We start from the raw sequence: 144,179 nt of genomic DNA, 5'->3' as shown, positions 1-144,179 counted from the left end.
TTGAAGAGGTCTAGTAGAACAAGATACGGCGGTATGAGAAATATGAAATTTAAAGATATTTTAGCAAATTACTCCGGCATAAGCTAAGTTCGTATTGCTCAGTGAAAACACACATTAAGGCAGCGGTAATATCAGCCAAGGTAAAGAAAATAGTTGCAATCAGCACATTAAATGTATTTTGATCATTGCACCAAGTCCAGTCAATAATGATCTCATGTCGGGAATAGTTCTGTGAAAGATGAACTTTGTCCACTTCTCAGAATACTATTAGCAGTGCAAAATCTCAAAACTCCTCACCTCTCCCCGCGGTACTTCAACCCCAGCTCCCCCAACATCGATTTCGTTGACTCTTAGTTCATGACCTGTATCTCCCTAAACAATGGTCTCATGCAGATATTGTTTTTTTTTGTCTTAATCCTCATTAGATGAGCAAGAAGGCAGGACCTGTTTATTTATAATAGTGTAAGTAGTTTTGCCGTAATTAAAAAAAATAATCTTCAAAAAGTGAAAGTTTTAAGTACATTTTAAATTTTATCTTTTGTAATTTTGAAGAAATTAAATGAGAGGAAATTGTTTCGAATGAAAGTTGTAGCCTAATTCATAATCTTAATTAACTCTAGTATTAATTCTCTGAATCTGGTTCTACATTAGTGTTGATTTAACTATACTTTCTTCTAACACTGCGTTTGGAGAGAGCACTCTCGACGTTCTAAAGAAAAGTCCTCTCTTAAAACTAAGTGTTATAATAAGTATAGTTAAAGCACTAGAATATATATAATCTTCATCTAGCATTGTGTTCTAATGCTACTTATTTTAAAACTTGCAATTTTTTCTCAGCATACCTCCTTATCTGCTGAAATTCATGAAGCAAATAAACCGTGTATAATAAACAAGCCAACAATGGAAAGGGGAGGCTCGGAGCGATTGGAAACATTAGATTTTTACACCTCTTTTCAAAAGAGCAAGGGAGATATGAATAAGTATTTATATTCAGTGATATAAAATTCGGTATTAAAATCAAATACATGAAAAGTACACAGGTTCGAAATCTTTTATTCTGCGAATAAAAAGACCAAAAGTGAGTAACAACTGAATTGCAATTGCAGAAGGAAAGAACATTTATTGAAAACAGGATGATCATTTGACATCGAGCATTGTTCAGTTTTAGAAAGAATCACCAGCGAAGCGAACAAAGAGCATTTATCTTAAGTCGAAGAATATAAGTACGACCAGAGTGCATGAGAGGGAAATGTAGTTTTATTGAAAAAGGAAATAAAACACCCTGAAAAGAGTAAGTAGAGGATAGATAGCAGCGAGGCGAATATCACAAGGTAATTAATTTTCAGACAGTTGAACTATGTATTCAAGTAGAAGTGACGACGAACCAAACGTCATCTCGAACTTCCAATCTGGATCAAGTGGTCCACATAGTCCAAAGAAAAAAAAATAGCTCCTCAAGATTCAATAACCCCCAGATTTGTTGCAGCATTGAAAGGAATGTAATGTGTCAGGGATGCAGTCTGTAATTTAACTCCTGCTGATGAAGCATTAAATCAAGAATTAAATTATTTAAATATTAACAGATCTGTCGTTGTTGTTAAAGAACATTCTTGGAAACGCCCTAAAGTGTTTCGTGACACAGACATTAATGCCGATATGGTACATTGAGATGGAAAGATACTTCTTTCAATATTGACGAATGAATTAGTTGATTTATTGTCAGTTATCATCACATAAAATGGAATAGTCAAACACCTGAAGTGCTAGAATTTTCATAAGAACCGTGGTGGGAGCAAGGAAATGTGGAATACCATATCCTACTAGAGTAGGTACTCAGCAATAAACTAGTGTCACGGACACTTCTGGTGTCATATTAACAATGGACATATTTCAAATAACGGCTGAACGAACAGACTCTTCCAGGAAGGCACACTGTGATCCAAGGTGAAGAATGCTGCCAAATTTCATTAATACAGAGTGGATCACTATTGTGATCAGAGAAACCACTACAGTGTTGTAAGTGTTTTGGAGGGTAAAAATGGACGACCTGAAATGTGTGCAAATGAAAACCAAATTGATATATCTAGATCTGTCCAAACTTTATGACAATGTGAGTCACTGAATGCTGTTATATAAATATGAACAACTATGGATGTGTTCCATTACTTTGTTCATGGTTTAGCGTTTAAAGATATTTTCAATCACACAATCCAAGCAAGGAAGCATGTCGAGAGGCGTTCCTCGGAGGTGCTTATTAGAACCAGGGCTGTGTAATATGTATCTTAACAATATGGATATTTTTTTTAAAAAATACGTTAAATAATTTGATTAATATTATATATATATATATATATATATATATATATATATATATATATATATATATATGTATGTATGTATGTATGTATATGCATATATAAATTATCTTATTATAATTTCAGATTCTTTACATGGCAACATCCTTGTATGGACCAGCCTTGGCTTTGAATCAAGGTGAGCGAGCGAACATTAAATAAATCACTAGCATCCGAAGGCAAGTGCCGACCTCCGTGGTGGAATAGTTAGCACAGAGCGCTACCACGGCAGAGATTCTGCGTTCGAATCTCGACCTTGGCATGGGTATTCTTTGAGAGTGTTCCTTTTCAACATATCATTCACGCTCGTTTTAGTGATTAGCCAAAAATACAAGAAATGACGCTAAGTAACAAAAATCAAATCAAATCCTAAGTCCATTGGTTTATTGGGCAGACACAGCAGCCTTATCATTATGTCACAACGCCCATGTCCAGCCAATATGAACAGAAAATTCCTTCACGTCCACATAAACTACATGTCCTTCCTTCATTGTACAGATTTCTTACCTTCAGGATTCTCATGAAGAATATGGGAAAATCTCTTTTTTCATTTCTTATGCTTGCCAAATACCGCATTCATTAAAATATCCTGACTAAATTATTCAAATAATATTATCGGATAAATATAAATTATTTTCATTCAGTTTTACAGGGTAGGTGGTGTAAAATTATTTTAATAAACATACATGCACCAACGGAAGATAAAGATGATAATACTAAAGATGATTTTTATACAGAGTTAGAACAGGTCTTTGATAAATTTTCTCAGTATGATATGAAAATTCTGTTAGGTGACTGTAATGCACAGATTGGCAAAGAAGAGACATTTAAACCCACGATTGGTAAAGAAAGTCTTCATGAATTAAGTAATGATAATGGTATAAGATTGATTACTTTTGCAACCTCAAAGAATTTAATTGTGAAAAGTACCACTTTTAAACATAAAGATATCCATAAATATACCTGGTCTTCTCCAGATGGTAAAACTCATAATCAGATAGATCATATTCTCATTGATAAGAGAAGGCATACTAGTATAATTGACGTTCGTACACATAGAGATGCTGACTGTGCCAGTGACCATTATTTAGTAATTGCTAAATTAAGAGAAAGACTCTCAGTGATAAATCATAAGCAACAAAATCTAAAAGTTATAAAATTTGATACAGGAAAGTTTACTGATGAAAGAATTAAGAAAGATTACCAAATTAAACTGTCAAATAGATTTGATGTTTTGCAGGATTTAAATGATGATGAAAACATAAATGAAACAGACGTAAATAAGAATTGGGAGCACATACGTAATGCAATAGAATCAGCAGCTAAAGAAAGTATAGGATACCATAAACCGAGAAAAAGTAAGCCATGGTTTGATAATGAATGTCATAATCTAATAGAAATAAGAAATCAGGCTAGACTTAGGTGGTTAAATAACTCTGATGATACAAATCTAAACAATTATAATAGAATAAAGCGAGAAGTTAACCGCACGTTTAGAAGTAAAAAAAGAGATTACTTGAAAAACAAAATTAACGAAATTGAAACAAACAGCAAAAATAAAAATATCAGAGATTTATATAAAGGTGTAAATGAGTTTAGAAAGGGGTGGCAACCTAAAGTAAACTTGATAAAAGATAAAGACGGTGATTTTCTAGCTGACCCAAGTGATATTCTAAATAGATGGAAGAACTACTTTAATGACCTTTTAAATGTCCATGTAGGAGATAAATCAGAAGTGAATGAAGTACACACAGCAGAACCTCTAGTTCCAGAACCTAACTTGACTGAAGTTAAAGATGCTATTAAAAGGCTAAAGAATAATAAAGCACCTGGCATTGATTTAATACCAGCTGAGTTAATTAAATATGGTGGAAATTCATTAATATGTCAAATTCATAAATTAGTTTGTTTAATATGGAATAAAGAAGAAATCCCTCAACAGTGGAAAGAATCCATAATTGTTCCTGTGTTTAAAAGAGGTGATAAAATGAACTGCAATAATTACCGTGGAATTTCTCTACTCTCAACAACATATAAAATATTATCTAACATTCTTTTAACAAGACTAACCCCATATGCTAATGAAATTATAGGTGATTATCAATGTGGATTTAAACGTAACAGATCAACTACAGATCAAATTTTTCACATCAGACAGACACTTGAAAAAAAGTGGGAATATAATCAAAATGTCCATCAGCTATTCATTGCTTTCAAAAAAGCATATGATTCGGTCAAAAGAGATAAACTATATAATATATTAGTAGAGTTTGGAATACCTAAGAAGCTTGTTAGTATGATAAAAGTATGCACCAGTGAAACAGAAAGTAAAATCCGTGTGGGTATTAATATGTCTGACAAATTTATAATTCATGATGGGTTAAAACAAGGAGATGCATTATCTCCATTGCTCTTTAATTTTGCCTTAGAATATGCTGTTAGGAAGGTAAAAGAAACTAAAGGAGGACTAAAATTAAATGATGTGACTCAGTTGTTAGCATATGCAGATGATGTAGTCTTACTGGGGGATGATGTGAATACAATTAAGAATAATGCTAAAATATTTTTCAAAACTGCTAAAGAGATAGGTTTGGAAGTTAACAAAGAGAAAACTAAATATATGCTTACAGGCCGAAACCAAGTGTTAGGTAATAATCAAAATCTAATTATTGATAACAACTTGTTTGAACCAGTTTCCAAATTCAAATACTTAGGAGTAATATTAACAAATGAAAATTATATTAAAGAGGAAATAAAAAGTAGGCTTAATTCAGGAAATGCATGTTACTTCTCTCTTCATAAACTTTTATCTTCTCGTTTAATATCTAAGAAACTAAAAGTTAAAATATACAAAACAGTAATTTTGCCTGTAGTATTATATGGATGCGAAACTTGGTCCCTTACATTGAAAGAGGAACATAAATTGAGAGTATTTGAAAATAAGATCCTTAGGAAAATCTTTGGACCTAAAAGGGATGAGGAGACAGGTGAGTGGAGAAGGTTACATAATTTAGAACTACATAATTTGTATTCATGTCCAGATATTATTAGAATAATTAAATCAAGAAGACTTAGGTGGGCAGGCCATGTGGCACGAATGGGAGAGGAAAGAGGAGTTTACAGGATTCTTGTTGGGAAACCTGATGGTAAGAGACCTGTAGGAAGGCCAAGACGAAGATGGAGGGACAACGTTGAGATGGACCTAAAGGAAATCGGTAGGGATGGAAAAGAGTATATAGATCTTGCTCAAGATAGGGAAAGATGGAAGGCCTGTGTTGCTGCAGCCATGAACCTTCGGTTTTAAGAAGGCTAGAGAGTTAGTTAGTTAGATTTTCATTCAGTAATATTTTGGCTTTCTTTTTAGTATATTGGTTAGTTATTTTATTACTCTCTAATACTGTATAAGAATTTATGAAAGTAGCTTAATGTTTTCTGGTGTAGATTATTCATTAGAATGAATCAATGTTATAATTGTAGAAGGCAACAACTTGAGGAAACAGTTATAACCATGGGCGTATATATACAAGGGTTGGATAAAAGGTAATGGCAATACTGGTATAATTGGTACTTGACTGTATTGGCAGAGGAGCACGTGTTACATTCCTTCAAAGTAATCGCCCCTCATCTCTACTACCTTCTGTCACACGTAAGGAAGGCGTTGTACACCGTCAGCACGTCCATCTCTGTCGATGTCCCGCAGTGACCGCCCTATAGCAAGTATGATGGCTTCGCGCGTGTCGTAGTGCTTCCCGCCCAGTGGTTCCTTCATTTTGACAAAACGGTCGTAATCACACGGTCTCATACCGGTGAATACGGCGGATGTTCCAGTACCTCCCACTACCAGTTATGCAGGAGCGCCGTCACATTGTTCGCAGTGTGACACCTTGCATTGTCAAGCAGGATGATGGGACACAGTGCCGTCGCTTCCTTCTTAATGCGAGACGAAGGTGGTGTTGCAAGAAGGTGCAGAAGTAGGCTGCGTTGACCGTCTGCCTGAGAGACGTTGTTCTTCTTGCCTAAACATATTGTTAGGTCGCTTGCACTCTCGTCCTCTGCTTCAGAGCACTGCTGTTTTTGACTGAATAACATACAATCGCTCCCACTCACTATACTTCCTCGTCTGACATTCCTTTATCAGCCACGAAACGCTTGTGGCGCTGTGACTCACCCCTTTCCCGGGACAGCAGTGTTGCCATTACTTTTTATCCAAGTTCACGTAAGGTGGGGGGGGGGGGGGTTCAACTTTTGGTATGATGAGGGTTGTGCTATATTTCATAAGGAAAAATCCGGGACACTGCTGACCGGAAGCTTCTTAGGGAGCCGGGGGGTGGGGGATGCTGGACCCGACAAAGGTGTGTATGTGCATATCTTAACCTATTCTTTACACATCTAAAGAAAAAAACAGAGATCCTCTAGCATTAACTTTGCAATTTCTTTTCGGTATCATAATGAACTAAGATGCTATCTCAGAATGTCGAAACTTTATTTAAGAACTGCGGACTGAACAGTGCGGACACCCAAACACTGATTGTTTACAGTAAGCAACTTACTATGCAATGGAAGAGATTTGAAACTGAAATTCAGTGCTGTTAGCAGACGGCAGCGCTATCGTAAAGTTAAATATCTTTGCAGCATCTTCTTGTAACGGGATAAATCTTGTATTATCGAGAGGGAGCGGTTCGATGTACTATATGTCCAGAAACTAAATGCTCGGTGGCTGTGGCCAAATCTGAAACTAACGATGGTATGATAAATTATTTGCAACATGTAACAATGCCCATTCACATTTGCAATACCTGAATTTTGTCACAGTAATGTAGACGGGACAGAATAAGTTGCCACAGAAGTCTAGTTCTGAGTTGCAGACTTTAAGTCCATTCCAGCTTGTAAAAATAAACTAGTTTAAGTTAACAAAGTGTGCAAGATTGCTGACGATTCTTAAGACAAAATTTGAAGTTAGTTTGTTGGAGTGGTAAAGTAGTAAAGGCCTGGTCCAGTTGTCTGAAGATCGCAGGTTCGAATCTCTTTGAGAGGTAATTATCTTATTTATTACGTAGAATTAGATTAGTGTATTGTTGACTTTATAAGAAGCAAAATACGATAAATCTAATTACTCGTCGATGCCACTTAGGATGTGTTTTTAATGTAGTTTCTCGCCGGACCCTGTGGCCTAGTGGTTAGCACATCGCGCTGCAACGCCAAGGGTCCCGGGTTCGAATCCCGCTCGGGCTTGGTTGTTTGTGAATGTCCATTCATCAATTTCATCACTCATCCATCAAATTAGCCAAAAGGCACAAAACGCGAAGTAAAATAAACTAAATCAATCAATCGTGTAGTTTCTCCAATGCTAAATTACTTTTAACAGGAGGAAATAGGGTGGACGGAGAGATATTGGTGAAATATGAGTTGATTGTTTTTAAAATAGAAGAACGATGACAACCCATATATCCAGTGGCGTAGCAATATATCGCGAGGTCCTGGGTGAGATGAGAATACGAGTCCCCAACTTGTTTTTAAATTTCAAATCACAAAGTGACTCGATACAAAATCTTCAAAGATACGTCAGCAAATTATCATATTTATATAATAAAATATTGAAGAAAATTATATTTATTAATATCCCGGGAGCTGAAATATAAAGCTGTAGGAAGAAAGTAAGAACTGCTTATATTATTCATTGCCTGAAAGGTCCTGGAATTTTACACAATAAAAAAGACTCGGCCTACTTTAAAGAAAGTGCTGTTGTTTGCCAAACGTGAAGTGGATTTTATCGGGGAAAGAGAGACGCTTAGAAAGTTTTTGAAAGAGATTGGCTTTTGTTTTGCAAAATGCAAAAACAGAAGACACTTGTTGATAGAGAGAAACGATGCGAAAATTGAGGAAAAATTACATGAATGAGAAAATACCAGTTGTTTATTTTGATTAAACGTACAATCACCCTACATATCTTGTTGGTAAATGTTGGCAGGTGGAAGGTGAGGGTAGGGTTTACTCTAGTAGAAGTGTTGGGCAAAGGTTTATTATAGTACATGCAGGGGTAAGTGGTTTTATCCCAGGTGCTCTTCTTATTTTTAAAGCGAAGTCCACAACGGGAGATTATCACAATGAAATGAATGGAGATAATTATTTTAAAGTGGCTAAATGCACATCTGTTGCCTGCCTGGTTTACCTCCCAAGAGATTTGAAAGAAACTGGTAGGAAGCCCATCTACTCCAGGAACGGAGAACGGCTTCCCCGCTTTCACCGCTTTATACACTTCGTCTAAGGGGAAATCCACATCCAGCTTAGTTCGATCAGCGTCTGAGAGTACTTCGGAGACTGCTTCCAAAACTGTTCGGAATTTGAGGTATCAGATTGGTTACGCGAAAAGATCGTCCCAAAGTGATCATATATTTTACTTTGTATATCCTTGGGCGTTATGTTTTTATTACCAGACTCATCTGTTAGTTCAGTGATGATTTGTAGTTGGGAATAGTGTTGCCCACGGGACGAGACGGGACAGGCTTTTAAAAAATCGAGACGAGACGAGATTGACCATGTGTCATAAGACAAACGAATATTTTCCAGACGAGACAGCATTTCCACGAGACTCCACGAGACGAGACAGGCCAGAGTCTCGTCTCGTGGGCAACACTAGTTGGGAATTTTGTCGGTATTGTAGAATGTGACTGATCGAGACAGATTCTTCGGGGTCAAAATGGGGAAGTCTACTTCTACTCACGTTTGTGAGCTGTCATGCGTAGAAGGATGGCTTGTATATGTTTAATTTCTGTGTGGACCGGTTGCTCTGCCGACGATTCTTCTATTAGTTCCCGCAAGCTGCGAAAAAAATGTTATTTATTACTCCAGTCACGGAACCGCTCTTTATCATATCATACGAGTCTTTCAGTATATGTCCGTCATGTTCGGTATAGCATGATTCCACTAGTAACTCAGATTATTCCAAAATCTGTCATACAGCGTTATTTGGTGGAATGCTTCAACTAGTGAATACAATTCCACAAGCCACGCAACTTAGAATTTATACTTTTCTGTCCATCTTGTATCAAACAACTTGATAATATTACGGTGTTTCCCTGGTTTTCTGGCACTTTTTTTTAAAAAAAAAAAAAAAAAATTCCTTTAAGGAGACTCGAGGACAAAAAATATGACTGCTTTGACAGTTTCAATGCAGTTTCTTATCGCAGAAATTCCGAAACTATCAGGAAATTACAGACATTTGGTCTGCAGTACCACTTGGTGTGTGGAATTACGTAATTTCCTTCCCATCCGTATCCCGTCCTAAACGTCTCTAATGTAGGAGAATAAAATAAGTGCGAAGAGATTTTTAAGAACAAGCTGATAGAACAGGTAATCTTGTAATTTTACTGAACCTAAAGGAGGAGGTTGGACCCCTGGAACCCCCCCTACATTAAATACGCCCATGGTTATAACCCAAAGTATTGAACTACTTTCAATTTCCTTTTACACACATAGCATTTTTCATTTTCTAGTATGAGTTTTAATAATATGAATTTGGAATCACTATCAATATTCAAGTGAATCACTATCAATATTTAAGTTTACATTGCAAGTCTAAAATTGAGTTAAAGTTTCAGGATGCATTACATTTCTCTAACATATGAATTTTCAATTTTTGGTCAATAGATTACTATATCGCGTCAATTGCATAACTTGAAACTGGAAAACTTTGAGCTACTTTTACTAAAGGATATTCACTTAGGTCACTTCATTGTTTTCATATTTTTGTTATGTGCATAGAAATTTTGATTTCAAAAAGTATTAAAATGAAGTCATCATTTTACCAGACCTGAAGTATGACAATTTTTGTGTTATTCCTAATCCATGATTCCAACACCAAAATAAGGGAAATACAATTTTTTGCACAGGAAAATCGCACCAATTAAATTAGTGGCGATATATATGAGACGTAGAAAATGAACTTCTCCGAATTAACTTTAGAGCTCATAAGGTAAATTTAAGAAAAGTAACTTATGCTGACCTCCCTTTGCCTGGTAAAATTGTGTCATTGTTCTTCATGAAATGTAAGAAAATATGAAAGCATATGTTTTACTTGAACGCTTTAAAAGATTACATCTTGGGGGTATTACAGTAATATATTTTGTTATATCAAATAGTAGCTACGTTTTTCTCTATGAATTTGGCGATATTTAATTAGTATGTTATAATATTAAGAGTCCATTGGTGTGGAGAGTATAATCTTTTGCAGCGGTTCGGGACAGTTAAGCGCCGAACATTTCCGCGCAAGTTAAAAATATGGAACTTTGAATGCAGGGATGAAAATAAAGGAGGAGGGTGAAGGTTTTCACTCTCGCTTTCTAGGTTTTCCGTCAGAGATACTTGCGCCCAAGTTAACTCTTTACTATCATTGTGCAACAGACTATTAGTCGGCCAAGACGTTTCCCAGACGTTTACGAGGAGGTGATCACTTGACTTTTCTTGTATTTCTTTCTATTTTATATCTTTCATTTTATTGCACTTATGTACAAGTTTACTAAAATTCCGAATCCGTCATATATTTTTTTCTTTCAAAATTAAATTATCAGGAATGTGAGAGAAATTCCTCAAACACTTCTATAGATTTTCGTTTTCCCAGAGTTTTTCTAAAGTGTATTTTATTCTGCCTTAAAACTTAATTGTGTTTATTTTTGGTTTCTTAACTTTCACTTTTAGTGTTGTTCTGTCTAAATAAAAGCCCTGGAATTCAGCACCTTCCTTCAGTATATTAATGAGAGCAAGGCCATAATTTCGGACTTAATTTTAAGGTGACAGAATGCAACTTGGGTCTTAACTTTTTGTTGGGAAGGGCCAAATTAAACTTATTCTTAGCCGTTTCTATCTATCTTTTTACTTCTCTTTATTACAATATTTTGTGTAAGTCCAATGGGACGATGGGCTACTTCAGGTGTGAGACCTCGGGCCGTTGCCCATTCCGCCAACCACTTGGTACGCTTCTACTATTGAATGCAGAGCTAGCCGTCATCAATTTTGTAGAGATTCGCGGGTCAACTAACGTAGGACACATTCGAATATGGAGACTTACATATTTCCTCTCGTTTAATTATCCTTATGGATGCGCTAAAATGCTCGTGTGCGTTGAATTCAGTGTCTGCGGTTATAATAGCACTGTGTAATTTGGCTTTCTGTACTCAAGAGTATAGTTGGTTACGGGGTGTGACACCGACTTGTCTACTTCGTTAATTTGGTGTCCGCAGCGTTTGCACTACGTTCTGAACAGTGTAATGTGTTGTTTATGGTCACGTGGTGCGTGCTAACTAAACCAATGAACGTTTAAAGCAGCAGCCAGGCATTTGGTGGATTTTCTTAACTTGAACACCGCTATTCGTGTACTTGGTTCAACGTCATTGCCTTGCACCAGCCTGACACAGGGATACACCAGCACTACAACTAGTGTTAAAAACAGCATGAAATAGATACACCATGCTCAAAAGACTAACATTTAAAAGAAAGAGTGATATACACGTACATATGTAAGCCACAATGAGTAGTGTGATTTGTGATAATATAAACCCAGAAAGTATGAGCCCCCCTCAGGCAGATTTGGCTACACTTAAACCTAGCTCAAGATGTGCATATGAGCTTATTGCTCAAGTGTGGTACTCTGTCTAACCCAAGATTTTTGTAAAAATGCCCTCGGAAATTTCCCGTGAAAGTATGAGCCCCCTCAGATTGATTTGCCTACGCTTACAAAAGCTACATCTGTGAGATTGTTGTCCATAAGCTTGTCAAAAATATGCCCCTCTTGATATTGTTATGGCTATACTTAAAACTAGGGCAAAGAGCCACCCACACCCACTAACACCTACACATATTTACTTCCGGTCCACTTCCGGTTTAAGTTCAATTGGGCACCAGGCTCAACTTGCATATCTAGTACTAAGACAATGCATTTTGCAGAGGCTTTCTAGAATTGCTCTGCGACTCTCTCATTTCTTACATCATAAACATATGATTTTTCACCTATAAGAATAACACTACATATAGTGTCATCAGGGAGTGTATCGTGGAATTCACAGATAATTTTAATGTTTGTCCTGTCATTAACCACAACTTGTTTTCTTTTTGAAGTGTTGATAACAAACATGGGTCTCTGTGCTTTGAATTCATCTGGTGTGTAATACATGTCAGTATTGCCAGTAGTGACCCTTTTGTATGCTGTAAATGCCTCGTATAATGTAAGAAAATCATCCTTGGACATGTTTAAATTATAATTTTCTCTAGGAAATACCTCATTTCTGCCATTTTCAAGATATATGTTTTTGATGTTGCAGTTATCAAATTTACTTGAATTTTTTTCTTGATTATTGTGTCTTCCAGTCTGAAACAGTACCACCACAAAATCTGGCATGTCATATTGTATACTGGAGAGTGAGTTTGTAGCATCAAATTCATAATAGCTACCAGTGGCAGGCTTCTGCACACATTGATATGTATAAAATTGTAAAGGCACCTGTGGATTTTTTAGGATATCTGCTTTATATTTAAGGGCATAACTGGCTTCATATTCAACAACTGGAATTCTTAGCTCCATAGTCTGAATAAGGCACTTGCCCTCATCAGGTAGGGTATTAGGCAGAGCTTCCCGGTAGAGTTTAATGTACTGTACCTCATCAAAGCATTATTATCATTGTCAGCTCTTCTAAATGTGATTCTTAAACCACCCTTCCACATAATATCTTTGTAATCTGAGAAGAATCCTGGCAACAGGCGCATGGGGAACAATACTGTGTCGCTCTTGGATAATATTTTATCACCAGCCTCAAATCCACCTATTTTGTAGTAAGAAGCCTCGGTCTTGGATAATTTTAGTGTGGCCAAAGCTGTAGAAGTAATACCAGGGTATTCTACTCTGTTTATAACAACACCATGTTTTCTGATCTCAATTTCAGAGAACAGATGTGGCACAAAATTGTCTACCAATCTTATATTTGAATTTGCCGGATAATCTGTACCATCGAGCATTACAACATCAAACTTGATGTATAGATCTGCTCTGTGGGGGTGTATAAAGCCATCCCCTACATCAAGATCAACCTCAATCTCTGTGTTGGGTTGATTTAAATTTGCAAATGTCCTCCTGTTTGGGGGGAATGATTGTAGCTCATAACTCTCAATATTTTCCATTTTTTGTATGTATTTTTATTTAAATATTAATCTCTGATAGCAGTTGTTGTGGCTCCAGCAAAATCAACTAATTCTTCTTTTTCATTAGTGACCATCAACTCAATGTAATCTATTCTATTATGGCACACAGGAAAATATAATGTTGGTGATGGGGTGTAGATGATGGGCTCCATAAATTCAGAGTTAGGTTTGAATGTTGCAATGATGCCAGTTTGTTTGTGAGTGCCTATGCCATTTGATTTGGTGATCATACCCTCGGCCACATTACAGTGAATTTTCAGAGTCTCTATGGCTAAGAATTTAGGTATATTAATAGCAGTGTGTTTGATGGCTGGTTCAAGTTTTGTGTTGTTCTCAAAGCCTAACAGCTCTCCTATAGTACCCAGATCCACTGTTTCTGTAGCAGACACAATCTCTACTCTGTGACTGACAGAATTTTGAGTTAACACTATACCTCTGGGTAACTGAGCATTTAGAGTGGACAGATTATATTGCCCTGGAGTGATGACAATGTTTTGATCACCAACTGCAATTGTGTTGTTGTGGTGTGTAATATTAGGGATCAAGTACATGCCATAAAATGCTCTGGGAGCTATTGTTTTGGGATACACTATATTATCATGTAATCTAAGTTTCAATATTGAATTTTGGCTGGTGAGATGGAATACTCCCATGATGCTTCAGATACCACAGGGCTTTTTGAAAATCTTCAATTGATGGTTTATTTATTTGAGACAGATATCTAAGAACAGATAAACACAGATGTCCACAATTAACATCTTTGAAATTTTGAACACGGGCATTATTGTAATAAAGATTAGTTGATTTTAGATATTTTACTAAATTTTCAGGTGGAATACCTCCAAATGAATCAAACACAAATGCCTCATTGTTTAAATATTTAAGATAACAGATCCAGTGAGTGCCCTGATTTTTGTACTTATCCAAATTAACTATGCCACACTCTTTGTTGAGTGGTTGTTCTGGTAAAGAATCGGACATGTACACACCTCTAAAATTTTTGATGCCCAGTGGCTTGACTAAAGCTTCAATATCTTGGTTTGTAAGCGGCTCTTGTTTTTTTTAAACTTATTCATGGCTCTCTTAACACCTTTGCCTTGTTTCTCCGTGGCCAGATTATGGCGCTTCAATTCATCTAATTCTGCCTTATTCTTCTTGGCATCTATTACTGTTTTTGCTATAGCAGCTGATCCCCCAGCCAAGCTCCCAACAGCCCCCAAAGATGCTAAGATGGCCGGGATAGTAAATATGAAGCTACAAACATGTGATTTTTTTCCAGATTGCTGTAATTTCTTTAATTCGGGGGTACTAAGTAATAATTTCATACCATGGCCCTTGGCAAGACAAGAATTTTTTTTCTTGCGCTGCTTTTTGGTTACAAGACTATCAATTGTTTTAAGAGATTTAAGACCTGCATAAGGTATCTGATACATAACACCCTTGGCCTTCATCCTAGGTTTATTATATATATAATCACAACCCCCACACCAGTTTTTGTTTGGTGTTCATAGCTATGGTGGTCCCCAATGCTGCTATTCTCTCACTTAAAGAAGCATCTTTGCTTACAAATCTACCAAATGCAGCCTCTTCTAATTTTTTGTCTGCCACATGTCTCTTGTCAAGATCAGTATGTGTGTTGTATGCTATGTCATGGTCTCTACAAGCAGCATCTTGGGGATTAACACCAGGGTCCCCTCTGTTTAATCTATGATCTAGTTTTGTGCCTGGACCACAATACTGATAGCCTGGAATATGTAGTTCAAATGGCAGCTTGTTTATGATGTCATTAACCAGCCCCCGACCCTCAGAAATATTCCAAAATTTAGGTGGTAGAGTATTAATAATTTTTATAAGATATCCAATGCCCTTAGTGTCATTAACTATAAAATTAGACAATTTGGTGCTTATCATGTCCATAATTCCAACCTTTTCATTGTAAAAATTGTGGTTGCCAGCATTTTCTTCCCCAGCTATCACCAGCAACCTATCTACAAGTTTCCTGACATCATCAACCCAGACAAATTCTTTAGGCAGGGTGTTGTATTGTTTGATTCCACTACCTGTCTTGATCTGTGACCATATGGGCTTGATTAAGTTGTTGTATTTTGCTCCATTGCTAGACTTGACTCTTTTTTTGTGTGGGATCATTGTTCTGGTATAGAGCATCTGATTTTATTAATATTTCTTTGTAATGCTCATAATCTTGATCTGTATAGCTGCCAGGCCTTTTCCTAGTCATCAATTCCCACAATCCAGGTGTGCCAGGGTACTTAACAAAAGCACCTCTTTCTCCAAGATGAGATTCTGAATATACTATTAGATCATCTCCCATAAATGTTACTCTAAAATTGCCAATTCTATGTATCATGCTACCATCACGCTCTGTGTCAGCATATAGGCCAAAAACCTCATCTTTGTTGTCTTTAGGTGTGCTTAAATATTTTTGAGCAAGATGACCCAATTCAATAGGATCCTGAGTAGCTTCAATTCTTCGAGGGGCAACAGGACTAGGTGTATGAATACTAGAAAGTGGGGTGATTGGATAATCTAATATGTTCCTAGCAGCTACAGGTACAAGCTCTGTGATCAAATTTTCATTTTCCTCTGTAACAGTTTTGATATTTTTACCTAATTCACTAATAGCATCAATAATAGGCTGTTCTGTTTGCTTGTGTTGTTCATAGATTCCTCGGTTCTCTGATTTCCATCCTTTAAATCTTTTTACAAGATAATCTCTTAATCTAAGATCATCAATAATTGGCCTTTTCATGGTTATTTATATATGTTTCAATATCTAGAAAATTGATTTTATTTCTGTATTTACCACTATTGGGTTTCCTTGTCATATCAATTGTGACAAACCCATAGATGTCCTGGTTCCAGCACCTACTGCAAAACTTAGAAAAATTATTGTAGCTCAAGTCCCCACCTACATATTCATCATGTATGTGTTTGAGGTTGGTATGATCTTGATGAAACACACATATAAAATTGCTGTTGCCTCGGATCAGCTGTTTGGGTATTTTTGAAAAAGTCTGTGCCAGGTAGAAGCAATCTATGTTTTTGTGTCGGCCCTGTGTAAAAAAATTTCTAACCTTGTTTTGATTATCCAGTATAATGTCATCAAACACAACAACAGAGTTATCAAAACATTCATGGAGTGGCTTAACATCTGATTCAAAAGTGGCTATATCCAATCCATCATATAGCTTCATCAGCTGCTGATATTTTAATTGTTCCAAGCTCTTAGAGAAGACATACAAATGCCTGTTTTTCCAGTCTAACCAGTTGGGTGCCAATAAAAAATTATCAATCATTAGTGTAGTTTTACCACAAGCCGATGGCCCAACAATAAGACATCTAATATTATCAGGCAGCAGCTTGCCATTTCTTTTAATCTGCTGTTCAGGCTCTGGCAGCCTCTTTATAACATCCCAGGTGTTCATAGTATCACTTTGTCTGCCTCGATCCATCTGTGTTCTGGGAGTCCTAGCCATTTTACCAGTATCTTGTTGCCTTTTCTGCGGATGATTTTTTCTATAAGATATGTGTCAGGCTGCTTAGTTTTGCTGAGTTCTTCTTCATAAAACCTGCCTTTGAAAATTTCTCCTCGGTGATCTTTTATTATATATGTGTATCGGGTCCCAGGTTTAACTTGAACCACTGTAAATAATTCAGTGCTCCAGTTTCTTGTAAAGCCTCTTTTGAATAAGTGCTTATATTTGCTGATTCTTACTTGATCACCAACCTTGTATTTGGCTTTTCTTGTTGTTGGCTGGTATCTAGGATAATAAACAGTGCTGATCAATTTTTGCTCATCAAATGAAGTTACCTCAGAGGGCTTCATGTTGATTGTGGAATGGACCGAGTTGTTATATCTATCTAAAAGTTCTGGTAGGATACTGAGCCATTTATAATTACCTTGCAGGGTAAATTGTTTATACATATGATTTTTTTAGGGTTTTGTTGAATCTTTCAACAATGGAGGCCTTGAGATCACTGTAACTCGAGTAATGTTGTATTGACTGGCTTTTAATAAATTGTTGGAACACAGAATTATAGAATTCTTTGCCATTATCTGTTTGCAAATAGCGCGGTGATCTTCCACTCTGATTGATGATTGTCCTGAAGGCTTCTGTAACACATTTTCCAGTCTTGGATTTGAGTGGCACAGCCCAGGCAAATTTTGAAAATGTATCTATGACAGTGAGTAGATACTTGTAGCCCTTGTTGATCTTGTCTATGTTTTTCAGCTGTCCACTTGCCATCTCAACCAAATCACACTGCCATAAATCATCTATGCCTTTTGTAACCACTGGCAGTCTCTTATAATTATGTCTGGCTTGTCTGTGTAATTCATCAACAATAATTTGTCTAGACATAGTATGTAAACAAGAATATTGCAACTATGGGGTGTTCAGCAGCTGATACTACAGGATTTTCTAAATACAGTTTGTCTCCTATTTGTATATTAAATTCCAGAGAGCCATCATCTTCAGCATAAGATGTCTCTAATGTATTGGAGTCTGTAAAATCCTCTAACTCTACACTGGTGATTTTTGCTTTGTTATCAGCATTTGTTATTGATAAGGTAGGGTAGTGGTGTGCCTGTGGTTGAAGCCAATATTTGATCTTGATTGGTCTAAGTGTGCCCCCAACAAAAAATTGGTAATAAAATTGTCAGGGGACAGCATATATATTTTGTCACCTGGTGTAAATGGTGAATCATATTCTTTGTTGGGGATACTGTACAATTCAAGAATTACTGTATGTTTAGGATTCTCGATTATGCCAGTTATTTCTTTTTCTGCTGTAAGCAATCTACTTTTTACAGATTCAAGGTGCTCATTGATAGTCCTAACATCATCATCATGGCCTGGCTTGATCTTTATGTCCACAACAAATTTCTTGTATTGTTGCACAATCTCTTGTAGCTGGGTGGCAAAAACACACAAAGCATTTGCTTGATTGGATTCCATGGTCCCTAGCTGTTGCTTGATATTAGCTACAATTTGCTGTAGATTTTCAACAACTGCCAATTTTGAATTTTGAGCTGTAAGATCATGGACTTGTCTTCTGATATCCTCAAACAAGGCATGCAATTCATTAATATGTTGATTAGTTGGTAGAGTGGCCACTGTCTGAGTAAGGTGTTTGATCTCTGTTTGGATATTCTTGATATCTTCTGATTTCAATATGCGATTCACAGCTCTCTTAATATTTTTAAGTTCCTGTGATGTAGGCAGATGTGATACAGTATTTTGCAAAGATTCAAGTGCCAATTTCACATCATTTAATTCAGAAGCATCAACCACACCACGCATAGCATCTTGAAGCAGGGTTATGTCTGCCTGAGTGGGTGTTGATTGTTGTAAAATTTCAAGCTTTGTTTGGATATCATCGATCAAGTGATGAAAATGAGATAGCTCAGATTCAGTGTTGAGGTTTTCAAGTTTCGTGATCTGTTGCTGGACACTGACAAGGGTGCCTACAATACCAGGCAGGCGAGATTCTAGAGATTCTTGTACATTTGTCAGATCACTTTGCACTGCTGCTATTGTACCCTCAAGATGGCTTATGGTACTCTGAATTTTTCCAAAATCTTCATATGTTTCAAGTTGCAGCTTAATGTTGGCAACACTCCGAGTTATAGCACTCAAAGCATCAGAAGATGGTAGGTTGTTCATAAAATTTTCAAGTGTCTCAATTTTTTCTTTAACCTCGGCTATGGCATTGTTCAGAGGGTCCAGATTAGGTATCTGGAGTGATTGAATCTGTTCTTTTAGAGTGGAAATCACTAGATCAAAATCTTCTTGTGATTTTATGCTTTTGACAATTGTTTGGAGCTGTGCCTGGACATTATTAATCTGCTCTTCCAATTGTTGTTTCAATTGCTCAGAGTTGGTGGCCTGGGTCTTAAATTTGGCTTGAAGAGCTGCTACAGCCTCCTCTAAACTTTGAAAATTATCCAATGTGGTCAAGTCAGTATATTTTTGAAGCAGCAATTTGAGTTCTGAGTCAATTTTAAGAAGAGGGTCCATGCATTGTGATTGTAAATTTGTAATTTCTAGTTGAAGACTGGCATTGAGTGTGGTTTGTAAAGCTTGTAAATCACTTCTTAATTTTTTGACTCTGACATCAAGCATCAGAATCTCATCACTGTGATCTTCATGTCTTGTATGGCCAAATATATCATTAGGCATTTTGATTTAGTGGTTATTTATTATTGAATATCTAATTCTTAATTCTATAAAAAAAGGTATAAGCTTGTCATAGGATCCCGGGACCTCAATATATAAGCAGTCACCAGCAGAAACAGTATATACAGTGCCAGAAATCATGTTTGAGTGCTTTATCCTGTAAATATTTTTGCCTACTGAAACTTTGACATTACCCTCGGGGGTTGTAATAAATTGTAATTGACCACCTACAGGTAATTGGTAATGATTTAAATTATTGTTAAATATGTACAATGTTTTACCTGTTTCATCATCAACATCTGTAAGTATGCTGTTCAGATGAATAATTAACAAACCACTTAGTTTAGATATCATAGATTGTATATCAGAAGAGGGTGCTGGTGTTGGCAGGTCCATAACAGGCTGTTTTTTGAACCCAAATAAGTTCATAGGCATGTTTATTTATTTCAAATCATGCTCTGTAATTGGGCATTGATTCCCACTTTTCAAACAACAATGACCCCATGGTAGAGTATGTATGCCACATGATAAAATGCATCTCTTATCATCATGTGGGTCCAGAGCCACTTTCCTTACAACATTTGTAGTCAACAAGTGATCCTCACTCTGAATTCTGCATTCTGATGTTCTGATTGTGTTACATGATTTGAGACAATTTTTGTAATCTTTTAATTGGAGCTCTTTGTCTACAGTTACTCTGCCAATGCCCTTGGCTTTTTTTGCAACAGCACCACTACATGTTTCAAAGCTGTACATCTTGGCCCTTAACCCAGCAAATGCCACAATAAGATCACCAAGTGTCTCATCTTTTAACTTGCCAGGCACCTTTTTGTTGTGGGGCTGAATTTTTGAATGTTCACTGGTATCAAAATATTCAAGCAATGCAGGCTGTGACATATCTTGATAAACATCTTCTGTCTGAATATCAAGAATAAAACTATCTGTGTCCATGTACATCAGTTTTACACACTCACCATAAATAGGCTTGAGCACATCATAATACAATTTTAACATGTGTAATTTGGCCAATTCCAATATCACAGCCCCTACATAAATAGGCTTATCAAACTTAATCTTTGTTTTTTTCATGTTGAAGAGTGCCATATGCTCATCATAAATTCTTCTGTAATTGAAGTTGGGCTTTGCTATCAATTTTTTGATCATGCTGGGGTCAGTAATTAATTTAACATCAGTATGTTTTCTGACATTTTCTGTGGTTTTGCCATACACTGAATTTACCATCAATTTAAACAAAGTTTTATCAAATTGGCTCATTGCAGATGTTCGAAGCTCTGTGTTTGTATCAATATATGGCTTCAACAATCTTGAGTGCCTGAACCTCAAAACTTTGCCAACTTTGGTCACTTGAACACCATGATTCATTAGGAACTGGAGGTTTTTGTAATATATGACATAATCCTGTTTTGGCTCTAGAGTCATCATGAGCTTCTTCTGTTTAGAGCCAGGTGAACACTTAACCTCAGGAATTGGGGGCAGATCAGAAAATGTGTCGTGTAAATTATCAGGAATTGTCAGATCAACCTCTAAGAACAGGCCATAGTTACTGTCATCAAAATCCTTAAGATCTTCAATATTGAAATCTTCAACCCACTCAAGCCCTGCATATGGCAATTTTTTCATCATGGCATAGCCATACAGGCTGTTGGCATCTACATACAGTATATAATTTGATGGCAGTGCTGGATCATAATTGGGAATATACTTGTTATTTGCTCTGGCATATCTCTGACAGCATTGCACCATGCCTACTCTTATACATTGCTCCATAAACAGATACATGTCTTGATCTTGGATCAGTAACCAATTGCATTTTAGTGTTTAAAAACATTGCAGACCATGCTAGGCCTGGAGCACTGTAGAAATACATTGGATCCAGCTTATAATTTTTCATGGAAGATTTTCTAAATGCCTGAAGTATATCAGCTAAGAGAGTGACATCAAGTTTTAAATATGCCTTGTGATAATCACCAAATGTCTGGCATTTTAAATTGTTCCACATCAACTGGGCATGGTGATAATCTTCATCAGTGATTCCAGATGCTCTGAGTTTGCTGTAGAACTCTTGTTGTGGTGGCAGAGAACACTCATCAAATTTAGAGAAACCTGTAACATAATCATATGGATATATACCCTTCCGCTTAATTAATTTCAGGTCCTGATTTGGAAACAAAGCACATGTGATTTTGAATTGATCATCAGATAATTGACTGGCCAGTGTAGCAAGGCTAGCGGACAGAATTCTGTAGGAATCAAGAAATCTTAAGTGAATGGGAACACCATTAACTTTAATTATTTTGCTAATAGCTATATATTTCTCATTATTTTCTGCTAAAATATTTAAATTCTGCTTGTCAAACCCCTCGTACCTGATCAAATGATGAAAATCATAATTGGATGCACCATGGCAAAATATAGGGACAAATTTTGGTCTCTGGATCTTAATATTACAGCTATTACACAGGGCCATTTTGAATTTACCATCTGTATGGGAATGGTGTTTCACCTTGATATTTGTATCTGAAAATTCAGAATCACAAACCGGGCATTTTTCTGCATTGTAGAAATCTTCAATCTGATCCTTTGTTAAAGGCAACATAGGTTTTGATTTTAATAAGACATTAGATGCTATGTCATGGCACTCATTTTCAATTCTATCTGCAAATTCTTTGATGGCATCTGATCCCATGTATAAATATTCTTTACTAACAACACCATCCTGTACAACAACATAATAAAAACTAGAAGGTTCATGTAACTGGTATGATGTAATTGAAGATTCATCAGGATCTGGGCTACAGAATGCAAGGGGTTTGAGGTTTGATTCAAAATCACAGACTATATATGCTGGATGTTCCAACAAGGCTTCAAATTTTTTGAATTTGGCATTTTCACTTGGATTAGGCATCACCATATGAACAGGTTTATGATTGCCACAGTATTTCAGATGCTCAATTAACTTGTTTTTAGCAATTTCTGCATTCTGTTCATAAACACCATTCAACATTTTTCTACCATCAAATACAGTTAAACATCTTCTACACAACTTGAATATTGTCTTAGATTTGTCTAGTTGTGTTCTAATTAAAGCTTCAAGATTATGTATCAGAGTGTAATGGTGTGTGCCATCCTCTTCAATTAAGAGCAGATCAATCGGAACAGCAGAATCATCATCAAGTGTACTGATTCTGAGAGGTGCTATCAAGCAATTGCCACGGCCAGTAGAACAAATAAATACATTAATAGATAGTTGTTTACCATTGATATCCCTGGCCTTTTTTTCAAATTTATCAATATTCTGAACAGACATTGGATATTCTAAGCCCTCCAAACCTTCATCAAAATTGTGTTCATATTGTTTATAATAAGTTATTCTCTGAGGATTCCTTAAAACTTGATACAAAGCAGCTAAAATACACCACAGAAAACATTTCTCATCGTTATTTTCTATGTTAACCACGGCTCTTTTGTTTTTAATATTGGCAGGTAAAGGCAGATATGTAGATCCTTGTAATGGGCTGAATTCAGAAATATTAACATAGAGCTTGTGTGGAGATCCGCATAGGCTCCATCCTGACTGTTTTGCTGCAAATTCAGAGTGTTTAATATTCAATTGCTCTATCAAACTGCTTATTATTTTGTCTAAATTTGCATTTGAATATACAGCTACAGTTTCTGTTATGTGGGGCTGTGTAAATTTTGTGCCATTTGGTTTCTTATATTGTGTAATCAATTTGAGGGACAGCTTATAAGAGCCATTTTGTTCATTTAGAATTGCCTGCACATCAGGATTTATACTGTTCAAAAAATTCTTAATGTCACATCTTGGCTCTGATACAAAACAGTGATCCCTAAGTTGGCCAGCAAAACTGCTATGGATAGGTGCATTGCGTGGCTGCTTTGCCGGTCTAGCATTAACAGGTGTTTCAAGCCTCCTTTTCAGACCAGATGTAGATGGTTGTGGGGGCAATGTTGATGACTGTGCAGAACAAGTACCCTTATGTTTATATGTGAAATATTCCATGCTATATTTTCTATGGAATTTAGGGCATATTTTAGTGGGAGTTCTCCATTTGTCTGGATTACAATTATTTTGGTGCTTAGCCCAATTGGGGCTGGATATATTCTTATTGCATTGATTACAATATTTTTGATTTGGCATTTTTGTTGTTTATTATATAAAATTTCTTGGGATTCAAATCAAAACTCTATGCTTAATAAAAAATATCAGTTGGGTTCAGCAGTGTGCTTTGTATATTTAGTGTATATACTTAGTGTCTTAATATTTTTGGCTTTGTTGTTGGTTTATTATATACAATTTCTTGGGGTTCAAATCAAAACTCTATACTTAATAAACCTATGACAGGTTGTAAAGCTGATAGCCTACATGCACAAAGGTAGAATAAGTATTGATCTACTGAAGCACTGACCTATCACAATTGCATGTCTGCACAGGCATGTCGTGGTGTGCATGGAAAGGCAATGACCTAATACCATGTGTCATGTATTGATCTTGTATAACAAACTAGGGCAGATATAAACCCTTTGTTCAATATATTAGAAAATTCTGTATATTAAATCAAACAAACCTATAATTCAATTTATACAAATCTGCTATATTTTTGTGTTTTTTTTTAAAAAAATAAGAGGAGCACTGCAACAACACATCTGTACTCCTCAGCCACTCTCACAATACTAACTGATATGTAATGCAAAAGCTCTTGCATCATAATTTGTTGAACAACATAATGCAAAAGCTCTTGCATCATAATTAGTTGCATAATATTGGGTAATAATTTGTTGTACAACATGATACAATGGCTTAGTTTTAAGTATAGCCATAACAATATCAAGAGGGGCATATTTTTGACAAGCTTATGGACAACAATGTCACAGATGTAGCTTTTGTAAGTGTAGGCAAATTAATCTGAGGGGGGTCATACTTTCACAGGAAATTCCCGAGGGCATTTTTACAAAAATCTTGGGTTAGACAGAGTACCACACTTGAGCAATAAGCTCATATGCACATCTTGAGCTAGTTTTAAGTGTAGCCAAATCTGCCTGAGGGGGGCTCATACTTTCTCGAGTTTATATTATCACCAATTACACTACTACAATGCAGTATTAGAATATATAAAACGGCCCATGTAGAATTGTTAAAGCTATTATACAAAATAAAATAGTTATTTTGTAATACATTTTCGTTTGGAGATTTAAAAAAAAAAAATTTTTTTTCAGTGACTGGATGGAACCACTATTTCGTTGCTTGTATATTTTGCATAGTATGCGTATTTTATACCGCACTGGTAAGTAAACGTTCAGAAGCTTTCTCTAATAAATGTTCTGCAGTCTATGTGTTATTCATTTAATTGTTTTGTGAAGTGCAAAATTACAATACGTGTCAAAAATGTTCCAACTGAAACCTACCCTCGCCATTATTTCCTTCACACTTTCATGTGGATTTTGCGATTTCTGGAAAGTCAAGTTGCTATAGATAATAGTGTTAATAACAATTCGTGGGTATATTACTTTTAACTTCACCACTTTACCTGATATTTAGTAATTGTATTTAATATTACTTATTTAAAGACAATACGAGTATGATAAGTATGGCAGTGAAGTATGATTCAATTATTTTTTCATCTGCTGTGAAGACTAATTAACATTATTTGAAATTAAAATTGTTAGCTAAGAAAGTACAATATCGATCTTTATTTTTTCCATTATAAGTCACAATCAATCTCCTAAATCCATGCGAAAGGCATCCGCGAGAGAGAAAAAAATGCTTATAATATGAATTCTGGAAGAGTATTTAAAAAGCAACTCACACTCTTGGCTCGAATTCCATCACCACATTAATATCTAAAAATATACAAATTATTGAAATAGCCCAGTAAAACCACACTTTTGAGAATTGCACTGAATAAATCAGAAAATACATGAATTCACAATAATTGAAAAATATAACCTATAATGTACACATTAATATTTTGTTATTACATCAATTATATACAACGTTTTTACTTTATTTGCAGCGTTGTCAAATTGTCCGCAATTATATCCTATGAAGTATAATTCTTCATTATTATTCATTCTTTAAAATACAAATTAAAGTTTTACATATATTTATTTATCTCTCGAACTAGCCTTCTCATTGCCATTTTGCTGCATGGAACATTGATTTCCTGATATAGTATAATGGAATAACAACTCATTCGATGCATTTCATTTTTTACAATCTGAATTCTGTTTACTTTACTTATTTACAAGTTTCTGTATCTGCTCAATGTACAGGTTTAGTTCAAGATACTAGAACATATAAGCGTTTCTACAAGCTAAACTTAAGGTAATTCCTCACACAGAAACACACATCAACTATTTGATTTTCTATATTTGAACTATTTCGAGCAGAATCTACATCTGCATATTCCTATCAAAAGGAAAGTTTCAAATTTTCAGTTTAACTTAAGTGATTGAGGTCAATGTAAATAACAAACAATGTAAATAACAAAGATTTTTTAAAAATTGAATTTAGAATTTTCTTTCATTTTTTTTATTTGCTTTATTTTACTTCGTCTTTTGTGCCACTTTTGGCTAATTTACGAAGATGGGGATAAGTGATGATATGATGAAATTGATGAATGGACACTCACAAATATCCATGTCAAGGCCAGGATTCGAACCCGGGACCCATGGCGTCGTAGCGCAATGTGCTAAATACTCCGCTACAGGGGCCGGCATTAGTATGTTCTAATAGTGAAACTGACCTTCTGACTTACAACAGATAAACTAGTTAATATGTTTGGTTTAGTAATTCTACTTATGTAAAACAATGCTATAACGGCATTTTGGCTTTGTATTAATTTTGTAATCTTTCTGACGCTTCTGTATATCTTAAATAACGAAGATATATTGGAACTGTGGTTAACTTTCATGGCACTATCCAAACTCACACGTTCACTACCGGTGACGCATTTTTGGTCATATGGGGTTGTAGCTGTGTGACTGTGACCCACATATGGGTCATACATATTTCCCATATTTCCTTCTTTGAATGCTTGCCCATCAACAGCACTGCACAGCAGGCTTTTAAGTCTTTTATGGCACATTGCTGAAGGATTGTTTGAAATGAACATTAGCGTCTTTCTTAGCATTGTTGAATCGAATGACGCTATAGTTCCTTTAGTCTTATTCCTTATTCATGTATTAGGGCATTGTTTGACAGCAAAGAAATTGCTTTCTTTTTCCTTCGTAACATTGTTAGTCTGAAATATTACAATTTTTATTTCCCGTACCAATGCACAAAATACACTGCTTTTAGTTATTCGCAATGTCCAGGAAAACCAGAACTTTGAATTTAATTTTCTTCTGCTTTTAGCACAAGTGAAATTAATATATGAGAACTATCATATCATCAAATGTATCATTGGACTTTTACTAGCAAACATATCAATGTAACATTGCTTTTATACGTTTTCCTGTCACGTTAAATCAATAAGTAACAAAGTTTTGAACCAACCGTGCATCAATATAGCTATTTTAATTCATTATACTGGGTTATATAATAAATGTGTATGAATGCATATAACACATGTGCATCATAATAATACTATTACATTGTAATGCAAATATATGTTTTATTAAAAGGAAAATGCAAAATAATGGAAGTCATAATTTTGAGAAATATCAAACCTGTGTGAAAATAGAAATTATCTATGTCAATAAAACATGACGCATATGTGCGTTACTTGATACAAAGTAACAAAAAGTCATACTATATGCCGGTGAAGCACATGTACGTAATTGTAAAATTTACACGAAAATTACAAATTAAAAAATGCATGTTATATAAATCAATCCATTTCATGTTTCAAATAAACAAGATTAGAATTAATTGGTCCATGATAAAATTATGTGGCAGCGAACTCAGATGTAGAATAAATAAAACTGTTACTTTATGAAATTGAACACCCAAGCCTTCATTAATATTTCCAATTCAACTAATTTGAAATTTCTTGGACAGAATTCAAATTATTATTGTGAGATTCAGTCAAAAGATCATCTGAATTTTACATACCGGATAATAAATCACACTTCCGCAATTTCTCTTTGAATATATCAGCGATCTGTTTATCCTCTTCTGAACTCCGTGTCAATCAAACAAACTTTAATTATGTTAATCTATGATCGTGCGACTTGTTTTAGTGCATGTATCCTCTTCTTCAGTATAAACATATTTATCATGTCTATGTTGATGATGCTCCTAGGGTTGTGTCATGTTTATTTCTTCATCTAAGTAGCAAGGCATAAATTATGTATTTCAAAATGTTTCATTAAAACTTTAATTCTTGTTAACGATTTGAAATCTGAATGTGGCTTCATATCCAATTGGCACAAACATTTGGTTATAATCGTTTACAAATTTTTGAGAATGGCTTTGAGCTACGAGTTTAAATTTGAAACTATATACCTTTATTGATCTTCTTCAATGATGTACATCCTCTTACTACCAATTATATATCTTGGATTTGATGTGTGAATTAATTATCAAGATATACGTAATTAAATTAATTCCTCTCTTCCTTCAATGCCACGTTTCAACTATCATTACTGAGTCCTGTAACAGTTTCTTCAATATATGTTGTTGTTTGAGTTTCGGCAGGAACCTTTTATAAACTCAAGGCGTTATTCCTCCAGTCATTTTTTTTTAAAATTATGGTATTTGCTCATTCATTTCGACATCTCTACGTTTTTCCTTTTTTCAAGTTTTTTGATTGTAAATTGATTCTGTGTAACATTTTAAATTTTGCCTCCAATAATTTGCATGTGATACAGTTTTCTGATTTCAAGTATCCACAAATAGCTCATGACCAAAATTTAGAAAAACTATCAATAGTTTGTTAAACTTGTTTCAAACCTGAAATTGCATGCCTTGAATTCAAAATAAATATAGAGTCGCTGCTAATGAAAATATTGTCCAATCTCAACTGCAAATCTAACGACCATAAATATTTATTTCAGGGTGGACTAAGAGCTGTTATTTGGGCAGACCTTCTGCAGGGTTTCATTATCTTTGCTGCCGAAATTGCCATCATAATTAAAGGATCTATAGAAGTTGGTAGTCCTTCTGAAGTGTGGGAAATCAATGATCGTTCTGGGAGAATCGAATTTTTCAAGTATTTCTGTTATAACATTATTACATCTTTCTTTGCATGGAATGAATTGAATATATTTCATATTGATTTTCAATTTCATACTTCAAAGAGATTCACTTTAATTCTAACGAAAGTAAATAATAATATTGCAATTCAAAATTTACTGTTTTATTTAATTTTTAATTATAGTCCCTCCATACTACCTTCAAATTAATTGAATGCTAAGATTTTAATTTAATTTGCAGTATGAATCCTGATCCAACCATACGTCACACATTCTGGAGTGTAGTTGTGGGATCAATGATAAGAGAAATGGCAAAGTTAGCCACAAACCAACAATACGTGCAAAGGTTCATGGCTGCTAGCAGTCTTAATCAGGCAAGAAAGTAAGCTTTTACATTATAGGGTGTGATAGGAATAAGTTATATAGCTGTGATACATTTTATAATTTTAAAAAGAATTGCCATTAATATTAATTGAAAGAATAATATAGTTCAAACTTATATTTGTTAGTACTCTGGCAATTAAATATAGAAACACAGAATTAAACAATTCGTCTACCAATATAATATTTAAAAATTCTTCAAATAAGGTAATTAGGCCTATCTATTTGATAATATAAGGTTCATATCTGGAACAGGGCCACATACATATTACCTTACCACAGTTTGTGTTAAATGAACAACAAATACCTCAGTCGTAATTCTTAACCGGTCCTAGTAGAAAACTGTATTTGTTATGAATATATTCTTCTTAAATATAATGTATGAATGACCTTGTACCACATTTTTATACCATTTTTTCCAGGTCTCTCTGGGCCAACATGATTGGCATATGTGCTATGTTTTCTATGACATGTTACACGGGAATACTTACATACGCTAAATACAAAGATTGCGATCCATTGTCTACGAAGGTAAGGAAGCAAATGTTTTCTTCTATTAGTAAATGATATAGGTTTGCATTTCTGAATTTAAAAATAAGTATAGTGTATTTACGAAAATTTCAGTTGCCTTACATTCTGAAGAATATCTTTAAAGAATTAATATTGGGAAACAGAAATTCCATCAGTGCGTTACCAGAATATAAGCCTACAAGTAAAAGAAGAAAAATATTAATAATAATAATATTAAAAATAATATAGTGTGCAATATGTTGTCTGTAGAAAGTTTTTTTATATTAAAATTATTCAATATTGCTTGAAAAACTTAGCATTGTTATGAACTACGTATTACACATTATTCTAACTCAAATTTACAAAATATTTATAAAAACCTACTGATATCTCAGAAAGATAATAATTAGATTTTATCTTCTCTTGCTTTCAATTAAACAAAATTGTTAACTATTCTATGAAAATTGTTTTTTTTTTTTGTAATTTATATTTCAAATAACAATATTAAGGATTTTATTTTTCGGCAAGACATCAGAGGTAAAAAAAAAACCTTTTGGAGCAAGTTGAGAATGTCAGTAACTAAACATAAAACAAATATATATCCATTGTCATGAGAAGGCGAATGGACATCAAGAGCTCAAAGTTAGAACCAAGTCTAACTCGAGCACACTGACCCAATCAAGGCAGCGACAATAATAAAATTCCTCTGGCTAGACAGAATCAAGCTTGCATCTACCGGGCTCTTTCTGATCGAAAGAGGGAAGTAGTAGCACCGTAGCTTGCAAGCTCATCAGAAACACGGCACGTGGCGAATCGAATAAGCACCCTGGATTTTGGAAACATCGGGTGTATGCAGATGTTATCGTTGTTGGGCTGTCTATAAGCGCCACCTTTCGGGTGCTGATAGGGAACACCTGCTGTCCGAGGTGACTGCCTCGCTCTTGTCGTGGTCGTCACCAGAGTCCTAGACGCCAGAGGGGCCGTTGTCCGATTAGGGCAGTGTGCCTTGCTCGTCCGCCTTTCCTATCTCTTCACCGAGTAAAAGAGGGATATCCACAACATATAAAACCAGTTGAACATAGTTATACTGCTACATCCTTAAGTACTTTGTTAACACCCTTGTCACATTACATGGTAGATATGCGGGGCAACGATCTCCGTACATCTCGCATTACACTATATATAAAGTAATTCTGTAACTTCGTATTAACCTTATAAATTGAGAGGCGTTGGAGGATAAAAAAAAGGTAAAGTGCTCCCCTGTGCTTAGCACCACGCCATGAAGGCGTATAGGGGTGTGTGGGTAACACCCCACACTTTCTTGATCCGGTCGTGAGTGGGGGAAATGTGATCAGCATCACGCCCCTGACCGCCTTTACCCCGCAGGGTTTCCCCCAGGTACCCATGTTATTCGACGCTGGGTGGGCGCCGGGGCCGCTTCCTACGTTAGAAAAGTTCCCGGATTTGAACCGGCCGGGGATCGAACCCGGGACCTTGAGCATGGTAGTCAGACGCGTTACCGACTTTTTTTTTTTTTTTTTTTTTACACAACTAACAATTCTTTTATTATCAAATCATAGTAATAAATTAAAGTTTCTTGCAATGACTGAGAACATAATTTCTTTTTAATTTGTACAATTTTTTATACACTCAGGTATAACAGTACCATTTACAATGAGAAATTCCTTAAAACAGGATTGATAAAAATTTCATGTTAACAAAAGAACACAAGTGGTACCATCATGCGATTTCAATTGATTAAATTATAAACGAAACATATGTCAATCTCTTAACAAAGCCTTCGCTCTAGCAGTTAGTTTTCGAATGCGTCCCCTGCTGCTTATGCTTATGATAGTCCTGTTATCATCTGAATCATCCACATCAAAGTCACTTTCCTCTGAATAATGCTTCCGTTTTTCTCTAGTTCTTAAATTTATTTCCCTTTCTTCTGGTTCATAATCACTATCTTCATGATAATTGATCTTCTGTTTACCACGATTGCGAGTCTGCATACTTGTGGAACTTCTTTTTCGGCTTGGTCCAGGTTCCACGGTTGGATTGTAACTTTCCTCAGATTCTGAAAGCCTACGTCTCTTGGGAACACGCCCTGAAGTTCGTACACTGACATTTGCAGGTTTATCTCTTGCTGCCTGCCTAGTTCTTCTACTGTGCGATGATGTCCTATCCTCCATTTCACTATCACCATGGGATGCTTCGGATTCCTCATCTGTCTCCTCAACCCTCCTGTATCGCCGAACAACTTGCTCAGACGCTGATACTTTGGTGTGAGCTCTTGTGTACTTTCCCTGCTTATCGCTACTGGCACTAGCATTTGCTTTATCACTTGAACTATTGCTACTACCAGCAGAACCAGCTTCACTATCACTGTCACTATCACTGCTGCTACTGCTATTGCTCCTGCTACTTCTATTACTGCTGACACTGTTACTTCTAGAACTATTACTACCACCACTACTTTGTACTTTTCTTTTTGGTAATTTCTTAAGGTAACTTGAGCGAGTTACACGAGTTCTTGTACTGCGAACTGGCACTGAAGGTACATGTCCATTGGCAACTTGTGAATTCCCTAATCGTATTTTCTGAGATGATATTAAAGCTGCTTGCCTTCTTCGAGGTACAACTTCCACTCTACTTTCATTATTATTTACTCTTACTGGTTTCACCTTTGATGTACTTGGTCCATTAACAGTCTTCAATGTTTTAACACCTCTTGTTGATTTAGCTTGACTAGATGTTCCCAGAGATTTAACTTGAGATGTATTGTTTTGTTTCATTGCCTTCAATCTATCCAGGATTTCCTTTCTTCGGGCAGCTTTCCAATCAAATAATATTTTCTTCATGTGCTCCTCAAACATTGCAGACAACCTGATGGTCATGGAATATATCCTTGATCTTTTATTGGTGTTATAGTTCCTGGAGTTTTGAAATATTAGCCTCATATCTTTACAGAAATCTATAGGACTAGAATAATTATCTCCCAGCAAATCTTCTTTAATTGTCCGTAAATCCATTGGAGTGTCAATGACTTCATAATAATCCGGATGTTCCATGCGATCAACAGGCTCTCTGAAAGGTTCAGAGTCCTCGCACTGCCAAAGCATTTCCAACAATTCCCTGCACTGTCTCTTCCAACACGATGAGTCAACAGGTTGTGGTTTCAGCCTCACATTTGGTCTTGCCACTTTCCTCTTGCTGGTTTCTGGTTCATTGTCACTTTCGGATGACTTGTAATTCTCAACTAACTGATGGTACACAGCTGTTGCATCCACACAGTGTCTATCCTTAATAATCCTCAAACAGAGATCACAAACAATCCTAGCTTGTTTCACTATTTGGCTTCCAGGTTCATTGAATTTCTCAGCATTTGTGGCTATGTACCTCACATCAAACTGAACCGATGCAACTCTACGATAGAATCTGTTGTCCAGTCTTGCCTTTATTGTAGAAAGGTCAATTGGGTACTCCACAACCATTGCATATGATGGGTATAAATTGAGATCAACGGGGGCAACAAAAGGCTCGGCAATGGCTAAACTCATGACCTGCTCAAATCCGGCTGAGATCCTTTCACATTCTGAGTCCCTGTCCCCATATGGCCACTCGTCAGCACGTGGGCGATAGAGAGTAGCCTGTATATCCTCTGGCAAAACTTGAACCCCTCCTCCAACTTCCTCCGGCAAACGATTTTCATTAATTGGTTCCAAATGCCAAGGACTCATTCTTTCATATTCCCCATTATCCCATCTTACAGTGTAGCAAAGAAACATGGAATCGGGGAATTCTATATCATACGGAGCCTGCGATTCAATTACTCCCATCCACCAGCAGTCATCTATCATGCACCGGAACCTGTTACCTGGTCTCCAATTCCTTGTAACCGCTGTCTCGTATGTTTGACGCAATACCAGGAAATCTAACACATCAGCCATATCATGGTATTTTATAGTGAAGCTTTCTCCTGTATATTTTCTTGATCCTGGGTCAATCAGACCAAATTTCAAACAACAAAGTCTGGGTGGCCGGATTTCATATTTAATGCCAATGATTTTAACAAGTTCATGTTCTCGAATATGCCTTCGAGACCATGGTTCACTCCTTGGACCGACTTCAAAAACTTGTTTATTTCTCACAGCATTAAAATACAACTGATGGCCCTGCCTGAAATACACAACTTCGTCACCCATCTGAGGATAGTAGGGAGCTTTACGTGGAATTACTTCTGATAACCATTCTGATGGACGGTACAGCTCAGGGACTTCTGTTAATGCAGGTTTTGTGACTTTCGTTTCCTGGGTTGTCTCTATTTTCTTCTCTCTTACTGTAGTTCTCTTCTTTTCTTGCTTATTTTCTGATTCTCTATCTTCTTCCTCTTCATCATCATCATCATCTTCATTGTCGTCATCTTCACTAACTGGAGTTGGAACTCTCCGCACTGGGCGCCGCCTGCTTCTTTTAGGTGGTTCTAGGTTAACTCCTGCATCAGCTATCCAGTCGGAATATTCAGAGCTTTCACTGTCGCTACTAGACGAAGCAAGCTCTCCATTAGCAGCACTAGACTCATTGCTACTGGACTCTGAACTTCCCGACAGATCAAGGTTGTCAGGATTCTCAAATTCACTATCCAGGTGCCTTTCGTGGTCGACATTCGCAGCTCTTGTACCATAACCATGCTGCTGTTGGTTGCGTAACTGTCTGTGCCTCCTTCCAGGTCGAGTTTCAGGTGTGACGTTCAAGATGGGAGTTTCACGCTGCCGTCTCTTTTCCCTCTCATAAATCTCCATTTCTATGTCTCCTAAAGCCATCCGCTTCTCATGTAATGATCGTAATACTTCTAGATTGAAGCAGTGTATCAAAACTCTCTTTCCCCAACAAATACTGTTATCTCTCTGCCAATTACCACTTGACTGCCTAACGCCTTCAACATCACCACTCCTTCGCATACCCACACGTGGTACATCTCCACGGTTCCTAATACCTTGTCTTCCAGATTGTGAGCTCTGGCCATATCGTTCATTGCGCTGAATATTTTGTTCCAAGGATAGTGACCGATTCACATTTTGGATTCGTTCTCTGTGCTGAAGAGCAAGTTGAGCTATCATTTGATCGATGTTAGACCTTGGCTGAGCTCTTCCATCTTCATTTCCAGGTAGGCCTTCTATCACTTCTTGTTCACCTCCTGCTCCTACAACAATATTGGGAATAAGCTGCTCTTCCTGGCAATTCTCTCGCCCAGGAACCAACCTCTGCAGGTTTGGAGGATATGGATTCCCATCAATGTCAACCAAGAATGGAGGTGGCATGATGTGTGGAGCAGTTTGAGTCTGTTCATCCAGCACATACTGATTAGCATCTCTGATCAGTGGGCGATAATCAGTATGGAAAAACAACTCTGAAGGCAATTTTCTAAATTTTTCATTTGATCCAAGTCCAAACATCAGAATGTGACCATGAGAATCTGTTGCAGCTACCATAGTCCCATCAGGAGACCACTTAGCATCAAACACCGCTCCATTGCCTTGGCCTTCAATGAAGTTTTGGAATGTTTTAACAATGGTACCACCAAGAATATCCCACATAATAATCTGCCCATCATGGCCAGCACTTAAAAGGAGATGCTGGATAGAAGGGTGGCTCTCTAACACAAAGACTTCATCTTTATGGCCTCGTAGAATTTGTTGAAGGCTTCCTGTCTGAGAATTCCACACTTTTAATGTCAAATCTGTAACAGCAGTGATAACCCACTCATCACTTAAATCCCAACCAACCATGGAAACTTTTAATTTTGCCTTGCTTTCAGTACTTTTATCGTTGGCCCCGGGTAGTTTCGTTGTCATGGTCAATTGAAGTGATTTCCATTCTTGTCTCTCAAACCTCCACACATGGGCAGTTCCATCTTTGCTTCCCGATATGAACTGGAGACCTTTGTTAGCCCACTGAATGCTGTCTACTCGATCAGAATGAGCCTCCTTCTCAAGAATTCTCTCGGGGCCTTCTTCTCCATGCATTAAGTACACTCTTACATGATGGTCTGCACTACCTGCTGCTAAAAAGTTTCCTCCTTGACTAAAAGAGGCACAGATCATTTGTGCTTGACCTGGCCTCATTCTTTCATGAAACTGGATTGGTTTTGGTTGAAAGCTCACTTTGTTGGTAGCATGAGGTCGTTCATATGTCCAAAATGCCACAGACCCATCTGTGCTTGTAGATACAAGGAATCCCTCATGTCCTTGATATGAAGGACAAAAATGAACGGCTGTAATCATTCCTGTATGGCCTGTCAGAACAGCAATAGGGGCTGTCGTCTCCAAACACCATACTCTGATAATTTTATCACAGCTTCCAGCTGCTAGTAGCGTATTTTCTAAACTCACAGCAATGTCTGTGATTTCTGCAGATGCTCCCCGTAATGTGGCAAGTAAGCGACCGTCATCCGTACTCCATATCTTGACTAGAAGGTCATCAGCACCCGTAATTACATACTTTCCAGTACGATCAAACAATAGGCAGTAAACAGCTGACAGGTGACCAAGTGTTCTACAGTAAAGCTGTAACTTGTTGTAGAATTTTGGATTGACTATTTGAATCCTACTAAGAGATCCAGTGAATTCTCTACCCTGAAGAACTTGAACTAAATTATGTTGTGCCTCCTCTGGCGAGTTCAACAATGGCTGACCATTATTTCGAGCAGCATAATAAACTATTCCCCTTCTTTGCTTCCTGAGATCCTCTTGTGTCCTAAGTAGGGACTGATTTCCTGCACCAAGAAGTGACTGTATTCCTGAGACACTGGGTTTTAATTCCTTATCTAAGATTGGTCCAATTCGTTGACACATCAACATTAAATGATTTGGAGACACGTGTGGATATTTTCTTTCCAATTCTTCAAAAGTCTGTTCATGTTCATTTCCAAGCCAATCTAATCTTCTCGGCAAGATCTTGATTTTCTCTAGTTCCCGCCTCAGCACCTCTGCAGCTTGAATGCAGGGGCCGGCAGCCAAAAACTTCGCGATCAGGAAATACAACTCTGAGGCAACAGTACTTTGGTGATGAGCTTTGCTGGTATCCATATTTATTTACAACAAATCAATTTCCACTGAGACATCTCCAGTAAAACAAACATTAGTATTCATAGACTTGCATTGTCTGAGCCACCGCTGGAGGACAATCTTCATAATTTCGAGCGGCAAGAGGTACGAGTTCCGTTATCAGATCCTTGTTCTTTTCTGTGACATTTTTAATCTCCTTACCGAGACCGCTTATGGCGTCTATGATGGGTTGACCTTCGTACAATCCACGATTCTTGGATTTCCAACCTTTGAATCGTTTTGCAACGTAATCGCGAAATTTCAAGTTGTCATCAATTTTTCGTTTTGTCATTTTTTTTATAAGAGGTTATTTTAAACGTCGTGTGACTTTGCAACATTCACAAAGTTTTTGATTTTGTTTCTGTACTTTAAGTCGCTGGGTTTTCGAGTCATGTCGATCGTAGCTTATCCGAAATCGTCACTGTTGCAACAAGAAGAGCAGAATTTATAAAATTGATTGTAGTATAAATCTCTACCCACGTAGTCATCGTAGAAATGTTTGAGATTGATGTGATCTTTAAGAAACAAACAAATAAAATTAGCGTTGTCGCGTAGTAACTGTTTTGGAATTATTGAAAAAGTTTGAGCTTGGTAAAAGCAATCCATTCTCCTGTGACGACCTTGAGTGAAAAAGTTGCGAATTTCATTTTGATTTTCTAAAATTACATCGCCGAGGACCACTACAGAATTTTCGTGGCAGCTTTCGAGTGGTTTGATTTCCGATTCGAAGATAGCTATGTCTAGCCCCTCGTACAAATTAATAATTAATGAGTTGCTGGTATTTCGGTTGTTCCAAACTTTTGGAGAACGCATACAAGTGTCTGTTCTTCCCATCTAATCAATTCGGTGCAAGGAGAAAGTTGTTCACCAGTAACGTAGTTTTTCCACAAGCAGAAGGACCAACGATAAGACAACGAATGTTATCGGGTAGCAACTCACCATTCTTTTTTTTTTAGTTTGACATTTAAAACCTGGCAAACGCTTCACCACGTTCCACGTACTCATAGAATCACTTCGTTTGCATTGATCTAACTCTTCTCCAGAAGTCCCAGCCATTTTGCCAACAGTTAGTTATTTTTTCTGCGCGATACTTACTCGATGAGATACGTGTCGGTTTATTTAGTTTTAGAGAGCTCCACTTCGTAAAACCTTCCTTTCAAAATTTCATCGCCAATAACCTTTATTATATACGTCTGACGGTTTCCGGGTAGAACTCGATCTACGGTAAAAGTTCCGTGCTCCAATTTCTTTGTGAATCCCTTCTTGAACGTACGTTTGAATTTGCTGATCCTCACCTGATCTCCTAATTTGTACTTAGGTTTCTTGGTCATAGGACGGTACTTTGGAGAATAAACAGTAGAAATTAAACGCGCTCTTTAGATTTAGTAACGTCGACGGGTTTCATTCGTATCGTGCTGTGAACTGTGTGATAGTAATCGTTTACGAGTTCCGGTATAATGTCGACCCATTTGTAATTACCCTGAAACGTGAACCGTTTCCACATGCCTTTTTTCAAAGTTCGGTTGAAGCATTCCACTATGCTGGCTTTTATGTGACTTAAAGTTGAATAATGATGAATGTTGTGTTTTCAAAAGAAATGCTGGAATACGGAGTGTAAAATTCCTAGCCGTTGTCCGTTTGAAGGAATCAAGGTCGTCTGCTACTTTCATCGAAAATTGTTTTGAATGTTTCGACTACACATGTAACCGTTTTGGTTTTTAGAGGTAAAGCCCCACTCAAATTTTGAAAATGTATCTATGACGGTGAGGAGGTACTTGTTGCCCTTGCAGATTTTATGTAAATTCTTCAAATTACCGCTACTCATTTCGACAAGGTCACATTGCCACAAATCATCTATGCCTTTTGTCACCACCGCTAAACGTTTGTAGTTGCGACACACAGGTTTGTGCAACTCGTTCGTTATATCCTTCCTAGATATTGAGTGAGAGATTTCGCTTGAAGAGAATGACTAACGTAATTGGATGTTTCGAAGGTGGCACTTCACTGGTATTTTGAATAAAAAGTTTTATCTCCAGCGACCACAAAAAAACACAAAAAAAAACGTAAGTTCTTCATCCTTATGTATTTCATATACAGAATGAGTTTCATCCCAGTACGCTAAAGGGTTCCTGCCTTCTGGACTAATGGCTTGCTTATTAATGTCATTGTAGGAATGGCGATCTGTTTTCGATGAACCCAGTATTAAAATTCGTGTATTTTTATGGTACCGTCGATTAAAATCTGTAATATGGTTTATGTGGGCTCTATATGTACAACTTGTTGTCCTTAACGAACGTGGAAGTTTTTTGCTGGTTCGGTATGCTATTGATTTCGATAGCTGGCAAGAAAAACAATTTGGCAATTTGAGTATAGATAGTAACAAGATTACTGTGAACGTGTCCCAGTTTATTTTCTGTGGCTAACAATTGCTCAACGATATAATCCGTTATAAACGAAAATGGCGGTTTGATTTTTATTTCAACATTCAACTGTTTGTAGTTTTCGTTCAGTTCTTGCAACTTAGATCCGAAACCGGCTAACGTCGATTCCTGACAGGCAGCATTGGTTTCCAGACCACAAACCTGTTCTCTGAAGCTGACGACAATTTGTTGAAGATTTTCTAATAGATGCAATTTGGAACTTTTCGCAGTAAGATCGTTTATTATGTTTCCAATCTCGGTAAACTGCGTATGGAGATCGGTCACAATCTGCGATGTTGGTAACGTAGACACCATGTCACGAAGCAAAGAAATTTCATCCCGAATCTGTTCCGTATTTGTCACTTCCGTTTCTATCTGTTTCAATATGCGTGCAACATATCTTTTAACGGCGCTAAGTTCTTGATATGAGGGAAGACCACTTACCTTGTTTTCGAGTACTTTGATACTTTCCACGTCACTAGATTCGGACAACGTCGACACCGCAGTTTTCAACTTCTGTAAATCTTCGTTCGACGGAACACTCGTCTGCAAATTTCGAGATCATGCTGTATGTTGTTAAAGACATGATGAAAATGGTTGATATTAGATTCAACGTTAAAATTTTCTAAGTAATCAATCTTCTGCTGAATCGTAGTTAACGTGTCTTGAATACTGATCGTCTGATTTTGGAAGCTCTTTATGAGAGCGTGGATATTTTTAATTTAGTCGTTAATCAACTCCAAAGACGCCTGGAGTGTAGGAATCGTACAACCTTAGTGACAATGAAGTTCGACCAGTCACAAATATAGGAGTGCGTTGTGAAAGAAGGAGAACACATGCATATGCTGAACATATTTTATTTAGCAGGCTACATGGAACAAAGGAAAACATAAATTTCCGCTGCAACGTAGCAATGAATGGTGTCCACACAAAATAAAATATTTTCGTCCATCTACACGTGACATTGAAGTTCGACCACTGTTAGAGGGAACCTTTTTACCGTGGTGTGACGCCGCCCCGTCGGCGAATAACTGTGGCAATGCGTCGGGGCATGCTGCGGACGAGTCGTTCAAGGTATTCCACATCGATGCGGTGCCATTCCTCCTACAGGCAGGCGATAAGAGCAGCCACTGTCGTGGGTCCCCTCTGTTGCACACGTCGCTTAAGAACACGACACACATTCACAATGGGCGAGAGGTCAGGACTCGATGGTGGCCATGGCAGAGTTCGCACGTGATGGCGAGTCAACCATTCTCTTTTCAACCGCGCTGTATGAGGCCTGGAATTGTCGTGTTGAAAGATGAGACGCCGCCTGTGGAACAGGTGCCTTCGCACTGTGGGAAGATGCCGCTCCAGTATGCATGTATAGGCGTGTGCATTCACAATGCCCTCACAGACGTGTAGTGGGCCAACCCCAGATGCCGTCATGCATCCCCATACCATCACTGACGCAGGTTCCTGTACCCGACGTGCATAACATTTTGCTTCTTTCTGTTCCTCCTTCCGACAAATGACTGTTTTCCGTATTTTCCCGTACACAACATTGAAAATGGATTCGTCCGTCCACAAAACCCTGTTCCACTGGCGAAATGTCCATCCCCGGTACATTCGTGCCCACCGTAGTCGATTGCCTTTGTTCAACATGGAAAGGAAGGGTTTACGTTTCGCCTTGTACACTCGGTAACCGCATCGCTGTAGGTAACGGCGAATGGTTCTGGTTGACACTTCAATGTGAAAGCGTTCTCGAGTCCACAGTCGTAATTCGGCCACACAAACATGATTGTTGGTCTGGATATAGCCCCTAAATATCCGCAGGTCACGCACGCTCAGCAGGCGTTTTCGACCGGGGGTCTTACTTGGCTCTGTAGTACCCGTATTTTGGTGGTGTTTGATGATGCAGTGGACGGTTGACTTGGGTAAGTTCAGTTGGCGCCCTATTTCCCGTTCACTGATCCATCTCGTTGCAACTCCACCACTCTTCTCCTCACGGTGTTGTCAATAGCTTTGCCCCTGGCCATGGTGATGATGCACTGCGGTTCCTCGGTGCATAGCACGCGCTTATATACGGCGGACTCCCTTATCGTGTCCGTGACGTCATGCTTCCGTCGAATGCGCCACTATCTGGAATTTCCGTATGGGTCTGGTGCCTGGTCGAAGTTCAATGTCACGCGTATAGTGTCCCGTTTTCGTTCTTTACGTGACCTTGGGTGCAACATGCTGGGACCACGATTCTTGCCTGCTCACACGCCTCCTCTTACACACATGCGTCACCCATTCCACCGCCTACGACTCTGTGCATTTAACCACGTATTCCTTTCTGGTCGAACTTCATTGTCACCAAGGTTGTAGTTTGAATGTGTTAAGAATCTTGGTACGCCTCTAACTTGATATTCGCTACGCTCCAACCGATAACTTGCAATTCGTCTGAGGAAAGTAAATTTGTAATGGTGGCTTCCAAAATCTGCAATTTACTTTTAATTTCTTCGAGAGTGTTATGATTTTTTTCCGTTTGAAGCTTCTCTTTGATAGAATCACTTTCGATCGTGGAAAATTCATCAGATAAGTTAGAGATGGCGTTATGTAACTGTTCGACTTCGAAATCATCTTTATAGTCGCCTATCTAGTTTTGAAGTTCGGATATTTTTTTTTTTCTAGATTGGAAGTTCCCTCTTCAAGCTCAAGTTTCAATTTCGTTTGAATCTGCTGCTATTTGACCAAGTTCGTTCTGAAGCGAGCCAACGCTCAGCTGTATATCTTGCACGTTGCCAACCGACGGTACATCGACATAATTTTTTAACAAAGATTTCAGTTCAGAATCTAGTAGTTTGAGAATGGGAGCCAAGCACTGAGGCTGAAGACTTGCTAAATCCGACAGTAGACTGGTGTTCAGTGTATTTTGCAAAGATACCAGATCGCTTCTTAACTTTTTAACCCTGACATCCAGCATACGAATCTCGCTGGCATGATCCACTTTCTTCGTGTGTCCAAAAATATTCTTAGGTATTATGGTTATTTATTTATTTATTATCGGATACGTGATTCTCAATTCCACGAAGAGAGGAATGAGTTTGTCGTATTATCCCAGAAGCTCAACGTACACACAATCGTCGGTAGAAACGTCCTACGTTGTTGCATCGTACATCTTATCGTGCTTGATTCGGAAAATGCTATTGCTGGAGGAACCTTCATTTCACCCACATTCTCCGGATTCACGGTTATCTGAAGTTTCCCACCGATCGGAATCTTGTAAAAATTTAACTTGTTGTTGAAGACGTAAAATTTTTTGCCAACTTCCTCATCGTATTTCGTCAAAATGCTGTTCAGGTGAATAATTAACAGACCGTTGAGTTTAGATAACGTTGAAGGCAATAGATTATTGAAGCTAGGTGATGTAGTTTCCATGATGATTTGCTTTCTGAAACAGAACAAGTTCATAGGCATGGTTATTTATTTATTTTTGTATGATGTAATGGATGAATTTTTGTTTGATTATGGGCATTCGATACATTTCGTGTCATCTTTCAAACAATAGTGTCCCCAAGGCAATGGATAAATCGCACAGTCGATGATGCATCTCTTGTCATCGTGAGGATCCGGGGTCACTTTTCGCACCTTGTTGGTTGTGAGTATAGCAGAAATAATTTAGCTGTATGTAAATATGTAGACCCACACAAAATAGAATGCTAAATTTCCATTTTTTTATTATTTTGCTTCCAACCTACCAACTCTTATTCATATGCTGTACAAGTATTATTAGTATCGTTAAGTTTGAGTGACACGTTAAAAATAATGAACATATAATTACCAATCATATTATATTTTCACTTTTATTAATCTGCAGAGAATCATTAAAAGCGACCAGCTGCTGCCCTTGTTTATCCTTGATACGATGGGAGATGTTCCAGGATTTTCTGGACTCTTCGTAGCAGGAGTTTTCAGTGCAGGTTTAAGGTAAATGGACTTTTCCTACATGAAAATACATATGATTATCTACTCAAGCTGGCTTCGTATATTACTGCAAATTATCAATTATTTTAGAAAGTATTAAATGTTCACAAAGACTGATGCAACTGCATTGGGTAATATACAGGCAAATCTCCTTCGTCCTCAGTATCGTTTTCAGTAATTGAACCTGCTTCATCACTAGGTCAAGTACTTACATCACGTCTAGCAGATAATATTTCGTCTATGCCTACATCCCTAAATTAATTTTCGCTGCTGGAATCCTAACAATTTTCAAGAAAATAACTTATTTCCCTGTCATTCAAACTTGCAGTTTTCTACGCTGCCATAATACTAATTCGAGCAACTGATATGCTGTAAAAAGAACGTATAGGATATATATGGAACATTCACACCATCTATCCGAATTTGCGAAAAATTCAAGTATTTTTTATCTTAGCTCAACAGATGGAAGTGCTGACATCTGATTTTGACTTGATTTCATTAATTTTATTTAGCGTCGTTTCTCTGCAAGTCTTGGTTAATCGTGACGATGAAGATGCAATGCATAAAACAGTCCTCGTAAAGCTTACCTATGCCGATACTGGGATTCGATTAAACAATGTTCGACATTGGAGAATAAATGGCATTCGCATTTTCGAGCACTGTCGGACATAAGAATGCAATGGGATAAAGCTGCTTCACTTCGAACAATTTCGCATCAAATATCAACACATTGGTGCATTTTGAAAATAGCGTAATTTGAAACTTGAAGCACAAGATATGATTTCTGTAATCCTCACAACTTCCAGTAGTACCCTCATAGTTTAATAAACAGAGAGTTACAAGCGAGGCGCGCAAAATCAAACATGCCAAATACATTTTAATCAGATAGTTACAGTTGTGTTCAATATAATATTCTGAGCAAATTACCACTTCATGTGATGTTATTTCTTATCGTATCATTACAAAGAATAAGTACATTTCACCATCATTACATTGCATCATTATAGTCCCTCTGAAATTAATCAACATTTTGCAAATGTCTACGACAGCGTTCCTCGAGACAACGCCATTATTGCAAAGGAGTGCAAGTATTTCTTGGAGAACTGCTTTCGAAGCGATGCCAAAGAATTATCCTTTCGCTAGGTTTGAGATTCTGAGGTTGAAATGGCAGTGTACAGCATTCTAGCAAATACTGCAGGATTGGCCAACATTACGTGCAAATTCTTAAACTGGTCATTCCCTTCATACTTCCGGCAATCACACATACTATAAATTTTTCTCTGAAAACCGGCCAATTTTCAAATGCATGGAAGGAAGCTAAAGTTATTCCGCTCCCCAAAAAGCAGACGTTAACATCTCGAAGTGATTTAAGACCAATCAGTGTTCTATCAATATTTTCAAATGTCACAGAAAAGATATTATCTATGCAATTAAAGGATTACATTACAAAATATAAAATCTTACCTGATTATCAATCAGGTTTCCGTGCTTCTTGTAGTACAACCATGGCATTATTATTGTCATGGACAATATTTTACGTTCGATTAAGGATAAAAAACTAACTATAATAGTATCATTATACCTTTCTAGATATTTCCATCTTAATCTTATCCTACGAAAAATGAAATACTACAGTTTTTTGAAGCCTGTAATAAACTGGTTTCAATCATATCTACACGAAAGAAGACAGAGTTTTTATAAATATCAAAGACCATCATTCATTGTAATATACATTATACGCGGATGTTACGCAGTTGATGATATCGTCATCACCAAAGGATTTGTTAAAGAAGATAGATAATCTAAACAATGATTTACATGCCCTTAACAAGTGGCTCACTGCAAATGGGCTCGCAATTAACCCGAATAAATGCGTATACACAATTTTAGGCTCTAACTATTATCTTGAAAAAGTAAATTTTGACACAATTAACATCAAAATTAAAACAAAACATAATTTATGCATCAACGGTTAAAAATCTTGGCCTTACTTTCCATCCAATTTTTTCCTGGTCAGCGCATATCTCAGCGCAGTGCACAAAAGCACTAAAAATAATGAGATCACTTTACAGGAGAAGAGCCTTTTTCACTAGAGAAACGAGATTACATCTCATCGGAACTATAATATATCCTATTTTTGATTACTGTGATGTCGTGTACGGCACGAATTTACAACGTAAAAAATCGAACAGAATACAAGAAATACAGAATTCTTGCATTCGTTACGTTCTCTGGATCAGGAGAAATCAGCACATCTTACCCTTCCTCAACACGTACAAAATCCTTAACGTGTTTAGACGACGTTGTCTGCATTAGTGTTCTACAATATACGTATAAGTTATTAAAATTGCAAACACCTAACTATCTTCACGAGAAACTGACATTTAGAAATTCCATGCATCCATACAATACTAGAGGCCGGCGAAAAATCGACATTCCGCGACATTCTGCTGTCAGTTTCAAAGGCTCCTTTTCCCTCTGATCTGCAAAGATATTGAATGCTCCTCCCGGTTATGATTCTTTTGCTACAACGCCCAAAAATTTCTAAGAACAAATCCTATTATTTTTATTGCAAACACAACAATTGAACATTACCTCGTATAGCTAAGCAACAAGAATCAAGTAAAATAAAACCATGTATTTTGCAAACATTTATCTGACAACGAATATTTCAACCAGCGTGCATGCTATTTTAGTATCGATTTGGAAATTGTGTATGTACACGTGTGTATGTGTTTGGGTGTGTGTCTGTGAGTGTGTTAATGTATGTCATTGCATTCTTTTAAAATTTTATTATTTTTCATTTATTTCAAATTCATTCATGTTATGTTATATATTTGATTTCAGTATTATAAATATATGTATTGTGACTTTTGATCACCAGAGTTAGGTGGTAGAGCAGCCCAAGTCTGAATCTCGCTCTGTAGTAAATAAAAATACTTTTCAATTCAATTCAATTTTCTTTGTAGCACAGTTTCCACCGGCCTTAATTCCTTAGCAACCGTCATGGTGAAAGATTTCGTCGGTCTGAAATGGAAGTTGTCAGATGCGCAGACAGTGAATATTGCAAAATGGTTTTCAGCTGTATTTGGCCTTATAGCTTTTGGTCTTATATTCGTAGTGGAAAACCTTGGAGCACTAGTGCAGGTAATTTTATATTCAAGTTACTTTAGTTTGCGAATAAATAATTATGTGTGTAATAAAAATATAATTTTGTTAATTTATTGATATCGAAATATTTAGACAACATTTTTTTTTTCTATCAGGATGGTTCTTGTAAGTAAGTAATGGTTCTTGATTAAATTATTTACTCGAAATTTTTGTGCGGTGTCTGTTCCTTTGAATGTTCCAAGTCGTTTAACGGAAACACATCCTGGTTGAAAGGAAGCCAACATTGAAATATGTTAATTTCTGTCTGAAATGTCATTTAAGTAGTCAGCAATTTTTTTAAAAAAATACAAAATTTTCGGAACTCTCGACTTAAGAAAGTAGGTACGTTTTCAAATTCACCCCATTATACACGTGTATTTCTGTATTTCCAGTATTTTTCCAATGATTAATATGTGTTGATTAAGTTTGTTTATTTTTTATGGCATTATGTCGAAATTTTCTCTACTCTTCAACCGATTCATAGTAATATCAGTAACTTTAACTTCATGCGGTTTTCTACACTGGTCAAAACAATTAGGGGAGCAAGCAAGAAATCCCAAAACCAAAGTTGGAAAGTCAAAAGTAGCAATGTATGTTGATGAAGTGAGTGTGTCCTCAACCAGTACAATTCATCTGTGATGAATCATCAGCATGCAGAGCTCTCTAGTGACACCATAAGGCACGTGGCAGAATTTGTGATATGAGGAGCAATCACGAGGTCACTTGGGAACACCGGTTGTTTGGTGCTGGCAGACCGTAAGTGCAGGTGGGATTCAGTTGAGTAGTGTTGAATACGAACGATGGCAGAACAACACGATTTAGGGGAATCTAGCGCATGGAGAGCCACTGGGAGGATGGAAGCAGGGCAAACACAACGTGAGGTGGCTGCAGCCCTTGGTGTGTCACGCAGTGTCATTTCCAGGTTGTGGACACGATTTCAACAGACAGGTACAGTACGAAGGAGGCCTGGGCAAGGTCGCCCACGGTCAAGAACAGTTAGGGAAGACCGGTACTTAGCATTGTCGGCTCCCAGGAATAGGCAGCAAACTGCAACTGACTTGCAACGCGACCTTGTTTTGGCAACAGGACGAAGAGTCTCGGGCCAAACTGTACGAAATCGCCTGCGGGAAAGGGGTCTTTATGTAAGAAGACCAATGGTGTGTGTCTCTCTGAATGCCCAACACCGTAGGGCCCGCAGACAGTGGGCTGTGGAACATCGTGAGTGCCGACATGGACAGTGGAGTTCAATTCTCTTCTCGGATGAGTCGCGTTTCAGTCTCCAGTCAGATAATCGACGCATTCACATCTGGAGGGAATGTGGGACTCGCAATTATCCCATGCGAAGTGTCTCAGTATGGTGGCGGTGGCTTAATGGTATGGGCAGGAATCAGTGTTGGTCGACGTACCCCCCTGCACATTATCCGGAACGATACTTTGACAGTCTTACGGTACCGGGATGAGATCCTCAGGCCTCATGTTGTCCCAATGGCTGCAGATATCGGTGATCGTTTCATTTTTGTGGACGATAATGCCCGACCTCACCGAGCACGTCTGGTTGACGCCATGCTACGGGATGAGGGTATCAAACGAATGGTATGGCCAGCGTCCTCCCCAGACTTGAATCCCATTGAATATGTGTGGGACACACTCGGAAGACGCATTGCTGCTCGGCCAGCGCCGCATTACAACTCTGCAACAGTTGGAAATGGCCCTTCTGGAGGAATGGGTGAATATCCCGCAGGCTGTAGTTGATAACCTTATTGGTTCCACGCAAAACAGATGTGCAGCTGTCATTGCAGTTCATGGCGACCACACGCCTTATTAGAGGTATGGATCCGTTGCGTATCTGTTCATTTCTGTTGTCTTATCACCGTGCTGTTCTCCTGATTTTGTGCAGTACCTTGCAGAAATGACCCCTAGAACTCTGTTGTGCTAATGACTCAATAGACATGTATTGTACTGGTTGAGGACACACTCACCTAATCAAAATACATTGCTACTTTTGACTTACGAACTGGTTTTGGGATTCCTTGCTTGCTCCCCTAATTTTTTTGACCAGTGTATATAGCAACGTTGAAAATTATTTCATTGTTATTCCTTTACTGTCACTGATATACATACGTGTGTGATAATTATTTATCTAATTTCTAGTAAGAATTTCACACACATTCAACTTTAGGAAAATGCAAATCTTCTTTACATTTACATTATATTTACTTTTAATTTTTGCCTATTTCGACTATTTAAAAGAACTAATATTTGCACTGTTACAAAAATGAAACTGTAATAGATTTAAAATTGTTCAAGCCATTACCCAATAGAACGCTATATTTTCGATAACACGGTGTCTTCTCGTCTATCGCCGGGATTAACGCCTTCAGAAATGATACGATGTATTAAATTAATAATAGTAAGTATTAAAATATGTAGATACGTAAACATCAAATCATATAATTTACATTGGACAAGAGTCTACTGGAATTTTCTCCCACTTTTAAAATTTAAAAAGACGGAAATCGTGAATGGTATTCAGCTTGTTCAAAATGGGAAAACATTTTGATTTATACGTGCATGTTTTCAATACCTTGCCTTAGTAATATTTAATAAAAATATAACTTAGGGAAGTGAAATATATTTTATTATTGTTATTTTGCGTGTCAGCAAGGATTGGATTTTTTGTCTAAATGACTTGAAATTTTAGGTTGCGTTAATAGGGGAAAAGATGACTGAACGTAGAAAACACTGTAAAAGTGAAATTCTAGAAAGAAGAAGATGCTGCAGATGGTGTCTGGTTGGAGTTCCAACGTTCCGTACTTGTCTCCAACTTGGGCAGTATAGACGCCTTCATACTCTACTAAACCCCCTTGCGGCAATTACACGTCACCATGCATACGGGAAAGTTATATGAATGCTGTAATAAGCACTATTAACTAGTATTAACAATTTAGTTCAAGCTGAAAAGGAAAATGTAATGATGTTTCTAAAAATAATTAAACGAACCGGAAGGGCACGTTGTCATTCTCACGAAACTGAACACGGAACGAACGGGTTCCAGATATTTAAGAACCGGAACGCTGTTCTATTCAATGTAAAGTTTAAGCAACATATTATCTACTTCCTGATATTCTTGAAGAAGTTTGTAAATGTATTGTAATACACTCACAATATAGTCAAATGAAAGTATGTGGTTAACTGGACTGTTAGAGATATTGGTAAGTTGGGATGTTGAGTTCGTATATAATATATTGTTAGTTTTATGTGGATAAGGGAATTTTTATTGATGTTGATTAGAAGATTTCTAGAAATCCATAATTCTACAGTAATTCTTTTGTCCAGCTAAGTATCTATAAATATAGTCAAATTAGCTTTGTGCGTACTTTAGAAAGCATGGCAATAATTACAATTATAAAATATATAGTTAGCAATATCTATATTCTATCTTCTCATTCGTGTTGCGCCGGCCCCCGTGGCGGTCATTCCGCGACGAGGCGAGGTAGAGAGCAGACGTGTCTAGCGAGCGCTCCCCGAACATTCGTCAAGTAGAGTAGAATCAATACGCGGAATTTACTTTCTACAGACAGGTGAATATATTAACAGCAGAGCGAGAAGCTCTGTAGCAGTGAAGTTAAGTGAACGTATGTAATTTCTTAGACATGCCGGTCAAAAGGTTAAACACTTTGCAATTTTCTTTGCAAGAGTGCAGCAAAGGGCTACCACGCTTGCCATTCACAAATGGCTGAGAGATGTAATGAAATTGCGCGTTGCGGATGTTTGGAGTATTGAAGTAGACTTCGTAGAACACCAAGTGTTTGTTAAAGTAAGTACTGAACAATTTTGCAAGGATGTAATAGCACGCAGTACGGGAACTTTCGTATTCTCAGATGACACGGGAGAATATGAAATTCCAGTACACAGAGCAGACAAACCTCTTAGATTCCTTCGTATTCATCTAGTTCCCATGGAATTACTGGAAAGTGCTGTAATAACTGAAATGTCTAAATACGAAACTGTACGAACAGTACGAGATGAAGTGTATTCCACCTCCCTCCCCTATCCAGTCAGAACAGACAGGAAGATAGTCCGTATCATTCTACAAAAACCGGTGCATTCTTATATTATGTTAAATGAAGAACGTATGAAGGGCAACCCAAACTCTGTTTTAGATGTGGGGCACAGGACCACTTACAGCATCAGTGCCAGCATATGGTGGCAAGGTCGACACGTACTACAGGATATGCTGCAGCCGTGGAAAATACACTCCCCAGTTCTTCACACCCTCACACAAATCAACTGTTAAAGACCAGAATACCAGAACCATTTTACCAGTACCGGCACATCGACAGGCCACTCCAGAGGACGACAAGGAACAAGGAGCAGACGGTAGTCACTGAAGATAACGAACCAAAGGCAAGCACTACGATTCCCAAACTCCCATAGTTAAATCAGCAAGAACAAAATGCAAGTGATGGTAACATGGAAAGTGTGCACGGAAGTGCAAGTGAAAGTGTAAGTGGGAATGAATCTATAGTTCCAATCACTCTAATCGAATTCCCGAATCAAGACCCCCCCAAATCCCTACAAGTTCGATGTTCGCAGAAGCAGAATTTCCAGAACCTACCCCCCCCAAAAAAAAACACCAGGAAAGCGAGGAAAAATGCTACAGACCATATGACCTTACGTCAGAAGAAACAAAAAAAGGATGACGTGGTAAGTACAGCAGCAGAAGTACAGCTTAAATCCAAGAGTGAAAAACCTATTCAACCGACCCCTTTTTAGGAAAAGAAGAAAAAAGTTTAGAACTAATAGGGGCAGGGACGGACAAACCAAGTGATACAGTAATGCGTACAGTTCTTGATTTAGGTAGTGACGAAGAGATATGAGTTATTCTGCCCAGCGTCAAAAGTAGAAAAATTGCAAAGTGTAAAGTACTAACAATTATTAATGCATTGGTTAAATCGGATCCTTACATCCATAATGTACATATTCACATTAGCAACGATTAACCTTAACAAATTACAAAGTCAGAATAAACCAATGGCGTTAAATGATTTTTTGACACAGTCGGATATTGATATAGCCTTCCTACAAGAGGTAGGTATTGACAATTTTTCATCTCTGGCAAGGTAGAAGGTTCATAATAATTTTACTGCCACATATCAAGGCACAGTAATAGCGGTGCATCAAAGAATTGATTTACATAATGTTACCCTCCAGCCATCAGGAAGACTAATATGTGCGGAATTAGGTCCTTTGTTTTTATGCAATGTATACGCGCCTCTAGGAAGTCACAATAAGCATGAACGAGAACATTTTTTTCTACAATCCTCAGTTCAGAATTAACATCGGATACATTAAATGCGTTAGTGGCAGGTGACTTCAATTCCGTCCTAGATAGGCAAGATCAACAACCTGGTTATAATTTTTCTCGGGCACTCTATGAATTCACAAAAGGTTTACAGTTACAAGATGCCTGGAATTGTAAACATAGATACCAATCACGATTTACACATTTTACAATTCAAAGTTCTACACGCATTGACCGATTTTATATAGCGAAGGGTTATAAAGAAAATGTACATAGTGTAAGTGCGTTTCCCGTTTGCTTCAGTGATCATAGTGCCTTAATTTTAAAAATAAAATTAGAACAAAACAAATCATGTATGGGAAGAGGATACTGGATGCTAAATTGTTCAGTATTGGCGGATAAAAATTATGAACTGCTAATGAAAGACACTTGGCTAGAGCTAGTTAGACGTAGATCATCCAATAAGACCCTAACAGAATGGTGGGAATTCATTGTAAAACCAAAAAATTATTTATATTAGTAAAATGTATAGTATAGAAAAAAGTAGACACTTTAACAACATGTATAATTTCTATTATGCCGTGTTACACGATTTACAAAGTCTAGCATTACAAGGTAATGTAAATATGCCTTAGATTAACGAGATTAAATCAAAATTACTCTCTCTACACAGAAGAAGAGAATCATCGTAAAAATTAAAAGCAAAAAGTTACCTTTGGATAATGATGAAGAGGCAAATTTATATCATATATACAAGAGCATATACAAACCAAAAGTCACCTAATAACAGAGATAACAGATGCCACAGGAGAGAATAAAATTAATCCCAGAGTAATTCAGTGTAAATTTTTACAATATTATTCCAAATTATTGGGTCAAGCTCATAATCCCTTAGAATCCGAATGGGACTTTACGAACCAAGTAACAGGAAGACTAACTGAAGAAGAGCGAACGGAAATTAGTAAACCCTTTACGAACACCGAAGTAAGAAATGCAGTTTTCAAAGCGGCAAGAAATAAATCAACGGCAGACGATAGCCTGCCCTCAGACTTTTATCAAACCTTTCGGAATCTCTTTGGGGATGTTTCCACGCAATGGGTCAATGATGTCTTACAGAATGGGAAATTAGGGTCCTCAAGTTAAACAGGAATAGTGGTTTTTGTTCCCAAAAAAAACCGAAACCCAAAGTGGTTACTGACTACCGCCCGATTACAATTCTAAGTAGCGACATTAAGATTATCAGCAGATGCATAAACAACCGCTTAATTCCTTACATGCATAAACTAATAGGGGACACACAATATGCATGCAATCCTCAAAAAACAATTAATCATTTATTACAAACTATACGTGATGTAATTGTTACAACACAGAACCAGCAAGCCAACAAAGCAATTTTATCAGTGGATTTCTCGCAGGCTTATGATAGAGTTAGTCATAAATATATGTACAGTGTTTTAAAGGCTTTTGGTTTCGGAGATACCTTTATAAAATGAATACAAATTTTGTACGGAGACACTCAGTTAAAACTAAAACTTAATGGGTGTCTTACGAAAACATTTAAAATGAAACGAGGTGTTTTACAAGGAAGTCCACTCAGTAGTGCATTATATGTATTAACACTGGTTCCCTTACTTAAAAGATTACAAGAAATAAATGAAGGCATTTTGCCATATCAAAAACAAGTTAGTAGTTATATGGATGACATTACCTTATTGTTAAATAGCAAAAGGGATTTGGAGAATGCACAAAAGTATTTGAAATATTTCGAAAATGTCTCGAGTGCAAAGCTAAATTTAAACAAATCGTTTTTGTTACCCTTGGGAGTCAACAATTTGTTTAGTAATAACACTAGTGTACGTGTAGCACAGAAAGTGAAAATACTAGGTGTACATTTTTATACAAATCTCAGAGGCAGCATTGAACATAATAGCCGGTTAGTAACCAAAAAAGTGATATATATACTTTACGTGCAAATCAACTCAGGTTTCTTTGTTTGAAATCGCAAGTGAGATACGTAAACATCTACGCTTTATCGAAGCTTTGGTACCTATCCAAGACATTGACTTTGTCAGCGAAGCAAATAGCTAGGGTGAAGTAACAGGTTGGCAAATTCCTCTGGCATGACTCGGTGTTCCGCGTGGCTATGAGCGAGCTATATCTCCCGGAAAAGAGGGGAGGCATGAACTTTAAAGAGTGTAGCGATACAATCAAGAGCTTTATTTATTCAAAGCGGACTTTCAGCGATATATTCTCTAATTGACTCCACCACGCAAGAAATAATAACTACACTGTTAAAAGATGTACCATTAACAGCACCAATGGATATAAAAATTATTCCCAGAGAATTAATGTTTTATACCGAGATCGCTATTCATACATTTTATAGAACTGTGCAACATACTTATGACAGTCCTTCTGTCAAACAGATTTACAGAGAGCAACTTAACGCAAATATAATAGCCGTTCGAATTGAAAGAGAAAGTCCAAAATGTAATTGGAAACAAATATGGAACAATGTAACGGCGAAACATCTAACAAACAAGGCATTATCTATATGGTACAAAGTGATTCAACAAGTTAATTGTAACGGCAGGTAGATGTCATAAGTATGGTTTTAGTAATTCTCCAAATTGTTATAATTGCAAAGTACCTGATTCAATTACCCATAAGATAACAGAATGTAAGAAAGCAGCCACAGCTTGGTCAAAATTACGAACAATGCTTAGTAGAATTTGTCGTACTTCACCAAACCAGGTATCAGCAAAATACATTATCTTACCAGAGTTTCATTTGTTCGCAAGTACAAAGCAAAAATCAATTCAGTGGTTAATACAACAATACCTAATGTTTTTATTTCCTGTGGGAAAAATTATAATTACTTGGATTTTGGACTAACTCTAATACACGAATATGAACAAATGTCTTTAGATTATAGAAAATTACATTATTCCAACTTTTTAAATTTAATACTTGAATGACATATCTGAAAGAATTGTAAAGATTTACTGTAATTGTTTGATTTAAAATGAAAACTAAGAGTGGTTAGCACATCGCGCTTCGATGCCAAGGGTACCGTGATCGAATCCCGGCCTGGCATGGGTGTTTGTGAGTGTCCATTCATCAATTTCATCATATCATAACTCATCCCCATCTTTGCAAATTAGCGTAAGGTAGCACAAAAGCGAAGTAAAATAAAGCAAACCAGTAATCAAGAATAAACCATTCATGTTACTGCAGGCAAATCCTCGTTAAACAGTAGGCTATATGCATTTCCACTTCTATCATATTAGAATTCAATTTGCACATAACATATTAGACAATATACGTGCAGATGACTAATATAAACATATTTTCTTCCTCAGATATCTGGCACCATAGTAGGATCCACAATAGGTACAACATTTGGTATATTCACGTTGGGCATGTTCTATCCATGGTGCAACTCAACCGTAAGTATGAGAAGTTATCATGAAAATAAAAACAGTTAAAAATCTTGTAATGTTTTGTGGGACAATGATTACAAATTTCACAATTATCTTTACACATCGGAATCGAAGACTTTCTAATTTTTTCAGTGTTTTCATTGGTATGAAACTCGGAGATAGAGCTAACAAATAACATACGAAATCCGTAGACATTATTTACGAAGACTGACTGAAATAATTTGAGCCTGACCCTGAACGAGAAGTGTGAGAGAGATTAAGCTTGGCACATATCACTTTTTCCCCTTAGTACGAGTATACTATAAACCACATCCATTAGTTGGCTCTCCTTTGATTTTGAATGTAATAGAACAGAGGGAAGTCCAACCTGTTTATCAAAATGAGGAGAAATAACAACTGATGTGTAATTCAGCAACTTCACCACAGAAAGAGACTTCAACTAATGAGATCCATGAATACATACTGGATATACTAGGCAAAGATTCAGGGATTAAGCGTTGGTTAGATGAATTTAAACTTGGCATAAACTACCTTAAAAATATCCTCCTTGGCCGGGGCTTTGCACATCAACAACAGATACGATGATGGAGAAGTTCATAGCATATTGAAGGAGGATCGACCGCAAATTACCAGGTCATTTCAATGAAGGCTTTGAAGATTTCTCAGTACCGCCTTCAGCCACGGTCATCGTTATTCCGAAGAAGGCCGGAGTCTTCAACTTGACAAATCTGTGGCGTCAGACGGCCGCTGTTACTCGGAAGAAACGCTATAAAATGAACGTACAGACGTACAAAAGTAAGTATTTTCTGTACCCTATTCATCCCGTAATAATGTCATTCACCTAAATTGTATTTGCTAGTGTATTCAACGTGATTTTCTTTATTTTAAGTAAAGCAGTATGTTATTAAGTTGCCAAATATACATTGTATTTTCTGAGACGAATTCCAGCATATCACGTAGGTTTCCGTTCTCTTCGCATGTGGTTAATCATCGAAGGTAATAAACATCCCATATTGATATCAATAATTATCATCGGCGACATCCAAGAACTATAACCATGACATGGAGATAGACTAGTTTAAAACATGTTTATGCCAAAAGATAATTCAGTGCTGATAAAATGTATGTGCAAAAGGCACCACACGCTAAGCTTTAAAGTTACTCGTATTAAGTTCAAGGATGGAAATACAACACTCGCACAACAACTAGTAACACTTGTAAGAGCATGAAAATTAACAGTCCTAACCTAGAAAAAACAGTAGAACACAAAATGACTCACTCCTTCACAGCAACATTTTCCGCGAGAGGAAAAAACAACGTAACTGTAAAACCTTCTAAACCATTCAAAATTATTTACTTTCTCGCAGGGAGTACAGTGGTGGAAAAAATGTTTTCCCCGTAAGACTTTAATGGCAGTAAATAATGCAGGAGGGTAGGCTACATACATTGCACCTTTAGAGCATCGAGTGATTCTGTCTGTCTCAAGAGCAACTCGACTTTCACAGGCACAGGCAATGTAGGAAAGTCACGTGACTTGTCGCATGGAACCAGACAACAACTGCACTTTATATGCCCGAAAATAATTCCCCTAAAAACGTTCAACAAAACGCTAAAATAATTCTTGTCTTAATAACAAACGCTTTACTATATGAGCCGCGGTACTGAGTCGTTAGGGTGTTTGATTAGCATGCGAGAGATCTGGGTTTGATCCCGACGGGAAGAATCGGGATTTTGCCCACCTATTCAAGCGTCTCCGGCGTTCACCCAGCGTCGTATAAAGTGGGTAACTGGACAAAACGTATGGGGGTAAAGGCAGCCAGGGGCGTTGTGCTGATCACATCATCCCCACCTTCGGCCATGATCAAGATAGTGTGGGGACCTAATTCTACACCGGCTACACGCCTTCATGCTTTGGTGCAAAGCAAAAAGTTACACTTCGCTTCATAATTTACTATACGTCGCGATTTTGTTGCAACAGGACATTCCAAACTCTACTTTCTAATCTTCTACTTTCATTTCTTTATTAGCGTAGCCACCGTAACTATTTCTCTCTCTCTCTCTCTCTCTCTCTCTCTCTCTCTCAGCCTTTCCAATGGCGCAGTGGCGTTGTCGCCTTGTAATCAAGGAGTGCATGGTTCGGTACGCGCTGGAGGCACATAGTGGTTCGGATTCCAGTTTAAACTGTAGGTGCAGTCCCGAGTAGTCTTACTGTGCATAAAGTGGACCTAAAACGCCAAATCAAAATAAGAATAAAAATCACCGCAACTCTGTACAAAGCCAGAGGATCCACGTTCGAAACAAATCTGTTGAGGCTTAGATGTAGCATTGCATTCGTATTATTACCCATCACCTTCATCGTCGTGATTATCGCAAGATTAATGGTGCGACGCAAAATTACCAAAACGTAAGCTTGGGATTAATCTGAATATTGGTTACGTTGGATACTTGGTGTATTTCTCTTAAAATTCACTTCTTGTGATGTAATAGATTTTCTGGTCAGAGACCATTTATATCTGATAAATACGTCTTCTGCGATCTATATCTGTATTTACGATAATATAAGTATATCGTTGTTGCGAACTGTAAGCAGTTTCACGTTCACCACACTCTTCGGTTATTCAGAAATCGTAAGGAAGAAGGATCCCTAATGTTCCGCTTTAAAATGTCAATGAAACCTTAACAAAATTTCAGTGTGGGTCACAAAATATATTTACATATTGTTATATCTTTTAAACGTCACGAAATACAATTACAATAGAATACGATACTACTCCTTACGTTCCTGTAACTGTTCGCCATTAGTCTGGGGAAGAAAAAAAAACGTGATGAAGATTTCCGTGTTCCCTTCAGCTGAGATAAGGCCCGTGCTTGTAGCAAGCACCAACCCCTTCGGTCAGTGACCTTCACTGTCAGAGTGACTCACAGCAGGATTGCGCTCATTCCAGTGTGCTTGTACAACAAGTATTTTTTTCGTTTCGTGATGGTATTGTTCCAATCCAGAGTTATATGAAGCGAACATTGTAATATTTTCGTAAAATATGTAGTGAACAAGTTTGTATACATTATGGTTCTTTCTCCAGAGTGATGCTGCTGGCTATGTGCACGTGGGAGTGCCCGACCCTGTGGCCGAGTGGTTAGCACATCTCGCTGCGACGCCAATGGTCCCGGGTTCGAATCCCGGTCGGGCTTGGTTGTTTGTGAATGTCCATTCATCAATTTCATCATTTCATCACTCATCCCCATCTTCGCAAATTAGCCAAGAGGCACAAAACGCGAAGTAAAATAAACTAAATCAAATCAAAATCAAACATGTGGGATATTGCGGTGTTGTAAACATTTCTGAACACAAATGTCGAGCACGAAGAAAAAGTCGTGTAAGCATTGGAGGTAATAACAAGGAGATAGAAGTTGGATGATATGCTGGAATAATTGATATTAGAAATTAAGTGAAAACAGTTTTCATCATACATAGGGCCATCAGATCACTCTTTAGCGAAAAGTAGGACATGTATCTCAAAATGTTGTAGTAAATATAATAGGTTACTTGGACATATCAGCGTATAACGAGAATAAGGCACATCTGCAGCTCAAAAATTAATGTTCAAGTGAACTGTTGAGTTCAAAATTCCCCAAGTGCTAATTAATAGCACGGTCGTGTGTGATTTCAACTTGTGTATGCACGACGGAACGTTTCTCACCAAGACGGGGTCAGGACAATCCATGCTTTCGGAACGGAAAATGTTCACAAATTATTAAATGAAGTAGAGAAGTTCTTGGTTATTGGAATCTAAAAGACTTCTATACACTGCGACAAACCAGAATTGTATACCTCATTTCTCAAAGAAGGACTGTTTATGTAATTTCTAGAACGAAACTTGTTACTTGGAACAACTTACCGACACATGGTACCGATAAATCGTTACAAAGTAAACATTTATATACATATATCCGGACTTTTCGCGGGAAGTTGTTTCTGAGCTGGGATTGGTACATTTTTTAAAAAAAACATCTAGTATCAACCGTGCACACTCTTTGTTAAGCATACTTCCACAAGGAACCACATTAGCTCAGACTCCCTTTTGATTTTCTATTTCTCCATCTAATTTGAAGTTACGTGATTCCCAAAATACAAGACATTTGTGATTTCTTTCAAATTTCTTTTCTAGGCTAGACATAATTCTAAAATGTAGGACAAGTCCTGAAATAAGTATGCTTCTATAGGGCATTTTTATTTTCTTATTTAGAGTTATTTATCTATCACTTTTTGCTAATCGCGACGATGAGGATCAGTAATATGATGAAAATTTTAAAAGGGCAATCACACAGACCACCCATACCCATTGCGGCAATCGAACCCACGACACAATGAATGCATCGTAGCGCACTGTGCTAACTAGTCCGCCATAGTTGGACAAGAACAATCTAAATAAAACAGGCCGAGTTCACACTCTAACCGTCAAATAACATATGCACGAAAAATACATTATAGAAACGGGGGTCGAGCGGACACTCCCCCAAAATCTAACAATTTCATAGTGAGCTCTCTTTGTGTAGTTTAACTGAAAATCATGATTTTAGCTGATTTTCCAAGTGTAAAAAACTGAAAATTTGTTTTACGCAAGAGCTTAAATTTTAATTTTATTGTACAAAAATTCTAAGATTTAGATAATTTCCCCTATGACACCCATTTTTTTAAAAATTCACTTTTTCAAATAGCAGAGGGATTGGAGGTGTTCAAAATAGTACTTGGTACGAGGCCTTTTTAATTTTATTAATATAAGCACAGTGGTAAACCTATTTTGACGATAGTAGGGTAATTTTGACGGTTCAAAGTAACACTTAGTACGAGTGTTTTTATTAATTTAACAACAATGGTAAACCTATTTTGATGATGTTTTTGTCAATTTTATACTATTGCAAATCTGTGTTTTTCACCTCACACTTGGTACGAGTGTCATAATTTCTTTTGAGTTAAAGTACGTAACACCCACACCCACCCACACCTACACCCACACAAATTTACTTCCGGTCTACTTCCGGTCTACTTTCGGTCTACTTCCGGTTCACTTCCGGCTTACTTCCGGTCTACTTCCGGTTTACTTCCGGTTTACTTGACAGACACCTGTTGGTTTTTCCAGTTGTTTTTTTTAGTATATAGTTTTATTAAGTATATAGTTTTTGATCTGAGCCCTAGAAAATTATATATAAATACCAAAACCAAAAATAGTAACAGAGTAAGTATACACACTAATCGATCAGATTGAGTTTTGATGTGATCAGATGTTATTTATTGTCTCCAGAAATTCTGTATAAATAACATAGCTGAAAATTTTATCGTAATAGCTACAATTATTTTATTTTGAAGGTGGTTCAAGTCGTTTTTCACACAGATTGAATTTTTTCTTGATTGTGCGTTTTGTATTTTTCCCCGAGAAAATTAGTAGTGATAGAGGTGGCACGAGCCACAAAATCTAACAATTTCATGGTGAGCCCCTCTAAGTGTAATTTGACTGAAAATCATGATTTTAGCTGACTTTCCAAGTATAAAAAACTGAAAATTTGTTTTACGCAAGAGCTTAAATTCCAATTTTATGTATAAAAATTCTAAGATTAAGATAATTTCCTTCTATGACACCCATTTTTTAAAATTTCACTTTTTCAAATAACTAAAGCGAAATCCATTACTTTTTAACTGTAAATAAGAATTGACTCTCATGAGTCAATTTTAATTATTTTTTTGCAAAATACCCCAGTATACAATCGCTCCATTTATATCTGAACCGAAGATACCGTACTGGCATATTATCATATTCTCCAGTTGTTAAAACTTTAAAACAGATTTTTGATCAAAGTAAAAAGAGAAGAGGTTTGTTAATTACCAAAAATATATAGTTTTGTATACTAACATATAAAAAACAAATATTTATTACAGTATATAGTATATTTTTATATTTTCCTTTTTTAAATAACATATATTTTAAAATTATTTTAATTCAAAATATGTCATCTTAAAAAATTGTTTTTTGTATATATAAAATCAATCTCAAATTTTATAATTTTTAAAAATTAATTAGAGAAACCAAAAGAAAAAACAGTATATTTAAAACTAATTCTAAAAACTTAATTATAAAAAAAAATGAATAATCAACATTTTTCTAGATCATATTATGTATGATACAACTGATATAAATAATGAAGAATTAGATATTCCCCATTTTGTAACTAAACTTAAACCCCAAATTATGAAAAATAAATAGTCAACTTACAATATGTTCTCTCAAAATAAATTTTATTTTATCATCAAACTATAGAAAATCTTATAGAAGACATTTTTTATCATTATACTCTTACAAAAATTCTACACTATAGTAACAAACATCAATTAGATGATATTTATGATAGCTTTTGTGAAGAACTTAAGTTAAAACATGAAAACTTTGAAAAAATAAATTCAGGATGGCTAGTTTGTGATACAGACCGTAAACTTGAATTGAAAATAGCAAAATATCACCCCCTTGGAGGGGGAAGTGGATCTAGTTATTTTAGATTACCAGAACAGATCAGAAACAAAAAAAGTATATTGAATATTCAAAATGATGACAATAAATGTTTCCTTTGGTTAGGTTAGCATCATAGCACATTTTCATCCAGCTAAAGACCATAAATATCGTGTTTCTCAATATAAAAAATAAATATGAAATAGAATTTAAAAAAGCTATGAAAGGAATAAAATATCCAGTAGACATCTTAGCTATCGACCAATTTGAAAAACAATACAAAGAACACAATTATCAATCGATAGCTGTTCATGTTTATGGTTATAATGAAAAAATGATGATATTTATGTACTCAGGCAGAGTCATTCATTACGACATGATATACACATTATAGATTTATTATATGTTAAAAAATAACAAAAGACACTACTGTGTCATACAGGATCTCCAAAAATTGACAAAAAGTCAAGTAACACCACATCATGGTAAAATTACTATATGTGATAGATGTCTGAAAATATATTATGGAAAGGGTAAAATATCAAGCGAACAACAATTAGAGCAACTTATTTGAAACTGTAATACTCATTCTTATGTAACTTACAAATTTCCAAAGAATAGTATAAAATTTCCTATGTTTAAGGAACTGCTAAAACATCCATTTATAATCTCTGCTGAATTTGGAGACAATACAAAAGCTAATAGCAAACAACTTTAATCAAGATTCAAGTACATCACATACAAGACACATAGCTAAGCACGAAGCTTGTAGTTTTGGACTAAAATGAATTAATACTTATGGGATCCAGATACCAGATAACTTAAGAGAACCGTTTATATATCGAGGTCAAGATGCAGAAAAAAAATATTGAAACACTTCGAGAGTGGGTAAAAATTCTTGCTCCATTTTTACATACAGAAAAACCAATGAAGGATCTTACACCAGAACAACAACAGGAATATAATAATGACATACAATGTGTGTACTTTAAAAGTAATTTTGATTTAGATAATGAAAAAATTCTACACCACAACCATTTTAATGGAGAATATATCCGTACGATATGTAATTCATGTAACTTGAAGATGCAAAAACCATTTTTTATTCCAGTAATTATTCACAATTCAAAAAATTTTGATACACATTTATTTATTAAAGAATTAGATTATGATGCAGAGAATATTAATATTATATCACAGTGTAAAGAAAAATATATTATTGTAGAGAAAACTATCAGATTAGAAAATAAAAGAACAGTTATTCTTAAATTTTTGGATTCATATCCGTTTCTTTCCAGTCGTTTAGCTACTCTGGTCAAACAATTAACCGAAGACAAATTTATTTATACCAAAAAAGAATTTGGGCAATATGATATAAATTTGCTAATGAGAAAAGGAGTCTACCCTTATCAATACATGGATGATTTTGAAAAATTTGAAGAGACACAGTTAAAACCGAGAGAAGCATTTTATAACCATCTTGAAGATAAAGAATGCAGCGAGAAGGATTGCACACTCAATTTTGGACATACTAGGTTGCGAAACAATGGGAGATTATCATGATTATTATTTGAAATTAGATGTTCTCTTGTTGGCTGATGTGTTCGATACTTTTCGAAAAAATTGTTTTGAAAAATATAATTTGGATCCTGTTTTTATGTGTACAACATCTGGTTTATCTTGGCAAGCTATGCTTTTATATACTGGAGTTGAAATTGGTTGAAAATAGTGAGAAGTTTACATTTGTTGAATCTGTTATACGTGGTGGTATAGTACAGTGTCCTTTGATATATATAAAAGCAAACAATAAATATTTATCTGATTATGATGCTAATAAAAAATCTAAATATATTCACTATATTGATATGAACAATTTATATGGGTATGTTATGACTCAATCACTCCCAATTGGTAATTACGAATGGATGACCCAGGAAGATCTTGAAGACAGGGATTTCTTCAAGTGGCCTGAAGATCATCCAAAAGGTTGTCTATTCAAAGTTGATATGCTATACCCACCATGGTGTCATGAGAAACACCACGGATTAGCTATGGCACCACTATCTCAAAAGGTTCCAGGTACAGAAGAAACAAAATTAATGTTAACATTTGAAAACAAAAATAATTATGTACTTCATTATCGAATGTTACAATATTACGAAAAGCAAGGTATAGTATTTACAAAAATCCATAGGGGTTTAAAATTTGATCAAACGAAATGGTTAGCTCAATATATTGTGAAAAATACAAACAATCTAATACAAACAAATTCTAAAGTTTTGAAAGATCTTTATAAATTAATAATGAATGCCATATATGGAAATTTTTTAGAGCACAAAAATAATCGATTGAGGTGTAGTTTGGTGACCAATTGGAAAAAACTTTTGAAACTTATTGCTGATCCTACATACAAACGTTTTATAGAAATTATTGAAAATATGACTCTTATTGAAAAAAGTAACACAGATGTAGTGGGTGATGTGCCAATAGCTGTGGGTGTTACAATTCTTGAATTATCTAAATTAGAAATGTATAAATTTCATTATGATGTGATGCAAGCTAGATACGAAAACATAAAAGTAGCATACATGGATACTGATAGTTTTATATATGAAATAGAAACAGAGGATTTGTACAAAGGATTACTAGATATGAAAGAACATTTTGATTTTAGTAACTATCCAAAAGATTGTCCATTATATAATTTATTATACAGTGTTGATAACAAGATGATCCCTGGGAAAATGAAAGATGATGTAGCGGGATCTATAATATCAGAATTTGCTGGACTCAGAGCAAAAATGTATTGTATCAGAATAGATGAAAAAGAAGAAGAAATTAAAAAAGATAAGGGTATAAGACGACCAAATATAGAGGGACTAACAATGGATGATTTAAAAAAAAATATTTTAAAATACAAATGAAAAAAATTAATGTCTGCATATTATTTTACCAACAAAAATCATAATGTTTATACTACAATAAAAAATAAAATAGCCCTCTATGGCCATGACAATAAATTAGAAATATTAGATTGTTACATCCATACTAGAGAATACGGACACTATGGAAATGTTGACACAAAACATTGTAATACATGTAAATTAAAAACTTTATAAAAAATATTTATATTTAATTGTTTAATGTTATATATAATTATTCATATATTTTTTCCGAGCCTAAGGCTCTGAAGTATATAATAAAATAATAAAATTCTATATTCTATTCTATTCTATTTAAAATTGTTCTATTACTGTCTCATTCTTTACATCATATATATATGAGTTTTCTACTATTAATATGTAGTATTTTCTGGTAGAGTTTCATGAAATTCACATATCAATTTTATATTAGTTCGATCATTTATAACTACCAATTTTCTTTTTGACGCATTTATTAAAAACATTGGTCTGTGAATTATGAACTCATCTGGATTATAATACATGTCTATGTTACCTTCAGTTACTCGTTTAAAAGCACTAAATGCTTCACATAAGTTCAAATAATCTTGTTCTGCAATGCATAAATTATAATTTTCATTAGCGAACACCTCATTTCTTCAATTCTTCAGATGCACATTTTTAATTTTACAATTATCAAACTGGCTGCTATCTTTTTCCTAATTGTCATCTCTCCCTGTCTGAAACAACATAGCTACGATCTCTGGCATATCGTATTGTAGAGACTGGAACTGATTAGTAACGTCAAATTCAAAAAAATTACGGTCCACAGGCTTCTGAATGCATTTATAAGTATAAAACTGTATCGGAATTTGAGGATTTTTTAAAATGTTGGCTTTGTATTTGAGAGAATTGTTGGACTCATATTCAACTATAGGCATTTGGAACTCCGTAGACTGGATTACACATTTCGCAGCTTCGGGTAAACTAGCCTCATTAGCTGTTCCATCTGCATTCAAAGTTTTGTATCTCATGATGGCATTATGATCATTGGGTGCTCTGCGAAATATGACACTCAAACCCCTTTCCACGTAATTTCTTTATAATCAGAGAAAAATCCAAATAGCAATCTCATGGGGAACAGTACTGTGTGACTTGCTTGAATTTTGTTCCAGCTTCGAACCCACCAATTTTATAATATGCACTCTCTGATTTGGACAGTTTTAATGTCCCCACCGTAGTGGATGTAATTCCAGGGCAATCAATCCTGTCAATCACTGTACCATGCTTTCTGACTTCAATTTGAGAAAATGAGAATGGAACAAAATGATCTATAAGTTTTACATTAGCCCCGGATAGGGGATATTCATCACCATTCTTTGTTTTAAAATATCAAATTTTATATACAAGTCAGATCTATGTGAATGAATGAATCCGTCCACCAAAGTAATGTCATACTGTATCTTCTTGTTGGACTGATTCAAATTTGCAAATGTCCTCCTGTTTGGAGGGAAGGTCTGTAATTCATGACTCTCAATATTTTCCATCTTGGTATTTATTAATATTTTTTAAATATTAATTTCTATTTTCGCACTATTATTAGCACCAGCAAAATCGATTATTTCATTTTTCTCATTTGTAATTGTTATTTCTATGTAATTAACTTTATCAATAGAAACAGAGAAATAGACTGGTGGGATTGGGAAATAGAAGATAGGTTCCATAAATTCCGAAATCGGTTTAAATGTTGCAATGATACCTGTCTCCTTCTGACTGCCAATCGAATTTTCCTCTGCTTTGATAATCAAACATTTGGCAATGTAACAGTGAATATGCAATGTCTCAATAGCTAAGAATTTTGGTATAAATTTACCTGTGTGCCTAATACCTGGTTCTAATTTGCTATTGTTCTCGAGTCCTAAAAGTTCTCCCATGGTAGATAACATTAAGTTCACTGTTTCATTGTTAGTTACAATCTCTACTCTGTGTGTTACAGAATTTTGAGAAAGCAAGACAGTGTTTGGACGTTCAAATTGTAAAGTATATAAGTTATAATGTACAGGATTATTTTTTATTACCTACTAATATAGTATAGTTGTAGGCAGTTACATTCGGAATCAGATGAATATTGTAGAATGCTCTTATATCTATGCATTTTTGATAGATAATATCATCGTGAAGATGTAGTTTCAAAACCGAAGTCTCGCTGGAGAGATGAAAAATTCCCATATTTAACCCATCAGGTCCCAGTGATCTCATATGAGATCACCTAACAAAACTGACATTTTAGTACATATTTTGCAATATTTTTTTATAAATGCTCTTTCGTATATTTTTCAAAGGTCCATGAATTGTGTATAATGTAAATATAATTTACTAGTTTCTACTAAGACAATGATTTTTAGTGTTCAAAAATTTCATTCTATTAAGTTTCAGAGAAGGGTTACCGAGAATTTTTGTTATTCATTGTTAATGTGGTATACTGACGTATTACTGCTTTTATTTTATCATCAGTAGTTTGAAGTATATATAAAGCAATTTTGGTCATTCTATATTAAAAACATCCTAGATATTTCCTCGCCAAGAAAACGGTGATCTCATATGAGATCACTGGGACTTCGACATTTCGGAACTGGCAACAATGATATTTGGTTTATCATACTCCGCAGTTGTTTTCGTCGAACGATTAGCAACACGTACTGCTGCGTTTATGTACACAGCCAGCTGTTACATTTATTGTTGGTGATTGTTCGAAGAACAATGTCGTGTTTTTCGCACATACAAGCATGTACAATTGACGAAATAAGGGCTATCCTAAGTGATCTTAGTGAAAACAAATCAGTTAGTGATACCGAAGTTGTCGTTCTTCCGCCGGACAAAGTAGATTGTCTTACTGATGAAGATGAAGGTGACGATGATGAGATTGGTGCAGCTAATGTCAGTAAGGTGCCAGGGCCACTAGAAGTGTGTTATACCCATTCTGTTAACACAGATCATGCTGGTACGTGCAATGAAGAAGAGGAAGTCAATGAAGATGGTTCTAATGCAGTTTTAGGTGATCCAGTTCAATCATTATACCTAGATGGCTCAACTGTTGAAAATGACGCAGTGCAAGTGAAGAAGAGGAAATGCGTTGACACCCTAACCTGTGCGAAGTGGAGGAAGTGCAGCCCCAATTATAATGATTTGCCACGTAAATCTGATATTGCATCACAGAAGGAGGCTGCATTAGTATCTCAGTGTAAGAATTTGTCTCCTGTAGAAATGTTTGAACTTTTTTTTTCTCCTGACTTGTTTGTTCATATCGTACGTGAGACTGTCAAATATGCAACAACGTTTAAAAATGATACCGGTTTTGAGTGTAGTGTAGAAGAAATGAAGGTCTTCTTTGGCATTTTGTTATTTACAGGCTACCATAAGCTCCCAAACTTGAAACATTATTGGAGTGAGAAAGAAGACTTAGGCATTCCGTTGATTAGGGAAAGCATGACTCGTAATCGTTTTCAGAAATTGAAATCTGTTGTGCACTTCAATGATAACAGCAAACTAAGTGAAGAGACAAATAAAAGAAATGATGACAGACTGACAAATCAAAAAACTGTTGACAAATCTTTTAAAATACGTCCCCTGCAAGACATACTGAACCGAAATTTCATGCAGTTCGGTGTCTTTCAGGCAAAATTGTCCATAGACGAAATGATTGTAAAATATTTTGGGCACAACACGCTGAAGCAATTTATAAAAGGAAAACCTGTGCGTTTTGGATACAAATTGTGGGCAATATGTGGTTCAAATGGGTACTGCTATAACTTTGAACTTTACCAAGGACGAAGAGACAATTATGATAAAACTCCTCTTGGACCAAGTGTTGTGGAGTCACTCTTGCTTACTACCATTGATGAACCAGAAGGGTATGAAGTCTATTTTGATAATTTCTTTACAACATTTCCACTTCTGATTGAGTTAAAAGAAATAGGATTCCGAGCAAGTGGTACAGTTAAGGAGCAACAGATGCACAAGTGCCCAATTACAAATGTTAAGGATATGAAGAAGATGAAACGTGGGGATTTTGATTATCGTTTCGACAAGAACAATGACATTTTGGTTATCAGGTGGAATGACAACAGTCCAGTTACTGTTGCCACAAACTTTGATACAGTGGAACCACTTGGTAATGTAGTTCGATATTCCAGGAAAGAGAAGCAAAGGATTACTGTGCGCCAGCCAAAACTAATCCGGAGTTACAACAAGGGAATGGGAGGGGTGGACCTCCATGACTGGTTGTGTGCAAAACATGCAGTAAGTGTTCGAGGGAAAAAATGGTACTGGCCTCTCGTGATTAGAGCTCTGGATATGGCAGTGGTAAACAGCTGGCTTATATATAGAACTGTTAACAAAAAAGAAATTTCGCTTTTGGAATTTCGCAGGCAAGTGACATTGGCTCTTATAAAGCAACACCGCCCAATCGCTCTGTCATCAAGAGTCACTTCCAGGCTGGTTTCTCTTTCAGAAATACGCTTCGACAAGAAGGACCATTTGCTGACGAGAAGAGATCAACAACGACGATGCCAGAGGCAAGGTTGTTCTGGACGACCTCGTACTTATTGCATGAAGTGTAATGTTACCCTATGCGTGGCCATATAATGTGCCATATAATACCAAGTTGTAGACGTTTCAGTGAAGCTGGAAAATTTCTTTGATATTATTTCCAAAATGAATCTAATGTGTTAATTTACTTTGTCATAGATATACTGTATTGTATGACTTGTATTATTTTAAGACTTCAAATTACATCAAATATTGGGTAGATGAGGTATGAAAAATAACATTATAATATTCTTATGTTACTATTCCAATTATTAATACCATAAATGTGCTACTAATTTGAATTAAATAAGAACAATAAAATTCTAAAATGCATAAAATAAAATTAATCTAAGTTGTCCTATTGTAACAGCGCGCACGCGCGCGCGCGCATCCTCATTTTCTGTTTCTCATGTTTAACTTTAACCCCCGAAGTCCCAGTGATCTCATATGAGATCACCTACTCCCTAGGGAATAACGCATGGCAAACAAAAAATTTCGATTAGGTAGCTCATATTCCATCTTCAGAAGTATATATACGAAAATAAATTAAAATCCAAGCAAAAAAGTTCTCTGGGACTTCATGGGTTAATATATAATACAGCTTTTTGAAAATCTTTTAATTTGATGTTTGGTATGTTATTTAAAATTCTGAGCATCTTAATGCAAACATGGCCACAGATAATTTGATCGAAATCTTGAATATGATCGTCGTTGTAATAAATTTTAACATGTTTCAAATAACGAATTAATTCTGTAGGAGATACCCCTCCGAGAGAATCCAAAATAAAAGCATTGTCATTTTGTTTATAATAGCATATCCAGTTTGTAGCAACGTTTTTGGACTTGTCCAAATTCACCACGCCACATTCTTGAGAGTGAGTACTACCTTTATGAAGAGAATCAGACATGAACCCCCCCCCTGAAGTGTTTAATTTTAAATATTTTAATTAAAGATTCAATGTCTTGGTTGGTAAGAGCTTCTCCTTTTTTAATTTTCTGAGTGCTCTAGACTTCATACCTTTGCCTATTTTTTTTCTCCATGGCATGATTATGACGCTTTTGCTCTTCTAGTTCTGCCTTATTGTTTTTCGAATGAATTACAGTTTTGGCAATAGCAGCACTACTCCCAGCTAACCTCCCAACTGCCCAACATGCAGCCAATATAGCTGGAATGCTGAATATAAATACTCCAGTATGTGTTTTTTTCTTGTATTTTGCAATCTCTTTAATTGTGGCGTACTTATTAAAAATTTCATTACATGCCCTTTGGCTATTCTTTTCTTGTTGTTTTTTAGTTAAAATCGAATTAAGTTTTAAATTTTTAAAATCGTGATATGGTATTTGGTATACAACTCCTTTTGATTTCATGTTGTTTTATTATTATTATTTTTCAGGGTACTTATATTACAAACCCCACCCTATTTTTTTTTTGTATTCATAGCAAAAGTTGTACCCAACGCTGTTATTTTTTCACCCAATGATGCATATCTGCTTGTTAATCTTCCAAAAGCTGCCTCTTCCAGTTTTTGATCAGCCACATGACGATCATTCAGATCTTTGTGTGTGTTGTATGCAATATCATGTTTTGCAAGCTGCATCCTGAGGATTAATATCCCTGTCCCCTCTTTCCATTCGTTTCTCAAGTTTTGTACCAGGACCACAATATTGGTAACTAGGTACGTGTAACTCGAACGGAAGTTTATTAATAATATCATTCACCAAACCTCGACCCTCTGATATATTCCAGAATTTAGGAGGTAAAGTATTAATAATTTTAATTAAGTATCCTATACCTTTAGGATTGTTTACAATAAAATTAGCTAATTTGTCACTAATCATGTTTACAATACGCATTTTCTCATTATGGAAATTATTGTTCCCAGCATTTTCCTCCCTTGGTATAACCAGCAACCTATCTATAAGTTTTCTCACATCGTTTACCCATACACATTTCTTAGGTAAGGTATTGTATTGTTTTATACCACTACCGGTTTTTAGTTGATTCCAGATAGGTTTAATCAGATTTTTGTATTTATCCCCGCTGCTCGATTTCACACGCTTTTGACTGGCATCGTTATTTTGGTACAAAGCACCAGAGAGTGTCAAAATTTCAGAGTAAAGGTAAAAAAAGGTAAAATGTTCCCCTGTGCATAGCACCACGCCATTAAGGCGTATAGGGGGTGTGGGGGTAACGCCCCACACTTTCTTCATCCGGTCGTGAGTGGGGGTAATGTGATCAGCATCACGCCCCTGACCGCCTTTACCCCCCAGGGTTCCCCCCAGGTACCCATGTTATTCGACGCTGGGTAGGCGCCGGGGCCGCTTCCACCGTTAGAAAAGTTCCCGGATTTGAACCGGCCGGGGGTCGAACCCGGGACCTTGAGCATGGTAGTCAGACGCGTTACCGACTGAGCCACCGCAACAGCGACGATTTTGGATTTGATACTATCGACATGACTCGGAAACCTAACAATGGTAAATTCAGAAATAAAATCAACGGCTTTTTAAACGTTGAAACGATATAAAATAACCATTAATCAAAAAAATATGACAAAACATAAAATAGATGATAATTCGAAATTACGAGAGTACTTGTCCAAACTTTTCAAAGGTTGGAAATCAGAGAATCGAGGTTTTTACGAACAACACAAGCGTAACTTTGATAATCATTTTCTGTAAAATTTTTTGGTTGTTTTTTGGTAATAAGCTCCCATATCCCTACGGTACCAGAATATCTAGACCAGCTATTTTTCAAACCCAAATTAATTTTTATGTTGCCCCTTCGAATGTAACTTTAGATTTGCCAATTTTCCATACGACACATTCATTATGCTTCCTTGTTGGATACAATCCAAATACTTCATCTTTCTCGAATTTTCCAGTACTCAAATAATCCCTTGCCAGGGTACCCAACTCGATTTTCTCTGATTCTTCTATAGCTGCTTTAGCATGTGGTTCCTTAAGTACAAGAGGAGTGTGGATACCGGATAATGGCGTAGGAGGGAAATCTGCATAATTTTTAGCAGTAAGAGGTACCAATTCATTGATGAGGTTTTTTATTTTGTTCTGTCACACCCTTAATCTCTTTATCAAGACCACTGATTGCATCGATAATACGTTGGTCTTGACGCTTGTGTTGTTCGTAAAAACCTCGATTCTCTGATTTCCAACCTTTGAAACGTTTGGACAAGTACTCTCGTAATTTCGAATTATCTTCTATTTTATGTTTTGTCATATTTTTTTGATTAATGGTTATTTTATATCGTTTCAACGTTTAAAAAGCCGTTGATTTTATTTCTGAATTTACCATTGTTAGGTTTCCGAGTCATGTCGATAGTATCAAATCCAAAATCGTCGCTGTTCCGAAAAGATGAACAGAAGTTTTAAAATTGGTTGTAATTTAAGTCTCCTCCCACATAATCATCGTATACATGTTTCAAATTAGTATGATCTTGACGAAACAAACAGATTAAGTTTGTATTATTTCGTAGTAATTGTTTGGGAATTTTTGAATAAGTTTGAGCTAAATAAAAGTAATATATTTCTTTGTGACGACCGTGTGTAAAAAAAATTTCTAATTTAATTCTGATTTTCAAGAATAACATAATCAAACACAACAACAGAATTTTTCAAACATTGGTCGAGAGGTTTTATTGTTGATGCAAATGTAGCTATGCCCAGTCCTTCGTACAGCTTCATGAGTTGTTGGTATTTCGGTTGTTTTAAACTTTTAGAAAACACATACAAGTGTATATTTTTCCAATCTAGCCAATTGGGGGCAAGCAAGAAATTATCAACCAGCAAAGTAGTTTTTTCACAACCGGATGGGTTTGCAATGAGACATCTTACGTTATAAGGTAACAACTCTCCATTTTTCTTAATAGTTTCCCCTACATCTGGTAAACGCTGTACCACATTCCATGTTCGTGTCAAAGAATCACCTGGTTTGCTTCTATCCAACTTTTGTCTGGCAGACCTACCATTTCAATTTATTATTTTTCTTCTTCAATATTTTTTCGATTAAATATGTTTCTCGATATTTTGTTTTACTAAGTTCCTCTTCATAGAATTTCCCTTTCAATATTTTGTTATGATTATCTTGTATTATATATGCATTTCTATTCCCTGGTAAAACTTGAACCACTGAGAATAACTCCGTACTCCAATTTTTAGTGAATCCCTTCTCGAATAACTGTACTTACTCTTACCCAATCCTCCATTTTAAACATTGGCTTCTTGGTAGTATATTTATACTTTTTAAAATAAACAGTAGAAATCAATCGTTGCTAATCAGATTTGGTTACCTCAGCTGGATTCATGTGAATAGTACTGTAAACTGTATTGTGGTAATCATGAACTAGCTAGGGTAAAATTTGCACCCATTTATAATTGCCCTGTAGAGTAAATTGTCTCCACATGTGATTTTTTAATGTTCTGTTGAATCGTTCCACTATGCTAGCTTTCAGATCACTGTATGTAGAATAATGTTTAATATTATGTTGATCCATTAACTTAGCAAATGTAGAATTGTAAAATTCTTTCCCACTATCTGTCTGTAAATATTTTGGTATCCTTCCCTCACTAAATATCGACTTAAAAGCCTCGGTAACACAAGTACTAGTCTTGGATTTTAATGGAACAGCCCATGCATATTTGCTAAAAGTATCAACAACTGTAAGCATATATTTATAACCATGAATTGATTATATTTCCCAATTTTTTTAAAGTCCCCCTTGGGGGTGCCATCTCAATCAGATCAGCCTGAAACAATCATTTACGCCTTTCGTTACCACACTTAGTCATTTGTAGTTACGACGAGCTGGTCTGTGTAATTCATTAACTATATCTTGTCTTGACATCGGATTCTATAAGAAAATATGACATAAAATGGATTATCCTCGGGGTATAATTGTCTCACCTCAAATAATAATTTGTCATTAGCTTGCACTGGGAAAACAGATAATTCTTGATCCTCATGTATTTTATATTTCTTTCCAGATTCGTCCCAATATTAAACATGTATCGGTAGTGCTCCGTACATGCCATCATTTCTCTGTATGGTGAAAATTGGTGCTTCCACACGCTTCCCTTCTTCACATAGCCAAATTTTAAGAAAGTAATATCACCATCAAGGAAAAATTCATGAGACTGAATGTAAGAGTACATTTTGTAAACAATTCCTGCATTAACATAAGTCCAGTGACCTCGTAAGTTCCTCGCCCTTAACATAAGTCCAGTGCACTCTCAAGGTTAACTATCTCAACAATGAAAAATTGACGTAATTCGAGATCGTCTAATCTGTTTAATACCGTTTCTTGATATTCGTTTATGGTGCGTAACACTTCATCGTAGCTGGGTTTGATTTTTACATCGACATACAATTGTTTAAATTGTTCTTTGAGATTGTGAAGTTCTGATGTGAAACCTGATAAAGCAGATTCCTGACTTGTTTCGAGGGTAGCAATTTGTTCTCTAATCTTGGAAGTAATCTCCAGTAAACTTTCTACAAGTTTCAATTTAATGCTCTGGTTTGTGAGATCTAATACCTGCCTTCTGATTTCTACAAACAGTGCATGCAATTCATTCACAATCTGATTGGTAGACAAAGTAGCAATAGTATCTTGAATTAAGGCAATTTCCGCTTGAATATTCTTAATGTCCTCCGACTTCAATATTCTCTTTACTGCTCTTTTTACAGATCTCATCTCCTGGGAAGTGGGTAAATCAGATACTGTGTTTTGAACTGAGGTTAAAGCTTGCTTAACTACATCTAATTCTGTAGCAGATGCTACACTTGTTAAGGCATTTTTAAGTTGCTGTATGTCATCTTGCTAGGGGTAGACTGTTGCAGTATTTGCCATTTGTTCTGTATGTCGTCTATGAGATGGTGAAAATAAGATAGTTCAGATTCGGTGTTGAGATTCTCTAATTTTGTGATCTGTCGTTGAATTACATTTAAGGATTCGGTTATGATTGGCAACTTAAATTCCAGAGTTTCCTGTACATTCGTCAATTCGTTTCTCATGGTTGTCAAAGTGTCTTCAATATGAACTATGGTACCCTGTATCTTTCCAAAATCTTCGTAAGTTTCTAAGTGCAATTTGATGCTTGCAACACTGCGAGCGATGGCATTTAATTCGGAAGATGAAGGTAAATTATTGATAAAATTTTCTAATATTTGTAGCTTGGATTGAACTTCTGTTATGGCTGCTTGGAATTGGTCTGTTTGCAGTTCGGATTTAATATATTCCAGTGAGGGAATTTCAAAAGATAAAAATTGCTCCCGTAATTCAAGAACACATGCATTAAGCAGTTCATATTGCTCTTGAGTCTTGATAGTTTCAATTATGGAAAGTAGTTCGATACGAATAGTATTCGCTTGGTTATTTTGTTCTTGATTAAGATGTTCCGAGGAAGTTGTGGGAATTTGACGGAATTTCTCACGATCATTTTTAAATTTAGCTAAATTCTCTTTTAAATTTTCAACATTATCGAGAGACGGTAAATTACTATATTTTTGAAGTAAAAACTTGAGTTCCCCATCAATTTTTATTATGGGATTAATTAATTCAGACTGTAGATTGGTACTTTCTGCATGTAAGCTTACATTCAAAGAATTTTGTAATATTAATAAATCTGATTTAAGTTTCTTTAGATGTGCATCTAAACTAGCAATCTCGCTGGAATTATCTGGAATCTCCTGTCACCTTGTATTACCTATATATGTTTTTTTTGTTTTTAGGTATTTTATATATTAATTAGAGGTAACGCGTCTGACTACCATGTTCAAGGTCCCGGCCGGTTCAAATCCGGGAACTTTTCTAACGATGGAGGCCGCCCCGGCGCGCACCCAGCGTCGAATAACATGGGTACTTGGTGGAAACCCTGGGGGTATAACGGCGGTCAGGGGCGTGATGCTGATCACATCACCCCCACTCACGACCGGATCAAGAAAGTGTGGGGCGTTACCTCCACACCCCCTATACGTATTCATGGCGTGGTGCTAAGCACAGGGGAACACTTTACTTTTTACTTTTTTATAGAATTTTCTTATTTCGATAAACAGAGGAATCAATTTATCATACTCTCCAATTATCTCAGCATTGAAAAATTCACCAGCTTCCACATCATAAGACGTATCAGGAAGTAATGTACTATGTTTTATTCTATACAAATTTTGACCTATGTGCAAAACTGCCGCATTGGATGGTGAAATGTTTTTTTAAAATTTTCCCACTGACAGGTAACTTATATGATGGTAAGTTATTATTAAATACAAATAAGTGCTTTCCAGTATCCTCTTCAACATGAGACCAAATACTATTCAAGTGAACAAGAAGTAACCCTTTCAATTGATGATAAATGTCTCTAAATACATGCATGTTTACTGAAATTCTCTCTACAGTCTGATTATGTTGTTGCTTCTTAAATCCAAAAATATTCATGACGTTTTATTTTATATTAGTTATTTTTTATTATATATAAAATATATATTTGTACTAAGTATAAAAAATAATAACTACATCAAAACTCAATCTGATCGAAATTAATGTAAAGAAATCACTTGATACACTTTTAAACTTAAAATAATAATTAGTATGTAGCTTTAAAATAAATGGAATACTTAACTTTTAACACTGCAAGAGCACATCCATACTCTTCAAACACTCTCACGATACTGACTGATCTCAAATGCGAAAATCCTTTAAGTAACCTAAGCGTGGATGAAAACATCCGAAACAGTAAGTCAATCAGAAGACACTCATTACGTCATAACCAACAACACGCTAGATACGTGTCTGCATAATGACTTGTTGCGTAAACATTGCACAATAGTTTACCTTACCAGCCATCGCAATGTTGCGTAATAACTTGTTGCATAACATGATTAAATCATTTACCCTTACGAGCCATCGCAATGTTGCGTAATGTTACGTAATTTAACTCGAAAGAAATTATGACATTTGTACCAAGTACGAGATGAAAAACCACAGGGCTGCAATACTATAAAAAAGACAAAAACATCGTCAAAATAGGTTTACCACTATGCTTAAATTAATAAAAATAATAGATCTCGTACCAAGTATGAGTTTGATGATACCTTATCACCACTACTTATAAAAACTTATAAAAAACTGGAAAAACCCACAGGTGTCTGTCAAGTAAACCAGAAGGAAACCGGAAGTAGACCCGAAGTAAACCGGAAGTAGACCTGAAGTAGACCGGAAGAAAATTTGTGTGGGTGTAAGTTTAGGTGTGGGTGAGTGTGGGTGATACGTACTTTAACTCAAAAGAAATTATGACACTCGTACCAAGTGTGAGGTGAAAAAACACAGATTTGCAATAGTATAAAATTGACAAAAACATAATCAAAATTGGTTTACCATTTTGGTTAAATTAATAAAAACAATATGCCTCGTACCAAGTGTTACTTTGAACCGCCAAAATTACACTACTATCGTCAAAATAGGTTTACCACTGTGCTTAAATTAATAAAAATAATAGGCCTCGTACCAGGTACTATTTTGAACACCTCCAAATCCCTCTACTATTTGAAAAAGTGAAATTTTAAAAAAAATTGTGTGTCGTAGGGGAAATTATCTAAATCTTAGAATTTTTATACCATAAAATTGAAATTTATGCTCTTGCGTAAAACAAATTTTCAGTTTTTTACACTTGGAAAATCAGCTAAAATCATGATTTTCAGTTAAATTTCACAAAAAGAGCTCACTATGAAATTGTTAGATTTGGGGGGGGGTGGCCGCTGGACCCCCGTTTCTAACTACTCATTATAATATTTATTTTTAGATAGTTTTGACTTATTTTTGCATATTAAAGAAAACATTAGTGATAAAATGATTGAACAACTCCAACGAAACATTCATACCTTATAGAGAATTTGCAGTTCTGGCCGAACAAGGTTCCGAGTTCGAGTTCCGACCAAAATGGGTTAATTGAATATGTTCATTCATGTGTTTAATGAAATCATAAATCGTCGTCATGAATAATTAACATACAGAGGAAGAAAATTGAGGCAATTACTAATTAAAATAATAACATACCAAATTAATGTTAAAGGTTTGGCTTTGCACCACATATTTGTTCAAGGGGACTGGCACTTTCCGTAGGTGTAGACACTCTTCGTACAATTCGATATCGCGATTGCATAGTAGATGTGCATAAATCATGCAGCCACTTAACTTGATTCCATTTCCCATTATATTACTAAATTCTAAATTAGCATAATATGACATAGTTTACCTATTCTTAATGTGTGCCGCTCTGGTGCACATTGTGGATTTTTTCGTTGGTTGGTTGTTTTAATTAATGTTGCATTAATCAACATCAGGTTAATCGAGGCAGGGAAGTTAGAGGGAAAATGACAGAAGCAGAACGAGGGAAATCGTTGAAAATGTCATTTCTTTCTTTATTAATTTTGCTTATCTGTGGCCGAGTGGTTAGCACATCGCGCTGCGACGCCAAGGGTCCCGGGTTCGAATCCCGGTCGGGCTTGTTTGTTTGTCATCAATTTCATCATTTTCATCACTCATCCCCATCTTCGCAAATTATCCAAGAGGCACAAAACGCGAAGTAAAATAAACTAAATCAATCAATCAATCATTCAATTAATTTTGCTTATTTTATATTGTATGATGGGACATGGATGATATATAATGGATGATTGGATATGATAATCACTGCCTTACACAAAATTCTAAGTTGGGGCTAATGAATATCGATTGGTGTTATGATTTGTCAAGTAGTACTTTTTAACTCTAACATTTTTCAAGGAGATCTGGGTTAACAGCATGTGTGTTGCGCGATGATGATTCGATGAAAACCATCATTTCAGTTAACTTTCTTGACAATGTGTTATCTCTTATTCTTACAGATATAAACATAATAACATGTCAAGATTGGAACTTTATAAACTCGTATATTCAAACTTTTAACAAGGTGGAATACATCTTTAAAACTTCAATGGTACATCAGGATACATAAACAAGGTGCATAATCTTTGCTATGCACAGACAATTACATTGGCCATAGCTGCCAGTTTACAATGTACAATAATGCATTTTATAGTATATATCAATCTTCTCCCCTTCCATAGAAAACAAACTTATGAGGGGTAAAACAAACTTGGCCTTTTTTCTTTGAGATTTCTTTCTTCCCATCGAACTACGTCCTAGACCAAAACTATTCCCTTGCTTCTTGGATGAACTGGTTCCTGGACCAAGATTACTTTTTTCCTTCGTAGTCGAAGTTGGTAGTTGGTAGTCGAAGTGGATGGACGTGCGTGAATAGAGCTCCGCGTTAGCACCCCTCTGCGACCCTGGCATTTTTCTCTCTACAGTCGCTACGTTGCCACATTTTCTCCCAGAGGAATATAGTTTCCCCAGTGGGTGTCCAGGTTGCAATATGTCGAAACCTACAATTACTGTGTCTCTAACAAAGTGGACGAGTTGGGAAAAACAATGGAGTCATTCCAGGAGCGGCTCGATGTGTTGATAGCCCAAAATGGACCAGCACAGAGCGATGCCGACCTTCACCAATCTCTCACCTGTCTCAGGGAAGAATATATGGTGTTCAAGAAGACAACAAACGACTTCATTGCAGTCCTACGACGAGAGCTGGGTGCTATGGACAAACAAGTTCAGAACAACAGTGTCGACATCGACGACCTGGCTCAATATTCAAGAAGGGACAGCATTCTGGTGCCGGTTGTCCCCGAAACACCAAACGAGGATGTGGACAGCATCGTCCTCCAGTTGCTACACGACAAACTGGAGCTGCAACACCTGGGAGTGGAACACGTCGACCGTTGCCACAGAATTGGTTGTCCAAGGAGATCGGCAGCGGAAGTAGTGAGATCCGGAAAACGACCAATTATTGTTAAATTTGTTAGTTACCGCTCCAGAAACGCAGTGTGGAAGGAGAAGAAGCTTTTGAAGAACTCGCCACTGTTAATCACGGAATCATTAACCCCGTACCGGCAGAGGCTACTACGTGCGGCGAGGGATCGAATGGGACCACGGAACGCTTGGAGCCAGGACGGGCGAGTGTTTGTGTCACATGGAGGACGGCGCTGTTTGATTGTATCACCTGAGGACCTCGACGCTTTAACATGAACGTAGGGGGTGTCGTGTGAAAAGATTGAAGTGAACAGTGATAATTTACATTTTATTATTTAGTTATATACATACCATGCGTGTGAGGAAAAGCAGTGCAAGAAGTGGACCAGATGCAATTCATATCACAGGTAAAAGTTTTACTTTGCTTCTCATCGTCAGTTTTCATATGTTGTTTCATGTTAAATTTTCAAATGTTGCCATACCTGGTTAGACCTGCCTTTGCACCGGCCCAGTGCATTCCACCTTCCTCCTCCAAAGTTGCGCTCTCAAATTTATCAAAACAACATTCCCTCCTTCCAAGAAAGTCACCCGCAAGCAGTGCACTCCGGCTGCCTTCTCCCGCCCCCTTCCTCGCTTCACTATCGCCCATGTCAATGTTCGTTCCCTGGTACCGAAAATTGACGAAATACGTCATACGGTAGAAGAAAATAATTTGGACGCTCTTCTTGTAACCGAGACGTGGCTTAAGGAACACACAAATGATCAAATAATTAACATACCAGGATTCAACGTAATTAGGAAAGACCGCAAGCATAAAGGTGCCGGTGGAATTTTATTTTACGTGCGTTCGGAGCTAGCGGTAGAAGAGATATCAATTATTCCTGAAGAGATTAATAATATTGAATTTATCGTAATAATAATCCGTCAAAATCAACACAGCATTGGCATCTGCGGCATTTATAGGCCCGGTGATATTCCGTACTCCAAATTATCAATCATCGAAGATATTGTATCGAATATATATCACAAAGTCCATCATTCAGTAATCTTAGGTGACATAAACGTAGATTTTTTAAAGCCAAATGAGCCCGAGACACGTTACGTCCGGTCACCAGCTGAACAGTTCCAGCTCTCCCAAATCTTAAAAGAACCCATTCGTATCACGCATAACACTCAAACCTTAATCGATCCGATCTTCGTAAATAACTTATCTGATGCCCTAAATTCTGGCGTCTTTGTACCAGTCAGCAACTCCGATCATTGTTTGGCATATGTCTCTCTGCTTTTCAGCAAAACAAAGCCTAAGGAGACGACTATTACTTACAGGAACTCTAATGCGATAGTGAAAGACAGTCTCGAAAACGACCTAAGCAAATAAATTGGAATACGTTGATGGAATTTGCAAACATTAAAGATAAAGTGCATTTCTTCTCCGAAAAATTGAATGCGGAGTTTGATAAACATGCTCCATTAAAAACCGTTCGCGGAACTAAGAGAAAAGCACCCTGGATAACAGAAAATGTTAAGTTAATCATGAAATTAAGAGATAACGAGCTACTGAAATTTAAGCGGACAAATAATTCTCAACATTGGACCGAATACAAGAGATTACGTAATTTCGCAACATCGGTTGTAAGGCAAGAGAAAAAAGCGTATTTCGAACGTATCATAAATTCGTCCAATGATTCGAAGCACATATGGCAACATATGCGGAATTGGGGTTATAGTGGTAAAAACAAAATCGGGGAAATTCCTCCCACATTAAATGATGCTAATGTACTAAATAATCACTTTGTGAACGTATGCCGCTACTTGAAAATAAACCAAGAGAAAGTTTCTCAGCAGTGTGAGCGTTATTACGCTGGCTGTTTGAGTGAGAGTGTGGCTGATTTCAGTTTTCGTGAAGTGGATGAATCCGTTGTCAGAAAATTCGTGTACAAAATCCGATCAAACGCGGCAGGAGTTGGCGGCATATCTGTAAAAATGATAAAATTCTCACTTCCCCAAATCCTTCCGCCATTAACGCATATCATTAATTATTCCCTCATCACAGGCTCTTTCACGAATTCTTGGAAGGAGGCAAAGGTCTTTCCCATACCTAAGAAACAGAATCCGAGCTCTGTAACTGATATTCGCCCCATTAGTATTTTGCTGGTAAGAAGAGGGATTGTGTATGTTCAAAGTAATACTTGGTACGAGGCCTATTATTTTTATTAATTTAAGTACAATGGAAAACTTATTTTGACGATGTTTTTGTCGATTTTATACTATTGCAAATCTGTGATTTTTCATCTCATACTTCGTACGAGTGTCATAATTTCTTTCGAGCTAAAGTACGTAACACCTACACCCACCTACACCCATGCACACCAACGCACACCCACACCCACCCACGCACACCTACACCCACCCACACCTACATCCACCCACACCCACACCCACCTACACAAATTTACTTCCGGTCCACTTCCGGTCTACATCCTGTCTACTTCCGTTCTATTTCCGGTCTAGTTGACAGACACCTGTGAGTTTTTCTAGTTTTTTTTAAGTATAAAAGTACAGTAATTTTGCCGATTCAAAGCCACACTTGGTACAAGGCCTATTGTTCTTTATTAATTTAACCACAGTGGAAAACCTATTTTCACGAAGTTTTTGTACATTGCAAATCTGTAATTTTTTCACCGCACACTTGGTACGAGTGTCATAATTTCTTACGAGATAAAGTACGCAACATTGCTATGGCTGGTAAGGTAAACTATTCTCCAATGTTTACGCAACAAGTTATTACGCAGACCCGTATCTAGCGTGTAGTTGGTTATGACGTAATGGGTGTCTTCTGATTAACTTACTGTTTTGGATGTTATCATCCGCGCTTAGGTTACTTAAAGGGTTTTCGCATTACAGATCAGTCAGTATCGTGAGAGTGTTTTAAAGAATACGGATGTGTTGTTGCAGTGTTAAAAGATAAGTATTTAATTTATTTAAAGCTACATACTATTTATTATTTTAAGTTTAAAGAAAAGTGTATCAAGTTATTTTTTTCATAGTAATTTCGATCAGATTAAGTTTTGGTGTATTTATTATTTTTTTATACTTAGTACAAATATATTTTTATATAATAAAAAATAATTAATATAAAATAAAACGTTATGAATATTTTTGGGTTTAAAAAGCAACAACATAATCAGCCTGTAGAGAGAATTCCAGTAAACATGGATGTATTTAGAGAAATTTATCATCAATTGAAAGAGTTACTTCTTGTTCACTTGAATAGTATTTGGTCTCATGTTGACGAGGATACTGGAAAGCACTTATTTGTATTTAACAATAACTTATCATCATATAAGTTACCTGTTAGTGGGTAAATTCAAATAAACATTTCTCCACCCAATGCGGCAGTTTTGCACATAGGTCGAAATTTGTATAGAATAAAACATAGTACATTACTTCCTGATACGTCTTATGATGTGGAAGCTGGTGAATGTTTCTATGCTGAGATAATTGGAGAGTATGATAAATTGATTCCTCTGTTTATCGAAATAAGAATAATCTATCCTCTTATTAATACGTATATATGGTTAAGTCTGCCAGACAAAAGTTGGATAAAAGCAAACCAGGTGATTGATTCTTTGACACCAACATGGAATATGGTACAGCGTTTACCAGATGTAGTGGAAACTATTTAAAAAATGGAGAGTTGTTACCTGACAACAAAAGATGCCTCATTGTAGGCCCATCTGATTAGCAACGATTGATTTCTACTGTTTATTGTAAAAAATATACATATACTACCAAGAAGCCAATTTTTAAAATATAGGATCAGGTAAGGGTCAGTAAGTATAAACAGTTATTCGAGAAGGGATTCACTAAAAATTGGAGTACGGAGTTATTTTCAGTGGTTCAAGTTTTACCAGGGAATAGAAATACATATACAATAAAATATAATCATAAGAAAATATAGAAGGGGAGATACTATGAAGAGGAACTTAGTAAAACGAAATATCGAGATACATATTTAATCGGAAAAAATATTGAAGAAGAAAAATAATAAATTGTATGTGAAATGGTTAAGTCTGCCAGACAAAAGTTGGATAAAAGCAAACCAGGTGATTCTTTGACACCAACATGGAATATGGTACAGCGTTTACCAGATGTAGTGGAAACTATTTAAAAAATGGAGAGTTGTTACCTGACAACATAAGATGCCTCATTGTAGGCCCATCAGGTTGCGGAAAAACCACTATGCTGGTTTATAAATTCTTGCTTGCCCCCCATTGGCTAGATTGGAAAAATAGACGCTTGTATGTATTCTCAAAAAGTTTAGAACAACCGAAATACCAACAACTCATGAAGTTGTACGAGGGACTGGGCATCAACAATAAAACCTCGACCAATGTTTGAAAAATTCTGTTGTGGTATTCGATTATGTTATTCTGGAAAATCAGAATAAAAATACCCTGAAAAAAATAATAATAACAACAACAACAACATGAAACCAAAAGGAGTTGTATACCAAATACCATATCATGATCTTAAACATTTAAAACTAAATTCGATTTTAACTAATTAACAACATGAAAAAAGAGGCAATGTATAGCCGAAGGGAACGGAATGAAATTATTACTCAGTACGGCACAACTAAAACGATTGCAAAATTCAAGAAAGAAAACACACAGTGGAGGATTTATATCAGCATTCCAGCCATCCTGGCTGCATTGGTTGCAGTTGGGAGCTTAGCTGGGGGTAGTGCTGCTATTGCCAAATGATTCGAAAAAAATAAGGCAGAACTAGAAGAGCAAAAGCGTCATAATCTTGCCATGGAGAAAAAATAGGCAAAGATGTGAAGTCTAGAGCACTCAGAAAATTAAAAAAAATTAGTAGAAGCTCTTACCAACCAAAACATTGAATCTTTAATTAAAATATTTAAAATTAAACACTCCAGGGAGGTTTTCATGTCTGATTCTCTCCATAAAGGTAGTCCACACTCTCGAAAATGTGGCGTGGTGAATTTGGACAAGTCCGAAAACGTTGGTACCCATTGGATATGCTATTATAAACAAAATGACAAGATTTTATTTTGGATTCTCTCGGAGGGGTACCCCTACAGAATTAATTCGTTACTTAAAACATGTTAAAATTTCTTACAACGACGATCGTATTCAAATTTCGATCAAATTATATGTGGGCATGTTTGCATTACGATACTCAGAATTTTAAATAAAATGCCAAACATCAAATTAAAAGATTTACAAAAAGCAGTATTATATATCAAATATGGACATTCTTCATCTCACCAGAAAGACTTCGGTTTTGAAACCATCCATAGCCCTAAGAGCATTCTACAGTATGTATCTGATTTCGAATGTAACTACCTACAACAATACTATATTAGTAAAAGGTAAAAAAAGGTAAAGTCTTCCCCTGTGCTTAGCACCACGCCTTGAAGGCGTATAGGGAGTGTGGGGGTTACGCCCCACACTTTCTTCATCCGGTCGTGAGTGGGTTGATATGATCAGCAACACGCCCCTGACCGCCTTTACCCCCCAGGGTTTCCCCAAGTACCCATGTTATTCGATGCTGGGTGGGCGCCGGGGCCGCTTCCAAAGTTAGAAAAGTTCCCGGATTTGAACCGGCCGGGGATCGAACCCGGGACCTTTAGCATGGTAGTCAGACTCGTTACCGACTGAGCCACCGCGGCCACATACTATATTAGAAGGTAATGAAAAAAATAATTATTCCTCCTGGGCAGTATAACTTATATACTTTACAATCTGAACTTCCAACCACTGTCTTGCTTTCTCAAAGTTCTGTAGCACACAGAGTAGATTTTGTAACTACCAATGAAACAGTGGACTTATCTACCATGGGAGAACTTTTAGGATTCGAGAACAATAGCAAATTAGAACCAGGTATTAGGCACATAGGTAAATTTATACCAAAATTCTTAGCTCTTGAGACATTGAATATTCACTGTAACATTGCTAAAAATATAATTTTCAAAGCAGAAGAATATTCGATTGGCAGTCACAAGGAGACAGGTATCATTGCAACATTTAAACCGAATTCGGAATTTGTGGAACCTATCTTCTATTCCCCAATCCCACCAGTCTATTTCCCTGTTTCTATTGATAAAGTTAATTACATTGAAATAACAATTACAAATGAGAAAAATGAAATAATCGATTTTGCTGTGCTAATAATACTGCGATAATAGATATTAATATTTCAAAAACATTAATAAATACCAAGATGGAAAATATTGAGATTTATGAATTACAGTCTTTCCCTCCAAACAGGAGGACATTTGCAAATTTGAATCAGCCCAATAAAGAGATACAGTATTACATCACGGTGTGGGATGGATTCATTCATCCACATAGATCTGAACTGTATATAAAATTTAATATTGTAAAACAAAGTAATGGTGAAGAATATCCCCTCTCTGGGGCCAATATAAAACTTATAGATAATTTTGTTCCATTCTTATTCTCTCAAATTGAAGTCAGAAAGCATGGTACAGTGATTGACAGGATTAATTGCCCTGGAATTACATCAGAGAGTGCATATTATAAAGTTGGTGGGTTCGAAGCTGGAACAAAAATTCCAGCAAAAAGTCACACAGTACTGTTCCCCATGAGATTGCTATCTGGATTTTTCTCTGATTATAAAGAAATTATGTGGAAAGGTGGTTTGAGTGTCATATTTCTCAGAGCAACCAATGATCATAATGCTATCATGAGATACAAAACTTTAAATGCAGATGGAACAGCTAATGAGGCTAGTTTACCCGAAGCTGCGAAATGTGTGATCCAGACTATGGAGTTGCGAATGCCTATAGTTGAATATGAATCGAATTATGCTCTCAAATACAAAGCCAACATTTTGAAAAATCCCCAAATTCCGATTCAATTTTATACATACCAATGCATTCAGAGGGCAGTGGAGGGTAAATTGTTTTAATTTGATCTTACTAATAAGTTCCAAGCTTTGCAATATGACATGCCAGAGTTCGTAGCTGTACTGCTTCAAACAGGGAGAGATGACAATCAGGAAAAGGATATCAGCCAGTATGATAATTGTAAAGTTAAAAATATGTATCTGAAGAATGGCAGAAATGTAGTATTTCGTCGTGAAAAATTACAATTTAAACATTACAGAACAAGATTATTTGAAGTTATATGAAGCTTATAGTGCATTTAAAAAGAGTAACTGAAGGTAACATAGATATATATTATAATCCAGATGAGTTCATAATTCACAGACCAATGTTTTTAATAAATGCGTCAAAACGAAAATTGGTAGTTATAAATGACCAAAATAATATTAAATTAGTATGTGAATTTCATGATATTCTACCTGAAAATGCAATATGCAGTGCAATTCTAATTGTGGAGAAATCATATATTTATGATGTCAAAAATGAAAGAGTGATAGAAAAATTTTAATAGGAGAGAATAATATATAAAAAATTAGGATACGTGTAGATTTTTTTGTTATTTTCAAAATTTTGGTTTGATGTTAGGTTTATTTTTTTTACATGTGTTGAGTGCAATTTTTATTAACTTCTAGACTAAAGTGTCCCCAAGGCAAAGTATGGATTCCACACTCGAGAATACACCTCTTGTCGTCGTGTGGATCCAGTGCTACATTTTTATTTTATTCGGTGTAATCTCATGGTTTGGACTTTATATTATATTTATCCTCTCGAAGTATCCTCGACTGTGAAGAAAGGCAACAAATATAATCCTGGAATGTTAGTTTGTTTTCCAAGGTATCTTTGCACGTTCCTCTTGCTTTCTTCGTGACGCTGCTCTCTGTTCTGAATGTATACATCTTCGAACGCAAACCAGCAAACTCATCAACAATATTACCGTTACATTCATCTTTTAATTTGCCGAGAACCTTCTTGTTGTGGGAAGGAATTCCAAATCTGTTAAGTTGAGGGTAGGAAATAGTGTCGAAATACCCAAGCATGAAAGGATATTTAAGATCTTCGTAGAGTTTAGATGTTTGTATGTCATAAATAAAACTATCGGTGCCTATGTACAAAATTGACGGCTTATCATTATAGAATGGTTTCATAATATTATAATGAAATTCGAACATGTACAGTTTTGACAAGTCGAGAACTGTTGCACCAACGTAAATAGGTTTTCTGAATTTTATTAATTTTATATCTAGATTAAAAAGTGTAAAATTCTCTTTGTAAATTTTTAGCGATTTGAATCTAGGATAAGATACCAATTTTTTACATTTATTGTTATCTGAAATGAATTTTATGTCTATATGCTTTCTGACGTTCTCCATCGTTTTTCCATAAACGGCATTATTCATTAGTTTATAAAAATCTTTATCTAATTCTGAAATGGCAGCTGTTCTGTGTCTCCTGTTGGTGTCAATATAAGATTTTAACCATGGAGAGTGTTTGAACTTGAGAATTCTTCTCACATTTACTACCTGAACACCCTTCCCAATCAAAGACTGGAGGATTCTTGTAGTGGACGACATATCTCTCTTTTCTCTCCAGAGTTAACATAAGCTTGCTTTGATTAGAATCAGGTGGACATTTAATTTCTGGAGCCGGAGGTAAATCGGAAAAAGTATCATGCAAATTATTTGGAAATTCAATGTCCACCTTAATGAACAAACCAAATTCACGACCGTCGAAATGATTAATATCAATTGAAATGGGATCTATCCACTCGAATCCTCCGTATGGAAGATTTTGTATCATTGCAAATCCGTAGAGATTGTTTACGTCAGCATAAAATATGTAATTCGATGGTCGATTTGCATCGTATTGATTCTCAGACATGTGAATATTGTTTGCCTTTGCATGTCTCTGCGAGCATTGCACCATCCCCCCACATATTCCCCTTTCTATAAAAAGTAACATGTCCACATCCGATATCAATTCCAACTTGATCCTGGTCTGGAGCAACATAGCAGACCACGCCAAACCAGGAAGACTGTAGAAGTGTGCTGGATCTAATTTATAAATATTTATTGCTGTTTTTCTGAATACCTGGAAAACATCAGCAAGTATTGTTATGTCTAATTTGAGATATGCATCGTGATAATCGCCGAGAGTATTGCATCTCAATTCCTCACATATTAATTTCGCATGTTCGTATTCTTCATTCGTAATTCCGGTTTTTTTCAGTTGACTGAAGAATTCTTTATGAGGTGGGAGAGTGTCTTCGTCAAATTTAGATTCATCGGTTACATATTCCTAAAGATAAATGTATTTACGTTTAATCAGTTCTATGTGTATGTTGGGAAAACTAGCTTTTGTAATTTTAAATTGTTCGTCAGTAAGTTTACTTGCTAAAGCATCGAGACTTGCCGATAGGAATCTAAAAGAATCTAGAAACCTCATCTCTATGATTTCATTCATTCCTGGAATTTTAATTTTCTTACTTATAAAAATATAACGTTCTTCGTTTTGAGCAAGAATATCCATTTTTTACATATCGTATCCAAGATTTCTAATTAAAAAATGGAAGTCGTAATTGGATCCATTGTGAAAAAATATTGGTACGAATTTGGGTTTCTGGATCTTGAGGTTGCAGGTGTTACAGATTCCACTAATGTAGTTTCCGGTGAAATGATTACGGTGAAATACTTTCCGATACTCATCCGTGAAATGTTGATCACACACCGGACACGTTTCAATGTTATTGTAAGTTTGAAGTTCATCACTAGATAATGGAAGCATTGATTTCGATTGGCAGAAGAGGCTGCCAATTTTCTCAACCTCCTCCACCATTTTTTTAAAAAAGAGTTCAATAACATTCGGTCCGCGATATATATATGGTTTATCTATCCTATCTTGCCAATCAACAACATATCCAAAATTATTTGGATCATGAAGCTGGTACGGTGTTGTGGAAGAAAATTCGGGATCCGGATCGTAATAGGACAATGGTTTGAGAAAAGCCTCAAAGTCTGCAATGATAATGGCCGGATGTTCCAACAAGGCCTTGTGCATTTTAAATTCTTCGAATTCATTTGCTTTGGGCCGAGCGGGTCTGTTGACTCCACAGTAGATTTTATGTTCAGCAAGTTTTTGTTTGGTAATTTCTTGATTTTGGAAATGTTGGTAATTATGTTGGTCACGATCCTCGAATACGGTTAAACACCTTGAACAAACTTCGATGTGTGCACGATGCTTGGTTGTTTGGCTTCTGACTAAGCGGTAGAGTGAACGAATTAGCGTATAATGATGAACATCATCGTCAGCAATGAGAATCAGATTGATTTCCACGGCTTCGTCATCAACAATATTAGTTATCCTAACAGGATGAACAAAATGCTTAACTGAACTATACGAATATACATTTATAGCTAATCGTTTTCCTTCTCCATTTCGTGCCCTGTTTTCAAACTTTGTTATGTCAGAAATAGCAACAGGGTATTCGATGCCTGTCATAGCATATTCAATCTCATTGATATATTTCTTATAGTGACTAACCTGTTCCGGATTATTTGAACAATGAATCGGGTGGAGCGCTGCTAAAATGCACAACATAAAACACTTATTGTCAGTGTTATGAATGTTCAGCACAGCTCTCTTATGCTGAATTTCTACTGGAAGTGGAACGTAGCTCCAAGCAGGAAAATGTGTAAATTTGTTTACATAAGCGATTAATCTTTGAGGACTTCTACATAAAGACCAACCTGATACCTTAGCCTCGAATTCATCGTGTTTCCTAATCAAATCACTAGTAAGATTAGAATAAAAAACATTCAAATTATCAATGTCTGCCAAATAATGAACTTCGTTCTTCGTTTTGTGAAAAAATAAAAATATTTCTTGTACCATTGGTTTTCTCATATTTACAGATTAGATCAACATATACTTTTTTGGAGTTGTTTCCAGTTTATTTTTCAAAATATTTATGATAGATGTTTTCATTTCACTCAAGAAACTAGAAATATCACAGCCTGATTTAGAAGTAAAAAGAAAATCCAGGAGTTGGTTGTTGAATGCAGATCTAATCGGCTTTTGGTCATTAGACATCTTAATTTGTTTGGAAGTAGAAGCTTCAGTTTCAGGATTATCAATTTGTCTTTTCAATGTTCCATGTCCAGTTGATGCAATGCAAATGTTCATGTGTTTACTTAAATTAGTAATGCTAATTATTTTCCACATTGAGTACAAGCTTAGAAGGTAACGAACGATTTATTTTTTAACCTGTTTCGCTACATCTTGCCCTATGCTTGCTAATATTAGTTTTAGAGATGAATTTCCCACAAATAGCACATTCGATGAACTTGGTAGATGCCATTTTTTTAATATGCTTTAAGTAAATAACAATAAGAGGCACAATCAACTCAAAATCAATAAGATTCTATTTAGTAAAAAAAAACACTTTTAAACTTACGATAATTGATAGAATGTAACTTAATAAAAACAATAATTATAATTATAATATTTTTTTCAGATCTGGTATTTATATATAAATTTTCTCTGGAAAAAATACAAAATTCAATACAAATACAAATTCATACAAATTCAATCTGTGTGAAAAATTACTTGAACTACCTTCAAAATAAAATAATTTTAGCTATTACGATAAAATTTTCAGCTATGTTATTTATACAGAATTTCCAGAGACAACAAGTAACATCTGATCACATCAAAACTTAATCTGATTGAAATTACTATGAAAAAATCACTTGATAACCTTTCTTAAACTTAAAATAATAAATAGTATGTAGCTTTAAAATAAATTAAATACTTAACTTTTAACACTTCAACAACACATCCGTACTCTTCAAAACACTCTCACTATACTGTCTGATCTGTAATGCGGAAACCCTTTAAGTAACCTAAGCGCGGATGAAAACATCCGAAACAGTAAGTCAAGTCAATCAACCAACAACACGCTAGATACGGGTCTGCGTAATAACTTGTTGCGTAAACATTGCACAATAGTTTACATTAGGAGCCATCGCAATGTTGCGTACTTTAACTCGAAAGAAATTATGACACTCGTACCAAGTGTGAGGTAAAAAAATTACAGATTTGCAATAGTATAAAATCGACAAAAACATCGTCAAAATAGGTTTTCCACTGTGGTTAAATTAATAAAAAACGGCAGGCCTCGTATTATTTTTATAATAATAAATTATGTCAGTGAGTCAGTCAGTGGTGGGATTGGGGCTTTATATCAAGGTAACTTAATATATAAGGTAGCGACATCCGAAAATTGCCGATCATGCACGAGCGCGTGACGTCATGTGGGAGGATCGGTTATGCTCGGTGCCCCTTCGGTTAAGTTTGTTCGGGGCTTGGCCGAAGCAAACGGCCGCTATCATTTCTATGCGAGTTCCACAGAGGGAAAGTGTTTTATTACTTTGAGGGGTAAATATTAATTATCATACTTCGGGATGGTATTGAGTTATTCCTTTAATGATTAGTAACATAATTAAAACATGCTATTTTTAAAAGAGGGAAAATTGCACATGCAAACGTATTGTAAAAATTCATGTTTCTGAAACCTGATCGATATATTACAAAGAAGGTTGTCTGTGTTCTCATTAGAATTTCACATTTCATTTCATAAATCGTATTATGATTTTAGTAAGAAACGTTGCATGCTAAAGAAGAATTGCATAGTGAGAGAGTTACAAAGAAAGAATTGATTGACAGATTTGGTTTATTTTTGCTTTTCTGTCTTTTTTTAAATATGAAAGGAAAACCCATAAGAGGTAGTCCCCCCCCCCCTTTCGATCTCTTACTTTGTTTCCACAAGCCGGCCTCCTTGGCGTAGTGGTTAGCACATCGCACTTCAACGCCAGAGGTCTGGGTTCGAATCCTAGCCTGGGCGTGGATGTTTGTGAGTGTTCATTTATCATTTCATCACTCATTCCTATCTTCGCAAATTAGCCAAAAGTGGCACAAGAAGCGAAGTAAAATGAAGCAAATCATTCAATCAATATTTGTTTTCACATATACTATCACATCTACTAAATTCTCAATTTTCTCATTAAGGACAAATAAATGTCTTACCCAATTGGATTCGAGTTTGTTTGAGTTGGTGTTTTAAGTCCACTTTATGCACAGTAAGGCTAATCGGGACTGGAACTACAGTTTAAAGTGGAATCCGAACCACTTGTGCCTCCACCGGGTATCGAAGCCGGGATCCCTTGATTACAAGGCAATGACGCTACCACTGCGCCATGGGGGAGGCCCTGCCGATTGGATTCGAATCCGGGACCCCTGGCGTCGAAGCGCGATGTGCTAACCACTACGCCAAGGAGATCGACAGAGGCCTCCGAGGTACTACGGGCCTCACAGAACGTCACAGGAGTACTATTGGATTATAAATTATGGATATTAGAGTTTGGATAATAAATAAATAAATTATATAATATATAATCTATAAATAAAAAAACACCCGTTCTTTATTTATAGAATCTCAAACAGAGCGATAGTTTGACAAACAAAAAATAATCCTATTTTGTTCTCACGATGATAAAAATAGAAGGCATAATCAAAAATAAATTGGTAACTATAGATTGACACAGAATTGAATAAGCTGAATTTTGATGTAACTTATTTTTATGTGGTTCTACTGATTAACTTTTAATTGTAGTCAAAACTTGAATATCCGTAATTTTTAATCCGATAGTAGTCCGGTATAATCTATTTACAACATTTAACACAACGCAGTACAAAAGCCTAATATTTAGTTTTCTGACTGAATAGTTCCTTCTTATTCATTCAGAACGTTGCAATCATTTCCAAGAACATTTCAAATTTTGCATAACATCAGACAGTATTAAAATTATACTGATATACATAAAATCCAATCTCTACCATTCTCCATAATGTAACTTTATTTTTGAAAGTATCAAGTGAAAGAAGCAATATACAATCTAGATAAAATTTTACTCTGCATTTGAAACTTACTCTAAATTCGAAAGAATTCCCAAATTTCTTCATATATTTATTTACTGTACAATAATTTACGTACGGATCAAAGTTCCACATGCAAAAAAAAATTGGAAAGTTTTATGTGGAGGAAGAATGATGAAATAGTTTGTAAGATAGTAGTTTCTGACTTTGAAAACGCAATTCCAGTTTGTAATTTGCAGATATTTTAAATTTCTCTGGTTCAAATTTGGCTGCAAGTTAACGTTGTCATAGTTTTAAAAAGTATTTTTTCGTATTAAGAACTTTACATACAAACGCGTGCAGAAGACGAGCCAAAGTGTACAAGTACTAATTTAACGAACTTAACCTACTCGAAATACTTGATGAGTGCTAGGAACATCAAACTTAAATGTGTTATTCAAGCCTATAGAAATAGATTTATGATCACACGGTAAAAGAAACGCTTTGAGAATATCGATGAAAATATCTTAGCTTAATTAAACAATAAAGGAGAAAAGTTACATGAACTCACAATGATTGACCGTGCAACTATACGAATCATTATTCGTTAAAGAACTTTGTCCGCAGATTTTCCATTTCCATGTGTGTTTGAGTTGTATAACCGGAAAATATACTCCAAGGCTGATATGCGACACACATTTGTACATTAACGAAGTAACTTGCATTACACTAATCTTAGATCTTGCTCTTTTTGACAGAACTGTACTACAAAGAAATAATGTAACATCCATTGGTTTATATTGAGTACAAGGGTACAAAATTATTCACAATGTATTTGTGAAATTCCAAAATTGAACAAAGTTGCAAAAATTTCAATCATGGGTGTAATGTTCACTCATGCAATATTTACCATCGTGCATACAAGTCTATGTAACTCGAATTGAAGATGTACTACGTGAATTTAATTTCCAATAGCTTGGAAGTTAGTAAGCGATCTTCGAAATGCACATTTCCGACAACGTTCTTCACAATAATGTGAACATACAAATCACAATCAACATCGGTCTGTGTTAAATGAATTTGTTAATAATTATAAATCCGACTTACATAAAATGTACATAACAAATCAGTTAGGCTCACTACGTACTTCAAACTAGTTGAACACATTTTCAAGATATTGATGACTTTTCTTGTGGTACTGTCGGTTAGGTTATGTTGTAGATTTTGAACTTCTTTATTCAGTTAAAGCAGGTTGATAGAGGTTGTTTGTAATCTTTAATTTATTTGCTTCATTATGCAGACGTGTGTTTCTCCTTTATAAACGATCAATATGTTTTCCAACAACGAAACATTGCTTGCAGTTTGTGCATATACCTTCGTCTATATATTTTTCTCTTTTCTGGCAGCATAGTCTTTAGCTTGTTTAGGACACGTCTCCTTATTGCATATCTTTCGTAGCGTACATCTCTGCAAACCTTGTCAACACTTCCTACAAGCGAATCATATTGTGAAGAAGATAATTGTTTAGGAGAACTACACCATTTCCTCGATTATTTGGTACTAAAGTAATTGGGCGTAATTTTAGCGATGGCACTGCAGTTGGCTTCAGCACGTTCTTTGGTGGAAAATACAGAAATTCTGCTTTTAGATCTCGCACATAGTCTTCTTCACAATAATTGGCAATTGGCACTGCACACTTGCATTTTTTACATTTCGTCTACAAGCATGAATCCACTGTTTACTTACGCAATTATCGACTGGAAATCTATGATATTTTATGTCAGTTCCTTTAGTTTTCTGGTTATAGTTTTCATAGCTTGCTACAGCACAATTAGACATGATTGCAGTCTACAAGTACAAAAATACAATAAAAATAAATCGAACGCTAATGAATCAACAACGTGCTTGTTCCAATTTTTGCGACGTGTTAGTAGCTAAATATACCCCGCACCAAACTTACTACACATAGCAACGAGCACCGTCAAACCCGATCCTCCCAGATGACGTAATGCATACGTACTTCACATAGCAACGAGCACCCCCTGGCTTTATATATATTGGATAAACTGTCATCGCCTCTGCTAGTGAATGCTGGCGTCCCTCAGGGTTCAATCCTGGGTATTTCGTTATTCACGTTAGCAGCTGCTGACTTGATTACGTCAGTGAAATATTGTAATGTGCAGTGTTATGCCAATGACACGCAATTATATATATCGACAGATATATTTAATTTACACTTTGCGATTGCACTATTAAATCAGGACTTGAAAAATATGAGCAACTGGTGTGAATCAAATGGCTTAGTTCTAAATTTAAATAACACCGTGAGCCATACTCCACACCGCCAAAACACGTTGTTCCGCCATGACTCGCTACTCGCTACTCCTTATGGCCAGGGCACGTTTCTCACTGCATGACTCGCGTGCCGCGCATGCGCGGTAGCCCGCGCGAACATTGCGCTGTGTGTAAATGTAGAGGAAAGACGAAAGAACACATTGCTAGTTTCATTTCATTTATCGGGCTCGTACCTTTCCCAATAGAAGGGAAACTTTTTCCTTGAACGATCCTCGTATTATGGTTGTAGGCTCACGTTCTATTTACAGGCTACCTTCCTTTTTATTTGCATTTATTAATTTATTTTTTCTGTATTGCATGTATATTTATATTGAAATATAAACACCAGAATTTAGTCTAAGCCTAGTGCCTTTCTCTAACGGCAACTCGCGATGAACATTTTTTACAGGTGGAATTCCGTAATGAAAGAGGCTACAGGTCACACACATACCTTTACCTGGCAACATTCATAACTCATCACATTATTAACGTTCTTTTATGCTGATATTCATACTTAATAAATGTAGTTTACCTACAAACAAAAACAATACCATGGGCTCACTCTGAGGCAAGGTATGGGGCAGAATTCAATTTTCAACTTCACTTTCCTGAAGATATTATTGCAATATAATTATTACTCTCCATTTTCGCATTCTGCAGCTAGAACGTAGCGATATATCACTGGTGCAAAATTCACCGTAAAGTGGTGCATGTAGGAAAATCGATGTGCTACAAACTTATGTATATATTACGTATTTCTATAGTCCTGTATAGAAGACATTTCGGCACATTTTTTCCCGCCTTGTTTTCCCTGAAATCACGAAACTATAATTTAATTAACACGTTAACCCCCCATAATGAACAGGTACCAGGTTCAATTTCCGGTGGAGGCATAAGTGCCTACTGGTTCGGATCCCACTTTAAACTGTAGGCCCAATCTCGAGTAGCCTTTCTGAGCATGAAATTGACTTGAACAGAATTGGAACACGCTAACACATCACAACACACACACAACGTGAATTATCCATCTCGTGGTGCCTTCTATACGAAGTGCATGCGAGTTATCTCAAAAATTTGAAATGTGTGGGTAAGTCGAGCTATGTTTCATTCAATAAGACCCTTCACTTTAAACATATTTTGGTCTAGCTGTCGATTTCGAATGAGGATCGAGGAGTGGTTGGTTAGCGCAAGGGGTTTGGAGCAAAAATCACCGACTGTCATAGTTCGAAACCCACTTCAGGTATACAAAATGTGTTCGCCTGAAGATGAAGGAAAGGTGCTCTTTACAAATAGTGCAGTCACTTTAGACGATTTTTTTTCAAAATAAAGGAACTAATTCATATCAACCGCCATACTCCATTCTTTCCATTTTTCAAAAGTGAAAATAACTTGTTATTTCGCAGTAATATAGAGGGTCTCATGGCAGCTCTGAAAATAGACTAGAAAATAGATGATTGGAGATTGTTCATAGATTCATCAAAGTTAAGTCTAAAGGCTGTCCTACTGCATAATTCCATCAGTTCCGATTGGTTACGCAGCTTACATGAAGGAAACGTATCACAACATGAAGCAACTGTTATGCAGAGTAAACTATGACAAGTTTAAGTGGCATATTTCCGGTGATCTCAAAGTCATCGTCATATTACTTGGCCTGCAACAGGGTTACACCAAATTCTGTTGCTTCTTGTGTATGTGGGACAGCCGTGTCAAGGCATGTCACTACAAACAGAAAGATTGGCCTATGCGTGAATCACTTCAACCTTGAAAATATAATGTTATTAATGAAGCACTTGTCGAATCCAGCAAAGTTATACTCCCTGCTCTTCATGTAAAACTGGACCTTATGAAAAACTTTGTAAAGGCCATGGATAAAACCAAGGGCGCCGACTTTCCAAAATTTCTGTGGGTGCATATCAATGGCGATTAGATCTGTAATTATCAAGTATTGTATACTTTAAACAACCGCTCAGAGGTACAAGAAGTAACAGGTTAAGTTAAAATCACAAACAAAAGAAGAAAAAAACAAATATTGAGGTAGTCGGTCACAATCGGTTTCTTTGTGTTTTGGTTTATTCTTTTTTATACGACGCACGCTTTTAGAAGCGATATCGGGCGGGGCCACGCAGAGGGTGTGCGTGGCGATCAGCCAATGGCATGAGTGCAACGTTGTACAGTTAGGAGACTGCGGCGCGGAAGTTAAAAGCCGTATTCTGTATTTTTCTTGCGCGCAAGAAGTTTTCATAAAACTCGCCACTTTAAGGTTCATCATAAGATGGGGAAATACATTTTGAACCTGACTGTCCAAGTCCCATGAATTTCCGTCGCCTACAGCCGGAGTTATTGTTCCTTGAAGAAACAAGGGAAACATTTCCTTTCATTTCCTTTCGCTTGTTTTCTCCGTTGTCACCGTATTGACGCAGCTGAGTTGTTGTGTCTAGGGAAAACTGTGGGTGTTAAATTCGCCTCGATATAAACAATGACCCTTCATTGTTCTGGGCGTTCTCGAACATTGAAAGTCTGGGTCAGTTTGAGTTCAGCGTTTTCGTAGCAAGGCCGGTGTAAAATTATTCGCTTATCGTTCACTCGTGCACCACAAAGAACAGTTTGTGAAAAGATTAAATACAGCCCTTTCGTGCAATAGTGTGTATTCCGTGTGTTCTTTTTATTTTAAATAATGTCACTCTCGAAACCTAGCACCAGTAGTACAGGCACCAAGGGTGCAAAATCTAATCATTAACCTCCAGGAGAGTGACTCTGAGACCGAGGAAGATGACGAGAGCGGTGATGAATAAATAAATACCTTCAAGCTTCTTTCAGGTATGGGTTTCTCGTATATGCTACAGTGATATGATATTATAATCCTGTGGAGAAATAGTCACTATATTATTTCACTGTACTCATATACTGTGCATACATTATCAAAATAATGGACACATCGCGAATTTTCTGTCCTTTCCTTGCGCTAGCAGTTAGTTTGGCAACAACGCAGTAGCACTGGCTGGGTATTGGCCGAACTCATGTTTCTTCTAAAAGCGTGCGCCGTATAGTGCTCAATATCGGCAAGTAGTTATTTTAAAACAATTGTTGACGAATGGAGTGGGCGTATTGTAGTGTGTCACTTGAAAGGAAACATCAAAGCAAGCCGAAAAGACGGGATTCTATTTACAATACAATATACTTCCATTGTTATTGTGGGGACTGCCTTTGACTTGGTCAGAGACAGGCAAGGAAGGGGAGAATGTGTTGCTTGGTTGCCTTGACACAAACACATTTGAAACAATTTTTGTTTTAGAGGTTAGAAATTTTAACTTCCATCTCAATTGCTTATTATTTTTTGATAATGGCAAGTGAGAAATATTTATTTTATTTTGTTTTTATCAAACTATGGTGGGTGCTCGAGCCCCGGAGCACCCACGTAGTCGGCGCGCATGGATAAAACTGGGGAAGCATTTTTGTATTTGCGTAAGACATTTCTACGTCTCAGTGAAGCCAAAATAAAGAAGGGGGTTTTCGTTGGTCCACAGATACGCAAACTGTTCAAGGATAAACATTTCTATAATATTCTCGCAGGTGATGACAAGTTAGCCTGAAATTCCTTTATTCAAGTGTCCACCAACTTCCTTTGAGGTAAAAAGGCAGAAAAATGTAAGGATCTTGTGGAAAATCTTCTGCAGTGCTACGATAGACTGGGGTGTAACATGTCCTTAAAGTTACACTTCTTACATTCTCACTTGGACTTCTTCCCCGAAAACTGTGGTGCTGTTAGTGAACAAGAAATTTTACACATGGAAGAAAGATACCAGGGAAAGTGGAGTGAATCAATGATAGCCGATTACTGCTTGACACTCATCAGAGAATCAACAGCAACAGAAGGCAGGAAAAGCGATTGCGCCTTCAGTGACCTTCCTCCGAGGAAGAACATGAATATGCTTTTCAGGGCAATTCTGAAAAGTTGTAATAACAAACAAACTAGAGATATACTTGCATATTTATGATAATTTTCATGCTAAGCACCCTCGAAAACATAAAGATTAGCTGCTTTCATCAAAGATACAAAAAAAAGTAGTTTTGTTTTCACTAGTGTAATTAAAATATACGTGTACGGTTTTAATTGAATAATATATTTTACAATTCGCGAAGGCGAAGCCAAACTTCTGTGGGCTGGTTACATATCTAAATTTAACTCAATATTAGCATGACTGCAAATGCAGCAAATCACTTTTTGATAGAAACTTTTATCACCAAACTTCACAACTGTTACATCGAATTCTTGACTGTTATCTTCGTTACCATGGCAACGACAATGTCACCAAAAAACACATTTACGTATTATACCTTATCATAAAGAGAAAAGACACTTTATAAAACATCAACTTTAACAGTAACATTTGAAGGTTAAAACTCATAATTATAATAGTACATATAAAAATGAAAATAAGAAAAAATAAATTGTGCTGTAGAGAAAAGTCACACAATTAACAACTCATAAATTTAAAATATATAAATGAATGCATATAATATTTATATAGACACACATACATTATTTTCGTAATAAATTACTAAATTAATTCATTACACATTTATAACATTATTTTTGACTTGCTGAAATATTTTGTAATTATACTGATTACCGAGGATGAAGGAGAATTCAGAAAACAAAATAGTGTCAGTGGCTTCGTTGTACAAGGTTTATTAAACTTATATTACTTTAAACATTCACTGCAATATCATACCACTATACTCACTAATGCAGTCACAATACAATAAGATGCTTCTTTCCTTTTAAATCAGTCTTTAATAAATTTCGTTTCATTTCTTGAAACTCAAATAAAGATCAGTCGTCTCCCACTCTGTTGTCCTGCCAACTGATTCAATAACAAACTATATCCTCTTTCGATGTTTCCTTTGGTCAGTATACAATCCAAGACAATTAATTCAACAACATTAAAAATAACATTAAACAAACAAATAAATGAAACAATTTAATAGAAAAAAAATATGTACGTGCTAAAAATAAACAAGGCCTAGCAATAGTACTGAAATAACTATTAATAACAGATAAACCTCACCAATAAATTTACTGTTATAAATTACCACAATTGGAAATTGAAGTTTTATTTATATGTCATGTATAGGTAATATTTTACTAGTCCTGTGTCGATGTTTTAACGATCGTAAACCGTCCATTGATTCACAAGAATTGACTGTAAACATGTTGTAATCAAAGATTCGAACTACGAACACCAAGTGGCTGCAAAATATTTGTTGTGCTTAATTCATGCATATGTTAATTTCTTGCAGGGAGCTATAACCGGTTCTATCGTAAGCCTTGCCTGTCTCATATGGATAAATATAGAGGCGTACATCGCAAGAGCAGAAGGGCTCATTGTGTATCCTACCAGACCTACATCTGTTGAGGGCTGTGTGTGCAATATATCTTCAATTATTCACAATGGAAGTGCACCGGCAGAAAGGTATGTAAGATACTTATGAGGCTTCTGAGAAAAACTTGATAACGCACAAAGTATAAAACTGAGAAAAACGCAGGTGAAAGTTTGTCTATTGTAGTGTGTATTATAGGTTACCCAGATGTTTCTGACCATCACTCGCTACTTCATTCACTATTGCACAACAGCTGGAAACGATGCATTAACTACATCCAACACTAACTCAATTTTGAACGAAGTAGGTTATCAACTTTAACTCCCAAGCCGTTCGTATGTCTGTTACTAGGAAAACTTCGTATGTTGCAATTCGTGGGGTTTCCTACCAGCATCACAATTGACATTTGGAGCAGAAATTGTAAAATTTATTCAAAACTTGCACTAAGTATATTTTGGGTTACAATTCAATTGATTTTATAATAGCGATAGTTACAATGTAGATTTTGTAAGTTTATTTGGTTTGGTGAGTTTTACCATCGCTTAATTGTGAATATTTTATAAAATTATTCCGAAGTATTCTGGAAAAAATCTTAAGTTCATTTTACAGTTTTTTTAAAGCATTATTTGTGTAGTTTTCTCGTCCATTTAGAATAACATGTCCAATATGACGATTATACAGGGAGGTTATTTCGGTCGTTTACCACCAGCGTGTCGGCCGGTCGGCGCCCCCTTCGTGCAACAGGTCCCGGCAAATTGCGTTAGAGGAAGTTCGTAACAGACACGGTTTGTTTTGAAATGTTTCCACTTTTCACAATTACAGTTACAATTACAATTGAAATAAGCACTTACCTTGTCGCAAGGATGCTGGAAAAGGTGTCCTCCCAAATACAAATATTTCTGGCACCTTATTTCTGACATATAATCTTAGATTAGACATCGCTACTTAATACTCAGTTGACAGAAAGGGAAGACAGCATCCCGGCGCATAAAGCAAACCAAAAGCGTAATATGACATTTAAAAGTAATAATAATGATGATCACTAACCTCCTGTGTTATAAGAGATGTTCAAAATGACCTCCTTCAACAGCAATACAACACGTTTCTTAGGTTCAAGATATCCTGTCTCTCGTAATTGCCTGACCACTTTTGTGCAAGAATTCGTTTTCACGTGATTATCGTACATAAAAACTATTTGTTCAAGACTATAATTGTTTAGCGGCATAACTAATGAATGAATAACAATTAACACACAATAAAGCACTAGCAATAACACAGTATAAAAAACACGCGTAATGATAAACGCAAACAGAAGTGAACACTCACTACGTCTGGTAGCCGACAGTGTTGCTAACAATTTTTCGGCAATGTCCCTACAACTGACCAAATGTCCCTACGCCAAGTAAAGCGACTAAAAAAACATCACCTCATGATCATGCTAAACAGAAGATAAAATATACACATTTACTTACCAAATCATTCTGCTCGGTGCTTCCACAATTAATGAAGGAACGAATTTACAATACAGGACCCCTCCCCCATTTTTGTAATATTTCGCATACTCACTAATTGAGGCCTCCTAATCACGAATTTGAAGTTAACATTTGTGGGTTACGTGTAGAAATTGCAAAATAAGTGAAATTTAGTGGACCGCGATCGGCAGGATTGCTCATTATTTACCGGAAGATTTTGTGTTTTTAATACCTAAAAAACGAAATATACATTCCTGATATTACTACGACCTAAAATTTTAACTATGTTTGCCTATCCTAACCTAACCTAACCTTACCTGAATGGTTCGTGGGGCTATCCGTCAATGGTTTGTGGGGCTACCCGTGCATGGTTTTTCGACCCCAAATTTTAACTATGTTTGCCTTGCCTAACCTAACTTAACCTAACCTTACCGAGAATGGTCTGTGGGGCTATCCGTGAATGGTTTTGCGATAATTGTGATTACGAACCGATAAAGAATCTTATTTTCGTAGCACTTTAACGGCAAACCTTCATCATCGAAGACTCCATTCTCGTATCCTGCAATTTTACGATCGATGCACTGTTGCCAAACTTACCTGTAATCAAATCAGTCCACACTCCACATGTTCTTCTACATCTTGACTGTCGCTGTCACATGTAAGCACTTTCTTTGGGCAATATACCGAAATCCATAAGTATATTAATTAGCCCACAGCCATCCTCCTGCACACTTCACCTAACAATCTGTACAACATTAACAACTTTTTTTACTGTTCTCTTCCGCCATTCTTACACGATCCATGTTCTCCAAGTATGAAATCAACAGTGTGGCAACGCTGTAGACAGCGTAACTAATTGCGAACGTCAATTGTTCATATCAACAAATATGGCTACCATACTTGTATACGGAGAATCATTCCGAGAATTGAAATGCTTATTTTACATCTTCTACACGTTAATGAACCATTTTTTCACATCACCCCAACATGTTAACTTGAGATAAATCATAACGACTAATTATTTCGTGAGTATAAGACGTAGCATAGAAATTACAGAATGGTCCGGTATTGTAAATTCTTGCCTTAATGAATAATAGGGGTGTGCGGGACAGAATTTTTTAGATCCGGACTGCAATTTTTTAAATCCCAAAATTCGGGACGGGAAAAATTTGCAATTTCCCGACCAAATCTGGAAATTTTCGGGACGGCAAATTTCCGAAGTCCTGGAAATCTCGAATTCTACACGTCATTTTCACTTTAAGTTTTTGTTTTTGCATTTGTAGAGAAAAAAAAAACTTAAAATTTCCGATAAGTTCCAGAAACTTGCAATGCAGAAAACGTTGAGAATTAACGACTTTTTAAAGTGACCATTCGGTATTTCCCAACTGCTCGGGATCTTGAAAAGTCGGGAAGTCATTTCCCGAAAACTGGATCGGGACGGGAAATATTTTTCCCGATCCAGGTCCCGACTTTTCTGGATCCGCACACCCCTAATGAATAACGTTGAGTCATTTACTGTTGATTATGTTATTTGAAGTCATACATGTTGCTACTTCTGTGAAGAGATAGATGTTGGTTGGTGATGCTGTACTTCCTGCAATCTTTAACAATTCAGTTCCGATTCTATTTCTCTTCTTTGTTTTTGTATCACTTAACATTGAAAATATTCTTTACGTTTCCGCGTTAGAATGTGGTAATGTTAGCACTATTTTCGCGAGAGTGGAAATGTTTTAAAAAAAGAACTTGCCTTGAAAGTTCTTGGTTAGTGATAACATGTTCCAAAATTCTGATGGAGATTTGTTAATTAGTTCTTTTTTCTTCTCCTCGCTAAAGTATCCAGATAAACTAATCTAGTCATTCCAAACGAAGAAAGTGCAACTGACTGGCGAGTAAACTTTGCACCTTTACACAATAAAATGTTATTTTCCAAGATTGAAAAAAAGTCCCTACGTTTTCCCTCATTTGGCAAATTTTTCCCTACGTCCCTACGTGGGCGAAATATAGTGAAAAGTACATATGCTTAGGTACATGTCCCTACGGTTGGCATCACTGCCGACAGTTGCAGTATGAAGCGCCCTCTCGCGGCTGACAACTCCCCCGATAAGCTGCCGGCGCTCTCGCGACAACAGAGGATAAAGTAGCTATGTCTAATCTAAGATTAGATGTCAGAAATAAGGTGGCAGAAATATTTGTATTTGGGAGGACACCTTTTCCAGTATCCTTGCGACAAGGTAAGTGCTTATTTCAATTGTAATTGTAACTGTAATTGTGAAAAGTGGAAACATTACAAAACAAGCGGTTTCTGTTACGGACTTCCTCTAACGTAATTTGCCTGGACCTGTTGCATAAATGGGGCGCCGACCGGCCGACACGCTGGCGGTAAACGACTGAAATAACCTCCCTGTATAATCGTCATATTGGACATGTTATTCTGAATGGACGAGGAAACTACACAAATAATGCTTTAAAAAAACTGTAAAATGAACTTAACTTAAGACTGAAATAACCTCCCTGTATAATCATCTCAGATTTCAAATATTTGTCTGCTTTATGATAACGTAATTAATCTGTGAAAGCCACTTTATATGCGTCACGTATTATGTGTTATACATCGCAACTCGAATAAGTTGGCTGAATTCATGAAAGGTGGCAGGATTACGCAGTCCGTAATCCAATGTTACTTGTAGTTCGCGAGTCTGCCAATAGACGGGTATCACTAGCGACTGAGAAAAGGAGATTTTTTGTTGCCCGTTACACTTCTCATTGATGATTTTTTAGTGGTTTAATTTTCGCGTGCAGACATTATTTGTTTGGCTAGACACTTGACATATTGAGTTTGCAAATAATGTGTGAGGTAAAAATGCAATATTGTAAGTTGCAAAAAGGTATAAAAATGTGAAACAGTTTTGCGTTAACGAAATGCTTAAGTGTCCGACCTGGTGGAAGTTCAGTTGCAGTTCACAATCACTCTTATCAATAACCACCGCTCCTCCACCTACAACCTGGACTTCACTTTTGCCGTCCACACCAATCACCACAACATCCCTTTCAACGACTGCTTCCGGGTAGCGATCATCCATCTCCTACCCCAACCAGCCAACACCTCTGTTCGCAAAAGATGGGAGAGGGCCTATATATCGGCCATGAGTGCAATTACTCCACCTGGCCTGAACAAGGCCAACCAGTAAGTCCCCACCTTAACCCACCTCATCCCACCCTCCCAACACACCTCATCCCTCCGTACCTCCCGACCCATCCCGCCCATTCGCCTGGTGACGAAACAGTGTTTTATTTTCGTTTTACGCACCGCTTCTTCTTCGATGGGGACCTGGCAACTCTGCAGGGCCCCAACTTCTGGTTCCGTCTCTTTCTCCTCACACCGATGATGCTACGAAGTTAGCGAAAATTTTGAATTTTTCTACTGTCCGCTGAGTGTTTCCTTTCACCTTCTTTGATTTTTACTTAGCCCTTTTGGTGTGTGTGTGTGTGTGTGTGTGTGTGTGTGTGTGGGAGTGGTGGGCCCAACAAACTCACCAACCTAGCAATGTCCCTGTATCACAATAACGATATTTCTAGAGATATCTAAATATAAGTGGTATACCAATCTACGAGCAATATGACGGACAATCATCCCATACGGGAAATGGCAGCCTAACGTATCGTGTGTTCGCTAAACGACGACATTAATTGCTCTATGCTGAAAGGTTTACATATCTTTGAAAATTTTGAATTTTAACTAGAATCACGCTAAAACTTTCAAAATGTTGAAAGATTTGTGCAATATAAAAGGGTTATCTTGGGTCTAAATTAGCTGATTTTTTGCAAGGTCACGTGATCTAAAAATACAAAATCAAGTTTTTCCAGTTTTAAATTTCTTGGTAGTCGTTGCAAACAATTGTCAACGCAGTTGAAGCCTATGATGTATAAAAGGTTTGGTACGGAAATATTAAATGTTATTTTTCATTCAATGAGAAAGGTGTTTTGGTTGCACGATGTCGTGTAGCGGTAGTGAGAATCCTCTTGAAATATACGTTGACGTAACTTAACGAAATGTATATGTAGGGAAAGAGATTGCCCAAAGAATACTTTTATTAATTGTCAGGGCGAATTAAGGTTGAAAAGATATTATCTAAAAATTTTCAGTTCTTATTTTAATCAAAACGACAAAAAGTGAAAATTGTATCGAATAGCTGTATCAATGGATAAGATTAAATTATCTAAATAAATAATTCTTATCCTATTTGTCGTATTAGAATTCTCAAACTAAGGAAAACTGGTAGCATATAGACTTATGTCGGCAAATGTACTGATGGAGAATTTTCTTTCAGGACAGTGGTTTCAATTTGGAACATTGTCAGAGAGGGGAGAGAAAGTTTTGTTGAAATAAATTAGTTTTCTGGTCCAATTGATAATTTAACAAACGTTAAAGGCTACATTGGGTAATGCCTTGCACAGTTCCTTAATACATTCTGACTAAAAATGAATGACCAAATTTGAATTAATGTAATATTTTTAGATTCGAAATATTGCAAGGGGCTTAAGTTTCGATTTATTTACATAATTTAGGAGTATGCATATTAATATGGTTTTGAACGTGGGAAGTTTTGGTGGTATGGTAGTGGCAGTTGGGGTTTTTGCGTAATAGAAAGGGATGGGCTCCCACGCCTGGGGCGGACCATAGTACAATTTATTTTCCTGATTCAATGTACTGTTTGGTAAATGTGATGAGATATTGTTATGGAAATTATTGAAGCAATGATACGAACAATGAATTAACTATTTTGTATTATTTAATTTCAGATCAGTATTCCCGTTGTATGAAGTATCATACCAGTACAACGCGGTCATTGGTTTAGTGCTTACTGTTGTGATTGGACTTTTAGTTAGCTTTCTAACAACCCCTCAAGACCCGGCAAAGGTTGACAAGAACTTGCTGTCTCCTGTTGCATTGTGGATATTTAATGCCCTTCCAAATTGTCTGAGGATAAAGCTCCGCCTACCGGACTGGAAAGAAGAGGAAAAGGTATATTCCATCGTATTTCTTTAAACTTGATTAGAAAATGTGACAGTTAATTTAATTCAGTATTTTATGTACTAATAGAGTAAGGAGTACACTAAATTCAGCTACCTGCGAAGAACTTATATAGAAATTTATGTAAATTATAATATTTCGATTTTCACCACAAGAAAGAACAATAATCACATCGTGAACCTAAGAGGCGCATTTAAAAAATAACAGCCTATTAGTTATATAAATTTACTGGTAAGAGTGATCGGATCGCGCCTGCGCAGTAACTTCAACTAGTCCAAGGGTGACGCAGCAATCATATTTTCGCTAGTCAGCTGTCGGTTCTCTTTCATTTAGAGCGTGATAAAATGGCTGTTCGATTACACAATCCCGCAAGTTGAGAGTACTGTCTGTGATTCGATACACGTTCACGCTCAGCAAAAGCAAGAATGTTCAAGCAAATCCCGTCTGCATGAAAAGTCATGGCAGATGTTTTCTGGAACCAACAATGTGTATTCTGGTGGACAGTGGCGTATGCTGGTTCTAACGAGTGGGTAATCTCCGTCCCTTGATCCTCAAACTCCTAAAGTTTCCGTGTAATGTATGTCAGGATCCATATTGGATTTAGGAATATTGTGTCGGAATGTTTGTCTTATTGCTACGACCACAATCAATTAATTCTCGTTATTGCAGTTTAATATACGTGTAGAATTTCAAATAATAAAACAAGACAGTATTATAAAGCTATAAAAAAAACAGCCTGTGAAATATAAAATGAAAGACGTGCACTAGTGAAATAAAAACCTGCAATATTAATTTAAGTGCAAAAATTCAACTTACTCCAGGACCCGATTACTTGTGCCGTACCACATCCAAAGCACGCTGTCTGTCCAGTTGCACGTCAATACGTGTCTGGGCAAACGATTGCAGCTTAACAAAGGAAGTTAAGTGACTTTTGGATTTTTCATGTTTGGCACAAGCGTTGCAAAGATTACAGTATCCGCCACGCGTCCATACATTCTTTTCAGCCCCGAAAAGTAAGCACTGCCAACAAAAAAGCAAAGCTTATTAACACTTTTGTCATAATATGCTTGCGAAAATGCCTCACATATTCCCGATTTTTGTCTTTGTGTGTAAAAATAAGTTCAAGCGATGACACTGGACTACCTGTATTAACAATTTGCAATTTCTCCTGAAAAGATCTTGTTCCAAAAGGTGTGACGGTCCTGTGGATCCTCACAATATAATTAATTATATGTTTATTGAAACTATTAATTTCATAGTATACAATCACTTATATTAACGTTTAAAAAATGTATAATTATTACTTTGTACAACATTAATTATGTTTTATGTTATTTATTGCACTATACGCTGTATAAACGAGATATTTGGAATTCTAACGTTCCTATAGCAACAAGAATCAATAGTCATTATGTGGTAATGTGTGTGACTAAAAATGGCAATATAGGTAATAGTGAACTGCATATTGCTCAGTTATTGCAAACTCAAGATTCTATGAGGCAAACTCAAGAGTCTCAACAGCTTGAGTTTACAAAAATGAGACAAACTCAAGAGTCTCATCAGCTTGAGTTTACAAAAATGAGGCAAACTCAAGAGTCTCATCAGCTTGAGTTTACAAAAATGAGGCAAACTCAAGAATCTCAACAGCTTGGGTTTACAAAAATGAGGCAAACTCAAGAATCTCAACAGCTTGAGTTTACAAAAATGAGGCAAACTCAAGAGTCTCATCAGCTTGAGTTTACAAAAATCAGGGAATCTCAACAGGAAATTCAAAATTCACAGCAACTACTCAAGCTTGACTTCCACGAATTGAGTACATCGTTACGAAAGGAATTAGCTGAAGTTGCCGAGTCCTGCAAATTAACAACACGTTCATTACATCAGGAAATGGAAAGAGAAGTGCAAGGACTAACAGAGAAAATCGAGGAAGTCAACACTACAGAGAATTCTGATAAACTTGCTGGATTGAATGATCAGATTACAGAATGTCAGAACAATGTTTCAGGGTTGTCGCGACAAGTTCAAAGACTTGAAGTCGTTGTGAGCAAGGACGAAATAACTAAGCGCGTGGAAGCATGTGAGGAGAGGAAAATATTACTAAGTTAACATCTAATATTTCGACTAATGTTGAATCAAGTAATCCTGTACAAGTTTACAGTTCTCATGCGAATAGTAACTGTCAACCTGGTATTCCTGCACGGAACCTAACCTCTCCTAAATCATCTGATTCTTCAGCGTGTGATGTTTCTGATGATGAACACAATCGCATTGCTTCACAAAGACACAAACGTTCTAGAAATAATCGAGTGAGAACTAGTAATACTAACAAGTTATGTCAATCAACCCGTTCTTTATAGACCGTGTTAAAAAGGTAAACATAAACATTGGCGAGGTCTTGCCCGGTCCCCCCGGAACTTCCGGTTTGGGCCAGTCCCCGTTGTTGCCAGTGCAGATTCACCGGCATACGAAGTAAGAAATGGGCGTTTGTTTTCATCAGTTGTGCGACGATAGTCAAGAAAGGTATTTGTTAAAGTTCTACTATGAAGGGGTGGACGTCTAGAATCCGTCGGATGATCAACTGCAGAGCAGATTATTAAAATATGACGTGTCTTTGTGGCCGCCAATTGTATAGCATACTACATACAAGTATCTCGTGTACACGCACGCGAACTCAAAACGTACGAAAGTTTAGATATATTCATTTATTTTGTAAATGGAAAAGTGAGGGAAAGATAATTTTATAAAACTAGTGATATTATTATATTACAAATTATGCCAACAAATCTGCAGAAGTAATCAAATGACACATAACAAATGCTAGCAAATATATGTGCTTTCAACGTCGCCTTTCCGCTTCAGGGATTTAGGGAAAACCTATGATATGGCATGCCACTTTCACTTGCACGAATTTACTTCAAACAACAAGGGAGTTTTCAGACTGAAGTGACAAGTGATATCGGAATTTCGTACAGAAGCATTCGATCTAAAGCAAACCATTCACCAGTCACGTTTGCTAAAATAACAGGCCTGGGAAACACAATGCACGGTATTGATAAAACGGCCCATTCCGAGCGACAAGCGACACCTGCAATTTGTCGTCTCTCTTTAATTCGGAAGATGTTGTTTATTTTTTAATGTTGTTTTCCAAGATACACGCATCGCTGCAATCTGAAAGCTTCCTTTCGAACCAATGCACGTGTCGCTTAAACTGGACTGTTGATTTCTCAGTACCATGCATCGCGTCGCCTCGGTCTGTTGTATTCGTATGCAAGGTGAATTGTTTCCTTTAGAGTAAAGGGGCTGTTGATTGTCGCTTCGGTGTGTAATCTCCGTGCCACTTAAAAGTGAATCCTCAGTGATCAATGATTTTTTTCGAACCGAAGCGACACGGCAAGTTGCACGTGTCGCTCAGATTTCCAATGGCGTGTATTGTGCCGCCTGAGACTTGATCTTCCATGAGCGGTAAATACTTATTTATAGACTAAATGGGCCTGTGGTGCTTGTCACCTCGGTACGAACCACTGCTGTCGCGTGTCGCTTCGGTTTGAAACCTCACTAAGAGGCGTGCTTTTCACCACAACACAATACGCAGACAAACGATCAACATGTTTGTAACAAAATGCAAGTCGTACAAATCCTTTCCGGGTACCAATCCTTTCTTCGTTCTGCTTGTATCAACAGGTTTCGTCTCTCTACGTCCTTCGGAAACCTACGAAGTGATACTTAACTCAATAAATTTGTTCCCAATCGAACTGTACAACCATATGCTACACAGCTGACACTGTTTTTCCTTGTAAAAGAAGCTCCACTTTGCCATTTCATATTAACGTTCATAGCACTGTAATGATAACCGGATGTTCGAGGGGGACCAGACGAGTGCGCATGCTCCGCAGTAGCTCCGCCTTTAACACCGTCTATATTCTGATGGTTCTGGTCAGGAAGGAAAGAGGCAAGTATACCAAAAGTCAGCAAATCGCGCAGAATCATCAATTAGATTATCCTAACAATTGTGTGCGTTCGCTTACTCAAGAACCTCGACAGTTGGTAAGATTGAATGAACTTACTGTTCTTCCTAAATATTCTAGATATCCTGAAAAATCAAGCCCACGTAAGTTTATTAAAACTTTAACGTCCTACTTAGACTTACTACAAGTTCCTGACATGCAAAGGCTTGAATGTATTACTAATTGTTTTCAAGGACCTGCAGAAGGTTGGTATAATACTCATGTCGATTCGTTTACATCGTACAAACAGTTTGTTGACGAATTTCTGAATCACTACACGTCTTATTCGTTAACTCAGGCTCAATTATCTGAACTTATAAGTCGTAAATATGATCCTAAATCGACGAGTAGTATGGAAGTTTTTGCTATTCGTATGCATTCAGCATATTATAATTTAGTTGATCGTCCGAATGATGCAGAAGTTATTGATATTTTAATCAATCAGTTGCCCACATCTATTGCACAAACAATATTAGCTGCTAGATTAGTTAAAATGGATGATGTAATTGCGTTACTAAAGAGGTTGGATTTAGTGAATTCAAGATCAAACAAGAGTTTTAATGTTCATGATAATGTACGTGAAAAAAATTTCCGACATGATGGGAATAATTCTAAAAGTTTTACCGACAATAATAGTGCAAGGGCAAAACTGAGAGTTCAAAGTGTTGATAAAAGTTCATCATTTGTGAACGATGATGAACCTAATGGAAATCAAGGTTCAAGACGTAACGTAAGACCTAATGATAGTGTTCATTTTGTTTCTTCTAGCGATGAAAATAAAAGAATTAAGATTCCACGTACAGATGTTCCGTTTGTTGCTGAAAACCAACAATCAAACACCAGCCAGAAGACGATGATATTTAATAGAAATAATAATTTTGGGAAACCTAACCTAACTAACAAACCATATAATCGTTACAGACGTAATGGTGCAGGAACTCAAAATTTCCGGCAAAATAGAAGTCCACAAAGCTCACGATACTTCAACAATAATGGTAGATTTATGAGCAACAGTTTCAATGCCAGAAACGAGCAAGAACAACAGCAATTTGCACTGCGTCCTAACTCTCAGTTCTCTAACAATAATTTCCACTCATTCCAACCATGCAGTGTATGTGCCAATTGCGGATATTCGTCTTCTCAGTTGTCAACGGGAAACAGTTGCAATGCAACTGCAGTGGCGAATACTCCATTAAATGAAAATGCTCCATCTTTCGATCCAAGAGAAACTTCTTGTAAACAGTTCATTTCTTCTGTCCCTGAAGCAAGATTAAACGAAAGTCGCGGGTGAACGTGGACCAGTTTGCTCGCACTAACATAATGGAGGGTCTGTCTAAATCATATCATAGTGATAATATAGGCACAACTTGTCAGTATGCTGTATTAAGTAATTCCGTTTTATCTGAAGTTGATCATTGTTATCCACTTTCAATATTTTTTCAATTAGATTGGTACGAAGATGAACCTACTTGGCTTTTAAATGATAGTGGTATACCTACTCCTATTACTGATCAACCTTTGATCACAGGAACAGTTTCCGGTATTACGATACAGTGTGTCATCGACAGTGGAAGCCAGTGTAATTTAGTCAGTTATGAATTATGGTGCAGTATAAAATCAATTATTCCGAGTGCCAAACTGAATACAGTGGATCAACTTAAGTTATTGCCGTTTGCAGGACATCAGAAGTTTCGTGTTGCTGGTCGGAAGATTATAAGTATTTCAATTAACTCGGAAGTTTTTACTTTGGAGATGTTCGTATTGAAGCAACTGCATGCTGAATTAATTATCGGAATACCATTTTTAAGGCAATACAAAGCTGTACTCGATTTTAGAAGAAACGAAATTAGTTTGATGGCGTCTACTGGTTCCGAATTGGTTCAGCCATTTAACTCGAGCAAAATCACAACTGATAGGGATCGCTGCCAAATGCAAGAAGTTACTATAGTCAAAGAAGCAGAAAATTTACTTGTCGTTTCTCTAGATCAGATCACAAAGAATCACTCAACATGAAGCAGCAGTCTCAGCTTGAGAATCTAATAATAGAATATCATAGGTTGTTTTCTGATCGACCCCGATCTGCATTCGTAGAACCTTATCAAATTGAATTAGACACAAAGGAACCAATTAAGGCACCTATATATCCGGTACCGTTCGCCAAAAGAGCAATCGTTAGAAAGGGAACTAGAGAAATGGAAGGCCTGGGGAATAATTAAAGAGATGTCTTCGCCTTATTTAAACCCAGTATATATCGTCCCAAAATCTAATGGTGAGTGGCGTCCTTTTGTGGATTTTCGTCGCCTAAACCAACATGTAATTTCACCACTTACCCATGTTGAACCTATAAACGAGCTAGTTCAACATTTTAAGGGTGCAAGATATTTTTCTTCGATTGATCTCTCCTGTGGATATTTTCAAATACCACTTACGCCGAACTCATATAAGTACACAGCTTTTTCGTATCGAGGACGACAGCACGTGTTTTGTTACTTGCCATTTGGTATAAAATCAGCTGTTTCTGTTTTTGTTGAGAGAATGAATAAGGTGTTCGGACCAGAGACTCATTCATTTCTGATGATATATGTGGATGACATTTTAATATTTAGCCCAACAATAGAGAAGCATTTTGAACATCTTGATTATGTTCTACAGACATTGCAGATGACGAACATGTCCATAAAATTTACCAAATGCAAATTTTTCCAAAAGGAAATTAAGTTTTTGGGTCATGTGGTGTCTGGTTCCGGGATTAAGGTCGATCATGATAAAGACTCAGCTATTCTACAGTTTCCTGTTCCTCAAAACAAAAAGTCACTTCGCAAATTTTTAGGACTGGCATATTGGAGGAATCTTTTTATACATGGATTTTCAGATATCGCTAGTCCATTATATCATCTTTTACGCAAGAATGTGCCATTTTATTGGACACCTCAGTGTCAAGAAGCTTTCTTGTTATTAAAGAATGCTCTAATTTCAGCACCAGCATTGAGTCAACCCGACTTTGAGTTGAGGTTTTGTGTTTCTGTTGATGCAAGCCAGAAAGGATTGGGTTGTGTACTTTGGCAAGTTGATAATGATGAAATTCGTGTCATACAATACGTCAGTCGTTCTCTTAGAGGAGCAGAGATTACATATAGTACACACGAATTGGAATGTTTAGCTATATTATTTGCTCTGGAGAAATTTGCTATATATCTTAAAGGAACTGATTTCAACTTATATTCAGATCATAAGTCATCAGATCATCACTTAATTATCGTCTTACGAGATGGGCTCTCAAACTTCAGTGTTTTGATTTCACGTTATATCATGTCCCAGGAGTTTCGAATAATATTGCTGATACGTTGAGCAGATTTCCGCCTTGTACTACTTATTCTGCACTTGATGATAAATTATATATCAATCAAGTAATTGTGGAAGATTCACAATATGATACATCTTTTATTTGGTTAAAAGCTCAACGAGCAGATGAAAAATGCAATAATATAATTTCTCACCTGGAAGATAGTACAACTGACAAAGACTTCTCAAAGTATCTTCTTCACAACAAAATTCTTTTTTATAAACCCAATTCAGATGAAATTTGTAAACTTGTAGTGCCACGTGAGCTTATACCTTTGGTATTGCACAAAATGCATGATTTATATGGACATTTTGGTTATCAGAAGGTTTTAACAGCTTGTAGAAGAGCATATTTTTGGCCGTACATGAGAAAATCAATTAGAAATTACCTGAAAGATTGTTTAGAATGTGCACGAACAAAGATTGTAGGTCGGCCGTTGCGGAGAGATGAATATCACGTCGTTTCTCACCAACCACACGATTTCCTCTCTATTGATTTAATCGGAAAATTACCAAGATCACGTACATATGAATATCTCCTCACAATTGCAGACGTTATGTCAAAGTTTGTTATGATTTATCCGTTAAGAAAAGCGACTTCCAGGGAAATTATCAATCGTTTTGAAGAACAATATTTTAAACATTATCCTGTATGTAATGTATTATTATCAGATTGTGGAAGCCAATTTACATCAAATGAGTGCAAAGCCTACATGGATTCAAGGAAAATTAAGCATATTACTACCACTACATACAATCCGAAATCTAATACTATTGAGAGGTACAATAAGGAGATTGTTAGGTTACTGCGATCATTCTGCAATGATAATCACACCAGTTGGTATCCAAAAATAAATTCTATTATTCAGTTTTTAAATCATTCATGCTCTTCAATTACCGGATTATCTCCTAGTGAACTTTTCTTACATGAAGATATGAAGGACTCAATATTTGAAGAAATCGGCTGGCCACAACAAATTAAATCTTTGCCATGGAAACGCAAATTGTTTTTAGCAGAAATCAGGATTAGACAATCTAGAAGAAGTAGGAAGATTAAGAATGCATTGAACTCGATCAAACTTCAAACAGGAGATTTGGTTATGATAAAAAATAGGCAAGTTAGTTCTAAAATTAACAGCCAGATTCATAAATTGTTCAACTTGCATATTGGGCCATTCCTTGTCAAGGAAATTAAGGACAATAATGCAATTCTTTACACAATGAACCAGCAATATTATGACAAGGTGAACTTTTCAAACCTTCGAGTGTTTAACTGTTCGGAAGAAAAGAGGAATCAACTCTTGTCTGAAAATTAAATTTATGAGAGTAGATACTGGGAAAAGGAAACCATTCTGTTTATTATTTTGTACATTTGAATGTTCTATTATAGTCTGATTTGTTATTACCTGTTAGGCACAAATCTGTTTAGGTGCAAGTTGTTGTCGAATGTCAGATAATATTGTGCATTTGTAACTTTGTTTTAGTTATGTTGATAAACATCTGACTGATTTTTAAATGAAAACTCTTCCTCGCTGTTTCATAGTTTACATTTTCCCGGAGGAGGGGGAATGTTGTGACTGTCCTGTGGATCCTCACAATATAATTAATTATATGTTTATTGAAACTATTAATTTCATAGTATATAATCACTTATATTAACGTTTAAAAAATGTATAATTATTACTTTGTACAACATTAATTATGTTTTATGTTATTTATTGCACTATACGCTGTATAAACGAGATATTTGGAATTCTAACGTTCCTATAGCAACAAGAATCAATAGTAATTATGTGGTAATGTGTGTGACTAAAAATGGAAATATAGGTAATAGTGAACTGCATATTGCTCAGTTATTTCACTAATAGAATAGACCCATAGAAGTTGTATCTTCACCTTCGCGTTTTAGTTTCAAATATTTATGAACGAAATGTAATCGTGCAAATTATTGACTTGTGAACGTCACAAAGGTTTTACCAGCAAATCTTGTATCACATCCATTACCCTTTAACACAGCACTATCACGGCAAACACTAACACCTAAATAAATAATAAACACAAAGCACAGCACGAAGCCAACGACTACACGCATTCAGTTTCACGCGCCAAACTTCTGTTGTTCTGTTCCTGGCTCAGAATGAAATTCCCTATGAATGATAAGAAAAAAATCCCTTTCCGAGCTCGAAATGAAAGGTTTTAAAAGTTCGCATCATTGCAGGCCAGAGCCAGAATTTTATTTCGGGATGGGGATCATCCCTTATTAGCAGCCACCACATAAAGTTGAAACAGTGGGGTTAGAAGTTCTGAAGACGAATCTCAGATTATTACAACGTGTTATGCAAGGTGTTTAATCCTGCTAATGAAGTAAAATTAATTACCACTATACACTTTTTAAATTAGATATTGTAGGATTTCGGGGAGGGGGGCTTCAGCCCTCCGAGTCCTCCACGTGACTACGTGCCTGATGTTATTTTTTTGTTGTATGTTTAATTCGTTCATCTTCATCACTAAGAATCTAAAGAGGCGGAATATAGCAACTTAAATTAACTAATATATATATATATATATATATATATATATATATATATATATATATATATATATATATATAATTAATTTATTTTTGATATCTTTCCCTTTAAAAATATTCAGTTCCGTGAAAGAAGTATATTCTCGCTGCTTTTGAAGATTAGAGAGGAGAAACAATCACTATTTTTGTAAATACAAGGATGGGGGGGGAGTCAGCATATAGGTGCTTTAATTGCTTAAGCTTTGAATTTTAATTTAGTTTGCGTCATCTTCAATATTTAAGCTTTTTCCTTGTGATAAATTTATGTTCAAGTAACAGAAATCAGCAAGACAGAAGCAAATGTAAAGTGAAAATTGGCGTAGAATTGGTTTGCCCTTGTTATTCAATTTTCCTGTTCTTGTCACTCTACCGGGTATGTTTTTCCTAGTTCAGCGGAGGGAACGGATAAGGCTCTGGAGGTTGAGAGCGTGACCGGTGGACTCTCACCTCCGCGCCTGAGAAGCAGCGTTTCCTCTCTTCTCTCTCCTCGCCAAGGGTTGTAAGAGAAGCGGGAGGAATGACGTCAGAGTGAGATTCCCTGAAGTCATTCCACCGGCTGGAGAAAGGTTCCCGGACATTCAGAGGCAAACGGTTGGAAGCATTCGCGCGCTGGAAGCAAAGAAATGTATGCATCGAAATTGGTTTGGAAGAATATTGCGAAGAAATGTATATATATATATTTTTTTTTAAAAAAAAGGAATACAGCCGGGTCATCTGCGATTACCAAGATGACCCAGAGTATACGCCGCTGCTGGTGGATTGCATTGATCAGGAGAAAACAATCACATCGCAGTCGTACTGTGAAACACTACCAAAATTAGACTTGCCGCCCAGAACCAACGAAATGCAATGTTGCTCTCAGAAACTGTTCTTGTCCATGACAACGCTACACAACACACTGTTGCCCTCACCCTCTAGACGATTCAGAGTTTCGGATGGAAACTTTTTGACACGCTTCGAATAGTCCGAACCTTGCACCTACACCCTGTATCGGTTATCTCTGGAGCAAGGCCGAGCATAATTGCAGAGAGGGAGAAGAAGGAGGAATAGTATGGGCAGAACAAATCAACTGTAACTGCAGTTGCTTTCACCCCTTCCACGCAATCCCGCTCCCTCTCACGTGTTCACTGGTGGAGCCGTGTTGCATCACTACTTGCTCAGAGACTTGTTTTTGTTCGCTTGCTTCAGAGATAAATGGGACAGGGTACAATTATTTGGTTGGTTGATTAATTTGGTGTTTTAAGTTCACTGTATGCACAGTAAGTGTAATCGGGACTGGACGTGCAGTTTAAAGTGGGATCTGAATCACTATATGCCTCCACCGGGTATCGAGTCCCGGACCCCTTCATTACAAGGCGACGACGCTACCACTGCCCCATTGGGGAGGCCCTACAGGGTATAGTGACTCTCGCGTCTTCCTGCACCTGAACAAGTGACAATTGTCTTAACGATTTGAAGAAACTGATATGTTGAAATCGGTAGTGTTGGACAGGATGAACTCCCAGGTGGTGAACGTCTATGCAGAAGGTATAAAAAGCTGGTTCCTCGGTACTAAAAGTGCTTGGAAAATAATATGAGTATGTTGAAAAACGAAGTGGATATCTGCGTGTTTCCAATCATTAATACAGTTCTGCTACACTTGTTTTCTACTTTGATATCGTCAATTGGTCCTTTCTTTTCAAACACTCTCGTATTATGTTAGTAAAATTTCAAGAAAGCTATGTTCAACCTCATAAAACGATGTGCATTACGTTTGTCGTATTTTCCAAATCAACTCTTACAGACAATTTGGTAGATTAATTCTAATTCCCTCAAAGTAAACGTCTCACGTTCTAAACAAGTTCAGACCTCACGTTTAGCCGAATTGTACATTTTCTTCATGTTTTGGACTAGTGTATAAGATCCGATGTCGTTGCTCCGAAAAATCACAGTAAATTCACGGTCAAAGTGATCGGAGTTGTGGTGGCGATAACTCTTCTCCCCCCAGATCTCGAGGTGCGATGGGGTTGTGGGGAGCAGGTACCGTCTGGAGCTGTTGGTGTGTTAAAATTTAAAGTAGGATGATCATATACTTAGTGAATTAAAAATGTTACCTTCTAAAGTCGTCCCCAAATTGTTATCCATCAGGAAACCTTGTTTCTTGCGAAGCAGAGACTTAACAGACTTTGATATATGACACTGGCGTTAGATCCATAGGTGTAGCAGATATTAAGGGAAGGTATTAACCACAGAAAAGACGCGCGGGCTGCATATGTAGCGCATGACTTTATTTTTCTAAAAATTGAGAAATAATTTCAAAATTAAATTAAAAACAGTTTCTTGACAATCGTATGTCCTTTCGAACATGTTGTATGGTGATTACAGCAATTTTTTTTTTAAACGTGACAGTTTGGTTAAAGAAACAAAAAGATAATGCCAGAATTTTTCAGAAAAAGTTAATTCAATTGTAAAGTCCAGAAAGACAATTATGATAAAAGATACTTAAACTGTTTTCACATATTTATTACATCATTTTGTTAGCATCAATTTAGTAAAGGCAATTGTGCACAAAAATTTACAATAAAATCACAAATATTATGTAATCATCGTAAAGTGATATATTACGCGAATTTGATATTTGAAGCAAAGCGAAAACATTGTATAAAATTCAGTTTTTTGTAGTCCAAAGTATTCAATTTAAGTTCAAGCTCTGTGAGAAAATACAAAAGCACACAAAAGAGCATTTTGGAAAGGAACTTAAATATAAAATGTGCATGTAATGGACGAAACTCAAATCCTATTTTCTTGTGTGAATGCAAGGTAAGTACACTGTAGCAGAATAACAAAGAATGCGCGAATTTCAATTTCAACCTTGTTTCATTACAGCTGTGTAGATCAGTATAAATATTACCATAAACGATAATAATTTTCAAAATGTTACTGTCGAGAAAAAGCTCAAAACACTCCCGTTCAGACTGGGTTTTTCTTGTTTCCTCTTGTGGCCCAGGCAAGCACAAAACTATATTGTGTGATCATGTGTGTACGCTGGGACTTTCCAAGGATGTGTTTTTGTTCCTTTTAAAATTGTCTTTGGGAAGAAAATATCTACTCAAATTGACTCCATCTTCATCAGTGGATGTCAGCTGATCGCTCTGATCTATATCTTCTCCATTATCCTCCAAAAGGGCTTCTGTGTCCTAGAGGTGAGACTCCTCACTGACGTCTTCATCTTATCCATCATCGTTATCACTTGGGATAACGTCTTCACCTTCAAGCTGTCATCAAACCATTGCAGAATACATTATTTATCACTGGAAGCAGTTGATATCAATGGGCTGTATGCTTCTCCCTGAATGGCCTGAATAGGCGCACGGGCTGCAGATGTAGCTCAAGCCCTAACAACGCAGAGCCCTTAACACTTAGAAGTGTATTAGAACACTTAGGAGGAGAGGAGGTACGAAGGTACTGAGAGCCACGACTCTGGCTCACCAGATGGCGTTGCGCGGCAATGAAAACAAATTTGTTGATCTACGTATGTAGCCGCCGCGCCTGTTCTAGGGTTAAGATGCCGAGTTACCTTTTTCATCTGCCGAATAAGCTGCTGAAAAACTATTTTGAGATGAATAATGGGTCTCTCCGATGACGTCATGTTGAAATCAAGAAGTCTCGGGTCCTACACCCTGCGGATGGATGCGATGTTCGAAGTTTCTATTGAGCATTTGCTATTAAAATACACTTGTAGCCATAGACTTTCGCAACACAAACAACAACTTGAAAGGAAGCGAGTGTTTCAGGATCTAGGTGCCCCACTTTTGTTGCTGGTGACGGGACATTTTTCGCAGTCTCAATTTGAAAATCCCACAACATATATATTGGATATGTAATGTGAACTAACTATATGGCAAAGAATTAATATAGAAATTTCAATGACAATGTAAATGTAACACAAGTATTGGGTTGGTGCGAATGAAATGTCCGCTTTGACGTCTGGTGGGAAACTCACCTCAACAACACAACACAGGGATTGACTGAGATCACGGGTCTAACGTCATAAACTCTGTATACGTCCAGCAAACAGGCTGAAGCACCCAGACAGTCAGGAGGCAGTGTGTTGCTGAACAGGGTCGTCTGAAAGTGCACCATGGAGAACACACAATTGCGAGTGATTTGTCTTTACGAATTCAAACTGGGACATTCTGCTCAGCAAACCACCAAAAACTCTAACAGAGAATTTGGGCCAGGAATAGTAAATGAACACACCATTCGCAGCTGGTTTGTCAAATTTCGTTCCAGTGACACAGCATTGCAAAATGAACCCTGTGGCCATCGACCAACATCATGTTCAGATGAGCTCCTCAGGAACCCCGTGGAAGCGGACCCTCGGAAAAGTGTTCGTGCCATTGCAGACGAGTTAGGCATACACCATACCACTGTCTTTCGGCGGCTCCGTGCGATCGGTAAAGTGAAAAAGTTGGACTCATGGGTACCACATGATTTGACACCGGTCAACAAGACTCGCCGTCTGGAGGTGTGCAGTTCTCTGAGGGTAAGGAATAGTCGGGATGGTTTCCTGCATCGGATTGTCACTTCAGATGAAAAATGGATCAACTATGACAATCGTAAACGACCAGGACAATGATTGGATGGTGATCAACGTCCAGGGCGGTTTCCGAAACCACCTCTCCACCCACGGAAGATGTTGTTGCTGGTATGGTGGTCTATGATGGGTGTGATCCATCATGTCTTTCTCAGGCGAGGTGAAACCATCAATGCAGATCGTTACAGTGCTGAACTCCATGAAATGCACCGCAAACTTCTCCGCAAGCATCCAGAAATGGTCCACAGACATTGTGTCCTCATGTTGCACGACAATGCTCGCCCACATGTGGCGCAAAGGACGGTGCAGGCTCTCCATGAGTTGCAATATGAAACCCTTCCTCATCCAGCATATTCTCCCTACCTCCCTCCCACTGACAACCATCACTTCCGGCATCTCGATCACTTCCTGACAGGGAAGACCTTCGCTGATGATCGGGCGGTACAACATGTCGTTGAGGAGATCTTTGCATTGCACACTCCAGACTTCTCTCGCCATGGAATCCAATTGTTGGCTGAGCGATGACAAAAGTGTGTGGCTGCAGACGGCGACTATTTTGATTAACCAGGTATTTTAGTTTTGATTTTTTTGGCCTTTGGCAATGACGCACCTGGGCCGGACATTTCATTCGCACCAACCCAATAGTATGAAAGTTTCATAAGGAACAGCAATGAATCATGGCAAATATAAAACAATATCACTAGAGAATTATAGGATTATTTATATCGCCCTTTCTAGGAGCTGGAGTAAGAGATATAAAAGAAAATGACCTACAGTGGTTAATGATGAGGAAATAATTCCATTATAGCTTATTGGTATACTTTTAGCAGTGTGTGGTTTTCAGCCTATACACGAATTCTCCCATGTCATTATCTTCTAGACAGTTTCTCAAGAGAAGAGCTCAATCGAACCTTATTTTTTTTCTTTTTATAATATTATTGAATATCTTGCAGTCTGTCCCGGGAATCTCTTGAGGAAACAAACGAAATCAAGTCCTGTGCAAGTAGGACTAGAGAGTGTTCAAAAAAAGAACGCGTGAGATAGGAAGTAAGGGCATGAAGGGGAAAATGCGGGTTCAGTTCCCAACCTTTTGGAGCAGCGCGGCATGCTTTGCTCCGCCCAAGGTCTTCTTCCCTTATCTATTGTTACGCGTGCCTTTCATCCACAGTTTTCTGAGAAAGAGTAGCAATTTTATTTATGTATTGTAATACTGGTTGTGTGACTTAGAGGTTTCCGTAAATGTTTCGTTTTAATGTCAGATTATTACATTTGATTTATGTTGGAATGTGTAGTTCAGTAAATATTATATTTTGTCATTCAAGATGAACTTATATTATGACCACACGCAATAAATTAATGTGCCGTGCCATGATGTTCTAATTACATTTTATCACGAACTTCATACAGATAAAAATGCAATAACACATATCACAATCTTACCACTAATGTTGGTTTCTGTAGCGAAGAGAATGAAGAGACTAAAATTGGTAAACGCTGTAAGTGCCACAATAATTCAAACACCGTTTTCCACGATAAACTGTGAAATGTGCCATGAATTATAATGTGGTAAACGTGAAGAGTGGCTGGTAGCCCTCTAAGTACTTCAAAGGGCGTGTAAAGAGGTCACTAGTGTGAACGTTCTTACGGGCTGATGTGCGGAACGATGCGATTTCCCAACACTTTCGCTTTTGGCACTTACAACGTTTACTACTTTTAGTCCTCAAATATTTACAAAAACATTTTGATGACCATTAAGACCTTTGAATTTAAACGGTCTTGGTAAGGCTTAAGTCAATGATATTCTAAAGTGATATGTTATGTAGCCAAAAATAATTTTCAATGAGCTGCCACACAGAAAATTATACATTACCTACTGCAAGAGCCTCACGTCACACATTAAGTAATATATAGTGGTATTTAAATTTAACATGAAACTGTACTATTCACTTTTCCAGAAGTTTGACACTCCATTGGAGGAACCGGTGGAAGAATTGAGGATGGACAATCAACTTGCAGAAAAAAATACATTTAATATAATTGATTCCTAAATACTGTTGGCTGCTTGGCTTTTACACATTATAAACCTTTGTAAACAACGTCTCTATTATTAAATTGATTCATTCAGATTTTAAATTATAAGTTATGGAATTGTTGTGTGAGACATATGTGCTTCCTGTTTTGTATATAAATTAATTTGTTATTACATGGAATGTCTAGGTAACTCTCTACCGCATGTATAACTAATGATTCTAAAATGTATAAAGTAGGAAAACAATCAGTTTGGTGAAATATGTTTAGCAGACCTCCTTGAGTAACAAATGAGGAGTCCGTTTTTATTATAGCTTTGTCCAGTCTTTTGGTGGCCGGCCCAAATGCTGCCAAAGGAACTGGGGAGTGGCGAACATCGCAGACAAACCAGACAACAACGTTGGTTCCGAGATTTACGACGTCTCGGGAGGACGTGCTACACGCACCTCGTCCTACAGGCTGCTGTTTTGATATCACGCTGGGTTGGTCGCTTCCCTGCTCTTCACTTCCCCCTGCCAGCATATAGAGCGCCCGCCGAAAGACTGAACAAGAGCTATAGGGTTCAGAAACTTTGGGAAAGACCAGGCACTTTAAAATCCCTTTGAGACAGAAAGAAATCGAAAATATGTTTGCTGTAAAGGTTTCACACTGTTCAATAAATGATGTGCTGCTCCACAGATTGGCTCACTTGTGAATTTGTTAACCCAGAATTTCCCTTTTGAGTTTGAATTTTTTTCATTTCAAGGAATTGAAATTACAATAATAATTGTTATTATTATGAAGTTGTTGCCGAGGTTATTTTGCATTAATTACAGTGCACAAAAATAATATATAACATTTATCACTTTTCTAGCTTTCTTAAGTTTTTGTAACTGCATAATAATTAACATTAATCTGAACAAAATAAAAGATTGTTAATTTGAGAGTGTAATTTGAATTGTCTAAAATTTACGTGCATATGTTAGAGATAAGATGAAGTAGACTGTTCTTATCAGTAGGGTGTACACTATATTTCTGTCTTACGAGAACAATGCGCCTTTGTGAGACAGAGAAAAATCGGGCGAGGCCAGGACAGCTCAGTAGCTCAGTGGTTAGAGCAATGGCACGGTATATCAGAGACTTCTCTTCGAGTCCTGGTCGAACCCGCATTTTTCGCTGAAAATATCTACGTTGGTATATATTGTTGAAAATTAATTCTCATATGTTTTCAGCAAATTAACAATATTTTTTAGAAGAATGTAATTGCTTTTATTTGGATACATGCTAACATAAATTTATTAACCCAGTGATATCGTACATGATTAGTTTAGTGCAGAAAACCTGGTGTAAATACATCTTACGGTTTTCATGATAAATATTTTCAAAGTTTGGGTTGTTCGACTTTTGAAACACACTGTAGTATGCACAATTGCTAGTAGATAGTTTCCTGGTGCCTAGCTTTAAAGAAAATTTTTCGAGCACTGTATGTATATATATATAGTCCTGGAAAGGAACAAGGCCATCCCCGATGGCGTATGGCAGCATTGTCGCCTTGAAATCAAGGGGTTCCGGGTTCGATATCCAGTGGATGCTCATAGTGGTTCAGATCCCACTTTGCCCTGCAGGCCAGACCCGATTAGCCTTATTGTGCATAATGTGGACTTAAAACCAACTCAATCAATAAATAAATTGGAGAGGAACATCAATTTCTTCTGTAGCCCCCAATAGTCTACGGATATACTCTCGCGAAATACACAGCCATTATTCGGGAAACTAAATGTAGAATGAACTCATTAGCTTAATGGCTGATACACCAAGAACAATGTTATTAGTCTTTAGATTTGTAAATTTGCTCGAAGAAAATTGATAAGTAAGCCTTTTAGATATAAAGTGCTGCAACCAGGTTTCCAAGTCTTGGCAACAGTGCAAATATAAAATGTATGCATATTGAGTTCAAGCTAGGCTTCTCATGTATACAGTTTGTACCGGAATTGAATCCGGTATCTTTTAGTTCAAGGTTCGGCAGGTTCAACAAGGGGTCCCGGGTTTGATTCCCGATGGAGGCACATAGTGGTTCCGATACCACTTTAAACTGTAGGTCCAGTCCCGATTAGTCTTACTGTGCACAAAGTGGACTTTAAACACCAGTTCAATCAATCAATCAATCGAAAGTTCAAGATTCGATCCCTGGTGGTCAGGCTGGTAGTCAGAATTTGATTTCGGAAGGGGTTTATCCCTTATCGGCAACCGCCGTCTAGAGGCGAAGTTGTTGGGGAAGGAGCGTAGCAAATGCGCTAAAGATGAATTTCTCTGTATATTGCAACTTACTATATAACAAGATGTTTAATCCTTTTAATGAAGTAAATTAATTGCTAATACACATTATTAAAATCAGATATTTTTAGCATTTCGAGAAAGGACTGCAGCCTCCGATCCCCTTCCCTGGGTACGTGGCTGCTTGTATTAGTTTCAAAATTTGTGTGCTGTTCAACATCATGAGGACAATTTGGGAAATACTTGAAAGCGATATGGAATCAAATTCTCCTCTTGAAAATAAATGTGATAAACACGTGCAGCCGAATGAAATAACTCTTCGCAGGCCCTGTCCTTCAATATTAATTTTACTGACGAATTGTAAGTTTTTCTGGGCCTCCTGGATGACTCAGTGGTATCGTCGCCGTCTTGTAATCAAGGGTTCCCTGGTTGGATTTCAGGTGGAGGCACATAGTGGTTCGGATCACATTTTAAACTGTAGGTCAATTCTCGATTAGCCTTACTGTGAATAAAGTGGACTTGAAACACGAATTCGTTAAAACACGAATTCTATAATTGTAAGGTTTTAAAAGACATAAACATGGCTTTTTATCCATCATACAATTTTTTCGTCCTTTCACCTACTTTTAAAGTTTTTCTTACTAATACAACCTTGGTGACAATGAAGTTCGACCAGAAAGGAATACGTGATTAAATGCACAGAGGCATAGGCGGTGGAATTGGGTGACCCGCAGAAGTGACGCATGTGTGTAAGAGGAGGCGTGTGAGCAGGCAAGAATCGTGATCCCAGCATGTTACACCCAAGGTCACGTAAAGAACGAAAACGGGGAACAATACGCGTGACATTGAACTTCGACCAGGCACCAGACCCATACGGAAATTCCAGATAGTGGCGCATTCGACGGAAGCATGACGTCACGGTCACGATAAGGGAGTCCGCCGTATATAAGCGCGTGCTGTGCACCGAGGAACCGCAGTGCATCATCACCATGGCCAGGGGCAAACCAATTGACAACACCGTGAGGAGAAGAGTGGTGGAATTGCAACGGGATGGACTCAGTGAACGGGAAATAGGGCGCCAACTGAACTTACCCAAGTCAACCGTCCACTGCATCATCAAACACCACCAAAATACGGGTACTACAAAGCCAGGTAAGGCCCCCGGTCGAAAACACCTGCTGAGCGTGCGTGACCTACGGATATTTAGGCGCTATATCCAGACCAACAATCATGTTTCTGTGGCCGAATTACGACTGTGGACTCGAGAACGCTTTCACATTGAAGTGTCAACCAGAACCATTCGCCGTTACCTACAGCGATGCGGTTACCGAGTGTACAAGGCGAAACGTAAACCCTTCCTTTCCATGTTGAACAAAGGCAATCGACTACGGTGGGCACGAATGTACCGGGGATGGACATTTCGCCAGTGGAACAGGGTTTTGTGGACGGACGAATCCATTTTCAATGTTGTGTACGGGAAAATACGGAAAACAGTCATTTGTCGGAAGGAGGAACAGAATGAAGCAAAATGTTATGCACGTCGGGTACAGAAACCTGCGTCATTGATGGCATAGGGATGCATGACGGCATCTGGGGTTGGCCCACTACACGTCTGTGAGGGCATTGTGAATGCACACGCCTATACATGCATACTGGAGCGGCATCTTCCCACAGTGCGAAGGAACCTGTTCCACAGGCGGCGTCTCATCTTTCAACACGACAATGCCAGGCCTCATACAGCGGGGCTGACAAGAGAATGGTTGACTCGCCATCACGTGCAAACTCTGCCATGGCCACCATCGAGTCCCGACCTCTCGCCCATTGAGAATGTGTGGCGTGTTCTTAAGCGACGTGTGCAAAGAGGGGACCCACGACAGTGGCTGCTCTTATCGCCTGCCTGCAGGAGGAATGGCACCGCATCGATGTGGAATACCTTGAACGACTCGTCCGCAGCATTCCCCGACGCATTGCCACAGTTATTCGCCGACGGGGCGGCGTCACACCATGGTAAACAGGATCCCCTCTAACAGTGGTCGAACTTCAATGTCACGTGTAGATGGACGAAAATGTTTTATTTTGTGTAGACACCATACATTGCTGCGTTGCAGCGGAAATTTTTTTCCTTTGTTCCATGTAGCCTGCTGAATAAAATATGTTCAGCATATGCATGTGTTCTCCTTCTTTCACAACGCACTCCAATATTTGTGACTGGTCGAACTTCATTGTCACTAAGGTTGTAATTCCACTGAGTATAACACGCTACGAAACCAGAGGTCCAAGGTTTAGACCTTGGACAGGTATGGTTGTATCATATCTGTCCCATCGTCATTCCTTCGGCTCATCATTCATCCTCATCGTCGCATTTAACCCAAGAGGTAGAAAAACGGCGTAATATAAAAATATATAAATGATTGATTTGGTTTATTTTACTTCGCTTTTCTGACCCTTTTTTGGTTAATCGTGAAGATGACGACGACAATGAGTAGTGTTGCGCACGGGACGAGACGGGACAGGCTTTTAAACATTCGAGACGACACGAGATTGATCATGTGTCCAGAGACAAACGAATATTTTCGAGACGAGACAGCATTTCACAGCATTTCCACGAGACGAGACAGGCCAAAGTCTCGTCTCGTGGGCAACACTAACAATGAGTGAGTGAAATTGATGAAAGAACCATAATAAAGAACACACACGCCCAGTCCAAGATTCGAACCCAGGACCCCTGGCATCGTAGTGAACTTTGTTTACTAGTGCACAACAAATAGAAACTGGAAATGCTTGATAAGTAATTTGCTTCTCCATAACTCATGATTATATTATATAACATTTATTCGCTGTATGAGTAGGGATTAATTATATTTGAATGTCTAGACAACTTAGCCACCTAAGCAGCAACAGCTTCCGCATTTGCAGGTGAAGGCTAAATGAAGAAAAATCACAGTCAGAAAGATTGACAAATTTTGAAACATAATACTTGTGAAGACGGCTGTAAAAAAATTGCATCATACCTAGTTTTCTTCCTTAATTAAAACGTGGTTTATTCTTAATTATAGATGAGATCAACCACCCTGGAAGTTGAATCCAGGATCTTGTGTGGTAGTCAGACTCTCTTTTCGAACATCAACATGTTGGACATTTGGTCGATCAGTCGATTTTGATCCATTGTTTCCAGAGGAAGACAATCTGGCAGCTTCAAATTCGACATTTGACTCGCTATGTACGAAAACGAGATCACAAACACTTCGTGATTCTATCTTCTCGCCTTTACAGAAGTTAACCACCGCTTGTACCCCTACTTCAAACCAAGCTTCAAACTATCTGACATCCCACCAAATCAACAGATGAACCGACTGCTTCGATGTTTCTCCGAATTTTCAGAAATTGGCCTTTCCCTTCTTTGCAGGCAGGTCATTAGCAGGAAGGCTAACTACATCCTCTGCCAATACCTCTGTATGTGTTCAACAAGCAAGAAACAGGGAAATAAGAAAGAAATGCCTTGCTTGGAATTCGTGCTACTGAAAATTGAAGAAGTGTTTCAAACTGCAAGCAAAATTTACTGAAGAATTATTTTGCAATATGTGTTATCAAAGTAAAATTTCCAGCAAATACAGAATGGTTTCCCGGGGCCACGTAGACGTTTGCCGGGGCCACGTAGACGTTTGCCGGGGCCACGTAGACGTTTGCCGGGGCCAATGCCCCCCGGCCTCCTAACGATGTCCTTGTGTATATATATACAGAGTGACTGGTAATTAGATGTATTCCCTGAAAGGGGTTAAAGTAGAGACAATTTGCAATAAATTTGACCATATGATACCCCGTCCGAAAATTAGTAGTTTTCGAGATAATCGAATTTCAATTGTTTCTTTAAGAAATGACAATTTTCCACATAAAGAGATGAATTGAGAAAAAATTGCTCATTGTATGGAACATATTTCAGCATTTTCTGATAGCTAACAAATAAGTGGTTCGTTGAAAAAAAAAGTATTTCCCAAATAACAATCACATGTAAGTACCGGGTGGTTCTAAACTTACAAGTGATGATAAAAAAATGCACTCTTAGTTTACTTGGCAACGCATTAATAACAAAAATGGTATGACACGAAGCGTACAAATTACTTAAATTACTTCCTTGTGTCATCTGCTATCCAACAAGGTACAAATGTTGCTAACATTCACAATTTTGTTCAAGAAATAATACTTCATTCATCTTCATGTGAATGGAATCAATGAACAATACAATTAAAGAACGTTACACATCCTGCTCAAAGTGGGCACCTCCGTTAAATTACAAGGAAGTAATTTAAGTAATTTGTAAAGAAACAAATTTCTTAAAGAAACAATTGAAATTCGATTATCTCGAAAACTACTAATTTTCGGACGGGGTATCATATGGTCAAATTTATTGCAAATTGTCTCTACTTTAACCCCTTTCAGGGAATACATCTAATTACCAGTCACCCTGTATACACAGTACGTACATAAACCCCGGACCCACTTTGAAAAATTTATTGTAGACAAAATGTTAGCACTATCGAGTAACAATGTAGATTATTTTAAAGAGTAAAGTTGAATGTTTTTTTTTGTTTTTTTTGTATTGCAGGTGTTTCTAGTAGTTCCATTTTCTGCCGTTAGAGAGTGCCAAAAATCGAATGGCCCTTTATTTTTTCCAGAACCAACTGTAACTGGGCAGTCGTTTCTTGGAATGTTACAGAATTGGTTAATACCGCTGTTGAACAATGATTCTGAAAACTATGTGCTACAGTTAGACGGAGCTCCTCCGCATTTTCACCGTACTGTTCGAGCATTTCTTAACTTAGTTCTTACACCCGCTGGATTGGTCGTGCAGGAAACGGTGTCCAGTGTGTAAAGAAGTGTTCCCCTAGGTCTCCCGATATCACCCCCTGCGATATGTTTTATGAGATATGTGAAGTTCCTTGTTTATGTCCCTCCTCTTCCTTGGGATATTGTGGAACATAGGGGGAGAATTGAGCACGCATAGTGTTGCCCACGAGACGAGACTTTGGCCTGTCTCGTCTCGTGGAAATGCTGTGAAATGCTGTCTCGTCTCGAAAATATTCGTTTGTCTCGGGACACATGATCAATCTCGTCTCGTCTCGAATTTTTAAAAGCCTGTCCTGTCTCGTCCCGTGGGCAACACTAAGCACGCAACAGCCACAGTTACAGAGGACATGTTAAGCCGTGTTTAACAGGAGTTTGATTACCGTGTCGGGTCAGCCACGGTTCCCACGCAGACCATTTTAGCCAAATTGCCATGTAAAAGACTTTAATGTATTCTCTACAATATTTTGTATTCCTGATGGTGATAAATTTCATAGGTTGTTCCAAATAAGTTTTTCAAAGTGGGCCCGGAGTTTATGTATACACTATATATACAGGGTGTTTCTAAAGGTCGTTTACAACGCTTCGGAGGTGATTCCTCACACTAAAAAAAGCAAAAAGTGTGAGTTCCATTTTTACGACTGAGGCTTCGTTTCTGAGATAGGAGCCTCGCAAAAGGTGACAAAGTGAACGTCACACCTAACTGGGACGAATACTATCACAGATTGAGAGGCGGTTCCAAGGGAATCATATGTGCTCAGTCCGGAAGTCACTATAAAAAGTTCACTGCACGCATGCGTAATGGAGTCCTCAAAGGAATTGGGGAATTCCAGCAAGAACAATGAATGGAAAGGTATGTAACGCAGCAAGAAGGACCGTGACAATGAGAAATGTGTTAAAGACAACACATCCCGACCTGAAACATCAAAACATGAGCACGGAACACAAAATCCGAAAAGTTGAGCACGGTTGCATACCCCAGTTACACGCGAGGAATGAACGAATCATGTCATGTGGCATACAAGAGACACATTACTATACCAGGAGGAGGGAAAGAAAATCACAATATCAGATGATTGCGACAACGTGTATTTTTACACGCGACAACTACGTAATATCCCCCCCCACACACACACACAACAAACAAATGCTACAATATCTTACGCACAGACAGTGCTTGTCACTGTACACCAACTGAAGATGTCACTTTCACCACACAAAGGGGTTGGGAGCAATACCAAAAGTGTTCGCACGCGATCACTGTGACGTAAAAGAGACCAGTTTTGGAAGCGCTGCGCAGGCAAGTCTGGCTCTCGTAGTCTACGTTTGACCTTCATGACTGCTGTACCCGCGAGAGGAGCTCGAAGGGTTGGTTCTCTCCGACAGTCGTCTCAGTCGTGTTGCAGGTGCTGGGATATGATCAGCAGTTCGCTCTAGGTTGTCATACGCATTGAAGAGTACTAGTATGTTGTATTGAAAGAAGTTGACGTGGTGGAGTGGGCAAGTCAAGTATCGCAACAATTGGTCTGTGGTGTTCGTAGGGTGATACGGCCAATTTGTGCAGTGTGCCAGTGTTAAACAAAAACGATACTTTGCAGTTCCAGATCCCTATTACACAGATGGCTGCGTATACGACCTAGAAGCTAGCAGACATGCATCTCATGTATGGGGAGGCACGTGGTAATAGCCGTGAGGCTAGGTGTCTTTATGGAGAACGCTCTCCACATAGACGTTTACCGTCTCACTCTTCTTTCAGGTAGTGGACAGTTGACTGCGTGAAACAAGGTCAGTGTTACCACCGCGGCAAGAAGTTGGAAGACCCCGAAGTGTACGCACACATCAGTTTGCAGAAGATGTGTTGACAGTGGTCGCAGAACATCCTGGGACCAGTACGCGCGTGCTTGCTCGGCCACGAAACACGTCTCATGTGAATGTTTGGCGAGTGTTGTCAGAGGAAGGAATGCACCCTTTAAAACTGCAGAAAGTACAAGAACTGTTACCTCGTGACTTTCGCCCTTGTATGGAGTTTTGCCAATGGTTGTTGCATCAGCTGGACACAAACCCTCACTTCGGGGCAAAGGTATTGTGGACAGATGAAGCCATTTTCACATTGATGGATGTCTTCAATAGTAGAAACAGTCATGTCTGGGACTTTGACAACCAACATACACTTTTTGTGGCCCATCACCACCACAGGTTTTCGGTGAATGTGTGGTGCGGGATAGTACATGATCATTTAATTGGACCATAAATTCTCCCTGTTCGCCTGAATGGTCGCACGTATCATGCATTCCTTAGTGAGGTTCTGCCTGAACTGTTGGAGACCGTACCTTTGGCACTGCGGCAAGAAATGTGGTACCAACACGATGGGGCACCAGCTCATTTCGATCGTAATGTACGACATTTCCTGCATGACGTGTTTCGCAATAGGTTCATTCGTAGGGATGAGCCTGTGCCTTGTCCACCGAGGTCGCCAGATCTCAACCCTCTCGATTTTTTTTTATGGGGAGAAATGAAAACCCTCGTATACGACTTACCTGTCACATCAGCTGAGGAACTCGTTGCTCGCATCAACGTCGCTGCCGCGACGGTAGCAGATACACCTGGCTTGTTTCCTCATACTCGACAATCCTTGATTCGTCGCTGTCATCTCTGCGTAGAAGTGAACGGCAGACATTTTGAAAACCGTCTGTGATTATCGCCCCGGCAAATCCAAGTGAGAACACTCTTGGTATTGCTCCCAACCCCCTTTGTGTGGTGAAAGTGACATCTTCAGTTGGTGTACAGTGACACGCACTGTCTGTGCGTAAGACATTGTAGCATTTGTTGTTTGTTGTGTGTGTGGGGGGGGGGATATTACGTAGTTGTCGCGTGTAAAAATACACGTTGTCGCAATCATCTGATATTGTGTTTTTCTTTCCCTCCTCCTGGTGGAGTAATGTGTCTCTTGTATGCCACATGACATGATTCGTTCATTCCTCGCGTGTAACTGGGGTATGCAACCGTGCTCAACTTTTCGGATTTTGTGTTCCGTGCTCATGTTTTGATGTTTCAGGTCGGGATGTGTTGTCTTTAACACATTTCTCATTGTCACGGTCCTTCTTGCTGCGTTACATACCTTTCCATGCATTGTTCTTGCTGGAATTCCCCAATTCCTTTGAGGACTCCATTACGCATGCGTGCAGTGAACTTTTTATAGTGACTTCCGGACTGAGCACATACGATTCCTTTATGATTCCCTTGGAACCGCCTCTCAATCTGTGATAGTATTCGTCCCAGTTAGGTGTGACGTTCACTTTGTCACCTTTTGCGAGGCTCCTATCTCAGAAACGAAGCCTCAGTCGTAAAAATGGAACTCACACTTTCCGCTTGTTTTCGTGTGAGGAATCACCTCCCAAGCGTTGTAAACGACCTTTAGAAACACCCTGTATACCGGGTGAATCACCTAAAACTTGCACCCCAAATATTTCAGAAATGGAAGGTGCTATTGACGTGCTGTTTTCACAGAAATGAAGTGTAACCAAGGGCTCAAAATTGTAGCCCATACAAAGATTCTTATAATTATTAGAATGTGTATTTATTTTAAAATGTTAGATTTTTTCAAATGGAACAATATTCACAGTCACAAAATAAAACTAGAGTAAATTAGAATGTCAGTGGTGTTTCTTTCAGGATTCTAGTACAAGTAGTTTTCGAACTATCGTATTTTGAAAATTGTACAGACCGCCAGTTGTCTGCTCCATTCAACTGCTTAGTTACGAGGCTATGAAGTACGAATGTTTGTTACCTTTGCAGTCAACTGATTGCATTGCGACTTCCTTGTTAGTTACGTGAGATAGTGCAAACAGATGGTGTGTACCAATGTTGAAAAAGCCGACATGTTAATGTTGTATGGAAAATGTAGGAGGAATGCTGTTAGTGCCTGTGATCTGTACGCGGAACAATATCCCAATAGACGTCACCCATCGCGACAATGATTTTTGAACCTCTTCAACCAATTATGTGAAACTGGAAGTGTAGCACCTAGAAAATGTAACAGAAACAGACGAGTGACTGGAGAAGAGGGTGAAATTAATGTTCTCGCTGCTGTTGCTGTACATCCGCATGTTAGTTCTCGTGCAACAGAACGAGGAAGTGGCATGAGTCAGGCAAGTGTACTATGCGTTCTCCACCGTCATAAGTCCCATCCGTATCATGTCTCTCTTCATCAAGAGTTGCATGGAAAAGATTTCGAGAATCGTGTTAACTTTTGTACATAGCATTAAGACAAAATGCACTAGAACGTGTTCATCAATCTTTACATGGCAGACTGGAAGCTTGTAGTGAAGCTGGTGGGCGTCGTTTTGAACACAACCTTTGAAGGCCAATTCTCTTTCATCTTCAGAATCCAACGAATTTATTTATTCACGTTTTTTCTTACTTTAGTGCTGACGCATGTCGCAGACAACTGTCGGTCTGTACAATTTTCAAACTACAGTAGTTCGAAAACTACTTGTACTAGAATCCTGAAAGAAACACCACTGACATTCTAATTTACTATAGTTTTATTTTGTTACAGTCGATAGGCAATGTTCCATTTAAAATATGTAACTTTCTAAAATAAATACACATTCTAATAATTATAAAAATCTGTGTATGGGCTACAATTATGAGCCCTTGCTTAACGTTCATTTCTGTGAAAACAGCACATCAATAGCACCTTCCATTTCTGAAATATTTGGGTTGCAGGTTATAGGTGATTCACCCTGTATATGGAGGAAAAGGTCTAAATATGGTCCCCACTATTTATGTTGTCACTTTCGGAGGAAAAAATAATATATCAAACACCTGCCTTTAAAATGCATATCTATGAAATATACACTTAAATGTAATAGCAAGCTGAAGTATAGAATGTCTTCATTTTTTAAAAAAAAGAAATCAATTTCCAAAAAATGGTAAAATTATGTATTTCAAAATTGTGGCCTAATAATGGGCTACTAGTGGAAAAGTAACAGACAAGTCATTTATCGCAAAAACATTATAAAATTCACATGTTTGAATAGTCTGTTGTTTTGAAAATCACGCGAAATGGGAAAAATCGAAATTAAGAAAAACATCAAAATATTTGTTGAAAATGTTATCTCAACATTAGACGTCATGGCCCATATTTAGACCATATATAGTAGATGTAATTAACGGGTTCTAAGCCCATAAGTGGGTCTCAGTGTTGCTAACCCACCCCAAGAAAATTTCACCATATGATATTTTACAGGCGAAGCTAACCTACCAATAGGAGTTGGCAACACTGACTAGTCGCTTCACAAACCTTTTGTTTTTTAAACATTTTGCCATATGATATTTCAGAGGCGAGGCTAACCTAGAAATTACAGAGGAGAAGAAGAAGGGGGGGGAAGATAGAGACTGCACCGCCAGTTAGCGTCATTAATTCTTCTTCATCTTACTGCATACTTATCATCTTAGAAGGCTACGCTGTCAACTCCTATTTGTAGGTTAGTCTCGCCTGTGAAATATCATATGGCAAAACGTTTAAAAAAACAAAAGGTTTGTGAAGCGACTAGTCAGTGTTGCCAACTCCTATTGGTAGGTTAGCTTCGCCTGTAAAATATCATATGGTGAAATTTTCTTGGGGTGGGTTGGCAACACTGAGACCCACTTATGGGCTTAGAACCCGTTAATTACATCTACTCACACTATTTTTCTCCTTCAATTTATTTTCGCTCTCTGTGGTACCAATTTCACAAACAAATCATGGCATTGTAAAAGCCCATATTTGTTTTATGTACCGCTAATATCATAACCTTTACAAAGCAGATGAGAATTGAGAATACGCTGAGATAAAACATACCTGCAAAACGTTTTCTATAACAGCGTCCATGGCCGAAACTAACCACCACTTTCTCTTGCGAATTGGCGCCGCAACCTTTGTCCTTGACAGATAACCAGTTCCCAAAGCCTCTGTCAGGCTGCATCACCTGGGAGCGCTGATAACTCCAAAACCCAGATGTAAACCTTCGCCCATATTTAGACCTTCTCCTCTCTCTCTTTATATATATATATATATATATATATATATATATATATATATATATATATATATATATATATATATATATATTCTGTAAAAAAGATAAAATCTATCGCCAGACATCAGTGCTCGGTCAAGCGACAATTTACAACACAAGGTAACATTCCACAAATAGAGGAAAGACATGCCGTCAGGAGACACAGCATTCTTGGATCAAGTCCGTCATCGGCTGGCAAATATAGAAGTGCTTTCCAAGCAGCTATCAAGTATTTGCCAGCAGCTTAAAAGAGCTAAGCACCAGAATTCAAAGGACCTCCAGAAAAATACCATCTACCAGGCGAAGACCTCGAAACCTTTCAGGTCTCAGCCCGGCTCTGGAAACCGAGACGAAGCTTTCGCCTAAGGCAACCGTAGTACATTCGCGAGTTGACTATCTTCGGCACCACGGCCTGCAACTTGTAGCCGTCGGTCAGACCATCGTCCCGGCGCCTTTCCTAGGGCCAATACTCCAAGACCAGCGTGTGCTTCGTCGCCAGCCACGGGCAAGAAGACCGTGGGCCGTCGAGCTCAGGACTCCGTGCTCTGTCGCCGGACGTCCGCACTCAACCGCTTGGCCGAGAGGTAAGATGTACGTCGTCTACATCCCTGGAAATCATTCCACTCCCTGCCAGAAGCCTGTCAGCGAGATTGTATGGGGACCATAAACGTAACCTAGCTCTACCATCTGACCCCTAAAGCGTTCACAGTAACGATCCCCGTAGTTTAAGTAATTGAAACCAGTGAACGCATCATGGTGGAGTTGCTTTGGGCTACCTTGTAATTTTGTACACTCCCGTACAAGTTGCGCGTAAAATTTTAACCCCCAGTTTCGAATCATGGTAAAGTTGCAATAGGCGCAACAAATACATATTCCCCCCCAACCCGCCCCTAACTAGATCGAAGGCAACAGCTTCATACCTCCTGTTTCTAAGTAGTCTGAAAACTCCCAGACGGAAAAAGAAGATTCCTTTCACCAGTACCCCCGAGTTACCTAGATCACATACGTACTGCAACCACTATGACTCTACACCTACCCACTAACCTCTACCCACCCTCTTTCTCCAGGCAAGATCCCTCACGAGATGAGGAGTTCTTCTCAAAATTTGACAGTGTTGCAACTGCCCTCACGTGAACAAATGACCAAAGCAAAGAGATGCTACCCCTCTTTCTCTCAGATGTGGCCCTAATGTACTTAACGATATCAAAACACGGCCCACATTTGGCACATTAACCGTAAAACACATCAAAGATGAGATGATAACGTTATTTGGCGGCAGTTATAGTCCTGCCCTAACGACTCAAATTCTTTTGGAAACCAGACAGTCCCTGGAACAGTCAGTTTTCGACTACATTGTCAGAGAAAACATTAATTTTATGATTTTTCCCCAAGCCATCAATGAACAAATAATGTCATTTCTCATCTGTGGTCTGCTCAGTAAGTATATTCAGGCCATTGGCCATCAACAATTTGAATCCAGCTCCGAGCTTATAACATGTTTGCAAAATAACGAGCGACAGGAATCACTTATTCAAGCTAGGAAAAATGATGAGCAAACTCAAGCATTAAATCTTGTAAACCAAGCTGCTGCGTTGCAAAATTTACAATAACAGGCTTCAGTGCAATCGCATACGGCACCCTCGTCTGCAGCGAACATTGCTCCCAGTTTATACGCAACACTCACGCCCCCTCCTTCCTTGCCCTCCCAACAACAATCCCATTACGCGGCATACGTCACACCACAAAGCATTTCCACAAACCACGCCCTCGGTTCTCAATCATGACAAACTTAGCTCCAACAGTTCAGAGCTCGGCTCTTCGGTGCAAGCACATCAACGCCAATTGCATCTAGTTCTAACTGCACCCAGCAAGCGGCAGCAAGGCTCAGCTGCTCAGCTGCGTTCAGACCCACGACGATTGCATTTCACATCAGTTCGGGGCGATGCGTATCTCTAACCATTGCCGTATTGACTTACCCAGGCGTCTTAAATGTATAGATTGTAGAGGATCCCCTCCCCACCAAAACAATTTAGAGCAGGAGAACAATTGTTATCAGCCTCAAGCAAATGGTTATATTAGCGGGAATAGGTATTTCAGAGTAGCGTCTAGGTCAACCCGTTTGAATTCAAGAGAACGCGATGGTAACCGAAACGCAAATCCCCGTCCATTGTATCCAAACACTTGTGAATACTGTGGATTAAGAAACCATGAATCAAATTCTTGTTTTTATAAACCAGAGGGTTCTTTAAACTAAATAGGTGCAGGAGTCAAGCGCCAACACGATCTCGTACCGTTCAACATACATAAATATTGATAGAGAAAGACAGTTTACGTTATTTAAAGGCCACCCTTAACAATAAATTAATCGAGCTCATGATCGATACAGGTTCACAAATATCCATCTGTAGCAAGAGTATTGTACCGTCAGGTGCACAAATAATTCAAGCAAAAACTACAATAAAAGGTGTAACTGGATATCAGGTGAATTTATCTGAAATAGCGGTTTTACAACTGAGAATAGGTAAATTTAAATACTCTGACGCATTTAGAATAATTGAATCAAATAACATGCCTTGTATTTTAGGAAATGTTTTTTTAACAGCTGAGAAATGTAATATTTCATTAAACTATTTCCATCATAAATCTGGGTCGCAATCCACTTTGGAATATAAAAAAAACACACAAAAAAAACACTCGTCATATACACTGTCTAATGAAGTCATTAACAGAATTCAAATTAGATGTACAGAAGCCGTTATTTCAGAAAATATCACATTATATCCGCATACAAAGAACTACGTGCAAGCTTCGTTCAAACGAAACAATGAAAAACAAGCCCGTATTACTGAACCCTTCTGTTGAAACACTGCTTGTTCGTGGTATTTGTGTACCTCCCTGTACGTTAATCCCCCAGTGAGGAATTTTACTTGTCATTAACCCGAGTGATGTGCCTGTTACTTTAAAAGTGGGTGCACAGATAGGCGAAATCGCATCATGTAACATAGTAACAGATGTCACGGACATCATGCATTTTGACACTTTTCAGGCTAATCGTTACTTTTCATTTACATGCACAAAAAACGCAAATCCTTCACCGAATCAGCTTAACTTTGATCCCAAAATGATAAACGTAAATCCAGACCTATCACAGGAAGACAGGCAAAAAGTGTAGACTTAGTGTATAATTATTCTGATATTATGTCATGGGAAGGTGACCCACCTAGTGTCATCAACGCTTACGAATATGACATTGAGTTAAAGCACGACAAGCCAATTATAAGCAAACAGCATAGAATTCCTTTTAATTAGCAAGAAGCAATGAAAGATGAGATCGCCAAACTTGACAAAGACGGTGTTCTAAGTGAGTCACCGGGTTCGAACTACAGACACCCCGTACTTTTAGTGAAAAAACGCCGACAATTCTTACAGCTTTGTTTCAGATCTTCGTGCATTTAATGTTACGTTAAAACCCCTAGGCCTAACTCGGCCCACAACACCGCAAATTTTCGCTGACATAGGCGAGAAAAGTGGTATAGTGTGCTTGATTTACGTTCAGCTTTCTTTCAAATGCCGCTTTCGCAACGTACCAAAGAGTTAACAGCATTCTCTGTCGAAGGTATTGGTTCATTTCATTATAATCGGTTAATTATGAGAATGAAGACTTCATCTGCAGTAATGAATTTTCTCATGCGCAAGGTACAATGCAACGCTCCACGTTGCGGCTGCCACAAAATGCAATGCAACGTGCCACCACTCGTAAGTAACTCCAGGGTATGGAGATCCGAATTTGCAACACACCGCTCCTTGCTCCGGCTGGTCAGTTGGGAGCACCAGTTCTCACCCAGGGATCGGGATTAAGACGATCCGCCCTTCCTCCAGGAAGGTAACCACCGAATTGCGACACGTGACAGTAAATAAAATTCCAAATACTTTATATTAAAAATATCGCTCGTCTGTCATGCTCGTCTGTCACTGGAAGTTCTAGTGAAGCTAAACCTGTATCATGGAAAGCCGTGTCTGCACGTAACGATAAGTTTGTCACTCGTTCTCCAAGTTCTTTTATTGAGTCCATTAGAGTGGAGCGTGTTTCGGTCACCGTACTCTGCACATGTCTTCGAAGTCCCAAACTTTCACTTGACAGTCGACCACTGAGTCCCGTCACTTCTTCCTGTACAGCAACAACTTCAGTATCTAAAACAGTCTGTTTACAAACGAGTTCTTGTTGTGCCGACTCCACCTGAGTTATCCTCTCTTCAGTTAACTGAATCCGTGCAGGAATTGAACTGAGTTGCTGCACCATTTCGGACAACTGACCCGAAAGCTGTTCATGGCGTCTCTTCTACTCCTCCTTTTCGGCCTTCAATCTCTCTTCCCGCTCTCGGTCTTTCTCTAAATATGCTGCAATCAGCTGTTCATGTCGCTCACTCTCCTTTTCCGCAAGGGAGGCCACCAAAACATTTACCCGCTCAGGCATCACTGTTGCTGGAGACGAAACAGTAGCCGTCGGAGTTGGCTGAAGTCGCACTTCGAAGCATTTCTGGCATCGAAACTGCTGATCACCTCCATCCACAACAGTCTCTGTCATTGGACAGCACTCCGGGTGATAAAGAAGCCGACACTTCAAACATTGGTAACCTGAAACGTCGCTCCACGGCTGGCTGCAGCACGCTGCCGATGTCTCTGAGAGTTCGGTGCGAACTTTGCTTCTAAGTATCCGACGATCACCACGATCCATCTTCTGGAAATGGCAATGGATTGGGTGGACAAAACACTAAGGGAGCACTGGGCAACACTTCACTGGGAAGGGGGAAGTCTTCTTTCTTCGCGCCCCTTAGTTGCGGCGCCACAAAATGCAATGCAACGCTCCACGTTGCGGCTGCGACAAAATGCAATGCAACGTGCCACCACTCGTAAGTAACTCCAGGGTATGGAGATCCGAATTTGCAACACACCGCTCCTTGCTCCGGCTGGTCAGTTGGGAGCACCAGTTCTCACCCAGGGATCGGGATTAAGACGATCCGCCCTTCCTCCAGGAAGGTAACCACCGAATTGCGACACGTGACAGTAAATACAATTCCAAATACTTTATATTAAAAATATCCAAAATCTTTAATCACGAATCGCGCGCGTACACACTGATTCGCACATGTTAAAAGTTATAATTTGTTGGGTCATGCACGCTCGCAGGCAGTGATAAGCAATTTATTTAACACGAGAGTCCGCGCACCGCCTTCACAGTTAATAGCAAGACCTCAACTCCAAACATAAACAGCCAATAGGAAAACGATATTTTATTGAAAACGAGGGAGAAATACTTTGCTATAATATTACAATATTAAACTATATAGAAATTACTAAACTGATTTTATCAATTAAATCATATTTACCCTTGCACATAAAAATGATTAAATAAAGATTTAGTTTATAACGAAGACAAATTACTTCAGTCTTGTACATTGTTGAACAAAAATCGATATTAAGAAGAAATGTATTTAACTTGTGCTTGAAAAACAATGAAATCGTTGCATATATTATTTGGGATAATTATTAGCCTGTAAATTCTGAATAAATGTTGCAAAAATACGCGAATAATATTATAACATAAGATAATACGTAAATATATACATGAATTATAAAAACAATTAAGTATAAATAATTTAATCCAAGTTCTTAACTTGAAAGTATACGAATAAGATAAATGCTAATATACGACTGGAATCTGCCTAACATGGCGGTCGTTACAATTTCCCCCCTTGTCGGCATAAAAAAAATGGCTGAGTATATCGAAGTATTTTTTTTTAAATAGATGCTTACTATCGCTTAACACAAATAATATTCGATTAAAACAATTATAAAATTATACACTCATTACATTACACTGAGGACATAAGTACTTGACTGATCCAAGTTTTCTTTCAAAAACAATATTTGGCATATGTAATTTATAGGTTACATGTTAACGTCGAAACTTTGAATAAATGTAAATTAATATGCACATACATAAACGATCAACTTGGATAATATAAGATATACCTTCGTAAATATAAGCTTGCTGTAACAAAACATTTCACAGGTCTGACAATTCTTTCATCCAAAATTTATGTTCCTTTCTGGTCATTGTTATTTGACCTAGTTTTCATAAAGAGCACAATCTTCTATTGACCTACTTGTTTTGCCTCTTTGAGCTTATCAATAATCAGTGTTTATTGTTTCGTCAACAATGGCATTTTTATCGCGTTATACAATCTGCACCATTGTTGTTACATAACTCTTTAATTTGCTTCCGTCAGTGAAAAATAAACAAGACACAAAATAAAATAACTGATTGTTACAACGTTAAAACTCAATATATCAACAATAGAGGCCAGCATAGTCTGCCTTTTACCTACCCACTTCCCGCTTGCCCGCGCGGA

The 144,179-nt window shown here is 37.3% G+C and overlaps 1 protein-coding gene and 1 pseudogene across 1 annotated transcript; one reads left to right on the top strand and one right to left on the bottom strand.

Annotated features, from left to right (window-relative positions):
* Positions 1-31,376: 31,376 nt before the first annotated feature.
* Positions 31,377-36,965, bottom strand: LOC145990860 (PH-interacting protein pseudogene; annotated as a pseudogene).
* Positions 36,966-46,256: 9,291 nt separating this feature from the next.
* Positions 46,257-125,237, top strand: LOC145991370 (sodium-coupled monocarboxylate transporter 2-like). Its single transcript, XM_083127363.1, has 5 exons — positions 46,257-46,430; positions 55,104-55,190; positions 101,506-101,678; positions 107,859-108,081; positions 124,537-125,237. Exons 1-5 carry the CDS (start codon positions 46,290-46,292, stop codon positions 124,627-124,629), a joined length of 717 nt encoding a protein of 238 aa, XP_082983489.1. The 5' UTR covers positions 46,257-46,289; the 3' UTR covers positions 124,630-125,237.
* The last annotated feature ends 18,942 nt before the right edge of the window (positions 125,238-144,179 follow it).

The sequence above is a fragment of the Lepisma saccharinum genome, chromosome 8, assembly GCF_977018435.1.
Source record: "Lepisma saccharinum chromosome 8, izLepSacc3.1, whole genome shotgun sequence".
In the NCBI taxonomy this organism is placed as follows: Eukaryota; Metazoa; Arthropoda; class Insecta; order Zygentoma; family Lepismatidae; genus Lepisma; species Lepisma saccharinum.
Note: the sequence above shows the minus strand (reverse complement) of the source record. Positions and strands in the feature narration are given on the sequence as shown.

Coding starts and splice junctions, on each gene's coding strand:
- LOC145991370 (XM_083127363.1), top strand. CDS start 46,290: ATGGTGAAAGATTTCGTCGGTCTGAAATGGAAGTTGTCAGATGCGCAG. Junction 55,191..101,505: donor ATCCATGGTGCAACTCAACC/GTAAGTATGAGA, acceptor AATTTCTTGCAG/GGAGCTATAACCGGTTCTAT. Junction 101,679..107,858: donor GGAAGTGCACCGGCAGAAAG/GTATGTAAGATA, acceptor ATTTAATTTCAG/ATCAGTATTCCCGTTGTATG.